Here is a 113984-nt window from a genome sequence, read left to right on the forward strand (position 1 = left end):
AGTTCAAACTCTGTATTCGTGCAACTTTAGAGGCCTATTCTACTCATTTATTTGATTACTTTTTGGAACATCATGATTTTCCCGCATTATGTTATATATATTATATTCAGTATATCAAAATATCTAAGTGTTTTAATCTGATTCTGATTCAGGTTTTTGGGACGATCTATGAAGAAAACCCAAGTCCCCTCTCGCGGGCAGCGTCCCATTTTTGGGACGAGATTATAAATTATTGAAGTTATCATATAAATCATAAACGAAAAAGAAGTGTTATTTCCTTGATTGTGGGCTGTGAGGAGACTTTTATCTCAATAAGGCAAAAAATTGCCACCCTGCCCATGAATGGGTTAACTTAAACGATTCCATTCAACCAGTAGCGACGTGCACGGCATTTTTGTGGGTCCGGGTTCCGATCGTTTTTATCAACGCCATCAAAAAGATAACCTTGAATATGTTCTCAGGCTTTCCCCGTTGGTTCAACAGCTCACATTACATCCGAGGAAAGTTAAACCCAAGATTTTGGTAGGTATCAATTTAGTGATCCCTCCCAGCCGGGATTCAAACCCGCGAGAAGATCGTCTTGACAAAGGTGTGCCGCCGCCGTTGTCCTGCGGTTTCCCCGCCAGAAACCGAGCCGGTTATGCAAGAACGAGATAACTGCTTTGAGTGCTTGTGAGGTCGACTCGCTTTCATGGCAGCGGTTACTTGCGGTCACAGGGATGAATTTTGGGTCAAATCTTCATGAAGTCAAAATAAAAAGTAAAAAAAAAAAAAAAAAAAAGCAGGGGTTTTTTTTTATTTTTATAAACTGTCTTTTTGATAGCGTGCGCTTGTGTGTGGGGTGGGTTGGGCGATACGAGACTGCAAGGACTTGTCTACGTCGGAGGAAGCCAAAATCTTAAAATGGAGAAAAAACAACAACAACAACAAAAGCGGTTTTACTGGGCCACACACGTCCGTGTGAAAGGACAACAAAGCGACGATTCAAAACCTGTCCGTCAAGTCCCGCTCAGCCAATCCGCCCACTTGCGAGGCTTCCGCGGATTAAAAACACAAATCACCTGCTGAACACGCCGCCTTCATTTAGAGAGGTTTGTTTTCTTGAACTGAGATGAAATTCAAAGAGAGTGCAAAAAAAAAAAAAAATCGACTTAAAACGGGGTATAAGAATTATTTTAAGAATGGGGGGGAAAAAGAAGAAGAAGAAGAAGCATTGTTGCGTGTCCTCCGTTGCCTCGCGCTGCGCGTTCTTGCCCGGGTGGCGACGCTTGAATGGGCGATGGGGAAACCGCATTAAAGCGACCCAACTGGTGTGCTCCGTCGTCACGCGGACGTTATGGCACAATCGCTCCCTGACTGAAGAAGGCGTCGTGCGAGAACGAATTTGATGAAATCATTGCATTTCGAAAGGCCTGTGAGATTTTAAACTTTTTTATATTCAAGTCAGATCAGAGCAGAATGTAAGGAAAATATATTCCGCAAAGACACTTTCACCTTTTCAACCCCGCCGGGGTCACAAGGGTATCCATCTATTCCCGACTCATCTTATCCACAATGGTGAAAAGGATGCGCGAGTCAAAGGCAGTTTGAAGTTAAAACATTTCGGCATGAATAGGACTCGAACTAACAAATGACACCTCGGCAAATTGGGGCACACTTAAACTCTTTTTGTTTCATTATCATCTCTACACTTGTGTGGTAATTATCACTCTTGTAACGTTACACAAAACGGTGCTTGTACAGTTAATACAGGTTTTATGTTGGCAAGGACTTCTTGGCCAGGAATTCATCAAGTCAGTTTTTCTGAGTTTGCCGGGGAAATTGGATAAAATTGTAAAACCTGAAAGTCAAACTGTGAAGGTTCCCCTTTTTAAAACAAATATGTCGAATAACACAAACAATCAATACTGTATACACTGAAAACAAACATTTGTGATTCACGGCTTCTTCCTTTTTGCTTGTTTAGATGGCCACACTGTTCTCGACCTTCTTTGGGTCGAGATACGTGTACGGGATTTCCAGACCTTGGTTTCTGTTGCCGATCGCGATCGATAACATGTCAAGCTCGGCTTTAAAATCCTTTTGCAATTGGCGGGGAGTCTCTTCAGTGTAATGGTCTTCCGGGTAGTGTCCGAGAGGGACCTGTTAACATAAAAAAATGTATCCGAGGTCTGATATCAACCAATTATCTTTCTATTGCACACATTGGACCAGATGACCAGAAAGATACTGAAGCATGCAGGACGTTTTCCCAACCAGTCCTCAAGTACTTTATAGGCTCGGAACAGACTGTGTCCCTTGCAGCATTCAGGGTGTTATCGAGGAATATGGAGCCTCCTATTGTAAGTCAGTGAGTGTTCATAGTTGGTTGTCTATTTGCGACCTGCGATTTCCTTGCGACCAGACTAGGATGTATCCCATGTCTCACCCAAAGTCAGTTAGGATAGCCTCCAGCTCACCAAAGTAAGGATAAGCGGGATGGAAAATAGATTGGATGAAATTTCTAGGAACAGCCAAGATATAGAGGGTATCCATTTTGTTGGTTTAAAGATCTCATCTCTGCTGTTTGTGGGTGATGTCGTTCTGACGGTTTCATCCAGCTGTGATCTTTAACATCTACTGATGGAGTTAGTAGGTATGCCTCACAATTGTGCAGTTTGGGGTTCAACCCTTGGCTGCTGAAGCTTCCTCCCAGATTCCAAGAATGTGCATGTTAGCCTTGAGATACTAAATTGTCAAAAACTGTAGAGTGTAAAAGGCTGTTTGTAAATAGCCCATCTTGTAATTGGCTGATGACCAGTTCAGGGTGTACCCTGTCTCTCCCCCAAAGTCAGCTGGTATAGGCTCCAAGCTCACCCGCAACCTAATGAGGGCTCGTGCTCTTGAAAAAGGATTTTCAGCTTCTCGGGTGAAATTTGCCACATCCAAAGTGGGAGGTCCTCTGTCAACAAAGGGTGGATTTGTACGAAGTAAATGGCAAAGTTCTGCCTCCGGTGGAGGAGTCTAAGTACAACTGAGTCATGTTCACATGTGAAAGAATGCTGGATGTGGCAAATTTCACAAGACAATCCCAAATAAAATACACTACAATGACTTTCCTTAATAGGGAGCCTGGACTCGCCCTTAGAACAGTTCAGTCAACCAGCAGGGTCTCTGATTCTTCACAACCAGAAACCACTTGAGGCGACTCGGGCATTTATCTCAGGTGGACCCTTAACACATATGTGGTGACACTTTGAGCAAGCTAGCTGGGAGCTACAGAAGGTGCCTTGAGAGAGGGGACTGAGCTTTGCTACCGTACTTGGACAGCTACCCAGTCTCGGATGATCATGAAGTGTCTTTTCCCCAGAAAATATTTTGCCAATTCAAGTTTGTTGTACTTACAAAGTCTGATGACTGCCTGCTGAGCAGCCAGACTGTGGCCATTCCTTGAACTGTGACATTGATCGGGGGCAAAGTCTCCAGCATTGTGGCCTTGCTGGTTGTCCCCTTTTCTGTTGGTGGAGGACGCTGCAGGGTTGCCGGGGTGTTGGGCATCCAGCCACCGTAGTCGTACTGCAATGAAGCCTTGCGGTGAGACCAGAAGTAAAGCAGTGAAACTCTGGTGTTAATCACAGGGGATTCACCTGTCCGCTGTTTACAGCTGCATGTTGGCATGAACTTGTAAACATCACCACGGTGGCAAATTTGACCAGCTCGGGTACAGTGGTGAAACTCTGAGGGATTCCTAGGAGGGGGGGGCAAAAACAAGGTATCAGTGACATGTTTGAGCGATGTGTGTCTGCTGTTGAGTAAAAAGTGCTGCATCATGTTCTGTAAGATCACCTGTTTGTGTCTGGGAAAGGAATCCGCGTTCAAAAATGTCCTTAATCCAAGTCTGCAGTTCTGAGTCTCGCTGGATCTCATCATCGCTCTTGTAGTAGTACTGTATTACTCCCTGCACATATCTTTTGAGAGACAACTTGCATCATTTCACAACCATGCAAAATACTTCCACTAATACTTAAAAATTCTATGATTTAGGGTAACTAGATTTATTGGATTAATTTTAGGATGATGCTTGTCAGAGTTGGGACTTTCTCACGCCAAAGTATTGGTCAAACAGCCTAGTGGGCGGGCCTTGTAAATATCTACTTATTAGCCATTGCGTAGTTCTATTTGACAATTCTAAATTTGGACTCGTTGCTATTATCCATGCAAACATTTGATATGATCAGGGAAACTAATCAGAAGAATTTTGAATATACACCGACGCAGGACAAACCAGTGGAAAACCTAAATGTGGAGAGTTTTATTTGAGTTGGGTTGTCCTTGACTCCTTGTATTTGATAGATTAATATGTGATTCCTGGAGGATAAGATACATGGGCAGTGCAATTATGATTTTGGGTTTGGACAGTCCTATTTGTGCCGTAGTGACTTACACAATGGAAAAAAAAAAGTCCCAACATCTGCACATTCATCCAGATCTTCAGAAAAAAATCTGATTTGGCCTATACGCTACACAAATACTTGTACGGATTTTTATTTTTTTCATGCAAAATGCCATACTTAGACATAATGTTCCAAAGTTGGAGTCCATCATCTCTGTAGTAGAAGTTGGGGACATCCTGCAAGTCGCGATCGACAATGTCATCAGCGATGCAAAGGGACCTGAAGGTGATTGAGGACAGCGATCTCGCCAAGATCTTCGTCAAAGCCTCTCCACCAGGAGCTGCAAACTGAGGAACAGTCCAATACATGATGTTAAACAAATAATTTGAAGCCTCACGACGAAAGTAAAGTAAAACTTTTACCAGGGTGAAGACTCCAGTTGGTCCTATTAACTGTGTCCGAGCTAATTCATTGATCTGCAGAGTGTAGCGAGTGTGGGGTATGAGGAGCTAAAGGGATCGAAGAGAGGCCCATGAAAGAAAATCTCAAGAAAATAGATATCTTGATGAATAAAAACACCTGGTTGAAAAACCGTGATGATTAAAAAAACCGCATTGGTAAAACTCCCGTTACCTTGTACAGGGGATGCACCATTGGCAGATTGCGCAGCAGTGACACCGCAAAAACCTCCGCCAGCAGGTGAGTGCGCAGTAAGTGCGCATTGATTTGGTGCTCTGCAAAATCGGCACTTCTGACAAAAATCTTAGCTGTCAGCCAGTCATATGGGGAGTCAGTTGGGAGGAAGATGGGGTTGTCCTCAGCCGGAGTCTGCTTCAGCTGTGAAAGCGTGAGGAGATTTCATCAAATTAAGGATGGACATTTGACTGATGTCTGATTCGTATCGCAGTTGTGAACCACGCACGCAGAAATCAAAAGTCAAGGTCGAGATTTTAATGTAATGATCAAAAATACACCATTTGCAAGAAGCACAGACAAGCTCTTTAGGCAACCAGACTAGAAACCCACCACACCTTTGGGACCACCACCTCAGCCTGCCAAACTAGAAGTCCTCTACCTGACCTCAATGCATTTTTGAAGCGTTGTACCACTCACAACAGCTACATTGGAGCCCTGTAAGCTAGCTATACTTAATAGGAACTCCTTCAGTATGATGCAAACCTTTACTTCTGGTGTACACCGTGGGGCTTGGGGATTGCGGCACCAACCAGCCAAGGTGATTGAAACAGAGAATGGGTGCAACCTATTCAGACTATATCCTGGACATTCCCCAGAATTTGCGGTTCTTCTAGATCTGTGATTTGAAGAAACAATGGTTGACAGACTCTGCCAAACACTCCGAACACACGGATAAGTTATGGGTGGGCCTGCCAGTTCTGTTCCAGGTCTGTTCAACAGGTGGTATACGACAGGTCAGTGGACATCTTAGCCCCTCTCTCCACGACTGTCCACGACATCCAGTCACAGATCTGTTGCTATAATGAGTTGATTATTGACCTATGACTGGGTGTCTGGTTCTGGGTGCATTTATAATCAAGCTTATGTTCAAAAATGTTAGTCGGTAGACAGGATGTCTACTCTTCTTCTTCTTTTTATTTCGGCTTGTCCTGTTAGGGGTCGCCACAGCGTGCCATCTTTTTCCATTTAAGCCTATCTCGTGCATCTTCCTCTCTAACAACCCCTGTCCTCACGTCCTAACTGACATCTATCAAGATTTTCTTTTGGTCTTCCTCTCGCTCTTTTGCCAGGGAGCTCCATCCTCAGTACCAACATACTCACCCTCTCACCTCTGGGCATGTCCAAACTATCCAAGTCTGCTCTCTCTAACCTTGTCTCCAAAACATCCAACTTTGCCCGTGCCTCTAATGAGCTCATTTTTAATCCTATCCAACCTGTTCACACCAAGCGAGAACCTCAGTATGTCGCGTAACGTAGCGATATTATCGGGTAATTTTCCATTTATTTTTCTCAAATAGGTACAATTTTTGGTCAAAACACTTCCTCAAGCAGAACACAGTATGTCACACTGGAGTTCAGGGATAATTCCTCCATGGAGCCAAACAATTTCCCACGGTTGCCAAAGGCAACTCCAAAACTAATGTCACCTGGATGGCAATCGGCATCAGCTTGTCGTCGGGTCTTTTATGAAGCAAGACAAGGGGCGCCGTCAAGTACTGCTGCATCCCTTGAATGGTGTTGGCCGGCATGCCGTCCAGGTTCTTGTAGTCACACAGGTATATGTTGCCTTCCTGTTTGAGGGCAATAATAATCATAAAAATAATACATATTGTGCCATACTGAGGTGCTGTGCTGTTGACAAAATTCTTCTTCGTGTTCTCTATGTTCAAATAGCCAATGCGTCGAATATATGAGGACGATATGAAACAAACCGTTACCGTCATCTCCTTCGACAAGCTTGATCCATCCGGCATGAAGACCATGTCATCCGTCACAGGGAAATTTTTCGGTAGAGTTTTGCAACGTCGAATCAAGGTGGGATTGACTCCATTTAGAAACTGGTATGCAAATAATCCATCTTCCGTCCAGTGCTCCTGGACATAATCTGACAGAAAAAATGTTCAAGGTACTGGTCAATAATAATAGTAGGCATAGTCATATTATTTAAAATACCACTGCTGGTGCTATGGTATTAGAGAATTACTTTGGATTAACTCCAAAATATACTTAACAAACAACACTTAAGCGCTCGATGAGGACTGAAAACCCGTTAGGCCTTTGCACCTGATAAGGGGGTATCTTTGTTCCGGAAAACGTCATTGATTTTGTCAAGATTTTCCCAGTTTTCCTGGTTGTCAACCAACCCTTTTAGCTGGAGCTCGGCCAACCTGGAAACCAAAACAACCATCTTATTCAGAAGAAATATCAGCAATGTGGAACTTCAAAAGGATCCAAACAGCCGCACTCACAGTCACACCTAGGGGCAATTTAGAGTGTCCAATTAATGTTGCTTTTGGGGATGTGGGAGGAAACCGGAGTGCCCGGAAGAAGACCCACGCAGGCATGGGGAATACATGCGAACTCCACACTGGCGGGTTCGAGATTGAACCCGGGACCTCAGAACTGTGAGGCCACCGCTTTCCAGCTCAGCCTCCGTAATTTGGGACTGTGTGTGTAGGATTACCCTGTAGCTGCTGTGAATGCAAACTCTGTAGTCTTGGTGAAGGAGAACTGGACCTCATCCGGCAAGCTAGAAGGACCATCTGACTTTATGGTGTAGGGCACACCTGGATGATACAATTCCCATCTTTTGGGAGGTTTAAACATTAACATTGGCTCATACAGAATGCTTCAAAAATATACATATTGGAGACAGTATGCACTGTCAAGTCTCACTCGTAGTCTATGCTTCGCTGGCTCAGCTCCTGCTCCCTCGCATACTGACCAAGTGAGTTGGTTTCATCAAAGGTCCTCAGAGCTTTCGGCGAAAGAACAGAAACATAATTCATGCGGAGTGTTTGTGACATCCCGTCAAGTACACAACGGCAGACAAAGTGCACAAATCAAGCTACCTTTGCCCTCTCTATAGCGGTGAGTCTCCCTGTCACTGATCCAGCAGTGGATGGGAAAGGTGTAGATGTCTTGCTCGGGTGATTTGATTTCCACCTTGTCAGGGAACCAAGCGTCGTCGGGCAAAAGGAAGAATTGCCGTTTGTCTAGTTCTATCAGAACCAACTCTCCAAGGGAGTTTGGGCAGGAAACCGTGTAAGTAGACACCTAGAGAAATGACGAGAAATTTAGTCTGTTGAAAGCTCATATTCATATTATGCTTCATTTTTCAGGACAGTGATGTTATTTTCTGGCAACTGTTGTTCTATTCAAGATGAGGTGAGCCAGAACTACAGTTGGTCTGTTGATTGCACAAGTCCACAAAAGTGCTAAATTGTGGAACTCATTGATGCGTCCGTGACAAATTAGCATTATGTTCTGTCCATTGAATCCAAAATCCGCTGGTTCTGGGTCCATTAAGGTTCCACTGTATATATGCTTTTTTCTTCTTCTTCTTCACATTGTAGGCCCTCATCTCAGATTTTACATTCAATCATTTCACTGAAATTGTCCTGAAGTTTGAAAATGCAGTTTGTTTGGCAGTTGAATTTAAATAAAACCTCATTTGAAAGGAATCAACCCTATACAGCACACTGTTAAAGTGCCACTGTCATCAAATGCATGATTTTAAGGATGTTATTAAAGAAAAAACGGCAGCCGACATGGACCCATGCGGTTTTTTTTTCACCACAAAACCTGATTTTTACATACAGCTTTGTAACCCCCGCCATGAAAATCCTCTCAAGAGGTTTGTTTTCGTGAAGAAGCAGGAAGTGACGTAGATGGCAGGACCCCCGCCCTCACGAGGACTCGTTTGTTTCTATTCGTTTTACCTCCGGGAAGGTAGCTCGCTGTTCCTTCGTGTTAGCCCAAATGGCGACTCGTTGCATTGCTGGACATTCTTTGGACACTCGGGAGGATGGATTTACGCTTCATAAGTTTGCAAGAGACCCGGTTCGTCGTGAAAAATGGATTGCACGGGTGCAAAGAACGAGAGCTTCGTGGGTTCCAAATGACAGGCAGGTGTGTATACAGCTACTAAAAAAATACAATAGTTGGGGGGGAGGGCGTAATCCATAAATCAGGGTTGCTAACTGTGTCAAGGTGCGGATCGGAAGGCTTCCGTACAACAGCCGCTGAAGGACGGCCTCCGCAGGCCTTGCGGATCGCTACTGGCCTTGTCGACAAGGCCGAGCCGACCGGCTCGGAACTTCCCGGCCGACGCCGGCCTTGGGGTGGCCGTGATCCGTATGTCATCTAATATGACTCGAAACAATAGGGTCATATTGCCCCGGACACTTCACTCGATTGACTTCGAAAAGAGCTTCCCCACAGCGTGTTTTCAACGGCAAATGTCCGGAGTGACGTCACGGACAGGGTCTTGTGTATTTTTCACTGGAATATCTATTTTAGAATGTTTATAGGGATGACGCTAGACCTTTAATGATTTATTACAATGATATTCTTACATTTTCAAACAAAAAAACTTGACAACATCCCCAGGAAATGGCAACCAATGGGCTACTCGTGGTCCTTTGGGGCTCCCCAGCATCCATTGACCTCATTGTTTAGAACCGCAACACACCAAGTCCAAGGTGACTTTCAAATAATTAGAGCGGCAGAATTATCTTCCAATTAAAATTGGCAATATGTCTGTTTTCAACTTCCACTGATGATTTCATGTCTGAAACTGCAGACTTTGCGAGAAACCCGACGATCAATCGGTCGTCGTCGTCGCTTGCGGGAGTGCCCTAAATTAAAAAAACAGAAATGTTTTCCACACTTACTGATCCTCTGAAGATGACCAAAGACCTCAGCCACGTGCGGTCACTCTCGCCATTTGTTCCCACCAGTTTTATGTGCACGCTGTTCAACGTGGTGGCGTTGACACGGTCACCGGTGTAGACGGTTACCTCGTAGTCCACCATTCTTATTCCGGGGTGATGACGAATACCAATCAGGGAAGCGCTGGTCTTCTTTCTACAAGAGACAACCGGTCCCAGGAGCTTTATATTTTCTGTCTATCGTGGTGGGAGGTCCCAGTGGCAGGTTTTTCGTCAGGCATGTTCAAGCAAGGATGGGTGCGAGGTTGCGACAGTCAATTTCTCAATTTAAGCATTTCCACATCCAAGTCTGCGTTAAATGCAAATATCGTACAGGAAGAAGTAGAAGAATGTGATCCATCCGGTGAGTCTGGTTAAAAAGGGTTTTTTGTTGTTGTGTAACTGAATGATTAAGTCAAATCAACGTTGGAGGGTGTAGTCTGGCTTTCACCTGCAGCTAACTGGGATCAGCTCCAACACTCCTACGGCCCCTTGAGGATAAGCGGCTTGGATAATCGAACCAGATGCTTCATCGTTCCGCCACATCTTAATATAATTTTAAACGTGTGTGTGCGTATGCGTGTGTGTGTGTGTGTGTGTGTATAAAAAACAAGATAAAATAAATAGAAATTAAATAATCTTTCTGGGATACACATCTGAGCAATACCCCCCCCCCCCAAAAAAAATGTGACCAAACTCTTTAATGTGCTAAATCCATTAGTTTGTTTAAATTGGAATAGATTACGACATGTCACTAATTCTTACAGGCTACTATAAATTTTACACAGCAAAAATGCAAAATCTTAACTGGTAAATTTATTTTTTCTGAAAAAAAAATTGTACTGAAATTAAAGAAATTTCTGACTTTTTTTTAAAATTATTTTTAATTCCCGAATAAATTTTACTAATCTTATCAAGTCAGTCCAGATTATATTAATTTTTTGGTAGATTTGTTCCCCGACTTATTTTAGGCACCAAAAGTCTTGTTTTTAGACAGTGCTGTGAAAAAGTATTTTACCCCCTCCTGATTTTTTTTTTTTTTTTGTGCACATCTTTCACACACAAAGGTTTCAAAACAACAAAGCAATTTTAATGCCACTCCGAGACATCTCAAGGAAATACAAAATCCAGTTTTCAAAGGACAGCTGAATTTATTCAAGCAGGACTCCTTGTCATGATTTCAAAACTGTGTGCCAGGTGTACACGTTTTCGTAGTACTGTGCTGTATTTTGTACTCGTTTTGAGAAGGTCGCTCCTTCCGGTGCAATGAGAAATTTGAAGTGCTGTTGCATCGTGTCTGCGTGTTCCTGGATGGCGACACTGAAGTGTGGATGATGGAGGAAACTGATGAAACCAACTCAACTGGAATGCTCCGTCGTTCATGCGCAGTCTCGTGCAAGAACTGATTTTGTGCACTCGACACGTTTCTGAATTTTTTGAGACATTCCAACTTCTATTTTCAAACCATAACCATGCATACATTGTTTAAAGGTCCCCTTACGTCTTTTCCTACCCTCACTAGTTGTTTTCCTGACTTAAGACTCCCCGCCTGTTTCACCGCGTATTCCGCGGTGGCGTACCTGTCAACTCGTACGGTTTAGCACGTAGTTCATACGGATTTTGTGGCGAATTTTACGTATACGGCCGTGTATCGCAAATCACACGGATTCGGAAAATTTCCGTTTGCTTTTGCGCAGAATGGCGCTAGTCTACTCTGTTGTGGGGAAAACCCAAAGCTGGCGAATTCCAAACGTAGCCTGCATCAAAGATTTTTGTCGCAGCAGGCATTTAGATTCGCAAAATACTTTCATTTCCGCTCAGTTTCCAGTAAATCCTCGGCCCGGATCGAGCACCGCCGAGGCGGACACTTCACCGCGTGAAACACGGAGGCCGCCGCCGAGGAGCTGCCGGCCGGCTCTCGGCTACCTGCCACAATCGATCAAATCGTTAACGATACGCTATTGGTGACGCTAACCTATCGAGATGGGAGCTACACGGGGATATTACATGACTGCAACAAAAAGTGAGTGTCATTTTTTTTTATCTCGACTTTGATCATTTGTGGCTCAAATTAATTTGACTTAGCTCGTAGCTAATGTAGCGTGCATGCTCGCTAGTTAGCCCCCTGGGCCTCATTACAACTACATGGGATTATTGTTGCTGACATTGTAGCTCTCTTGCTAGCATTCTAGCTCATGGTTGTGTTTTTATAATATAATAATATAATCCAATGCTGTGTTTTCCCCGCAAGCGTGTCATATCTATGTCAAGATAGACATTCCATTTACGAAGATTGAGAATGGCTTCATAGCAACGATACCTAATATCAGTGAGTTCATCTATAGCTTATTGTTAACCTCATCATACAGATCAGCTCCTTCCTTATTCACTAAAAATAAGGAATTGATCATCAGCATTCATTAGATATGTAATCTTTCAAAACATTTTTTTCTTTTCTGATTCTTTTTGGTGAATCTTGCTTACAAATATCTGAGGTATTTAGTATAAATTATGGAGATCTACAATAAAAATCATTGAAAAACGTTGTGTTTCTTCCACTCTGTTATTTTGACATATAATTTGCTTCGGAGGATTTTTGTGCTCTCTATAAGGATTTTTTTGGTCGTTTATGTTGACAGGTTTGCCATGACCACACCTGGATTGAAGCCCTCGACAATGTCAGTAAGTGAGAGCCTTCCTTCCTCATTCCACTTCTCTAGAAATCATCCTCGGGCTCGAACAGATTCTTTGGTTCTTTGTCCTCGTGCCAAACCAACATTTCTGCACCAAAGAATAATGATAAAAGTAATTCTTTGACTTAAATGTACATATACAGTTACTGCCATTCATCTGGGCTGTGTCAGAGGAAGCCAAAATCTTAAAATGGGGGGAAAAAGAAACAACAACAACAAAAGCGCTTTTACTGTCCGTGCGAAAGGGTTAACAAAGCAATGATGCAAAACCTTTCCGTCAAGTCCCACTCAGCCCATCCACCCCACTCGCAAGGCTTCCACGGGACAGAGAGACACAAATCGCCTACACCGCCTTCATTTAAAGACGTTTGTTTTGGGTTGAGATGAAATTCGAAGAAAGTGTAAAAGTTGACTTAAAAAAGGGTAGAAGAAGTATTTTAAGAATGAAAAGAAGAAGCATTGTTGCGTCCTCCGTTGCCTCACGCTGCGTCTTCTTTCCTGGATGGCGACACTGTGGACGTGGAAACCGCGTCAAAGTGGCCCCACTGTCATGGTCCATCGTCACACGGACGTTACGGCACAATTGTTCCTTGACTGAAGAAGGCGTCGTGCAATAACTGATTTGATGAAATTGTCACACTTCTAAAGGGCTTTTGAGATTTTAAACGTTTTATTTGCACATCATGCATACATCGTTTAAATTGCGCTTCGCACATTTCCATATTCAAGTCAGCGCAGTGCAGGATGGAAGTCAAAGATATTCCGCGAAGACACTTTCACCTTTTCAACCCCGCCGGGGTCACAAGGGTATCCATCTATTCCCGACTCATCTTATCCACAATGGTGAAAAGGCTGCGCGAGTCAAAGGCAGTTTGAAGTTAAAACATTTCGGCATGAATAGGCCTCGAACTAACAAATGTCACCTCAGTAAATCGGGGCACACTAAAACTCTTTTTGTTTTATTAATATCTCTCTACACTTGTGTGCGAATTACCACACTTGTAATGTTACGCAAAACGGTGCCTGTACAGTTAACGCAGGTTTGATGTTGGCATGGACTGCTTGGCCAGGAATTCATCAAGTCAGTTTTTCTTAGTTTGCCGGGGAAATTTGATAAAATTGTAAAACTTGAAAGTCAACCTTTGAACGTTCTAACTAACACACTAACCCTGTTCAAGAACACAATGAATTCATACTTGTATGCACTTAAAAACAAACATGGTATCTTCCATTTTGATTGTTTAGATGGCCACACTGTTCTCGACCTTCTTTGGATCAAGATAAGTGTACGGGATTTCCAGACCTTCGTTTCTGTTGTTAATCGCGTTCGATAACACGTCAAGCTTGGCTTGAAAGTCCCTTTGCAGTTGGCGGGGAGTCTCTTCAGTGTAATGGTCTTCTGGGTAGTGTCCGAGAGGGATCTGTGAACACAAAAAATGTAAACAAGTTCTGATGTAAACCAATAATTATGCGGTTTGGGGTGCAACCCTCAGCTGCTCGAGTTTTTCACTTTGTGATGACCCATCAGCTGGGGACAAAGAACTAAAACCCCGATGCGCTGTCACGTGTGCATGATGGGGAAAGAACAGAGTCCGACCCCACGCCTATCCTCCCTGAATCTTGTCTGGTCTCACTCTTCACCTGGGAAATTGAAACTCGGGTCAAAGAGGTGCGAAAGGACGCTCGTAGTCCTGAAGACTGCCCCGATGACAGGCTATGTGTCGTTCCCCCGCTAAGGGGAAGAGTAATTGACTGGGCCCACACCAATCGCACTGTGTGTCACCTGGGCATGTCTGTAATAGACCAAAGTTTCTGGTGGCCGAATATAAAAAAAAAAAAAAAAAAAAAAAAGCCGTCAGGGAGTATGTCAACCCACCCGGCAAAGCCCCTTCAGGGAGTTACGCCCTCTGCCCATTCCTCAACGACAGTGGTCGCCCATCTCTCTGGACTTCGTGATCAGTGTCCCGGCTTTGCAGGGTCACACCACTGTTCTCTCAGTGGTGGACCGCTTCTCAACAATGATTCATTTCATTCCGCGACCTAAAGTCCACCCCACAAAACAAACGGGCGAACTTATGATGAATAACATATACAGTTTGCACGGCCTTCCCACTGATCTGGTTTCTGACAGGGGGCCCCAGTTCATCTCCCGGTTCTGGAAAAAGTTTTGTTCTCTTATAGGGGCCACCGTTATTCTTTCCCCGGGCCATCACCCACAAACCAATGGCCAGACCGAGCGCGTAAATCAGGACTTGGAAGGGGGCCTCCGGTGTCTGGCCTCTCGTGAACCACACTCGTAGAGCCAACAGTTGATCTGGGTCGAATACGTGCATAACTCTCTTCCCTCAGCGTCCACTGGCATGTCCCTCCTTTCACATAGGTGCACGGTTATCCATGCTCTCTCTTCCCGTCTGTAGATTCTACAGATGGTGGTGAAACTCTGCAAACAAACCTGGGAGCAAGCCCGGAAGATTCTTCTGTCAAGGGACACTCCTATAAGGCTGCGGCCGACCGTAAGAGGGTGCTGGCACTGGTTTATATAGTGGGTCAGCGAGTCTGGCTGTCTGCTAAGGGTCTCCCACTCTGGGTGGAATTATGGAAGCTTGCTCCCAGGTTCGTCGGTCCGTTCCCGATTACCAAAGTGATCAACCCAGTTACCATGAAAGTGAAGCTCCCGAAGTCGATGCGCATCCATCCGGCATTTCATGTCAGCTTGCTCAATCCTGCTCGGGTGTCTCTGCTGGCCCCGCCTCCCAGGTCCCCCCCGTATCGTGAAAGGGGGTCTGGTCTACTCTGTGCGCCGCCTCCTGTTGTCACGCCGTCTGAGGAAAGGGGTGCAGTATCTTGTTGACTAGGAGGTATATGGTCCCGAGGAGCGGTCGTGGGTTCCGTCCCGGTTCATCGTTGACCCCTTGCTCATCAGTGACTTCCACGCCACACATCCTGAGGCCCTTGGGCCGTACGGGGACAGCAGTTGGGGTACTGTCGTGGGTATGTATGTCCTTGACCCGGCGTGCACCTGGTCCAATAATCAGATGCGCTCACCTGCGTCTCGTCCCGGTAATTACGTTCTCTAAATATTGCCACATGTGTGATCTGGTCCTTGCTTGATCGTTGTACTTCATATCATGTTCCTGGAATTCTATGTCCTTGCCTTTGATACTCTGTGTACCGAACCATGCCTTTCGGGTTCAGCCTCGTGTTCTGGTCATGACACCCTGGACACATTCATAGTGGCTTTGAGTGAGTTCACTTGGAACTACAGAAGTTGCCTCGAGAGAGCGGACTGAGATTTACTAGTGTACTTAGACTGCTACCCAGTCTCAATCATGATGATGTTGTCTTTTCCTCAGAAAATATTTTGTCAAGTCAAGTTTGATGTACTTACAAAGTCTGATGACTCCTTGCTGAGTAGCCAGACTGTGGCAATTCCCTGAACTGTCACATTGATAGGGGGCAGGGTCTCCAGCACTGTGGCCTCGCTTGTTGTCCCTTTTTCTGTTGGTGGACGACGCTGCAGGGTTGCCGGGGTGTTGGGCATCCAGCCACCGTAGTCGTACTGCAATGAAGCCTTGCGGTGAGACCAGAAGTAATCCAGTGAAACTCTCGTGTTAATCACAGGGATTCACCTGTCCGTTGTTTACAGCTGCATGTTGGCATGAACAAGTAAACATCACCATGGTGACAAACTTGACAAGCTCAGGCACAATGGTGAAACTCTGAGGGATTCCTAGGAAGGAAAAGAGGGGCGGGGGGGACAAAAACAAGATATCACTGTGACATGTTTGAGCAATGGATGGCTGCTGCTGGGTAAAACAAGTAGCATCATGTTCTGTAAGATCACCTGTTTGTGGCTGGGAAAGAAATCCATATTCCAAAATGTCCTTAATCCAAGTCTGCAGTTCTGAGTCTCGCTGGATCTCATCATCGCTCTTGTAGTAGTACCGTATTACTCCCTGCACAAATCTTTTGGGAGACGACTTGCATCATTTTGCATGCATGCCAAATACTTGCAATAATACATAAAGATTCTATGATTTAGGGTAACTAAATTTATTGGATTCATTTTAAGATGATGCTTGTCAGAGTTGGGACTTTCTCACGCCAAAGTATTGGTCAAACAGCCTAGTGGGCGGGCCTTGTAAATATCTACTTATTAGCCATTGCGTAGTTCTATTTGACAATTCTAAATTTGGACTCGTTGCTATTATCCATGCAAACATTTGATATGATCAGGGAAACTAATCAGAAGAATTTTGAATATACACCGACGTGGGACTTTCTCTCGGCCTCGTGGGCGGGCCTTGTAAATATCAATTCATTAGCCATTGGGAAGTTCTATTGGACAATTCCAAATTTGGACTCATTGCAAGGGTTAGGTTAGGGTTGTCTTTGACTTCTTGTGTTTAATAGATTATTTTTTGATACATGGAGGATAACATAAATGGGCAGTACAATTATGATTTTAGGTTTTGGACAGTACCATTTGTGCCATAGTGACTTACACAGCGAAAATAAATCCCAACATCTGTACATTCATCGAAATCTTCCAAAATATGCGATTTGGCCTAAAAACCACACAAATATTTGAAAGGATTAGTATTTTTAGTTTTTCATGCAAAATGCCATACTTAGACATAATGTTCCAAAGTTGGAGTCCATCATCTCTGTAGTAGAAGTTGGGGACATCCTGCAAGTCGCGATCGACAATGTCATCAGCGATGCAAAGGGACCTGAAGGTGATTGAGGACAGCGATCTCGCCAAGATCTTCGTCAAAGCCTCTCCACCAGAAGCTGCAAACTGAGGAACAGTCCAAGACATGATGTTAAACAAATAATTTTAAGCCTCACGACAAAAGTAAAGTAAAACTTTTACCAGGGTGAAGACTCCAGTTGGTCCTATTAACTGTGTCCGAGCTAATTCATTGATCTGCAGAGTGTAGCGAGTGTGGGGTATGAGGAGCTAAAGGGAACGAAGAGAGGCCCATGAAACAAAATCTCAAGAAAATAGATATCTTGATGAATAAAAACACTTGGTTGAAAAACCGCATTGGTAAAACTCCCGTTACCTTGTACAGGGGATGCACCATTGGCAGATTGCGCAGCAGTGACACCGCAAAAACCTCCGCCAGCAGGTGAGTGCGCAGTAAGTGCGCATTGATTTGGTGCTCTGCAAAATCGGCACTTCTCACAAAAATCTTAGCTGTCAGCCAGTCATGTGGGGAGTCAGATGGGAGGAAGATCGGGTTGTCCTCAGCCGGATTCTGCTTCAGCTGTGAGAGCATGAGATTTCATCAAATTAAGGATGGACATTTTACTGATGTCATGTTCTTATTTTATTGGAGACTCTAATACAAGATCAACAATGTAGGTCTCGTGTCGTCGTTTTATGAGATAGACTCTGAGATACTTCTCCACTTAGTCCCAGATGCTGAGGATTCTCAATTATTTCCGCTGAAAACCATGACCCCAGATTTAGGAGTGTTGATTCTTATCCCATTGTGAACCACGCTAGCAGAGATCGAAAGTCAAGGTCAAGATTTTGATGTAATCACCATAACTACACCATTTGCAAAAAGCACAGACAAGTTCTTCAGGCTACCAGACGAGAAACCCACCACACCTTTGGGACCACCACCTCGGTCTGCTAAACTAGAGGTCCTCTACCTGACCTCAATTCATTTTTGAAGACTTGTACCACTCATAAGAACTGCATTGGAGCCCTGCAGGCTAGCTACACTTAATAGGACTCCTTCAGCATGATGCAAACCTTCTGGTGTACACCTTAGGGATTGCGGCACCAACCAGCCTCGGTGATTGAGACAGAGAATGGATTGAACCTATACAGACTATATCCTGGACATTCCTCAGAATGCATTTGCGGTTCTACTGGACCTGTGATTTGAAGAAACAACGGTTGACAGACTCTGCCAAACACTCCGAGCACATGCACAAGTTATGGCTGGGCCTGCCAGTTCTGTTCCAGGTCTGTTCAACAGGTGGTATACGACAGGTCAGTGGACATCCTTGCCCTTCTCTTTAGACGAGGGTCCACGAGATCCAGTCACAGATCTGATGCTATAACAAGTTGATTATTGGCCTATGACTGGGTGTCTGGTTCTGTGTTCATTTATCATCAAGCTTATGTTCCAACATGTTATTCAGTAGATAGGAGGTCTCGTAACATAGCAATATTAATCTTCCCGTCAGGTCATTTTCCATTTATTTTTCTCACATAGGCACAATTTTCCGTCAAAACACTTCCTCAAGCAGAACACAGTATGTCACAACGGAGGTCAGGGATAATTCCTCCATGGAGCTCATGAGCCATAACAATTTCCCACCTTTGCCAAAGGCAACTCCGAAAGAAGAAAAGATTCACACCCTCTCAAGGGATGAAGAGATGAGCCACAATCTCTGTACCTCACCCATACATCTTACTGGACATGCAGCGCTAAAAAGATTTTCCTGTACATTGGATGAAACTAATGTCACCTGGATGGCGATCGGCATCAGCTTGTCGTCTGGTCTTTTATGAAGCAAGACAAGGGGCGCCGTCAAGAACTGCTGCATCCCTTCAATGGTATTGGCCGGCGTGCTGTCCAGGTTCTTGTAGTCGCACAGGTATATGTTGCCTTCCTGTTTGGGGGCAAACAAATTTGGTTGCGTGTATTGTAGATAATACATACCGAGCTGTTGTGCCGTTGACAGAATTCTTCTTCGTGTTCCATATGTTCAAATGTCCACTGCATCGAATATGAGGAAGTTCTGAATGAAACCGTTACCTTCAACTCCTTCGACAAGCTTGATCCATTCGGAATGGAGACCATTTCATAGGTCACAGGGAAATTTTCAGGTAGAGTTTTGCAACGTCGAATCAAGGTGGGATTGACTCCATTTAGAAACTGGTATGCAAAAAATCCATCTTCCGTCCAGTGCTCCTGGACATAATCTGACAAAAAAAAAAAAAAAAAAAAAAATTTCAAACTAAACACTCATTGGTCAATAATAGTAGAAATAATCACATTTTATATTATTGGGATTAAAGAATTTTTGGGGGGATTAACGCCAAAAATACTTAACACTTAAAGGTAAATCCCGGTGGTTTTTAATAAAAATGTATCCAATAGTTCATGCAATATGTACTGTATCTTGAAAATGTTAATCCTCTCTCATTTAACGGTGTTTTGGCAAGATTTTTATGGACAATTACGAATTTTCAGGGGCGTCGCCATTTTGGCAAGTCACATGACCTACGTGTGGAGATGTGAAACGTAATGTGTATTACGTGCCCCACCAAAGGGTCGATTACATGGGACACAATTATGGCCAGCTTTGATTTCTCAAATTTATCCTCATCTGATGAAGAAATAGCAGTATCAGTTGATCGGGAAGACGGAGGAATACTTCCATACAGATTTCAACCTGTGGCTGTAAATGTAGAATTTTCGGATGGTTCTTCAGACGGAAATGACGCGGAGTTCGCTCGCAGCCGATCACTAGCCGCCGGAGCTTGCTTGTGGCCGGTCACCCGCGGCGGTCCGCTGCCAGAGCTCGCGAACGGCCCGCCGCCGGAGCTTGTGAGCCACCCGTCACCAGAGCTTGTGAGCCACCCGCCGCCGGAGCGAGCCCCACTCCGCATCATTCCCGTCTGAAGAACCATCTGTTGATCGGGAAAACAGAGGAATACTTCCATACAGATTTCAACCTGCGGCTGTAAATAATGTCGAAGTATTCCGCCGTCTTCCCGATCAACCGATACCGCTATTTCTTCATCAGATGAGGGTAAATCCGAGAAATCAGCGCTGGCCATAATTGTGTACCATGTAATCGAGCCTTTGGTGCGGCAGGTAATACGTCACATCCGCGCACGTAGGTCATGTGACTCACTAAAATGGCAGCGCCCCTGAAAATTCGTAATTGTCGACCGTTAACACCGTTAAATGAGAGAGGATTAACATCACATTTTCAAGATACAGTACATGTTACATGACCTATTGGATACACAAACCACCGGAATTTCCCTTTAAACAAGCACTCGATGAGGACGGAAGACCCACGAGGCCTTTGCACCTGATAAGGGGGTGTCTTTGTTCTGGAGAACGTCATTGATTTTGTCAAGATTTTCCCAGTTTTCCTGGTTGTGAGCCAACCCTTTTAGCTTGAGCTTAGCCAAACTGGAAAACAATACAAAAATCATTTTCAGTCAGCAACGTGGAACCCCAAAAGTCAAATTACAATAAACTTGGTTACTTTTGTATTTAAAAATAAATACAACTTCGTTGGTATAAAACCTTCACTCTGCATTACGACACGTTTGAGCCTCAATTCACAAAAAGGATTAACTTTGACAACTGTTGCAACAAAGCAGTAGCATGAACTCTGAGCACATTTTTCCCGTCATACTGTAATTTGAGGAAGGGATTTTACCCGACAGCTGCTGTAAATGCAAACTGTGCAGCCTTGGTGAAGGAGAACTTGACCTCATCCGGCAAGCTCAAAGGACCATCTGACTTCATGGTGTAGGGCAAACCTGGATGATACAATTCCCATCTTTTGGGCAGTTTAAAGGTTAACATTGGGTCGTACAGAATCCTTCATATTAAAAATAAAAATGATATATGGTGGGGATACACTGTCAAGTCTCACTCGTAGTCTTTGCTTCGTTGACTCAGCTCCTGCTCCCTCGCATACTGACCAAGTGAGTTGGTTTCATCAAAGACCTCAGAGCTTTCAGTGAAAAAACACAAACATAATTCATGAGGAGTATTTGTGACATACGGTCAAGTACACAATGGCAGACAAAATGCACAAATCAAGCTACCTTTGCCCTCCATATAGCGGTGAGTCTTCCTTTCACTGATCCAGGAGTAGATGGGAAAGGTGTAAACGTCTCGCTCGGGGGATTTGACTTCCACCTTGTTAGGGAACCAATCGTCATCGGGCAAAGGCAAGACATCTTTTTTGTCTAGTTCTATCAGAACCAACTCCCCAAGAGAGTTTGGGCAGGAAACCGTCCAAGTAGACACCTACAAAAATGACGGGAAATTTGCTTTGTTGAAATTATTAGATTCATTTTATTTTTCGGACAATGGTGTCGTTTTGTGGTACGTGTAGTTCTCGTCAGCCAGCCAGAACTCCAGTTGGTCTGTTGATTGTGCAAGTACATAAAAGTGCCCAATTCTGGAACTAATGGAGTATGTACGTGGAAAAATTAGCATTATGTTCTGTCCGTTGAATTCAAAATCCGCTGGTTCCGGGTCCATTAAATCTCGGTTCCACTGTATAAATGCTTTTTTTTTTCCTTTTTAACTTTGTAAACCCTCATTTCAGATTTTACATTCAATAATTTCACTGAAATCATTACTGAAGTTTGAAATTGAAAGGAACAAAATTCTGCTTCTTTGGCAATTGAGTTTAAATGAATCGACCAAATACAGTACACTGTTAAAGATTTCTTACAATTATATTCTTCCATTTTCAATCATTTTTCAACATTCATCAATTTTCTACCGGTTCTCCAGGTCTGGTCGCGGGGGAAGTCGCTTCAGAGGGGACACCCAGACTTCCCTTTCCTGAGTCGTCCCCGGGGTCTCTAACAGTCAGGAACCGTCCCCCTACCTGAAGGCGGAGGGAGGCTACCCTCTCATCCACCGGGGTAAATCCCAACGTACAGGCCCTGAGCCGGGTGGGGCAGTGAGTATACCCACACCTGCTCGGCGTCTCTTATCGTGGGCAACTCCAGAGTGGAACAGAGTCCAATCCCTCTCAAAAGGAGTGGTACCAGAGCCCAAGCGGTGCGTAGAGGCGAGTCCGACTAAATCTCGTCGGAATTTCTCGACCGAATGCTCCAATTCATGGTCCTTCCCTGCCAAAGAGGTGACATTCCATGTCCCTAGAGATAGTTTCTGTAGCCGGGGATCGGATCGCCAAGGTCTTTGGCAACCACTCAGCTCACATCCCACTCGACCCCTGTGGGCCCTCTCATAGGTGGTGAGGCCATGGGAATGGGGACCCATGTTATCCTTTCAGGCTGGGCCATGGTTGCAGGCCCGAGCACCAGCCACTCTTCTTCGAGCTCCACTTCCAGGCCTGGCTCCAGAGGGGGGCCCCCGGTGACCCGCATCCGGGCAAAGGAAACGTAGATCCAATTTTTGTACTCATCATTGGATTTTGGAGTCGTACTTTGTCTGGTCACTCACCTATGACCTTTTTACCAGGGACATGAAGGCCCAGTCAACTTAGCTCCGAGGATCTTTGGGACACACAAACCCCTCCACCACGATAAGGTGGCGGGTCGAGGAGGGGCACTTTTCAACATTCCTAGGAAATGGCAATGTCTCATCCCTGGTGACTTGAAAATCAATCAGTTGTTGTCGCTTGCAGGAGCACCAAAAAATAAAAATAAATTCCACACTTACTGATCCTCTGAAGATGACGAAAGACCTCAGGCGCGTGCGGTCACTCTCGCCATCTGTTCCCACCAGCTTAATGTGCACGCTGTTCAACGTGGTGGCGTTGACACGGTCACCAGTGTAGACGGTTACCTCATATTTCACCATCGTTATTCCAGGATGATGAGGAATATTAATCAGGGAAGGACTGGTCTTCTTTCAACAAGAGAAAACCAGTCCCAGGAGCTTTATAAACTCTGTGTATAGTAGTGGGAGGTACCAGTGGCAGACTTTTCATCAGGCGTGTATAAGCAATGATGAGTGCAAGGTTGCGACAGGCAATTTCTCAGTTGAAGTATTTTCCAGATATAATACAGAAAGAAGTAGAAGTGAGTTTGGTTAAAAGGGGTTATTAATTTTTGCGTAGCTGAATGATTAAGTCGAATCAAAATACAAGGTGTAGTCTGGCTTTCGCCTGAAGCTACTTGAGATGAGCTCCAGCACTCCCACGGCCCTTGTGAGGATAAGCGGCTTGGAAAATGGGCATGGACAACGTCGAATGGATTAGTTTTTATCTGACAAATTAGAAAGCAAGTGATCTACAATAAGAAAAAAAATAATCATCATAGTAGGTCATTTCCATTCTTTTGTGGAGAAAAACGTACTGCGTTTTATTTGTGATGAAGTGAACTAAAAATAAAATCTGTTTAACAGTGATGAGTCTTGTGGCAACTGTCGAGACCTTCAAGTTCTTGGGAATTCCGGTCTCAAAGGACCTGAAGAGGCAGACGAACATCAACTCCATCCTCAAAAAAGTCAAGCAAAGGATGTACTTCTTGCGGCTTCAGAGGAAGCACGGTCTGTCACGAGAGCTGCTGAGTTCTATCATCCAATCAGTACTCGGTACCTCTCTCATAGTCTGGTTTGGGACCGCCACAAAAAAAGACAAACTCCGGCTGCAACAGGCAATCAAAATGGCTGAACGGATTATCGGCACCGCTCTACCCACTATTGAGGACTTACACGCAACGCGAACTAGTTTCAGAGCAGGCAGGATTCTTTTGGATCCTCCACATCCTGGCCACCAGCTCTTCCAGCTCATTCCGTCGGGAAAGCGCTTCAGATCAATGAAACTCAAATGTAGCAGGCATTCGAACAGTTTTTTTTTTCCCTCTGGCAATTAAATAATTGAATTCTCGATCAGGGAACCTATTGTTTTTCTGCCTTGTGCCATGTTAGGACACTCACGCACATCCCACTGGTCCAATTAGTATTAGTATTAGTATTAGTATTAGTATTACATTTTACATCTTCCATGTCTTATAAGGAATAGTCCCCATAAACAGAAATGTCTCTTGTTCTTTGTTCTTGTTGCTATCTTGTTCCTTGTTCTGAATGTCGTACCAGGGCGGCACCGACTGCCGGAGAAAAATTCCTTGCGTGTTTTTACACACTTGGCCATTAAAATGGATTCTGATTCTGAAATGGAGGAATGATTGGACATCATATATCCACCCATCCATTATCGGCCGCTTTTCCGGATCGGGTCGCGGGGGAAGTAACTTCAGCAGGGATACCCAGACTTCCCTTTCCCCAGCCACTTCTTTCAGCAATTCTGGAGGGATCGAGAGGTGTTCCCAAGCCAGCCGAGAGACGCAGTCTCTCCAGCGTGTTCCGGGTCCTCCTCGGGGTCTCTTTCCGGTGGGACGTGCCCGGAACACCTCACCAGGGAGGCGTCCGGGAAGCATCCGAATTAGATGCCCCAGCCACCTCATCTGGTTCCTCTCAATGCGGAGGAGTAGCCCTGTGGAGGAAACTCAGCTATCATATATTTCCTACTTATTAGTCACTTGCTCCTAAAAAAAAAAAAAAAAAAAAAAAGCATGCTTATGCTCACAACGAAGAGTCCCTTCTTCTTCCTCATTTCGTAACAGCTGTGTGACACCCACAGCTTGGAGAAGATGCTGCGGATCAGAGATAAATCGACAAGGCAGGTTGACAAGATGAAAAAGAAGCAAGGTGTGATGCAACAGACCCGTTGACAGCAGCTGCACCCAAAAGATAGCTTGCTTGATGTTCTCGTAATGATTGCACACATGTACTCAGTAATTTTTCATCCACACATACACAAACTTAGCCAAACAAGTTCAGTGGGGTTCCGGCTGCAGCTTAACCCCCATCCCTTAGGTTGGAAACACCCATGTGACAAGGACTCCAATGGCTCATAAAAAAAGAAGGTCCGGAGAGACTGAAATTGGATCTTTCCCTCCGCCCTCCTCGCGAGATGGTACCAGAATCGAGTGTCTTCTATCCTTGGTTTGTGCTGTATATAAATGTCAAATTGATGATTCTGACGCTCCTCTCTCGAATGCTCCGGTCACGTCTCTGGTCATTCACATTTCTAAATTCTCGAGATATTCCAACTTCTATTTTTACATCGTTCAAAGGTCCCCTTCCGTCTGATTAGCCCCCCCCCCCCCCCCCATCCTAATGTTTGAGGCGTAACATAGGTCAAAATGTGTCTGTGACTGAGCCGAGAGAGCACTCTGAGTGGCCGTGGCGACATCTCTCCCCCGCTTCTTCTCATGGCACTGTCCGCTAATGGCTCCCCTAGCCACCGACGGACCTCTGAAGATGACCAAGGTATTCCAGTTTTCCTTGTCGAACTTATTTTCCGGTCTCAACCCCTTCTGTTCCTGATTAATCTTTTTTTTTCTAGCCGTTTTCCTGACATAGGACTCCTCGCCCGATTCACCGCATATTCTGCCATAGTCACACCTGGATTGAAGCCCTTGAGAATCTCAGTAAGTGAGAAACCTTCCTTCCTCATCCCACTTCTCTCCACATCATCTTCAGGCTGCAACAGAACCAGAGTTTGATTCTTTGGCCTTGTGCCGAACCAATATTTCTGCTCCAAAGAATAATGATAAAAGTAATTCTTAACTTAAAAGTACCCGTAGGATACTGCCGTTCAACTGGGCATCAGGGAAAAATGACCAAAACACATCATTTATTGTCAACAACACTGCGACGACTTGTCTGTGTCGGAGGAAGGGAAAAATCTTAAAAGGAAAAAAACAACAATCAACAAAAAAAACAACATTTTTATTGGGCTACGTAAACGTTAGGTTTGAACCCAACCGCTGGATGAATTGCGCAAATGAAGGGACAAGAGAGGTCTTCAATTTGGCTCGAGAGGAGAAACGGGTTTGACTGACCAGCTGCGTTGCAAACACCCGTTCTGAGTCAGTCTTACCAGTGTCCCCCTTTTTATTAGTTTCTCAAAACAAAGGGTCACAAGATCAAAAAAACTAAACAAATGGAGGAACAGATGGCAATACCAACACAAAGACAAATACTAAGATAAACATTTATAACAATGATGTTTGAGGAGTATCTGCTTTGAAGTCAGCAAGGATGTTGCTGGGTCACACTTCAGGTCACACAGCCACTCGTAAAGAGAATGATTCGGGCAAGGATGATATAAAAAATGCATGATAAAATAATAAATCTAACAGTAAGTGTGTGTGTGTGTGTGTGCAATGATGAAAAATCTAGTCCCACTCAGCCAATCCGTCCACTTCATTGAGAGACGTTTGTTTTGTTGAGTTGCGATGAAATTCAAAGAAAGTGCAAAAAGTCGACTTAAAACATGATAAGAGAAGTATTTTAAGAATGAGCAGAAGAAGCGTTACTGTATCATCATCATTGTATCAAGGAGAGGAATGAAGATTAGCCAAAGTAAAACAGAATATATCTGCATGAATGAGAGGGGGCGGAAGAGGAAGAGTGAAGCTCCAGGGAGAAGAGATGGCGAGGGTGGATGACTTCAAATACTTGGGGTCAACAATACAGACCAATGAGTGTGGTAAGGAAGTGGAGAAACGGGTCCAAGCGGGGTGGAACACTTGGCGGAAGGTGTCTGGTGTTCTATGTGACAGAAGAGTCTCCGCTAGGATGAAAGGAAAAGTTTATAAAACATTGGTGAGGCCGGCCATGATCTACGGATTAGAGACGGTGGAACTGAAGAAACAACAGGAAGCAGAACTGGAGGTAGCAGAAATTAAGATGCTGAGGTTGTCACTTGGAGGGAAAAGGTTGGATAGAAATGAGCTCAGTGGAGGGACAGCCAAAGTTGGATGTTTTGGAGACAAGGTTCGAGAGAGAGCAGACTTCGATGCGTTGGACGTGTTAAGAGGCGATAGAGTGAGTGGTAAACAGAATATAAGTGCGTGAATGAGAGGGGCAGAGGAGGAAGAGCGAAGCTCCAGGGAGAAGAGATAGCGAGGGTGGACGACTTCAAATACTTGGGGTCATCAATCCAGACCAATGGAGAGTGTGGTCAGAAAGTGAAGAAATGGGTCCAGTCGGGGTGGAACAGTTGGCGGAAGGTGTCAGGTGTTCTATGCGACAGAAGAGTCGTTGGAAGGTGTCTGGTGTCCTATGTGACATAAGAGTCTCCACTAGGATGAAGGGCAAAGTTTATAAAACAGTGGTGATGTACAGATGAGAGACGGTGGCACTGAAGAAACAACAGGAAGCGGAACTGGAGGTGGCACAAAATAAAGATGTTGAGGTTCTCGCTCGGAGTGAGCAGGTTGGATAGGATTAGAAATGAGCTCATTAGAGGGGCACCCAAAGTTGGATGTTTTGGAGACAAGGTTCGAGAGTGTAGACTTCTATGGTTTGGACATGTCCAGAGGCGAGAGAGTGAGTAGTAAACAGAATATAAGTGCGTGAATGAGAGGGGCAGAGGAGGAAGAGTGAAGCTCCAGAGAGACGAGATGCCGAGGGTGGACGACTTCAAATACTTGGGGTCATCAATCTAGAGCAATGGTGAGGAAGTGAAGAAACGGGTCCAAGCAGGTTGCAATAGCTGGCGGAAGGTGTCTGGTGTGTTATGTGACAGAAGAATCTCTGCTAGGGTGAAGGGCAAACTTTATAAAACAGTGGTGAGGCCGGCCATGATGTACGGATTAGAGACAGTGGCACTGAAGAAACAAAACAGAAAGCGGAACTGGAGGTGGCAGAAATGAAGACGTCGAGGTTCTCGCTCTGAGTGAGCAGGTTGGATAGAAATGAGCTCAGTGGAGGGACAGCCGAAGTTGGATGTCTTGGAGACAAGGTTTGAGAGAGCAGTCTTCGATGGTTCGGACATGTCCAGAGGCGATAGAGTGAGTGGTAAACAGAATATAAGTGCGTGAATGAGAGGGGCAGAGGAGGAAGAGCGAAGCTCCAGGGAGAAGAGATGGCGAGGGTGGACGACTTCAAATACTTGGGGTCAAGAATACAGAGCAATGGAGAGTGTCGTAAGAAAGTGAAAAAATGGGTCCAAGCGACGTGGAACAGTTGGCGGAAGGTGTCTGGTGTCCTATGTGACAGAAGAGTCGGCGGAAGGTGTCTGGTGTCCTATGTGACATAAGAGTCTCCACTAGGATGAAGGGCAAAGTTTATAAAACAGTGGTGAGGGTGGGCCATGATGTACGGATTAGAGACGGTGGCACTGAAGAAACAACAGGAAGCAGAACTGGAGGTGGCAGAAATGAAGACGTCGAGGTTCTCGCTTGGTGTGAACAGGTTGGATTGGATTACAAACGACCTCATTAGAGGGACAGCCAAAGTTGGATGTTTTGGAGACAAGGTGAGAGAGAGCAGACTTCGATGGTTTGGACATATCCAGAGGCAAGAGAGAGAGTGAGTATATTGGTAGAAGGGTGGTGAGGATGGAGCTGCCAGGCAAAAGAGCGAGGGAGAGGAAGACCAAAGAAAAGGTTGATGGAGGACATGAAGACTAGAGGAAGATGCTCGAGATAGGCTTAGATGGAAAAAGATAACACGCTGTGGCGACCGCTTAACGGGACAAGCCGAAAGGGAAAGAAGAAGAAGAAACATTGTTGCGTCCTCTGTTGCCTCGCGCCGCGTGTTCTTGCCCGTGTGGCGTCACTTGAACGGATGACGGGGAAACCACATTAAAGCGACCCAACTGTCGTGCGCCATCGTCACACGGTTCGTTAAGGCGTTATCATATTTCTAAAGCGCTTGTGAGATTTTAAACTTTTTATTTGCACATCATGCATCCATAGAATGTATCCATAGAATTGAGTTTTGCGCACTTCCCACTCCCTAAGCCTGTTCCATATTCAAGTCAGCGCATAGCAGAATGTAAGTCGAATGTATTCCATCAAGACCCTTTCACCTTTTCAACCCCGCCGGTCACAATGGGTTTCCATCCATCCCTGACTCTTCCATTGAGCATCTTATCCACATTGGCAAAAAGGCTACGTGAGTCTAAAGCAGTTTGAAGTTAAAACATTTCTGCATGACGAGGGCTCTAACTAAAAAAACTAGAAATGACACCTCAGCAAATCGGGGCAGAGTTAAAGGAATACTCCGTTGAAACCTTGAAAAACCTTAATCCGACACGTGATGTCATATGTACTGTACCTTGAAAATTCGAGGTTAATCCGATATCATTTAATGGTGTTTTTATCGGCAAATCTGAGTTTTCATGGCCGCTGCCATTTTAGCGAGTCACATGACTTAAAAAAAAAAAACAGGAAGCGACGTCTCCCGTGCGCAAACCCAATCACGGACAACGGTGATTTCTCGGATTTATCCTCATGTGCTGAAGAAATAGCAGCATCGGTTGATCGGGAAGACGGAGGAATACGTGACTACAGATTTGAAACTGTGGCTGTAAATCTTCTTCTTCTTCTTTTCCTTTCGGCTTGTCCCATTAGGGGTCGCCACAGCGTGTCATCTTAGATGAACGCATATTTGTTTGGCACAGTTTTACGGATTCCCTTCCAAGACGTCCTGCATCTAGCCGGGAGAGAGAAGCTTACAGGACCTGGTATTCCCAGGCGGTCTACCATCCAAGTACTAACCAGGGCCAAACCCGCCTAGCTTCCGAGATCTGACGATATCGGGCGTTCTCAGGGTAGCGTGGCCGGAAGCTAAAACCTGTGGCTGTAAATACCGGTGAATATTTGGATGGATTTTTGGACAGGAACGACGCGGAGTTTGACTCGCTAACAACCACAGGCGCAGAAGGGTCGAACGCTGATTGTGTGGAACAATAATTGTGGAAATGTTTGACAAAGGTCGCTCAAAGGAAAAAAAATATGAGGAGTACTGAAGTTTTCAACGAGAATGGACAGCTTTTGCGGAGAGGGTTCACCGATGGGGAGTATGCCGAAGCATTTGTACTCGTACCCTAACATTGTGCCAAGTTCGCATAAAGACAAGATAATCAAACGGATAAAAGACACACCTTTGTCGGCAAGAACCGTTCACCGTCGTACCGTCAGGATGGCGGATCAAATTGAATTTATATTATGGTCACGACGAACGGATGGAAGTCTCAACGCCTGCGTGATGCTTAAGCTAACCACGGATGAAACAGGTGATCGAGCCATTAGCAAAACCAGGAAGCACCTGAAGTCGCATTAATGGTAACAAGTGTTTTTGTCATTATTTGTTCGCAACATCATAATGTTATTTAAAAGAATTCAGGGAGTTATTGTACTATGAAAGTGTTGGTCTTTAATAAATGCGCAAATACACTTGGAGAGATGTCGTACGGCTCAGGGCGACCACACTTCGCTAGCCACTGTGTCTTTAAATGTTTCTTGTTCTTCCTGGAAAGAATACGCCACCCAGCCTTCCTCGGATTATTTCTATCTGAATTATGGCAAAATTTCGCGATACAGTCGGCCATTTTCACGTGTCTCATGGTGGTGGTACTGCATGTGATTTACAAATCAGCCATGATTTCTTGGTGTACGCACAGAATACGTCAGATCCACGCAAGTAGGTCGTGTGGCTCGCCCAAATGGCGGCGCCCGTGAAAATTCGGAATTGCTGATAAAAACACCATTAAATGATATCGGATTAACCCCAAATTTTCAAGGTACAGTACATATGACATGACCTATCGGATTACGGTTTTTCATTGCTCAGCGGACTATTCCATCCTCCTTTTTGATTGTTTAGATGGCCACACTGTTCTCGACCTTCTTTGGGTCAAGATAAGTGTACGGGATTTCCAGACAGCGGTTTCTGTTGTTGATGGCGTTCGATAACATGTCAAGCTTGGCTTTAAAATCCCTTTGCAGTTGGCGGGGAGTCGCTTCAGTGAAATGGGCTTCTGGGTAGTGTCCGAGAGGGACCTGTGAACACAAAAAATGTAAACAAGTTCTGATATAAAACCAATAATTATGCGGTTTGGGGTTCGATCCTCAACTGCTCGAGTTTTTCACTTTGTGATAACCTATCAGCCGGGGACAAAGAACTGAAAACCCGGAAAAAAAAAATGGAAACAAGTTATGATATCAACCAATTACTTTTCTATTGCACATATTGGACCAAAGTGTCAGAAAGATACTGAAACATGCAGGAGGTTTTCCTGACCAGTCCTCAAGTGAATTATAGACTCTGAACAGATCTTTCCCTTGTGGCATTCTTAGGGGTGTTTTCTAGGAATATGAAGCCTTCTGTTACAAGTCTTTCAGTCCCTTTAAAACTGGAGTAAGAACTTTGTTTAAACTTGCACAAAACATGTTAGGTTCGTTGAAGATTAACTTTTCTTTCGGTGTCAATGTGAGTGATAATAGTTGGTTGTCTTTTTGTGACCTGAGATTTCCTTGCGACCAGACTGACATTTCTCACCCAAAGTCAGCTCGCAGGGCCTCCAGCTCACCCTAGTAAGGATAAGCGGAAAAGAAAATAGATTGATGGATGGAATTTCTTGGAACAGCCAAGATGTAGAGGGTATCCACTTTGTTGGGCTGAAGATCCCATCTCTGCTGTTTGTGGCTGATGTAGTTCTGATGGTTTCATCCAACTGTAATCTACTGACGGAGTTAGTAGGTCTGCCTCACAGTTATGTGGTGTGGGGTTCAATCCTCGGCTACTCAAGCTTTTCGCTTTGTGATGACCTATCGGGCGCAGACAAAGAACCGGAAACCTGATGCGCTCTCACGAGTCCGCGATGGGGAAGGAACCGAGTCCGACCCCGCGCTATACTCCCCGAAGCTTCTTTTGTCTCACCCTTCACCTGGGAAATTGAAGCTCAGGTCAAAGACGCGCTAAAGGACACACCCGGTCCTGAAGGCTGCCCTGATGACAGGTTATATGTCGTTCCCCCGCTAAGGAGAAGAGTAATTGGGCCCACACCAATCGCACTGTGACCTGGACATGGCCAAAACACAGTCTGTAAATGAGCAAAGTTTCTGCTGGCCGAATATCCTCCCGTCCCAGTTCATCGTTGACCCCTCGCTCATCAGTGACTTCCATGCCGCGCATCCTGAGGCACCTGGGCCGTTCGGGGCCAGCCATTGGGGGAGTGGGGGAGACTGTCATGGGTGTGTCCGTCTCTGATCCGGCATGCACCTGCTCCGATGAGCAGATGCGCTCACCTGTGTCACGTCCCTGTAAGTACGTTCCCTATACATTGCCACGAGGGCAGTATGGTCCTTGCCAGATCGTTGTACTTCATGTGACGTTCCCGGAATTCCATGTCCTTGTCTTTGATGCTCCATGTTCCGAACCCTGCCTCGTTAATGACCCTGGCTTCACGCCTGTTGAATCTGATACTGTTGGTTCTTTGGACTGCTTGCATGTGTTTCGACCTTGGACTGAATAAAGACGCTTCCCGAACTGTACCAGGGCTCGTGAGTTGTGCATTTTGGGTTCAGCCTCGTGTTCTGGTCATGGCACCCTTGACACATTCATAGTGGCTTTGAGTGAGCTCACTTGGAACTACAGAAGGTGCCTTGAGAGAGGACTGAGATTTAGATCTAGTTAGACTGCTACCCAGTCTCAATCATGATGCTGTGTCTTTTCCCCAGAAAATATTTCGTCATCTCAAGTTTGATGTACTTACAAAGTCTGATGACTCCTTGCTGAGCAGCCAGACTGTGACCATTCCCTGAACTGTCACATTGATAGGAGGCAGGGTCTCCAGCACTGTGGCCTCGCTTGTTGTCCCTTTTTCTGTTGGTGGAGGACCCTGTAGGGTTGCCGGGGTGTTGGGCATCCAACCACTATAGTCGTACTGCAATGAAGCTTCCAGTAAGACCAGAAGTAATGCAATGAAACTCTCGTGTTAATCACTGGGATTCACCTGTCCGTTGTTTACAGCTGCATGTTGGCATGAACAAGTAAACATCACCATAGTGACAAACTTCACCAGGTCAGGCACAGTGGTGAAACTCTGAGGGATTCCTGGGAAGGAAAAGGGGGTCGGGGAGAGACCAAAAACAATATATCACTGTGACATGTTTGAGCAATGGATGGCTGCTGCTGGGTAAATCGTGGAGCATCATATTCCGTAAGATCACCTGTTTGTGTCTGGGAAAGAAATCCATATTCAAAAATGTCCTTAATCCAAGTCTGCAGTTCTGAGTCTCGCTGGATCTCATCATCGCTCTTGTAGTAGTACTGTATTACTCCCTGCACAAATCTTTTGAGAGACGGCTTGCATCATTTTGCATGCATGCAAAATGCTTGGAATAATACTTAAAGATTCTCTGGTTTAAGGTAACTACATTTATTGCATTGTATTATTAATCCAACATCTGCACATTGATCCAGATCTTCAAAAACATGTGATTTGATCGATGCGTCACACAAATATTTGTCAGGATTAGTATTTTTAATTTTTCAATGAAAACACCATACTTGTACATAATGTTCCACAGTTGCAGTCCATCATCTCTGTAGTAGAAGTTGGGGACATCTTGCAAGTCGCGATCGACAATGTCATCAGGGATGCAAAGGGACCTGAAGGTGACTGAGGACAGCGATCTCGCCAAGATCTTCGTCAAAGCCTCTCTACCAGAAGCTGCAAACTGAGAAACAGTCCAATACATGAGGCAAACAGAGTGTTTTAAGCGTCATGATGAAAGTAAAGGCCGGCTTTTACCATGGTCAAGACTCCAGTTGGTCCGATCAACTGCGTCCGAGCCAATTCATTGATCTGCAGAGTGTATCGAGTGTGTGGTATGAGGAGCTAAAGGGATCGAAGAGAGGCCCATGAAACAAAATCTCAAGAAAATAGATATCTTGATGATTAAAAAAAACGCATTGGTAAAAGTCCCGTTACCTTGTACAGGGGATGCACCATGGGCAGGTTGCGCAGCAGTGACACCGCAAAAACCTCCGCCAGCAAGTGAGTGCGCAGTAAATGCGCATTGATTTGGTGCTCTGCAAAATCGGCACTTCTGACAAAAATCTTAGCTGTCAGCCAGTCATATGGAGAGTCAGTGGGGAGAAAGATGGGGTTGTCCTCAGCCGGAGTCTGCTTCAGCTGTGAGGGCAGGAGGAGATTGCATCAAATGAAGGATGGACATTTGAGTATTGTCATGTTCTTTTTTTTTAATTGGAGACTAATACAAGATCAACAATGTAAGTCTCGTGCATCATTCTTTCACGAGATAGACTTTAAGTATCTTCAGTCTCAATCATTTCCGAGGAAACCCTAAGCCCAGATTTAGCAGTGTTGATTCTTATCCCAGTTGTGAACCACGCCAGCAGAGATCAAAAGTCAAGGTCGAGATTTTGATGCAATGATCAAAACTACACCATTTGCAAAATGTGCAGGCAAGCTCTTCAGGCTACCAGACAAGAAATCCACCATACCCTTGGGACCACCACCTCAGTCTGCCAAACTAGAAGTCCTCTACCTGACCTCAATGCATTTTTGAAGACTTGTACCACTCATGACAGCTGCATTGGAACCTACAAAGCTCTTGTCCTTTGCACCTGTGCAATACATTTTTCATGACGAATCGGGTCTTTTGGAAAGGTGTGAAGAGTGAATCCATCCTCTCGAGTATACAAGCAAAATCCAGCAGCAGAAGGAGCCGGCATTTTTGCAAAATCGCAGGAAAAAAACAGATAATTTCTCACCTGTTCAAGAAGTAAATGCACTCGATTCTCGAGCTGAAATTGTCTGCCTAATATGTCACTTCCAGCTTCCCCCCCCCCACAGTCCAAAGAGTTTTCATGGCGCGAGATTAAAAAAAATTATATATGCCAACATTCTGATGTGCTGTGAATAAACGGATGATTCCATTACGGACAATTTTTTTGGCGCTAAGAAAACATACTAATTTTCATGGTTTTTGTGTCACGGGCACTTTGAGCTTCCTGTCAGAGAATCCCCAGACAGGTCATTTTTCATTTTTTTTTTCTCACATAGGCACAATTTGCAGTCTAAACGCTTCCTCAGAACACAGAGGCCCTACAGAATGTTACAATGGAGGTCAGGGATAATACCTTCATAGAGCAAATGAGCTCTTAACAAGTTCCCGCTTTTGCCAAAAGTCCAAAATAATAAATGATCCACACCCTCTCAAAGAATGATGAGATGAGCCACAATCTCGACCTCACCCATAGGATCAGGTTTATTGGACATTCATCACTAAAAATATTTTCCTGTGCATTGGATTAAACTCAACTAACGAGAATCAGCACCTCCAAATCCGAGACTATGGTCCTCAGTCCGGGTCGGGGATGAGATCCTTCCCCAAGTGGAGGAGTTCAAGTACCTTGGGGTCTTGTTCACAAGTGAGGGAAGAATGGAGTGGGAGATCGACAGACGGATTGGTGCAGCCTCTGCAGTGATGCGGACTTTGTATCGTTCCTACCCTAACCTATGGGCATGAGTTGTGGGTCGTGACCAAAAGAACAAGATCCCGGTTACAAGCGGCCGAAGTGAGTTTCCTCCGCAGGGTGTCCGGGCTCTCCCTTAGAGATAGGGTGAGAAACTCGGTCATCCGGGAGGGACTCGGTGTCGAGTCGCTACTCCTCCGCATTGAAAGGTTGCCAGATGAAGTGGCTGGGGCATCTGATTCGGATGCCTCCTGGAAGCCTCCCTGGTGAGGTGTTCCGGGTATGTCCCACCAGAAAGAGACCTCGAGGACGAACCAGGACATGCGAGAGACTATGTCTCTCGGCTGGCTTGGGAACGCCTCGGGATCCCTCCGGAAGAGCAGGAAGAAGTGGCTGGGGAAAGGGAAGTCTTGGTATCCCTGCTGAATCTACTTCCCCCGCGACCCGTCCCAGAAAAGCGGTAGATAATGGATGGATGGCTTAAACGAATGTCACCTGGATGGCAATCGGCATCAGGTTGTTGTCGGGTCTTTTATGAAGCAAGACAAGGGGCGCCATCATGTACTGCTTCGTCCCTTGTATGGTGTTGGCCGGCATGCCGTCCAGGTTCTTGTAGTCACACAGGTATATGTTGCCTTCCTGTTTGAGAGCAATAATAATCATAAAAATAATACATATTGTGCCATACTGAGGTGCTGTGCCGCTGACAAAATTCTTCTTCGCGTTCTATCTGTTCAAATGTCCACTGCATCGAATCTGAGGACGATATGAAACAAACCGTTACCTTCATCTCCTTCGACAAGCTTGATCCATCCGGCATGAAGACCATGTCATCCGTCACAGGGAAATTTTTCGGTAGAGTTTTGCAACGTCGAATCAAGGTGGGATTGACTCCATTTAGAAACTGGTATGCAAATAATCCATCTTCCGTCCAGTGCTCCTGGACGTAATCTGACCCAAAATGTTCAAGATAAACACTCTTTGGTCAATAACAGTAGAAATAATTAGTTATAGGTGGAATTATTTTGGATAAACGCCAAAAACTATTTGACAAACAACACTTAAACAAGCCCTTGATGCGGACGGAAGAACCATTCGGCCTTTGTACCTGACAAGCGGGTGTCTTTGTTGCAGAAAACGTAATTGATGTTGTCAAGATTTTCCCAGTTCCTCTGGTTGTAAACCAACCCTTTTACATTGAGCTCGGCCAACCTGGAAAACAAAACGAGCATCTTTTACACGAGAAATATCAGCAACGTGGAACCCCAAAAGTCAAATGGCCTCGGCTCACAAAAAGGATTAGTGTTGCAATGAATGAACTCTGAACATATTGGTCCCATCATATTGTAATTTTGGGAGGGATTTTACCCTGCAGCTGCTGTGAATGCAAAGTCTGCAGTCTTGGTGAAGGAGAACTGGACCTCATCCGGCAAGCTCAAAGGACCATCTGACTTTATGGTGTAGGGCACACCTGGATGATACAATTCCCAGCTTTTGGGAGGTTTAAATGTTAACATGGGCTCATACAGAATGACTTCATATTAAAAATAAAAATATGTATTGGAGATACAGTATACACTGAAGTCTCACTCGTAGTCTTTGCTTCGCTGGCACAGCTCCTGCTCTCTCGCATATTGACTAAGAGAGTTGGTTTCATCAAAGATCCTCAGAGCTTTCAGCGAAAAAACATAATTCATGAGGAGTATTTGTGACATACGGTCAAGTACACAACTGCAGACAAAATGCACAAATCGAGCTACCTTTGCCCTCTCTGTAGCGATGAACCTTCCGGTCACTAATCCAGGAGTAGATGGGAAAAGTGTAAACGTCTCGCTCGGGGGATTTGATTTCCACCTTGTCAGGGAACCAAGCGTCGTCGGGCAAAAGCAGGAAGTTGCGTTTGTCTAGTTCTATCAGAACCAACTCTCCGAGGGACTTTGGACACCAAACCGTGTAAGTCGACACCTAGAAAAATGACAAAAAATTTGGTTTGTTGAAATTTTATATTCACATTTTGCTTCATTTTTAGGACGATGGTGTTGTTTTCTGGCACATGTAGTTCTAGTCAGCCAGCCAGAACTACATTTGGTCTGTTGATTGCGCAAGTACATAAAAGTGCCCAGATCTGGAACTCAAGGAATATGTCCGTGACAAATTAGCATTATGTTCTGTCCGTTGAATTCAAAATCCGCTGGTTCCAGGTCCATTAAATCTAGGTTCCACTGTATATATGCTTTTTTTCCCCCCTTCTTAACTTTGTAAATCCTCATTTTTAGATTTTACATTCAATAATTTCACTGAAATCATGACTGAAGTTTGAAATTGAATGGAAAAAAAAAATGCTAATGCTAATTTTGAAATTAATTGACCAAATACAGTACAATGTTCATGATTTCTTACAATTATATTCTGACATCATTTTTCAACATTCATCCATTTTCTTCCGGTTCTCCAGGTCGGATCACGGGGGAAGTAGCTTCAGCCGGGATACCCCAGACTTCCCTTTCCCGAGTCGTCCCCGGGGTCTAAGGACTCCAAAAAGAAAAACCAAATGGGCTACTCATGGTCCTTTGGGGCTACCCGGCGCTCCTTGACCCCGCAACACACAAGTGCAAAGTGGCTTCCAAATAATTAGCGCGGAAGAAGTAACTTCCAATTAAAACTGACAATGTGTGCGGTGCCACCCACTGGAAAACAGCAGCTGGAAAGCGTTGGCCTCACAGTTCTGAGGACCCGGGTTCAATCCCAGTCGTCACTGTGTGTGAGTTTGCATGTTATCCCCATGCCTGTGTGGATTTGCTCCGGGTACTCCGGTTTCCTTCCAGATCCCAAAAACATGCAACATTAATCGGACACTCGAAATTGCCCCTAGGTGTGATTTTAGGTGCAACTGTTGTCTGTCTCTGCGCCCTGCGATTGGCTGGCAACCAGTTCAGGGTGTCCCCCAATGACACCTTGGATAGCCTACAGCGCTCCCCGTGACCCTCCTGAGGATAAGTGGCTAAGAAAATGGACGGATGGACTTTTTTCTAGTGGCACTGATGATTTAATGTTTGAAGCAACAGACTTTGTGAGAAATTTGAAAATCAATCAGTTGTTGATGCTTGCAGAAGCACCCCAAAAAATTTCAGCATCATTTTGTGTTTTCCACACTTACTAATCTTCTGCAGATGATCGGAGGCCTCAGCCACGTCCGCGGACTCTCGCCATTCGTTCCCACCAGCTTAACGTGCACGCAGTCCATGGATGCGGCGTTGACACGTCTGCCGGTGTGGACGGTTACCTCGTAGTACACCATCGTTATTCCGGGATGATGACGAATACTGATCAGGGGAGCGCCGGTCTTCCTTCAACAAGAGACAACCGGTCCCCAGGAGCTTTATCTAGTCTGTGTATAGTAGTGGGAGGTACCAGGGGCAGGTTTTCCGTCAGGCAAGTACCAGCAATGAATGGCGCGAGGTTGCGGGAGTCAATTTCTCAGTTGAAGTATTTTGCAGATATAGTACAGAAAGAAGTAGAAGTGAGTCTGGTTAAAAGGAGTTATTCGTTTTTGCGCAATTGGATGATTAAGCCGAATCCAACGCGCAGGATGTCGTCTGGCTTTTGCCTGAAGCTACCTGGGATGAGCGCCATCCCTCCCACGACCCCTTGTGAGGATAAGCGGCTTGGAAAATGGACACGGACAACGACAAGTAGATTTTTTTTTTTTTTTTTTGGGATTAGCTTTTATCTGACGAATTCGAAAGCAAGGGAACAACAACAAGAATAACAATAATACATAACAATAATAACAATAACAACAAAAAAATAACCATCATACGAGGTCATTTCCATTTTTTACTTGGGATGAAGTGAAGAAGGAAATAAAATTCCAATTTGTAAATATTGTTTGAAAAGTTTGATGTAAGTGTAAATAGAAGTTAAGTCTCTCTTTTTTTTTTCTTCTGCTCCATGCACACATATGGTTGCGTTTTTTTTTTTTTTTTTTAACATGTGTATTACGCAAGTGTTTGCCATCGTGTTATCACCATTGGTAATAACGTCGTAATTCTTGGTATTGCAATTATTGCAAGTTATCATTTTTTATTTAAGCCCCTATACTTCTGGGGCAGACCCCGAATCCACAATAAATCTGTTTCTTCTCGCCTGACTAAGTCTGTTGAAGCGGTGAATAAAAAAAACTCACGTAAAAGGCCCAAAAAAGCCCAATAATGTTATTGTTCAACTGAAAAAATAAAATAAATACAGATGACAAAATCCTAGCAATAACGGGCAAATTGGCAATAACTGGTTGTTATTGACGGAGCATGCTTCCACGATGGTTAATAATAGCTGCGTTACCTGTACGGGACCGAGGCAATTATTGCGAATAGTTTTGAGTTTACCTTGTGTCACGACCCATTGGAACGGAGGTAGGACCCAAATGCAGGAGTACACGGGAGACGCAGAGGTAATTTGGGAAAAACATTTATTGTTCCAAGGTCGGGGACCGGGCAGGCAGTCAGGTGCAGCAGCGGTCGTCACGGCGTCGGGTGTAGAGAACAGGTCAGCGGGCAGGCAGGACTCGGTACACGGGAGGTCAATCAAAGCAGGCAGGAGCATCAAAGGAGTCGGCTTATGGGGTTGGTCGGAGGACAGGCGGAGGTCGGTACACACGGGAATACGATCAGAGATACGGGAGTGCTGGAACGGGGCATGAACCGCAACAATCTGGCGCCGGACCAGTCGTCCCCATGGTCCTATATACACCGGGGCCAATCAGCCAGCATGAGACGCAGGCGTGTGCCTCCCAATCAGCGTGACTGCGCCGGCACCCGCGCAGCCAGGGCTGGACCGGCAGGATCGTGACACCTTGTTACCAGCAAATTGCGTCTTGGACGTAGTGACGAAAATACACTAAGGCCTTGCTTGCATCCAGTGGCACACCAAACCCTCAAACCGGTAAAGCGGTACCTGTAAAACCATTATTTTCCACAAACGTAGCGCATGCAAACTTTACTTGTGTCGAAGTAACTGGCGGTGGAAGACCAGTGGGATCTCTCAACTCTAACTGGTGCCCTGTTCCCAAAAGTATCTCAGCAACTGTGGTGTGGTAAAATTCAAGTTTTTGATACTCTGAAGAATTCTAGGGGTGTTTGCACATCGGTGTCACTGCTTTTCCCTGTTACTGTGCTTCCGTCTACAGGAAAGGATATACAAGAGGCGGCGCTGTCGTTGGTGACAGAAGAAAGTCTTCTCCAAAAACCGATGTTAGCGCGCCCTGGAAGGATAGAGAGACCCCACCTAAAATGGATGCAATTGGAGTTCCTCTTGGTGTACCATATGAGTATAAGTTAGTTAACCAAATAACTGCAGGGTGGGACTCCATATTCATATGGATTAATCCAAATAAAAATGTTGATAGGATTGACAACGACACGAAGCTTGGTAACTATACGGAAGAAGGCTTTTGGCCATTCCGGAGCAACTGGCAGCCACCTCTCTCATGGTGTTCCAGAACCGCATAGCGGTGGATATGCTCCTGGCTGAAAAGACTGGAGTATATGCGATGTTTGGTGACCAGTGTTGTACGTTCATCCCTCACAAGTAGGAAAATGGTAAATTTGCTGATCAAGAATTTAATGACCTCATTGCCACAGGCAGATAAAACTGTTCGAATGACAGCTAGTTTTAACTTGCATTGATCTGTAGCGCTTTCCGGACAGAAGGAGCTGGAAGAGCTGGTGGCCAGGATGTAGTTTGCGTTGCGTGTAAGTCCTCAATAGTGGGCAGAGTGGTGCCGATAATCCGTTCAGCTATTTCGATTTGTCCTTTTTTTGTGGCAGCCCAAAGCCAGACTGTGATGAAGGCACATAGTACTGATTGGATGGCCGCTCGTACTTCCTCAGAAGCTCCAAGAAGTACATCCTTTGCCGGGCTTTTTTGAGGATGGACTTGATGTTTGTCTCCCACTTCAGGTCCTTTGAGAATGTAATTTCCAAGAACTTGAAGGTCTTGACGGTGGACACGAGACAGTTGGACAGCGTCAGGGGCAGCTTTGGTGAAGGCTGCGTCCTGTGCCATTGTTGCGACACTCACTCACATCCTGCTGGTCCAATCAATATTAGTATTTGTAATATATTTTGTAGACTATCGCACGATTCATCACTTTGCCCTGCTGCCTTTGCACAACTGTCATTGCACTAGTCTATAACGGGAACCGCCAACAGGTAAAGGGACTCTGTACAAGCTTTACACAAAGTGGGACGTTGACACGTTAATCTCTTACCTGTACTGAATGAAGATTTTGCATCTTCCACGACTCAAACAGTTCCTATAAATGGAAAGGTCTCTTGTTCTTTGTTCTTGTTGCTTTGTTGTTCTGTATGTTGCACCACGGCAGCACCGACAGCCGGAGAAAAATTCCTTGTGAGTTTTTTACACACTTGGTCGATCAAGCTGATTTGGATCCTGATCCCTAAGAACACTGCGCCTGACAGCGCCCTCACCAGGGCCGTGACAGGCTTCCGCACCCTGAACCGGAAAAATGAAGGCTCATTCCGGAGTGGAGACGTCCACGTGGTCAGAGTGGCGGGATAAGACCTTTGCTAAGTATAAGAATCTGATGTTCTCAGTACTAATCGCTGTGTCAATTTTTTTTCAGCGGTCTTGATGTTGTGTGGATGCTGTTGTATTCCCTGCTTAACCGACTTATAACTAGAGGTATTGCACCTACGACCACTAGCCTGAACGAAATGTATCCTCTGCTGCAATTGGCGGATGACGGTAATGCTGGTGTAGAGAACATCACCATCATCTTATGTTGAGGCCATCACACCTCACTATCAGAACTCTTTTTCAGGTTCTTTTTCAGATTCATTTGGAGACAAACTCCCTTTGCCAGCCTCGGAGTGTCACCGTGTTTGCTTATAAATATGAATCCACTGAATAAAATCCAAAAGGAAGCTTCTGTGCGATGATGCGGGAGGGAAATGAAGGGATAATTGTACATTGGTTATCATATATGTCATACTAATTAGTCATTTGCAACTAAAAAAATATGCTTATGCTCACAACAAAGATTCTTCTTCCTTAATGCGTGATAGCTGTGTGACACTGTTTTATTGAAAGGATCAGTGCTGGTCGGCGCTCAGGAGACAAAGACGACACTCAACAAAAGACCAACGTTCCCAAATGCTATTTAGCCTCACTAACTGCCATATCTATTTCGACCAAATGCAAGTTCTCAAAACACAGTTGACATTGCGTGAAATCAATCATATGAGCCCCTTACCTATGCCGAGAAGGTGGAGAGCCGATCACCCAGGTAGAGGTCCGCTTGTCAACCAGCTGGGCGTCCGTACGAAACCCGCAGCAGACTCTACCTGTTTGTACTCTGCATCTCTCTATTATACTTTTCAGTTGCGTGCGAGAGAAAGGGCGGGCGGCCTACCCGTCCCACCTGGCGCCGCAACGATTGTTTCCTGGTTTACTATTGACACCTAAGTGTGTCCTTCAGGCTCTGAGAAACATCTTACGCAGCCATAACTGTCAAGACATCCCACAACAATGTTCGTCTTTGGTATGCATGCGAACACGATAGTGAAACGGTCCAGACGTCTTGACCAGAAAAACAAGTGAGTGAAAAACAGGTGAGTGAAAAACAACTTATATAACCATGGTTGCACAATACATTCGGGTATTCAACGGTTATGGGAAGCATCACTAATTAACACACCTTTCAGACACCCACGGATCAGAGATCAATCGACGGGACGGAAAAGAAGCAAGTTCTGACGCAATAGACCCATTGACACCAGCTGCACCCAAAAGATAGCTCGCTGATGGTTTTGTAATGATTGCACACACGTACTCGGTAACTTTTCATCCATATACACACAATAATTTCACCGTAATTTCCGTCTTAAAAGCCGCAATTTTTTTTTTCACGCACTTCCAACCCTGCAGAGTATGTGTTGTTGTGGCTAATTTGTGCATTTTTTTTTTTCTTAAGGCCGCAAGGGGGCACTCGAGTGGAAAAGTTAAGAGTGAGACCGGCGGAATAAATGTGCCGAGGAAGTGACTTTTACCGGCCCTGTTAGCGCTGTGTTACTGGCGTGTCTCAGTGATATTTACCGGTAATTTTTACTTGAACCGGGACTGTTAGCGTTAGCGCGGCGCTAGTATCAGCTTTAGCGCTAGCGTTAAACTCTTTTCGTGTACCATCTTTCTTTGTAAATATCTCGTGTTTCAAGGAAAGTTTTAATGTGGCCACTTGCAGGTTTTACACAGCAAATGGCCCCGTCACACCGTGACGTTCTGGTCAGCGTTTGAGGAAACGCTGGTAGTCGCCCAAGGTCGCCGGGATAGCGCCAGAAGAGCGTTGTTTGAACACTAGTGAACGTCAGTGATCGCTGGGAATCGGTGGAGAACGCCGGTCCAGAAAAAGTTTTGAACATGCACAAAAGTTCTCACCGAGACCAGCGTTCATCGTTTAATTTTAAACGCTGCAGAACGTTCGTGGAACGTTTTACTAACGTTCGCCAAGCGTTGCACGCGTTTGGCTATCGTTAGTCAGTCGTTACTGTAGCGTTACTTGGTTGTCACTCGTTTGCTTTGCACTCACTGGCGACCTGTCAACGACCACCGAACAATCCCGTAGCGCGCACAGCGTGTAACTAAAGTCAAACGAACGTCCTTTGGCGTCCATTGAGCGTCATTCGAACGTTTCCAATGCATATGGGTATATAAACCGATGCGTTGCATTCTTACTTGCAGCGGTAGTTGCTGAAGTCCGCACCCCCACCTTTTTTTCGTCATGGTGGCAGGATGCTGACTGTTCAAACTCACGAGAACAACTGAAGCGACGATGGAAATTTCCAACGTTTTCGTTTACCGTTCCACTGTAAAAATGACACGCCGGCAAAACGCTATTCTGTCGTTATTCACCCGTTTAGTCACACGCTCGACACGCTCGTCTAACGTTGACAAATGGCTCGTCGCGCGCCAGTGACACGTTAGCACACGCTAATGGTTTTTAGGGGTATCTTATTTGGTCGCTGTTACACGCTTCTCCTGCGTTAGACACACGTTAAGTCATGCGTTAGACGCACGTTAATCACACGCCAGATGTGTCATCCGCGTTTGAGAACGCTGAAAAATAGAACGATTGAAATGCTCAGAGATTGTTGACCAGAACGTCATGGTGTGACGGAGCCTTGAGGCGGATGTATGTACCAAATGGTATTTCCTTTACAAATGTACTCAGTGAGGCTTGTCATCAGGTGCGCTCTGTAGGCCGGTAATTACGGTACTCGGTGCTGGGGAGGATTAATAAATAGTACCATAATGTAGGATTTCTGCCTCGAAGCTCCACCGAGCCAAAAAAAGAAGAAAAAGAAAATAAGTTCTGGTCGGAACCAGTATTTGGACTGCCCCAAGCAATTTCTGGTCGTGGACTAACGAATAAATGATTTCACAATTGAAATCAATAATAAATTAAACAATTGATTCTACAAAAACAAACGGGAAAAAAAAATGCATTTACAAGCAGTCGCTGTAACGTCTTGTAATGCTCAGAGTGGGAAAGAGAATCACACAAAAAAAATGATAAAGCCAGAGACATGGAAAACCTTTTTTTTATTTGCTTTAATTGTTCAGAAACTCACTGAGTTGGGGTCTCAAAATGTCTTTGGGAGCAGTTCTAACTGTGTATTTGTGTCTATTCCCACCATTTGTTTTACTGTAGTCACTTAACATAAAAGGGTCGACTAAACCAGTAGCGACATGCACGGCATTTTTGTGGGTCCGGGTCCCGATCGTTTTTATCGACGCCGTCAAAAAGATAACCTTGAATATGTTCTCAGGCTTTCCCCGTTGGTTCAACAGCTCAGATTAGATCTGAGGAAAGTTAAACCCAAAATCTTGGTAGGTATCAATTTGGTGATCCCTTCCCAGCCAGGATTCAAACCCGCGGGAAGTTCACCTTGACAAGGTCTGCCGCCGCCATTGTCAAGCCAAAATCTGAAAATGGAAAAAAAAACAACAATAACAAACAACCATCAGCACTTTTATTGGGCTACGTAAGTCTGTGTGAAAGGGCAACAAAGCCATGATTTAAAACCAGTCCATCACAGTCCCACTCAGCCAATCCACCCGCTTCATTTAAGAGAGGTTTGTTTTGTTGAGTTGAGATGAAATTCGAAGAACGTGCAAAAAGTCGACTTAAAACGGGATATGCGAAGAATTTTAAGAATGAGAAGAAATATTGCCGCGTCCTCTGTTCTTGCCTGGGTGGCGTCAGTTGATTGGATGACGGGGAAACCGCATTAAAGGGACCCAACTGTTGTGCTCCGTCGTCACACGGACGTTATGGCAAAAATTGTGCTTTGACTTAAAGGCCCGCTGTCATGAAATGCATGATTTTTAGTATGTTATTAATGAAAATCCTCTCGAGGGATTTGTTTTCGAGAAGAAGCAGGAAGTGGCGTACGGGGCAGGAACGCCCTCAAGTGGACTCGTTTGTTTCGATTAGTTTGACCTCCGGGAAGGTAGCTCGTTGTTTCTTCGGGTTAGCCAAAATGCAGGCTTGCTGGACATTGCTTGAACACTCGGGAGGATGGATTTACCCTTCAAAAGTTTGCAAGAGACCTGGTTCGTTGTGAAAAATGGATTGCAAGGGTGCAAAGGGCGAGAGCTTTGTGGGTTCCAAATGACAGGTAGGTATCTGTACTGTATACTGTATAGGTGTGGATAGTCTGTTGTTAGTTAGAAGTGATCCACATATCATCTAAACATGGCTCGAAGCGATAGGGTAATATTGCCCCGGTCACTTCACTCGATTGTGAGATGTTCTCTTCTTCGAAAAGAGCTTCCGTGTCAGAAGGGGCGAGTCCCATAGTAGCGTGTTTTCAATGGCGAATGTCCGGGGTGAGGTCACGGGCAGGAGATGCAGCCAATACGCTGACCACTTGGATGTCAAATGACACTTCCGCAACTTTGCTCATATTTATTTTTTCATATAGACAGCGAAGTGAAAAATGTTATATGTATTTTTCATGGCAATATCTTATTTTAGAATTAGGATGACACTTGACCTTTAAGAATGAACTCACATTTCGAAAGGCTTGTAAGATTTTAAACTTTTATTTGCACATCATGCGTAAATAGTATAAGTGAGGTTTGCACACTTGGCTCTCCCTTAGCCTGTTCCATCGTCACGTTAGCGCAGAGCAGAATGTAAGTAAAATATATTTCATTAAGACACTTTCACCTTTTCCACCCCGCCGGTCACAATGGGTATCCGTCTATTCCTGACTCTCGTGTTGAGCATCTTATCCACATTGGCAAAAAGGCGACACGTGTCAAAGGCAGTTTGAAGTGAAAACATTTCTGCATGAATAGGCCTCGAACAAACTTTAAATGACGCCACAGCAAATCACTAAACACCAAACACGAAAATGCTTTCATTTTGTTTCATTATCATCTCTCTATACTTGTGTGCTCATTATCACTCTTGTAACGTTACACAAAACGGTGCCTGTACAGTTAATACAGGTTTTATGTTGGCAAGGACTTATGGCCAGGAATTCATCAAGTCAGTTTTTCTGAGTTTGCCGGGGAAATTGGATAAAATTGTAAAACTTGAAAGTCAAACTGTGAAGGTTCCCCTTTTTAAAACAAATATGTCTAATAACACAAACAATCAATACTGTATACACTGAAAACAAACATTTGTGATTCACGGCTTCTTCCTTTTTGATTGTTTAGATGGCCACACTGTTCTCGACCTTCTTTGGATCGAGATAAGTGTACGGGATTTCCAGACCTTGGTTTCTGTTGCCGATCGCGATCGATAACATGTCAACCTTGGCTTTAAAATCCTTTTGCAATTGGCGGGGAGTCTCTTCAGTGTAATGGTCTTCCGGGTAGTCTCCGAGAGGGACCTGTTAAGACAAAAAAATGTATCAAGGTCTGATATCAACCAATTCCCTTTCAGACATTGGAGCAGACGATCAGAAAGATATTGCGTTTCCCCAACCAGTCCTCAAGTACTTTATAGGCTCGGAACAGACCGTGTCCCTTGCGTTACCTAGGAATATGGAGCCAGCCATCACGAGTCATTCATTCCCTTTAAAAATGGAGTAAGAACTTTGTTTGCACTTGCATGAAACCTCCATGTTAGGTTCATTGAAGATGAACTTTTCTATAGGCGTGAATGTGAGTGTTCATAGTTGGTTGTCTATATGTGACCTGTGATTTCATTGCGACCAGCCTAGGATGTATCCCATGTCTCACCCAAAGTCAGTTAGCAGGGCCTCCAGCTCACCCTTGTAAGGATAAGCGGGATGGAAAATAGATTGATGGATGGAATGGATGTAGAGGGTATCCATTTTGTTGGTTTAAAGATCTCATCTCTGCTGTTTGTGGGTGATGTCGTTCTGACGGTTTCATCCAGCTGTGATCTTTAACATCTACTGATGGAGTTAGTAGGTATGCCTCACAATTGTGCAGTTTGGGGTTCAACCCTTGGCTGCTGAAGCTTCCTCCCAGATTCCAAGAATGTGCATGTTAGCCTTGAGATACTAAATTGTCAAAAACTGTAGAGTGTAAAAGGCTGTTTGTAAATAGCCCATTTTGGGATTGGCTCATGACCAGATTAGGGTGTACCCTGTCTTTCCCCCAAAGTCAGCTGGAAAAGAGTCCAACTTCACCCAACCAAATGAGGTCTCGTGCTCTTGAAAAAAGGATTTTCAGCTTCTAGGGTGAAATTTACCACATCCAAAGTGGGAGGTCCTCTGTCAACAAAGGGTGGATTTGTACGAAGTAAATGGCAAAGTTCTGCCTCCGGTGGAGGAGTCTAAGTACAAGTGAGTCATGTTCACATGTGAAAGAATGCTGGATGTGGCAAATTTCACAAGACAATCCCAAATAAAATACACTACAATGACTTTCCTTAATAGGGAGCCTGGACTCGCCCTTAGAAATGTTCAGTCAACCAGCAGGGTCTCTGATTCTTCACAACCAGAAACCACTTGAGGCGACTCGGGCATTTATCTCAGGTGGACCCTTAACACATATGTGGTGACTCTTTGAGCGAGCTAGCTGGGAGCTACAGAAGGTGCCTTGAGAGAGTGGACTGAGCTTTACTACCGTACTTGGACAGCTACCCAGTCTCAGATGATCATGACGTGTCTTTTCCCCAGGAAATATTTTGTCAAGTCAAGTTTGATGTACTTACAAAGTCTGATGACTCCTTGCTGAGCAGCCAGGTTGTGGCCATTCCCTGAGCTGTCACATTGATAGGGGGCAAAGTCTCCAGCATAGTGGCCTCGCTTGTTGTCCCCTTTTCTGTTGGCGGAGGACGCTGCAGGGTTGCCGGGGTGTTGGGCATCCAGCCACCGTAGTCGTACTGCAATGAAGCCTTGCGGTGAGACCAGAAGTAAAGCAATGAAACTCTCGTGTTAATCACAGGGGATTCACCTGTCCGTTGTTTACAGCTCCATGTTGGCATGAACAAGTAAACATCACCATGGTGACAAACTTGACCAGGTCAGGCACAGTGGTGAAACTCTGAGGGATTCCTAGGAGGGGGGGGCAAAAACAAGGTATCACTGACATGTTTGACCAATGTGTGGCTGCTGTTGATAAAAACTGTTGCATCATGTTCTGTAAGATCACCTGTTTGTGTCTGGGAAAGGAATCCGCGTTCAAAAATGTCCTTAATCCAAGTCTGCAGTTCTGAGTCTCGCTGGATCTCATCATCGCTCTTGTAGTAGTACTGTATTACTCCCTGCACATATCTTTTGAGAGACAACTTGCATCATTTCCCATGCATGCAAAATACTTCCACTAATACTGAAAGATTCCACGATTTGGGGTAATTAAATTTATTGATATTAATTTTAAGATGATGCTTCTCAGCGTTGGGACTTTCTCTGTCCTAGTTGTTGTTGAAACAGCCTAGTGGGCGGGCCTTGTAAATATCCGTTCATTAGCCATTGGGAAGTTCTATTGGACAATTCCAAATTTGGACTCATTGCAAGCGTTAGGTTAGGGTTGTCTTTGACTTCTTGTGTTTAATAGATTATTTTGTGATTCATGGAGGATAACATAAATGGGCAGTACAATTACGATTTTAGGTTTTGGACAGTACCATTTGTGCCATAGTGACTTACACAGTGAAAGTTAATCCCAACATCTGTACATTCATCTAAATCTTCCAAAATATGTGATTTGGCCTACGAGTCACAGAAATATTTGTAAAGATTGGTATTTTTAGTTTTTTTTTTCAATTTTTTTACGCAGCCCTATGGGGGCACAAGCCAGTGCAATCTGGAGGCCGGTCCCCAGCACGGATAAATGGAGAGGATTGCGTCAGACGGGGCATCCGGCAGAAAGGGTTGGCAAACAAATATGAGCGTTCATCTAAAGAATACTACACTGGATCGGTCGTGGACCGGGTTAACAACGCCCGGCACCGTTAACCTGCAGGGCATCGGTGGAAATTCAGCTACTGTGGGCCAAAGACAAACAAGAGGAGGAAAGCGGATTCGTCAGAAGAAGAAGAAGAAGAAGAATAGGTATGCACAGACCCGACCACTGAGTGTAGGGACCTTGAATGTTGAACTATGACTATAGTTAAAACTATGACTAACTATGACGTAAGGTTCGAGAGAGCAGACTTCGATGGTTTGGACATGTCCAGAGGTGAGAGGGTGAGTATGTTGGTAGAAGGGTGCTGAGGATGGAGCTGCCAGCCAAAAGAGTGAGAAAAAGACAAAAGAGAAGTTTGATGGATATTGTGAGGGAAGATGTGAGGGCGGAGGGTGTTCGAGAGGAAGATGCACCAGATAGGCTCAGATGGAAAAAAAATGACATGCTGTGGTGACCGCTAACGGGACAAGCCGAAAGGAAAGGAAGAAGAAAAAGGTATTTTTAGTTTTTCACACAAAACGCCATACTTAAACATAATGTTCCAAAGTTGGAGTCCATCATCTCTGTAGTAGAAGTTGGGGACATCCTGCAAGTCGCGATCGACAATGTCATCAGCGATGCAAAGGGACCTGAAGGTGATTGAGGACAGCGATCTCGCCAAGATCATCGTCAAAGCCTCTCCACCAGAAGCTGCAAACTGAGGAACAGTCCAAGACATGATGTTAAACAAATAATTTTAAGCCTCACGATGAAAGTAAAGGCTTGCTTTTACCTCGGTGAAGACTCCAGTTGGTCCTATCAAGTCTTTCCGAGCTAATTCATTGATCTGCAGAGTGTAGCGAGTGTGGGGTATGAGGAGCTAAAGGGATCGAAGAGAAGCCCATGAAACAAAATCTCAAGAATATAATATAGATATCTTGATGATTAAAAAAAACATTGGTTAAACTCCAGTTACCTTGTACAGGGGATGCACCATGGGCAGGTTGCGCAGCAGTGAGACGGCAAAAACCTCAGCCAGCAGGTGAGTGCGCAGTAAGTGCGCATTGAGCTGGTGCTCTGAAAAATCGGCACTTCTGACAAAAATCTTAGCTATCAGCCAGTCATATGCAGAGTCAGTTGGGAGAAAGATGGGGTTGTCGTCAGCCGGATTCTGCTTCAGCTGTGAGGGCAGGAGGAGATTTCATCAAATGAAAGATGGACATTTGACATTTTTTTGCCGACTCTAATTCAAGATCAACATTGTGAGTCTCATGCTTCATTCTTTCATGAGATCGACTCTGAGATGTCCCCACTTTGTCCCGGATACTGAGGATACTCGATCATTTCCGCTGAAAACCATGGCCTCAGATTTAGCAGTGTTGATTCTTATCCCAGTTGTGCACCACGCCAGCAGATTGAAAGTTAAGGTGAAGATTATGATTTAATGATCATAACCCCACTATTTGCAAAAAGCACAGACAAGCTCTTCAGGCTACCAGACGACAAATCCACCATACCCTTGGGACCACCACCTCCGTCTGCCAAACTAAAAGTCCTCTACCTGACCTCAATACATCTTTGAAGATTTTTGCCACTCATAACAGCGGCATTGGAGCCCTGTATGCTAGTTACAGTTGATAGGACTCCTTCAACATGATGCCACCGTTTACTTCTGGTGTACACCACGGGGTTCGGGGATTGCCGCACTGTCTGGTTAGACATTTATTAAACACGATACAAAAAGAAGTGAAAACGGTTCGAGAGGAGAGGAACTGACTCATACAATTCACTACTGCACTCTCCAATGATCCTCCGCTCAAGTTTGCAATCATTTCTTGACAGACAACAGGCGCTGACGGTAAGGCATTCTTGTTCTTATGTGTTATCTTCCGTTTGTTAAGGGGCTATCTGGAGCAGACCAAAGCATCCTTAATTGCAGCAAATGTACGATCGTCGTCTTTACAATTCCAGTTTTCCTACATTTTGCCGTTTTTTTTTTCTACATTTGCACAAATCCTAATCTAATAGATCATCCTTTTAGCTTGATTCTACAGAATCACACTTGTGAAAACAAACATAGTTACACTCTGAGGAAAATATAGCACTCATCTCTCGTAATCTGCTGGATCAGACAACAGCCCTGGAAGAGAAGTCATAACGTCAACATCATCGTGGTCGACAATATCACCGTCATTACCTTGCTGTGCCAATTGTGGATATTTTTCTGCCAATTTTGAATTTGTCAGGGCAATGGCAGTGCTTATAAGTTGGTTAAGTAATGTCCTTAAGCAGTGACTACAACAACATCCAGACAATGTAAGAACAGCTGCAAACACAGCTCTCGAAACCAGGACAGAGAACACCAAGTTTTTGAACGTACCAAATGTTTTCTTTTCTCACCACTCAGACCAGGCTGATGTGTTCACACCAAAGTCTCCTCCTTGTGGTTCAGGGTGCAGAGGCCTTCAATGGCCCTTGTGAGTGGCCCATCAGGTGCCGTGTTATTTGGAATAAATGTACAACACTGAACAGACGCCACCCTTGTTGGGCTGGAGCACGCCTTAAGTGAGGTTGCAGCACTTTAGAACACAGGGAATCCCCAGACTTTCTCACATAGGCACAATTTGCAGTAAAAACGCTTCCACAACCAGAACACAGAGGCCCGGCAGTATGTCACAACGGAGGTCAGGGATGAATCCTTCATAGAGCAAATGAGCTATTAACAAGTTCCCACTTTTGCCAAAGGCAGCTCTGAAATAATTTCTCAGAATTTCTCTACCTCTGCTTTAACATCAGGCTTATTGGACATTCACTACGAAAAAGATTTTCCTGTACATTGGATTAAACGAATGTCACCTGAATGGCAATCGGCATCAGCTTGTCGTCGGGTCTTTTATGAAGCAAGACAAGGGGCGCCATCAAGTACTGCTGTATCCCTTCAATGGTGTTGGCCGGCATGCCGTCCAGGTTCTTGTAGTCGCACAGGTATATGTTGCCTTTCTGTGTGAGGCCAAACAAATGTGGTTGCTAGCATTGTAAATAATACTGTACATACCAAGTTGCTGCGTCATTGACAAAATTCTTCTTTGTGTTCCATATATTCAAATGTCCACTGTGAGGAAGTTCTGAATGAAACCGTTACCTCCAACTCCTTCGACAAGCTTGATCCATTCGGAATGGAGACCATGTCATCAGTCACAGGGAAATTTTGGGGTAGAGTTTTGCAACGTCGAATCAAGGTGGGATTGACTCCATTTAGAAACTGGGACGCAAATAATCCATCTTCCGTCCAGTGCTCCTGGACGTAATCTGACCCAAAATGTTCAAGGTAAGCACTCATAGGTCAATAATAGTAGAAATAATTAGTTATAGGTGGAATTATTTTGGATAAACGCCCAAAAATATTTGACAAACAACACTTAAACAAGCCCTTTATGAGGACGGAGGAACCATAAGGCCTTTGTACCTGATAAGGGAGTATCTTTGTTAAGGAAAACACGATTGATGTCGTCAAGATTTTCCCAGTTTTCCTTGTTGTCAACCAACCCTTTTAGCTTGAGCTCAGCCAAACTGGAAAACAATACAAACACCTTTTTTTTTCCCACAAGAAATATTAGCAATGTGGAACCTCAAAAGTGAAAAACCTCCACGATGCATTACGTCACATGTGAGCCTCAGCTCACAAAAAGGATTAACTTTGACTACTGTTGCAACAAAGGAGTAGCATGAACTCTGAGCACATTTTTCCCGTCATACTGTAATTTGGTAGTGGTGGTGGGGGGGGGGGGTGCTTACCCTATAGCTCCTGTAAATATAAACTGTGCAGCCTTGGTGAAGGAGAACTTGACCTCATCCGGCAAGCTGAAAGGATCATCTGACTTTATGGTGTAGGGCAAACCTGGATGATAGAAATCCCATCTTTTGGGAAGTTTAAAGGTTAACATGGGCTCATACAGAATGGCTTCATATTAAAAATAAAAATGATATACAGTGGGGATAACGGTACACACTGTGAACTCACTCGTAGTCTTTGCTTCGCTGGATCAGCTCCTGCTCCCTCGCAGATTGACCAAGAGGGTTGGTGTCATCAAAGATCCTCAGAGCTTTCAGCGAAAAAACATAATTCATGAGGAGTATTTGTGACATACGGTCAAGTACACAACTGCAGACAAAATGCACAAATCGAGCTACCTTTGCCCTCTCTGTAGCGGTGAACCTTCCGGTCACTGATCCAGGAGTAGATGGGAAAGGTGTAAACGTCTCGCTCGGGGGATTTGATTTCCACCTTGTCAGGGAACCAAGCGTCGTCGGGCAAAGGCAAGACATGTTTTTTGTCTAGTTCTATCAGGACCAACTCCCCGAGAGATTTTGGACAGGATACCGTGTAATTACACACCTGCAAAAGTGACAGGAAATTTGGTTAGTTGAAATCTTATATTCACATTGTGCTTGGTTTTTAGGTCAGCGGTGTTATTTTCTCTGGTACCTGTAGTACAAGTACATAAAAGTGCCCAATTCCAGTCCGTGACATATCGGCATTCCGTTCTGTCCATTGACTTTAAAATCCGCTGGTTCCAGGTCCATTAAATCTCGGTTCCACTGTATATATGCTGCCCCCCTTCTTAACTTTGTAGACCCTCATTTCAGATTTTACATTCAATAATTTCACTGAAATCATGGCTGAAGTTTGAAATTGAATGAAAAAAAAAAAAAGCTGTTTATTTGGCGATTGAGTTTAAATAAAACCTAATTTTGAAATGAGTCGACCAAATACAGTACACTGTTAACGATTTCTTATAATTATTTTCTTACATTTTCAATCACTTTTGAACATTCCTAGGAAATGGTTATGTCTCATCCCTGGTGATGTTTTTTTTTTTTTTTTTTAAATTATTATTTTTTTAAATATTTTTTGAAAGAACCAATGGGCTACTCGTGTGATCCTTTGGGGCTACCCGCCGCCCCTTGACCTCGCTGTTTAAAACCACAACGCACAAAGTGCAAAGTGGCTTCCAAAAAATTCGAGCGGCAGAAGTGTCTCTCGATTAAAAGCTGGAAAGCTGGAAAAAGCACGACTTACTGATCCTCTTAAGATGACCAAAGACTTCAGCTCCGTGCGCTCACTCTCGCCATCCGTTCCCACCAGCTTAATGCGCACGTTGTTCAACGTGGCGGCCTTGAGACGCCTACCGGTGTGGACGGTTACCTTGTAGTCAACCATTCTTATTTCGGGATGATGACGAATACTAATCACTTGTCTTCTTCTTCTTCTTTCAACGAGAGAACAACCGGTCCCAGGAGCTTAATATTTTCTGTCGATAGGCGTGGGAAGGTACCATTGGCAGGTTTTTCATCAGACAGGCCTGGATAAGCAATAATGGGTGCAATGTTGCGACAGTCAATTTATCAGTTGAAGTATTTTCCAGATATAGTTGAAGTGAGTCTGGTTAAAAGGGATTAGTTTTTGCATAAATGAATGATTAAGTCGAATCAAAATACAAGGTGTAGTCTGGATTTCGCCTGAAGCTACATGGGATGAGCTCCAGCACTCCCACGGCCCTTGTGAGGATAAGAGGCTTGGAAAATGGACATGGACGACGTCAAATGCAATTTTATTTTTGGTTTAGATGAGTTTTTATTTGACAAATTAGAAAGCAAGTGATATATAACAAAAAGAATGACCCATCAATGTAGGTCATTTCCATTCTTGCGTGGAGAAAAATGTACTGCGTTTTATTTTGTGAAGTCAACAAAGAAATAAAATCGGTTTCATAGTGATGTCCAATTTGTAGATATTTTTTGAAAAGTTTTCCATCAGTGTAAATAGAAGCTAAGTCTCATTATTCTTCTCCACCCACATATCTAGTAACTGTTTTTTTTTTGTTTTTGTTTTCATATCTGTGTATGACACAAGTGTTCCATCGTGATATCACCATTGGTAATATTGTCGTTGTTGTTTGGTACTGTATTGCAGTTATTGCAAGTTGTCATCACCGGTCTGTCGCAGAGGTTTACGGAGGTTAAGTGTGGCCGCAATAGGTTTAACGCGTGGGATTTATTCCTGATTGAGAACAGATCCAGCAACTAAGTATTTGTATGCGTCCAGACTTTTATACACTTTCAAACTTTTCCGTGTAAATCTCGACGACTTAACTCACCATATCCGCGCGTAGATCCAGTTTCCAAGACAAGCAGAAGAGAATTAGCACTCCAATTTCTTATCGCCAAAAACATCGACTTTGGCATTAAATACGGGTCCTCTATGCTTTATTTAAATTTTCCACGTACCTTTGTTTATTTTTACCTTCTAAATGTCTAACGGTATCGGACAAGACTCTGGGCGTCGTATTTTCGTGTCCTCTCCAACCGACTTTGCATTTAAAAATGCTTTGCTAGACCGGCAATATGGCGACGTAAACAAAAGTCACGTGATTTTATGAAGTAGGCGCACGAGCTCTATACACCCCACTTGGCTGTTGTTGGGCTTTCCATGATGTGACGTGAGGCGCGAGCCACAAGCTAGTGAGCCAGCTATCAGGTATCGGGCCTGGGCCTTGTAATAATCGCTAAAAACTTATATAACTCAGTTGTCGCTAAAGGCTCCGTCACACCATGATGTTCTGGTCAATGTTCTCTGAACATTTCAATCGTTCTATTTTTCAGCGTTCTCAAATGAGGATGACACGTCTGGTGTGTGATTAACGTGCGTCTAACGCAGGAGAAGCGTGTAGCAGCGACCAAATAAGATACCCCTAAAAACCATTAGCGTGTGCTAACGTGTCACTGGCGCGCGACGAGCGATTTGTCAACGTTAGACGAGCGTGTCGAGCGTGTGACTAAACGGGTGAATAACGACAGAATAGCGTTTTGCTGGCGTGTCATTTTTACAGTGAAACGGGAACGAAAACCTTGAAAAGTTCATCGTCGCTTCAGTTGTTCTCGTGAGTTTGAACAGTCAGCATCATGCCGCCTAGACGAAAAAAAAGGTGGGGGTGCGGACTTCAGCAACTAGCGCTCGAATGACGCTCAATGGACGCCAAAGGACGTTCGTTTGACTTTAGTTACACGCTCAGTGCGCTACGGGATTGTTCGGTGGTCGTTGACAGGTCGCCAGTGAGACGTTCACTGCAAAGCAAACGATTATGTAAAAACCAAGTAACGCTACAGTAACGACTGACTAACGATAGCCAAACGCGTGCAACGCTCGGCGAACGTTAGTAAAACGTTCCACTAACGTTCCGCAGCGTTTAAAATTAAACGTTGATGAACGCTGTTCTCGGTGAGAACTTTTGTGCACGTTCAAAACTTTTTTTTCCCCCCCGGACCGGCGTTCTCCGCCGATTCCCAGCGATCATTGACCTTCGCTAGCGTTCAAACAACGCTCTTGTGGCGCTATCCCGGCGACCGTGGGCGACGTTTCCTCAAACGCTGACCAGAACGTCATGGTGTGACGGGGCCATAAGTAACTAGCAATTTTTTTTAGCGACGTCGCTCGATTCACATTTCTAAATTCTCGAGATATTCCAACTTCTATTTTCACACCATGCAAACATTGTTTAAAGGTCCCCTTCCATCTGAGAACCCCCCCCCTCCTACTGTTTGAGGTTTGCTGCTGAAGATGACCAAGGTTTTGCAACTTTCTTTCTCAAACTTATTTTCCTGTCTCAGCCCCTTTCTGTTCCCGATTAATCTTTTTTTTTTTTCTTTCCTACCCTCGCTAGTCGTTTTCCTGATTTTGGACTCCTCGTCGGTTTCACCACATATTCTGCCATCGCCTCACCTGGATCGAAGCCCTTGACAATCTCAGTAAGTGAGAGCCTTCCTTCCTCGTCCCACTTCGTTTGATATCATCCTCAGGCTCCAACAGAGCCAGAGTTTGATTCTTTGCCCTTGTGCCAAACAAATATTTCTGCTACCGATACGGTACTGCCATATATCGACTGGGCTGCTGGTGGTGTATCAAGGCAAAATGACTAAAACGCATTATTTATTGGCATGGTCCAAACACTTCTGGGCCTAACTGTGGAGGGGAGAAGCTTGTGGTCCCTTTAGTCAGAGGGTCCGAAGTTCCCTGCCGAGACAATTTCAGTGACTACTGCCAGGAGGTTAGAAGTTTAGCGAGATGGCTACAAAACTTAAATGAAATTGAGGTTTTTTTGTGTCATTGGTGCACCACGTGCACAAGGAAATGTTTCCACCGGAGTGTCGGTTAAAAAATAAAGGAATAAACAAATAGCCAGGCCTCAATCACCGAAGTGATTGAAGGTGGATGCAAAGAAAAGGACATCGAACATGATCAGGAACGTATAACAATAGCGATCCAGCTCAGTTCGACCACATCTGGTTTCGAACACGTGGTCCCGCCACCTCACCCATCGCGAGCCAAGTACGCCAACTGCCAAGCTAAAAGTCGGGGCGAGCAGTTTTCCCGGCAGGACCCTCTTTAAGGTTCTGAGGAGTGAGATTTGCGCAGTGTGAGCTGGCATCCATTAGACAGCGTGGCCACCTCAGGATGAGTGACAAGCTGTTGTAATTACACATGCATTACAAGTGCTATAGAAATAGCATTTTGATCGATTAATAAAAAAATATTTTAACGCAAGGCATTTTTCTGAATTCTTACGAGGAGAACATTTTTTTGTTCTGTGGTCATAAATTTCCTCCAACACTACAGCCAGATGTTAAAAACTGTTGGGAGTACATTTTTACTGGGCTCAAGTTTCTCGATGTGCATTCGTGATACATAATGGTATAAACTCTGGGGTTTTTGTTACTTCAAAGGTGTATTTTCCCCAAAATACCCAAAACACGAGGAAAGAATGACCTCGAAGCAAATATTTCACCCTTGAACTTTGCCTCGCACCTTTCGTCACCACTTTATTGGGACATTTACAATTTAGTTTTTTGAAATTTGCAGACCTCAATTGCCGTGTTAGAATTATTAAGATATAATGAAATCTTTTGCCACTACAAGATACAAAATATGCAGAATTTTACTGTTTGTGAATAGAAAATTCAGTTCATCATGACTTCATGTCATGATCACAATTTGGTTTCCGTTAGTAAGCAAATAGGCGGCGCGGTGGATCAGCTGGTAAAGCATTGGCCTCACACTTCTGAGGACCTGGGTTCAATCCCAGCCCTCCCTGTGTGGAGCTTGCATGTTCTCCCCCATGCCTGCGTGGGTTTTCTCCAGGCACTCCGGTTTCCTCCCAGATCCCAAAAACACGCATGATTCATTGGACTCTCTAAATTGCGGCGGCACGGTGGACCCGCTGGTGAAGCGTTGGCCTCACCGTTCTGAGGTCCCGGGGTTCAATCCCAGCCCTCCTGTGTGGAGCTTGCATGTTCTCCCCCATGCCTGCATGGGTTTTCTCCAGGCACTCCGGTTTCCTCCCAGATCCCAAAAACACGCATGATTCATTGGACTCTCTAAATTGCGGCGGCACGGTGGACCCGCTGGTGAAGCGTTGGCCTCACCGTTCTGAGGTCCCGGGGTTCAATCCCAGACCCACCTGTGTGGAGTTTTCTCCGGGCACTCCGGTTTCCTCCCACATCCCAAAAACATGCAACAATAATTGGACACTCTAAATTGCCTGTAAGTGCGATTGTGACTGCGGCTGTTGTTCTCGATGTGCCCAGCGATTGGCTGGCAACCAGCTCAGGGTGTACCCCGCCTCCTGCCTGTTGACAGCTGGGATAGGCTCCAGCGTTCCCCGTGACCCTTGTGAGGATAAGCAGCTAAGAAAATGGACGGATGGATACTTTGCAAATCCACTACTACCGTATCTCATTTGACAGGAGTTCCACTGAATCTTCGTTTCATTTTCACTGCCGAGCTACGTACGTAACTACGTTATCAGGGTGGATCCGGATTTTATTCGCGTCGCTATCAAAACAAACAACTTCAAATATGTACACCGTCCCTCCCAAACGGCTCGCGGCTCAGATCTGAGGGGAAGGGACCGTCAGGAGTCCCGTGGGCTTCAGCTTATTGATCCCTCCGTCCAGGATGCAAACCCATGGGAAGTTGACCTTGACAAGGTGTGCAGCGAACTAGAAGGAAACAGAAAGATGGAAGGTTTGAAAAACGATACACATTTGCATTATGCGCGGTCGCAACAAATGAAGGGGAAAAAAAAAGGTCTTGGTACATGAAATGTCACAGAAATGCTGATGATTTCAAAACTACATCAAATTTATTGACACTGTTCACATAACGCTCAATTGATTTAACGTCTTATGGACTAACATTGTTTTTGGAACCCTTCACGTTTTTTTGCGTATGGTCTGAGCCAAACTCACATGCACTTAAAGGGATTCTACCCAAGAACTTAGAAGAGAGCGCAACGTCTACAACTTGGTGATATTTAGAGCTCCACTGTCATGAAATACATGATTTTTAGTACGTTATTAATGGGGAAAAAAAAAGCAGCCGGCATGGACCCATCTGTTTTTTCATCACACAACATGATTTTGACGTATATGGCTTTTTGTCACTCCCGCCATGAAATTCCTCTCGAGGGATTTCGAGAAGAAGCAGGAAGTGATGTAAATGGCAGGACCACCCTCAAGTGGACTCGTTTGTTTCGATTAGTTTTACCTCCGGGAAGGTAGCTCTTTGTTCCTTCGTGTTTGCCAAAATGCCGGCTCGTTGTATTGCTAGATATTGTTCGAACACTCGGACACTTGAACACTCTTGATAATTTTCAAAAAGACCTGGTTCGTCGTGAAAAATGGATTGCACGGGTGCAAAGGACGAGAGCTTTGTGGGTTCCAAATGACAGGTAGGGTGCGTATACAGCTACTAAAAAATAAAAAACAATAGTTGATGGGGGGGTTGGGTGTAATTCTTTCAGAATGTAGCAAAAGATCCACATACCTAAGTCGGGGGTGCTAAATCTGTCGATATACCAGTCGACGCCGCAGAGGGCTTCGACCACGGTGGTTTATACATGGTGTCCGGGAGTCTGTTATTAGTTAGAAGTGATCCGCATATCATCTAAATATGGCTCAAAATGAAACGATAGGATAATATTCCCCCGGTCACTTCACTCGATTGTGTCTCCTTATCACCCTTCTCCAGGTTTTGTGGTATTGGCTAATTTTTTCGTTATCTTGCAACATGAGTGAACACGTTATCTGCCAGTGTCAGAATTAAACACTAGGTTGCATCAGAGTGTGTCTAACTACTTAAGACACACTACAGGAGTAGATAAATTGTGGCATTTTTAAATATGTATTTAAAAATATTATGAAAACTTGTGAATTAGAAGCTTTAAAAGCTTTAAAATTTGTGGCTGTTTTAAAACATACTTTACTTCCACATATGCCTTCTTTTTTTTTTTTTTTTTTGAAGGTTAGCGTCTGTATAATATGCCGTATTGACTTATTAATTTTTTTGACGGGGGGGAAATATGGTTGTGAATGCACCTCAAACAACGTTTTCATTACCACAGAAGCGCTTTTCACGACGTGGCCGACGACGACGACGACGACCCGTCCTCGGTAGCTGTGCAGGCTTCCCGCCGCCGGGCACTGCAGCACCTCGTCGTCGGCGCCGAACGCCGTGCCCAAGGGAACGTTGACGCTGCCTGACATGTGGCCTCTGTTGAAGCTGATGGCTGTGAGGTTAAAGAGCGCAGGTACCGTTGCTGGACTTCATCCGTCATACAAATTCAATTCCTTGAAGTGAAATCCATCCCATTGTTTCATGGTCTGGAACAGAAAGTTCTAGTGCGTTATAATTCCGTTTCCAAAACGGTAGAACTATCATCAGAACAGTAATTCGAGTTTTCTGTGAGAGTAACAATGAGAAGAAGAAAAACCACGTGAATCTCCTAACGCTTGCGTCCTGTGGGGGAGGGGGAAAAAGAGAAACGTTTGAAATATGACTAACTATATTTTTCAATGTCTCTCAGGAATGGGGACATATTAATAGTTCAAACTATTTTTTCCAAAACTGATAAGATAGATAAAGGGGAAAAAACTGATAGCTGAGGTAAGAGGAAATAAAAATGGATCCTCCAGTTCAGCTTGCGCACACCATTTCCTGATGATGACATTTTATGAGGAAACCGATCAAGGGTGTATTTCACAAACGCCCTTGTGAGGATACTCCTCTGCGCTGCGAATGTCGACGGCAATAATTCGCGGCCTGCTGGCTTTGGTCCGGTTGTTCGCGACGTACGACATCTCGCACAGGTCGATGAAGTCCTCTGCCGAGATGCGGGGGGACACTTCAGCTTTCAGCTCCGACAGTGCGAGGGGCTCCCGTGCCTGCAAGAGAAATCGGTGATATGTTCTCCCCGTGCCTGGGTGGGTTTTCTCCGGGAACTCCGGTTTCCTCCCACATTCCCCAAAAATATGCAACATTAATTAGACAATCTAAATTGTCTCTATGTGCCCTGCGATAGGCTGGCAACCAGTTCAGGGTGTACCCCGCCTCCTGCCCGTTGACAGCTGGGATAGGCTCCAGCACTCCCGCGACCCTTGTGGGGATAACCGGCTAAGAAAATAGATGGATGGATGACCTTAGAAGATTAAAAAAAAAACTCCTCCTTCAGTTCAATTGCTTTTATGCACTGTAATTGACTTTCCAAATGCATTTATAAAAACAATTTATTATTACCCCACTGTGAAAAAAAAGTATTCACCCCCTTCTCTAATTTTTATATTTTTGCTGAAGTCAAGCAAAATGCATTTTCTATCATGATTTTTACTTAAGGGGGAAAAAACTATTCAAAGCTAGCTTTCCATGTATGAAAATATGTTCTTGTTTTAACAAATCACCTGTTGGTGGGGGGGTTAACTGCGGGTAGTTACATTTTTGGTTTTATTTTTACTGACCACACCCTGGCTTGATTAGTTCTGGACCTGTTCAATGATTTTAACAGAACTTGTTTGGCAAAAACATGGGTCAAAAGATCTTAAAAAGCAGCAACAAAAAGGGACAAGCCAAAGAAATTTAACTTAGAACACTGAAATTCAATTAAACAAATTTGACATCTATCAGTCTAGAAAGAACTACAGAGTCATTTCTAAAGCTTTAGGATTCCAGCAAAGCACGGGGGGAGCCGTGACCCTCAAATGGAGAAAACGTAGAGAAGTGGTGAACCTTATAAATGCAAGGACAAAATCCATGCCTCAATAAAGATCCGTGTTAATAACTCAACGACGAGGAAGATAATTGCATCCGTGGCGAAGTTTCTTGACAAAAAAAAAAAATCCATCACACTTTTGCGAATAATTAAAAAGAAAAACATCCACATGATTCCCAAGTTGCGGGAAAACATTCTGTGGACAGACAAGACGGAAGTTGAACTTTTTGAAAAGTGTGTCTCATTACATCTTACATAGCTGGAACACAGCATTTCAGAAAAAACAGAATTCCAACAGTCAAAAATGGTGGTGGTAGTGTGATGTTCTGGGGCTGCTTGTCTCCATCTGGACCTGGACAGCTTGCTGTGATTGGAACCATTAATTATGCTCCCCCCCCCCCAAAAAAAATCATGTTCAGTCATCGGTTTGTGACCTCTGAGGTTTCCTTGGGTTCTGCATTAGGACGATTCGCTGAAAAACACCAGCAAGTCCATTTTTTAATGGCTAAACAAAAAAACTAAATGAAGGTTTTGGAGTGGCCTAGTCAAAGTTTGGATGTGGATCTGATTGAAATGCTTTGGCATGACCTTGAAAAGTCTGTTCGGACTCAAAAACCCAGCAGTGCTTAAAGCAATTCTGCATTGTTAGGGGTAAAAATAAGGCAAGGTTTCAGTTATTCCAGCTGAAGGTGGTCCTACAAGTTATTAGGTTTAGGGGAGTCATGACTTATCCACACAAGGCCAGGTAGCTTTGACTGGGTATTTTTAACAAAGTGGAGAAACAGCAAAAAAAAAAAAAAAGAGAAGACAGAAGACCTCAGTGTATGTGAGGTCATAATTTCTGCATTATAAATTGCAATACCGGTATGCGTTATTACACTCACTAGGTCCGACTTGGGGAAATCCTGGTCGTCGGACGTGTAGTACGTTGCGTTTTTTTCAAAGCCGTTGTCACCGGAGACTTTCGGTGGCTGCGCGTGTTGTCTGTATGTGGCACTTTTTGGTGTCCAGAAAAACAGGTTGATGGATTCACGGACACAGCGTTCAATGTCAATTTCTAGAGGGGGAGACAACAACAACAACAACAAATAAACCAACAAGTCATTGAGCTGTGATGACAAGGTCGCAAAACCTCAAAACGTCTCTGGTACTTTCCTAACAACCATAAAAAAGCTCCTCCTTGGTAGAAGTAATATAGTCACAAATCAAATGAGAGAACCTAACTCCAGGAGTCAGTCCCCCAAATACGTTGCACACCAGAACTTTATATTTAAGATGTAATACCATGCCTCAGCGACTTCATCAATGCCCAACACCATTTTGACCTTGATTTTTGAATTCGGGCAAAAAGTCATAAATACTGTAGGGATTTGCGAGTTTGGACCCTGCGCGTGTTCACAAATCGAGAAAGATATGACCAATGATGAGAAAAAGTTAACAGCAAATGGATTTATTACAAAGGAATGTGGAGTACAGACGTCCGGGTCTTATCTAGGGATCTGCCGCACACGAGACAAAAGCTGCCCAGTAACACAAGGTTTTTATATGTATGGGTCCATGGTAGAAGTGGCTGCCCCCCCCCCCCCCCCCCCACACACACACACACACACATACATACAGTACATACAGTTCCTCGTTCTTTGTTCTGAATGTCATACCAGGGCAGCACTGACAGCCGGAGAAAAATTCCTCGTGTGTTCTGATTCTGAAAAATAGGATATCTGTGGGATATATTTGGATTGTCTATGACAGTACATACATTCAGCACAGATGGAGTCGTGCACTGGAAAGGAGAGGAATAAAGATTAGCCGAAGTAAAACAGAATATATGTGTGTGAATGAAAAAGGTGGAGGGGGAAGAGTGAGGCTACAGGGAGAAAAGATAGCGAGGGTGGACGACTTCAAATACTTGGGGTCAGCAATCCAGAGCAACGGTGAGTGTGGTAAGGAAGTGAAAAAACGGGTTCAAGTGGGGTGGAACAGATGGCGGAAGGTGTCCGGTGTGTTTTGTGACAGAAGAGTCTCCGCTAGGATGAAGGGCAAAGTCTATAAAACAGTGGTGAGGCCGGCCATGATGTACGGATTACAGACGGTGGCACTGAAGAAACAACAGGAAGCGGAACTGGAGGTAGCAGAAAGGAAGATGTTGAGGTTCTCGCTCGGAGTGAACAGGTTGGATAGGGTTAGAAATGAGCTGATTAGAGGGACAGCCAAAGTTGGATGTTTTGGAGACAAGGTCTGAGAGAGCAGACTCCGATGGTTTGGACATGTTCAGAGGCGAGAGAGTCTGAGGATGGAGCTGCCAGGCAAAAGAGCGAGAGGAAGACCAAAGAAAAGGGTGAGTGTGGTAAGGAAGTGAAGAAACGGGTCCAAGTGGGGTGGAACAGATGGCGGAAGGTGTCTGGTGTTCTATGTGACAGAAGAGTCTAGAGCAATGTTTATAAAACAGTGGTGAGGCTGGCTACGATGTACGGATTAGAGACGGTGGCAATGAAGAGACGACAGGAAGCAGAACTGACCAACACGAAGACAAATACTAAGATAATCATTTATAACAATGGTTTTTGAGGAGTATCTGCTTTGAAGTCAGCAAGGGGGTGCATCATCCCCCCACCCAGATGTGGCTGGGTCACACTTCGGGTCACACTCAGGTCACACACCCACTCGCAAAGAGAATGATTCGGCCAAGGATGATATCAACAAATGATAAAATAATAAATCTAACACTCAGGTTCTCGCTTTGAGTGAACAAGTTGGATAGGATTAGAAACGAGCTCATTAGAGGGACAGCCAAAGTTGGGCGTTTTGGAGACGAGGTGAGAGAGAGCAGACTTGGATGGTTTGGACATGTCCAGGGATTAGAGAGTGAGTATATTGGTAGAAGGGTCCTGAGGATGGAGCTGCCAGGCAAACGAGGGAGAGGAAGACCAAAGAAAAAGTTGATGTATGTTGTCAGGGAAGACATGACATGACAAGACTGTTGGTGTTAGAGATGAAGATGCACGAGATAGGCTGGCTGCTCCATGCCGTCAGATGATCTCTCAGACGTGGTGAGGCTATTCTTGCCTCATTATCAAGTTATTTTTGCATGGCCCATTTCAAAGAACTGTTATCAGTTTTTCTCCCTCTCAGGTAATTGGAAAGCAGCAATAACGAGGATGGCCGTTACGGAGATAAAAAAACTTGGCCGGGCCCACCGCTCTTAGCTCGGGAAAGAAGCCGAGTGCATCTTTCGCACGACATATTTTACCTTTATAAGGAGAACGGCCTCTGCCTTGCCCTCCTCCCTCAGTCACGTGCACGTCAGTCCGTAAAAAAAAAAACAGGTTTCGCGTCGGCAGCTGGGAGGGCGGGAGGTTGCCGGCTGTGGTTTTATTGATGTTTTGTTTTCAGAAAGGCCCGAGAGCAAGGCCAAATAGCATTTGGCAAAGCAAGAGGGAAGTTGTCTTCCGCGCATGTCGTACAATTATGAAGTTCATTATGAATACCACGCGCTAAAAGGAAGACGTGCCCCGAGCATTTTGTACATTCTGAAGTTGCGCAAGTGACACAGAGAGAGCTTACAACAACATCCAAAAGCAACACCTTTGTATGCTGTCTGCATATTACAGCTGAAAATCTCGCTCCACTGAACGTATCGGTCTGAATAAGACATACAAAGAAACAACAATGCGTGCAAAGGAGGGTCTCCTGTATTTATTCCACGCCCTTATTCATTGCTGCAGTACTATTTTTAGTAGCAGGTTTAGGTACTAACTGGAGGAAAGGAGCTACTTTGTGTCTCAGCAAATGGAAATGACCTACGGGGTCCCTCAAGGGTCAGTTCTCGGACCTCTCCTGTTCTTCACCAAATAACTGGATGAGCCAAAATTTTCTTCAACTAGATCGCAACAAAATGGAGACAATTGTGTTTGGCGATAAAGAAAAGAGAATTGCCGTTAGCAAACACCTGGACTCTCTATCTTTAAAATAAACAAAGACCAAGTCCGAAACCGTGGTGTTCTGATTGATTCCGACCTGACGTTCAACAATCAGATCAAATCAATCACAAAAACTGCTTTCTACCGTCTGAAAAACATATCTAGAGTCAAGTCTTGTATGTGTCAAGCAGACCAGGAAAAGCTCATCCATGCTTTTATCTCAAGTAGACTTGACTACTTTAATGGTCTTCTGATTGGACTCCCAAAAAAAGAGTATTAAACAGCTGCAGCTCATTCAGAATGCAGCAACTCGCGTTCTGACCAAAACAAAGCGGTCAGAGCATAGAACTCCAATCCTAAAGTCCTTGCACTGGCTTCCAGTCAGCCTCAGAATAGATTTTAAAGTTCTGCTACTGGTCTATAAATCACTAAATGATTCAGGTCCTGAATACATGAAAGAAATGCTTCCGCAATACAAACCCAGTAGAGCTCTGAGATCGACCGACTCGGGTCAAAAGGTGGAGCGTAAGGGTCCAAAGCAAACATGGCGAAGCAGCATTTAGCTATTACGCTGCACACAAATGGAATACGTTCCAGACAGAGGTGAGGTCAGCCCCAAGTGGGAATGTTTTTAAATCCAGGTCTTTTTTTGCTCATACTTTTTTAGAATATATAAATTTTTTGATCATATTACTTGCACTGTACGGGTTTTTTTTTAACATTTTGTCATGTTTATCCCATTTTAAATGTTTTATCTCTTTGTTTTCAAATGCCTTTAATCGTGTAAAGCACATTGAGTTACCTTGTGTACGAAATGCGCTATACAAATACATTTGCTTTGCTTTATTTCAAAGCAAAAAACCTACCATCAGAAACTGATCCAAAACAGGAGTGTTCAGAGTCTAAAAACTTATGCCCATACGGCGTCACTGCAACTGGAGCGTTTCGTTGCTTGAGGCAGCCCGCGAGCATCTCATTTCCATACAGACGCGCACTGAAAGTGAAGCGGCAGATAAGGCGGAGGATTTCACGGGGGCAGGATTCCACTTCTTGCTGTGGTTTTATGAACGTTTAAGTGTGAGGTTTGAGGGCGGTTTGACAAAAATTGATGATGAAAATAAGTCAATAAATAAAAAGCAGTCCAAAACCGGTCTTGTTTCTGATGAACACAAACAGTTGGCCTACAACGCGACGGTAGCATATTGTTGGTGGTGGTGGTACTTGGAGAGCTAAGTGTTTTTCAGGTGGTACATGGCGTAACAGTTTCGGGAAGCGGTTTCATGGTCACCTGGCAGGTCCGAGAACAGCAGGATGCACTCGTTGAAGCCATTGGCAAGAAGGCGGTCCCTGAGCTGCTGCAAAATGGCGATGCCAATGCAGAAAGGGAACGACGAGTCGCCCAACAGCAGCGTGTCCCACAGGTGGAATATCTTGTGGAGCGGGAACACATCTGGAAAAAAGGAGGGGTGCAGACATGGGCGAGGGGAAAAAAAAAAAATTCTTCAAAGAGACGTCGCTGCATTGCAGACAACGGCGCCGGGACGCCATGGAAACACTTTGTACATAAAAAGGCACAATTTGCATATGTGAATTATACATTGGCTAAAGCTTGGTTGTCAAAAAAATAAATACAAATACATAAAACACAGACCTGTACAGAGAAAAGTTTGCCCCTGGGGAGTTTTCATGTGCCGGTGGACCATTCCATTTTTTTATTTTTTTTTTTTAACATTTGAGGCGATCCTTCCCCCGTTTGGATCCTCGGCGGGTGCAGTCAGGCGCCGGGGGAGGGGGTCATATTTATGTATGTGACGTGATGATGACCCTGAAGAACTAACTGATGCTCAGGAGGTGGACGTTAGCATTCCGATCAGGACGCCCTGAAGCAGGACTTTGCCTCAGGGGTGTGAGAAAGGAGGTAAGAAGGTCAATGCCTTCACACTTCTTTTCCACCACAGCGGCGCTCTCGATCTCCGGGCTTCTCACGCTGGGCTACATTGTGGAGACTAACCCGGAAAGACCCACTTTGGATAATGACAGCGTTATCATCTTTTGCCTTTATAAACCACCAAAGTGGACTTGAAATAAAACCATCAAGATGTGCTGATAAGTACATATCTGGCTTGAATTGAAGGAGCTTTTTTTTTTTTTTTTTTTAAATGGCATTTACTGTTCAGGAAGTACCGCCTTTAAAAAAATGTTTTTAAATTTAACTCAGCTACTTTATTGGCATGTGTCATCAAAAAGATTTTTTTTTTTTTTTTTTTACAAATTAATCAGTAGACTGAATAAAGGTCACCAAAATGTGAAAAATAACGTTTCCCCGGTGGAGCCTGTGACCTTTTCTGTCTTATTCAGTCTTGGAAACAGACACCTGGTGCCTACTGATGCTAATGGACTCTGTTCTCTTGCTACCACCTTTCACATGGCCCATAAAAATGGAATGTTTATTTTTTTTTATGTCGCTGTTCTGTAGAAACGGCACAACATGGAATAGTGGCACGCGAATAGTTAAACGTGTTCATTATTTACAATTTATAATCCTCACGTTTGTGGTAATCATCGAGATCTGCCGAGCCACAGGCAAAATAACGATAGCCCCGCCAGAAAGTTGGCTGAAGCTTGCACCGTTCCTGGACACAAATCCAGTCGCAACTGGTTTTGTTGCGTGTTTTTGGTAAGGTGTCTCACGATTCATGCATCAAAATAGAAATTAATACAGAGATGTGATTAATGGAAAAATGGAAGAAAAAAAACCTGAAAAATAGCCGGGGGGTCTGAGGGCTGCAAGCATGATTTAAGGATGACCACCAATTTCAACGTGCAACTTCTATAAATTGTATTATGAATGAAATATATTGAATAAGTCTATAAATAAATGCTATTCTGTTTTCAAAATGTACACAATATGATCGTTGGTTATTTAGGTGGATCCCTTTACCCGCCAAAAATTTCAAATACATATTCAACCGCGTAAACTACTAAATTGAATTCAGATTTGCATCACGGCATGCAAGCGTGCTTTCATAGCGTGTATGTCGTATCCATTCAAAAACGTTTTCATGTCTTGTTTTTGTAAACGATTGAAACGCATGAATTTGACAATTATTAATGTGTCATTATCAGTAAATAATGGACATTTTGACAAGTAATTGCTTCTGAACGCTCAGCGTCTGCAACTGGCGTTGGTTCTCGTTTTCCTCGCTTCCAGTTGTTTGACGTGTTTTTGTCGTTTCGCGTGAACTTCGATTACCTTTTGATCCATACTTCCTTGTTTCCAACTGTATCGACAATTTCTTGTTCCGTCGGAACTTATTTTTGACGCATCTTATCAATTTCTTTCACTCGAGAGGCGTTTTTCCTCTTGAGCGCCGCCATCGTGTTGACTTGAAAATGGCCCCATGGACCGCCTCGGATACAACAAGCGTTTTCATTGGTCAGGAGGAACACATTCGACCAATCAACTGACGCGTACCTAATCTTCCACCTCGCTTCCAAAAATCGGACCGGAAAATGAATGAGTGTGGATTCTGACACGGGAGGATTATTTTTATTATTTTTTTTAAATCAATGCAATTTAAAAAGACGGCATTCCGCCTATAAACGGGAAAATCACGTCTGCTCATAGTTAAACGATTACCCAAGCTTTTCTTCTTTGTTCTCCTTTTCTTTGCATTTGCCTCTCACAGGCTCCTCATGGTCTGGCGCCATCATGTGTGGTGTGCCGTGTTGCTCATCGCAAGTACACCGCACACGATAAGAGTTTTGATTTGAAAATCTGAATCAGTGTGTGTACTGAACTATTGAAATCAAACCGATTCCCAGTTCACTATTCACAAATTCACTTATTCTTCCTGGAATGTCCCGAGCTGCCGCAGAATGGCGCCATAGCTAACTGGAAAAATATTACCGTAATTCCCGGCCGACAGAGCGCACCTGGTTATTAGCCTCACCGAGTACATTTGTAAAGGAAATACCATTTGGTGCATACATACGCCGCAGCCGTGTAAAAGCCCAAAGTGCCCACATTGAAACACGAGATATTTACAAAGAAAGTCGGTACACAGAGAGTTTAACGCTAACGCTAGCAGTCCCGCGCTAACCGGTCCGATTAAAAAAAAAAAATGGTAAAAATCACCGAGTCACAAGTACCCACATTGAAACTCACATTGAAACATGAGATATTTAAAAAGAAAGACTGTACACAGAGACTTCAACGCTAGCCCCGCCGTGCTAACGCTAACACTAATGCCCGTGCCGCGCTAATGCTAACGCTAACGCCGTGCTCACAGGGTCGGTTAAAAAAAACATACCGGTAAAAATCACTGAGACACGGCAGTAACACGCTGGCGCAACTCTAACAGGGCCAGACCGGTAAAAGTCACTTCCTTGGCACATATATCCCACTGGTCTCTCTTACCTTTTCCGCTCGAGTGCCCCCCTGCGGCCATTAGAAAAAAATGCACAAATTAGCCGCATCCATCACCGCATAATCTGCAAGGTTGAAAGCGTGTGAAAAAAGTCGGGGCCCATAGGCCGGAAATTATGGTAATTGGTGTCACAGAAGTCATCACATCTTCACTGAGAGACTCGCATCTATTTCAACTTATAGCGTTGGGGTTTATCTCACTTAAGGTGACGTTAACACTCAAAGAGCGAGTATTTTAAACATCATACCAGATGCTAACATCGCCCAGCATCTAATTTTCGACTACGGGATTGGTGAAAGTTTTGTGGCAAGAGTTTGCCATGCTAGCTTCCATGTAAAAGGCAAAGACATAAATTCCAGCTCTACCGTGATGGCTCTGATGCCCCAATTTATCCTACTCAATATATTCCGTCAAGGGGGAAATTCAAGTCTTACTCGAGTCATAATTTGCAAGATCTTTGTGTAAAAGATGCTCATGAGAAATGGTTCGCTACTCACGTGTGAACATTGTCAGGAACCAAGGAATGGCATAAAGCTGTTGGAGACAACGGGGAAAACATTAGCGAAATAAGGCAACTTTTGTTCGAGAACGAGAACAATGAAATGGGCTTCAGTCGGTGATTTAAAACTCCGCAAGGCCCGAAGGAACAGACAGCAAAGGAGGAAAAAACTGCTGACTTTGATTATGAGTCACAATTAATCTCATTATACCAATTTGTAATCTCTCAATTCCACCCCCGAGGACGCCTATAAATGCTAAATTAGAGAACACGAATACATTGCGAGGCACAGTCAGCCGTTAATGAAGCGTCTGCATATGGTACACCTGCCGGGTTTACCGCGGGGGGCTCGGGGGTGGGGGTGGATCACTGGGCGTGGACAAACCGGCGCTTATCTCGCCGACTCAGTTGACAGCTAATTGAGGAGGGGAGCCGAGGACCGTGCCGCCGTCTCACTCCGTGCGCACAAACGATAAGCGGCGCCGACGGCCGCAACCGCACTTTCAACCGGCAGGCTGGCGAGTCGGGCCAGATTGGATTAGCGGCAGCGTAAATGGCACACCCGGGAGGGGGCGATGTGGCCAAATGGAAAACGACCTGAATTAAACCTCTGGAGACGGAGTGTGTGAGGTCTGCTTTTGGCCTCGGGCTTTATTGGAGAGGACACCTCAACTGGTACACCACAGATGCAAAAAAATATATAAAAAAAAATTTGCGTAAAAGGTGCCTTTTCTCTGATGTACAGTACCTATTTATGGTTCTCTATTTGCAAATTCACTTTTTTTTTTGTGGAACCGATCCTCAGCTACTAGAGTTTTACCATTGTAGTTATAACTTTGTTTTGATTTTTATTTCAAATTCAATTTTCTTCCCGTGCTGCTAAATTCTGGACTTTCAAATTTGTGGCTGTGACAGACAGACAGACAGACAGATAGATAGATAGATAGATAGATAGATAGATGTGGTATTGCGCATTGTTTTGTGCATTGTGTTGTGTACTGGTTCAGAGAGGAAATTCTGATTCACGGTCTTTCCGGTCTAATGACTTGGACTGATATCAAACATTTCAACAGGATCCCGCTCGGCCAATATTCAGAAAGGGAATGCAGCTGCGTTAAAACTAATTTCCATTCCTTCCTGACGATTTATTATGTCACATTCCAGTTTGTGGAGTTGGTGAGTTTGGGGTTTTTGTGTGCTGTACGCTATAATCGTCAATATTCCTATTTTTAAAAACTCACGGTATATTTCTCTCTTGAATGTGTGTAAGTACATCGCTATAAATTTCCCTGTTTTGAATTGAACTACCTAAATGAAGCTTTAAACAGTTGTAATTTCCTGAACTGTACCTGTTTATACTACTACGACCACTAAATAAATAGGATTAAATAAACTCCAAAGTATTTAAAAAAAAAAAAAAAAAAAAAGCACAGTCATACTCTTTTAGTACAAAACGCTTAAAGACTTTAAAGTGCAGATTTTCTTTGCAAACTGATCACGAATGACGTCCCGCTGTGTGTATTCTTACGTCAGGGATGAAGCCGATTTCGTTCAAGTGGTTGCTGAGCTCGGGGTCGTGGAAGGCGATCATTTGCGAGAAGACGGTCAGGTACTCTGAAACAAATGCCACAACGGGAGCGTGACCTAATGTTTGTACTGCCAAGAGTTGTGCAGTATTTTACAGCACATTTTAAATTGTCCTACTAACGTCTGTAAAAAGCATTCGTCAAAATACCTCAAGGATCCATAATGATAATACATTTTGAAGCTGCACCATAGCTGTAAAATATAGAATGGCTCATTTACAGATGAATTTTCAGAAATAGGCAAAACTCCATGGACCAAAAGAAAAGACAACATACGGAGAAGAAAAGAAGTATTTGAACACCCTGCTATATTGCAAGTTCTCCCACTTAGAAATCATGGAGGGGTCTGAAATTTTCAACATTTCAAAAGTGAGAGAGATAACCTGAAAAGAAAAATCCAGAAATCACAATGTATTATTTTGTAACGATTTATTTTTGTGATACAGCTGCAAATAAGTATTTGAACACCTGTCTTATCAGCTAGAATTCTGACCATCAAAGACTTGTTAGTCCGCCTTTAACAGTCCATCTTCACTCCGTGTATAATCCTGAATCGGATGCACTTATGTGAGGTCGTTAGCTGCATAAAGACACCTGTCCACCCTATACAATCAGTAAGACTCAAACTTGTAACATGGCCGAGACCGAAGAGCTGTCCAAAGACATCAGAGACAAAATTGTACAATATAGAGCTAATAAAGGGCGACGGAGAAATTGCCATGCAGCTTGGTGAAAAAAGGTCCACTGTTGGAGCAATCGTTAGAAAATGGAAGAAGCTAAACACGGGAGTCAATCTCAATCGGAGTGGAGCCCCATGCAAGATATCACCTTTGTGGGGTCTCAATGGTCCTCAGAAAGGTCGAGGAATCAGTCCAGGACTACACGACAGGACTTGGTCAATGACCTGAAAAGAGCTGGGACCACCGTTTCCAAGGTGACTGTTGGTAATACACAAAAACGTCTTGGTTTGAAATCACGCATGGCAGGGAAGGTTACCCTGCTTAAACCAGCACATGTCAAGGCCCGTCTTCAGTTTGCCAATGACCATTTGGATGATGCAGAGGAGTCATGGGAGAAGGTTTTGTGCTCAGATGAGACCCAAATTGAACTTTTTGGTCATATTTTGTAGGAAGACAAATGATGAGTTCCATCCCAAGAACACCATCCCTACTGTGAAGCATGTGGGTGGTAGGATCATGCTTTGGGTGTGTTTTTCTGCACATGGGACAGGACGACTACACTGACCCCGGCCATGTATTGTGAGGATTTTGGGGAACAACCTCTTTCCCTCAGTAAGACCATTCAAGATGGATCATGGCTGGGTCTTTCAACATGACAATGACCCGAAGCACACAGCCAGGAAAACCAAGGAGTGGGTCTGTGAGAAGCATATCAAGGTTCTGGCGTGGCGTAGCCAGTCTCCAGACCTAAACCCAATAGAAAATCTTTGGAGGGAGCAGAAACTCTTGTGTGTCTCAGCAACACCCTAGAAACCTTTCTAATCTAGAGAAGATCTATGTGGAGGAGTTGGCCAAAATCCCTCCTGCAGTGTGTGCAAACCTGGTGAACAACTACAGGAAACGTTTGACCTCTGTAATTCCAAACAAAGGCCACTGTACCAAATATTAAGATTGGTTTTCTCAGGTGTTCAAATACTTATTTGGAGCTGTACCAGTGGACATGCACCTAAGATGAAAATGTCAGACCCCTCCATGATTTCTAAGAGGGAGAACTTGCAATGTAGCAGGGTGTTCAAATACTTATTTTCTTCACTGTAAATAATTTCAAATTAGGTTTCCTTTAATTCCTCATCCCATCCTATCCCAGTCCAGAAGCGCTTTACAAAAATTCCCTCATTCACACAAACATTCATACACCAAGGGTAGCTCCTTCCATTCAAGGTTCATTGTCTTGCCCAAAGGCACTTTGTCATGTGGGAAACCTCGAGCAGGGATTTGAACAGCTTGCACATTTCGATGCTTCGTTCGTCAAGAATACAAAATTTTGATTCACACACATATCAAAAATCTAAATCAAATCTCAACGTCGTAATTCAGATGAAGATGGAAATAACCAATATGAATGAAAGGTATTGTCCAAGCTTTTGGAAAGAATATTTGTGTTCTACTTCATCCCAAAGGCGCTGAATTAATTCCAGGCCAAATTCAAAGCACACCTTTTAAGGATTTTGCTTTGTGTGCATGGGAACAGAAAAGAGCCTTCCCTGAACTGTTCCCACGCAGCTGGAATCATTCAATTGTGCAAAACGTCTCTGTAAAATGAAGTCGTCAAACTTAGGCAGAAATAAAGGCCCAATTTCTGGAAGATAATGCAGTCAATGTGATTTGACGGGGGGGGCGCCATCGTGCTCGCAAATCGGCACAGACGAGCACAAAAAATCACGCGCGTAAAATTTGTTACGAGTAGAAACACATAGACATTGAAAGACGTCGCTTATTTTTTTGTCGTCTTGACCAATGTTCCCTCTGAGCTGCGCCACTGCGCAAATGCGCACTTGTCGTACACTCTCAGCGCGCATGAAAACCGATCCAGTGCGGTGAACCACAGCCTGATGTCTTTTTTTTCTCGCTAACTACGAGCTGCTGATCAGCCTGCTCCTACTTCCTAGTTTACCTGACACCGCCCCCCTCCGCTCTTAAAGGGGTACACTCATAACTACAAACAGAACACACATCTGCAACTTTATATCTGCGGGCATGACTGGTGGACCACACCTGTAAGAAACTTGGTGTCTGTCTGTGTCATGCGCATATATCTGTGGGCATGACTGACCACACCCGTATATTTTTCAAATGTGAGTGACTGATAATGGGCATTTTTTTCTTAACTGATTATCACACTTGTATCCCCAGTACACCGTTAAATATTACAACCCTCTGACCCCAAAAAATAATCAAATGTATAGTTAAGAATGTTATGAATTAGACCTGAAACAAATGAATTCACTTGTTATGGAAAATCCTCTGCTCTAAAAGGGGTACAATCATAATTACAAACAGAACACACACCCGCAACTTTATATCTGCGGGCATGACTGGTGAATTTGATTAGCATCCTGCGATTGGCTGGGAACCAGTTCAAGGTGTGCCCCGGCCTCCTGCCTGAAAATAGGCGGGATAGGCTCCGGCACTCCCGCCATCTCTGCGAGGATAAGCGGCTTGGAAAATGGATGGATGGATGGATGGGTAATGGCGCAGAGAGTTAAACAGGAAGACTTGTTTTTTTTTATTCCTTAACCTTGGATTTGTCATTTGTCTATTTTGGCAGGAAAGCCTTGCAATTTTCTATTATCAACAAAAGCGCTCTGACCAGAAAGATAAACAGAAAGCTGACCGCCCGACTATTTGGACCATCTAAAAGGTGGAGCAAGATAATAATAACCCAGTTTGTAGCTGTTTTTCAATCTTTTTCATTTATTCCCCTATTGCCACACGAAGCGGCTTTGCCGGGAGAATCCATTAAGAGAGATTAAATTTCCTTTTCACGGCTTCGAAATATCGCGGGGACAAAAACTAAACACATAAATAAATGCAATCAACACCGAGCAGCTGGCCGCTGACCACGATAATTTGCTTTTGAACGCTGCTGCGACCGCGTCGAGAGCGTTTGCATCTTCTGCTTTCCGCGGCGCCCCCCCCCCCCAAAAAAAAAAAACAGCGTCACAGAGGCTAAACATGGGCAGCAATCGCGCAGCACTGGCGCCATCACAACGACAAGTAATCGTTTTCCCTCCGTCTCACCTTGGATGACGTGCGAGTTGTCCTTCAGGAAAAAGTTGTAGAGGTATTTTGGGATGAAGGCGGACATGCAAGCGTACGCCAATGCTGTGAAAGAGCAGACGGATTTCAAACAACACGAACGAATTGTAAGAATTTGCAGTTTCTTACCCTCATTGTTGAAATTCAAGTAAAGAAATGGGGCGCAAAGCGAATCCAGACCTAAAAGACAACAACCATTTGTCACTTCTTCAGCTGTATCGGAAAAAAAAAATTCATACCTAAAATGATTTTATCCAGAATCGGAATGTACGAAAAATAAGATACAATCTGGATCAGATCTTGACTAATTGTAGTTTGGTTCAATCCATTTTGGTTTCAAATGAACCAGATTTGCTGCCTTTCATTGCGCCTAAATGAAGAAATTCATGAGCTACGCAAAGCAAAATTAAGAAAAAGAAGTTTAAAACAGAAAAAAAACAACACCATATTGTATTTATCCACCCATCCAATTTCTTAACCGCTTATCCTCACAAGGGTTGTGGAAGCGCTGGAGCTCATCCCATTCTATTACCAAAAAACTAATTTCTTTGCAGGATCCCCAAAAGTCATCGACGCACTCCATCCATCCATTTTCTTTGCCTCTTATCCTCACAAGGGTCGCGGGGAGTGCTGGAGCCTATCCCAGCTGTCAAGGGGCAGGAGGCGGGGCACACCCTGAACTGGTTGCCAGCCAATTGCAGGGCACAGGGACACAAACAGTCACACTCACAATCACACCTCTGGGCAATTTAGAGTATCCAATTAACGTTGCATATTTTTGGGATGTGGGAGGAAAGCGGAGTGCCCGGAGAAAACCAACGCAGGCACGGGGAGGACATGCAAACTCCACACAGGCGGGGGCGGGACTGAAGCCGGGTCCTGAGAACTGTGAGGCCAACGCTTTTACTCGGTGAGCCACCGTGCCGCCGCCAGACGCGCTCAATCCTAAATTGTTCAATTAATATTGGAACTTTACTGATGCTAATTAACAAAAACACTGTCACATTCAGACGTACTTAACTTTTAAAGTATTTCTTTATTAAATAGATATTTCTTGAATAAATCTACTTTGATTTCATTTCAGTTAATGGAATAATTTCATAATTTTTATAGTGCTACTAAAAAGATTAGTTTTTTTCAAAAAAATAATTTTTTTTCCTTCGTAAGACACCAAGTGGTTGACTCATCAAAATGAAATCCATCCGTCATCTTAGCCGCTTATCCTCACACGGGTTGTGGATCAAAATTAAATGGAAATAGATTATGTGGGGAAAAAAATAAAATTGTGTTAATGCACTGCAAACTACAGCCCGGCAATCTTACACCAATTAAAGAACCTGTCCAAATTTAAATGACAACATCATAGTTACCGATACCGTATTAAGGATAAGCAGTAGAGAAAAGATGATTGTGGTTTTCAGTCATTTTACCGCTGACTAAGGGAGACATGGGGGAGGACTTCCCCCTTGTGGTCCAATCGCGTACTACACAAAAAGGAATTAAGGAGTTCCAAAGAGTGCGGCGGTGCGAAAACTTCAGTTCTGGATCATTGTATAAGTTGGTGAAGGGAAGGACTTGGACTGACCCTGCCAGTAGACCAGGTCGGGATGGGAGACCACCCAGGCCTTCAGGACACGCCTGAACTTGACGTGACCCTGCGGGGAGGACAGCAGCTCGTCGTACTGGTGGCAGCGTGGGATGTCCACTTCGATCTGTGACCGGAAACATGCTTGCGTTCAAACACCGCAACCCGATCATTTTAGCGTTCAAATAGCCGTTGTGGCAAGTCACAAAATGTACTGCAAAAATAATAAGAATAATCTACATTTTTCAGGTATGTATGTGTCCTTTACTGGATTTGTTTTTCTGACGTTAAAATATAGGCTAGTAGTTTTTTTTTCAACCTATGGCAGCCGGACAAAAAAAAAAAAACAATCGAGAGAGTTAAAGTTAATCGAGGTTGTGATCTAAATTGATAATTAATAATTTCTTACATGGGTGGTGGTGGGGGAGGGGGGTGGGGGGCAGCTGTTTATAATATGGAGGACCATTATCAAACAAGCAATCATCCATCCATTTTCAAGCGAGTTTCATACAAAAAGCAACTCGATTAGATTAATTAAAAATCCATCCATCCATTTTCTTAACCGCTTATCCTCACGAGGGTCGCGGGGAGTGCTGGAGCCTATCCCAGCTGTCAACGGGCAGGAGGCGGAGTACACCCTGAACTGTTTGCCACCCAATCGCAGGGCACATCGAGACTAACAGCCGCACTCACAATCACACCTACGGGCAATTTAGAGTTCATCCATCCATCCATTTTCTTAACCGCTTATCCTCACAAGGGTCGCAGGGAGTCCTGGAGCCTATCCCAGCTGCCAACAGGCAGGAGGCGGAGTACACCCTGAGCTGTTTGCCACCCAATCGCAGGGCACATCGAGACTAACAGCCGCACTCACAATCACACCTACGGGCAATTTAGTGTCCAAATAATGTTGCATGTTTTTGGAATGTGCCCGGAGAAAACCCAGGCAGGCACGGGGAGAACGTGCAAACTCCGCACAGGCGGGGCCGGGATTGAATCCGTGATTTCAGAACTGTGAGGCCAACGCTTTCCAGCTGCTCCACCGTGCCACTTTATTAAAAATATAAAAATGAATAAATCCCGCCTGCCGCTTGTCCACACGGACAAGGACATGCAGTATTAGCTCACGTTAGCAAAAACAAAATAAAATAAGCACTAAGGACAAAATAAGCACCATGCATGTTAAAAAAAGAGGGAAATTTCACATTCTGTACATTTTTCCTTTTTTTCTGAAGTCGAATCAGTACGTCTTCAAACCCACGTTTATTTACAACTTCACTTCTTACCGCCCCACGCTATGCCGTTACCTGTCTGTCAGTTGGAATGGGCGTGTCCTTGTCGATGCTTGCGTATTTGGCCTGAATGTCGCCCTGCGCAAAAGAAGGGGGGCCATTTAGGGGGCGGCATTGAACTTGCCCGTCGTGTTTCGTACCTCGATGCCCAGCAGTGCCGCCCAGGCGAGTCCACGCACAAGCGGGGGGATGTCCACCCTGGCCTCTTTGTATATGAGGTTTTTCTTGTAAGGATAAGCCTAAGGACATTTGAATGTTGCCATAAAACTACTTGGAAACGGTTTCTTTGCCTCAAAGTGTGCAGGGACGGAATACCTTGAGCAGCCTGTCAAAGAGGACGACGCGAATGAGCTGGTACTCGGTGTCTCTCTCGCGGATGATGAGCGGAAGCGTGACGGCGGCGGACAGCTCATTGGTGCTGGTGGAGGGCGTCAGACTTGAACGTCTAGGGCGAGCGGATGAAGAAGGTACAGTGTGTTGCGTCATTACTCCGATAAAATCTACAGTTGGGTAAATCAACACCCCCCGCTCGTAGCAATGGCGAGGTCGACTTACTCGTCCTCCAGCAGAGGGAAAAAAGCTTCCCCTGCGACGTCCTTCAGTCTCTAAATAAGGAACAAAAGACCATCATTAAAAGAAACATCAATTCATTGCTTGTTTTGACCCGTTAGTCTTCAACACTGGACCCCCTTGACGCAATTTTTGTTTCCCGATTTCAAGTTAAAACATGCTTTGAAAGTCACACGTCGATTCAGAATCCAAAAAAAACCCGGTCAACCAATCAACAAGCCGCTTGCTCGGATCCTGAAATTGTACTCTCGCGAGGAACGGCCTTACTCGTGTTAAGGCGCCGTCACACCACGACCTTCTAGTCAGCGTTCTATAGCGTTTGAGGAAACGTTGGTAGTCGCCCACGGTCGCCGGGATAGCGCCACAAGAGCGTTGTTTGAACGCTAGCGAACGTCAATGATCGCTGGGAATCGGCGGAGAACGCCGGTCCAGAAAAAAAGTTTTGAACGTGCGCAAAAGTTCTCACCGAGACCAGTCTTCATCAACGTTTAATTTTAAACGCTGCAGAACGTTCAAGAACGTCCGTGGAACGTTTTACTCACGTTCGCCGAGCGTTGTGCGCGTTTGGCTACCATTAGTCACTCGTTACTGTAGCGTTACTTGGTTGTTACATAATCGTTTACTTTGCAGTGAACGTCTCACTGGCGACCTGTCAACGACCACCGAACAATCCCCTCGCGCACACAGCGTGTAACTAAAGTCAAACGAACGTTATTTGGCGTCCATTGAGCGTCATTCGAGCGTTTCCCGAACGTCCATGCATATGGGTATATAAACCGATGCTTTGCATTCTTACTTGCAGCGCTAGTTGCTGAAGTCCGCACCCCCACCTTTTTTTCGTCTAGGCGGCATGATGCTGACTGTTCAAACTCACGAGAACAACTGAAGTGAGTATGAAATTTCCAAGGTTTTCGTTCCCGTTCCACTGTAAAAATGACACGCCGGCAAATGCTATTCTGTCGTTATTCACCCGTTTAGTCACACGCTCGACACGCTCGTCTAACGTTGACAAATGGCTCTTCGCGCGCCGGTGACACATTAGCACACGCTAATGATTTTTAGGGTTATCGTATTTGGTCCCCGTTACACGCTTCTCGTGCGTTAGACGCGTTTAATCACACGCCAGATGTGACATCCTGGTTTGAGAACGCTGAAAAATAGAACGATTGAAATGTTCAGAGAACGTCGACCAGAACGTCATGGTGTGACGGAGCCTTTAGCGACAACTGAGTTATAGAAACAAACAGCTGCAGTTGGCGAGTAGCCGACGTGCGTCCTCTCTCTCCCTCACGCATTATATCCTTCAGTACATCAAAATATTGAAGTGTTTTAATCTGAAGCCATAATTTGGTTATCAGGAGAGCATAGCTCATCGGTCAGATTTAGCACGGAGTTATTTCCCTTTCCTTCCTGAGCCAACATGGCTGCCTCGAGTACACGTGGAGCGTTTTCCGAGAGAAGAAAGGGAGAAAGGGCAGTTATGCAACCAAGTTTGTCTTCAAAATGCTAATCCATCGGGATTATCATTGCGTAAGTGTCGTTCGAGAATAAGAATTAATTGATAAACATATCTCTAGTATGTACCACTTCACAGAACCGACAACATACCGTGTATTAATGCGCATATATTTTGTAAACTTCCGGCCAGTCTGAAACATGCCCATCCGTGCTTCAACATGTGCCGTTCGACAACTTGTCGCCGAGTGCTCGCGTTCGTCATGGACGTCTCAGAAAGACGAATACAGCGAACGTACATACATATGTTTTTTTTATCAACTTTTGTTTGAAGGGTTAGGTTATAACGTATGTTAGCTCCCTCTGTGTAGAAGAAGGGGAACTATGAGACCGGGGAATTTCACACTAAGCGTCTGCTACGTACCCAGAGTTCCCCCGTTAGTAACGCACGCGCATTGATCACAAGGAGACTTTCCAGCACGGGGGAGCGCTCAGACCGTCACACCGGATGGACACCAGTCGGCTCCATGATAGGGCGAAACTCCTCACAAAAAAAAAGTCCAGTAGTACCGACATTTTCCATATATTGTTCTGATTCGAGCCTGGACTTACAAAGACTCAAATGTTCATGGATGACGCTTCATCAACTCTAACCACGTCATTGGTTTTTTTTCTACCAGCAGTCACGGTTGACTTTAGTTCACATCGTTTTCAGTATTGTTCTTCAGTATTGTTCTACCATTAGGACCAATCTAATTATCCAACCATATAATGAGAGCGGTATCACCCAGAATTGTAGCTGAAATGAACAATTATTTGGATTTCGGACACGGAAGCTTGTGCAAGTCTACGTAATATTGTGTATTTCTGTTCTTACATTCCTGAGCTGGCACAGAGATAGCGTCACCGTGGTGTCGTCGAGCAAGAAACTGCGATCCCTGCCCTGACCGAACGACTCGCCGTCCTCCAGGACGAAACTACATCGGAACGAGAAACCGTGAGATTTAAGAAGATTATTCGGTCTTGGTCCAACAAACAGACACGTGTGCGGGATGTCCTGTACTTGGGAAGTGTGCAGATGGAAGGTTTGGACTGGATGATCTCCTTGTTGGTCAGCTCCTTCTCGAGGTCACCCCCTGCGAGGCACCACAGGTGGTACACCTCATTGATGGCCCGCTCTGAGAGGTAGTCGTCGTCGTCCTCTAAAAGCCGCAAAGGCAAAACAACTAGTATCACTTTCTCTTGATACCATATTACCATAATTCCCGGCCTACACAGCACACCTGGTTATAAGCCTCGGTCCACTGAAAGAGTTTAACGTTAGCTGGCCGCTTATAACCAGGTGCGCTAATGCTAGCGCCGCACTAATGTTAGCGCCGCGCTAACGCTAGCGCCGCATCACTGCAGGGTTGAAAACGTGTGGAAAAAAAGTTGCGCCTTGTAGGCTGGAAATTTCATTACTACACAAAAGGTCATTGATTGATTCTGTGGGTAATCTACGCACACTTTATGGCAATATTGTGAAGAATTATGATGAGAATCTCATTATTCTATTTTCTCCATTAACAGTTATACAACATATGTGGGAGTGAAGTATAACGCTACTTTTCTTTAAGAGCTCCCGCTATAAATAAATATTAAACAATAACTTAATGCATTAACAATTACTCTGGAAGAGTGACTTAAAATAGGCACAGGAAATTTTTGCTTTTCATTTTGTCAAATTAATTATTTATGTTTTGGTACTCGTTTATAGTAGATATCCATGAGGGTGTGTTCTAATAATTTCCCAGAGATATTTCCACAATGCAGTGGTGCCTTGGTTCTCGAACACAATCCGTTCCAGAAGGCTGGTTGAAAACCAAAACGTTCGAAAACCAAAGCACGTTTTCCCGTTACAGTGAATGGAAAATGAAATAATGCGTTCCAAGCCTAAAAAAAGTTTTTTAAGCGATTTTTTTTTTTTTTTTAGCTTTTCCTGATAATAAACTGCATAGTAGAGATACATGTATAGTTTAAATATAATTATATAAATTAATGAAATCATTTAAGAAATATATTTATTTTTTGTTTAAAATGTATGCTTAAGCCTAGTAGAATATGCTAGGCTGGGAGTGCATTGCCGTATCTGTAGCGACTCTGCCTCAACCTTTTTTTTATTAACAAAAGTGAAGAATAACTTTAAACAAGCAATAATGGGGGGGGGGTGTTTTTTATTTGCACAAAAAGCCAGCGAGCAGAGGAGTGTGCGGGTCAACTGGTTGCGCCGCGCGCGTTACGTCCTTTCCGTTTTTGTCTGGGGTGCGTTCGAAAGCACAACAACAAATCGTCGTGGGTCCGCTGGTCGGGGTGCAAAAAAAAATCTCAAAATTTTCGTTCGAAAACCGAGGTACCACTGTATGAGACAATTCTCAGATGTCGTGATAACATTTCTGACATGCCTCCCCACCCCCAAAAAATGTAAAGACAATATTATTATCCAAAAAAATGTAACATTTTCAAGAATTATAACTGAATTATTTACATTTTTGCCGAAGAGAGATGTTTGGATGGCGTTGTGGACTAGCGTGCAGGTGAAATGTCAGCATGTACAAGTGTGCACGCGAGGCCAACCTTTGCAAAAGTCACCGATGTCCTCGGGGAGCTCCAGATGTGCGCAGCGTAGCGAGGACGAGAACAGGCTCACGGGCTTCCGGAAGGGCACGTAGCGGCACGACACGCCATCGAACACGGCGTCCCCCAGCAGCTCGGCCGGACTCGGTCTGGAGGTCGCACACACGGCATCTGTCTGGTAGTGTCATTTTTCGCTTTCCTGTTATCAGGAATTTTGGGGGACCTATTTGCAAAAGTTTCCCTGAAGTTTTTAGAAATGGAGCAGCAAGGGTGTCCAAATGTTTCAAACAGGGTCCGCGTACAAAAAAATTGAAGGTTGCAAAACCCACCGTCACGTCCGTTTGTTTGATTCATTAAATATGCTTTACGACCAATCCTCCGAGCAATTATAGATTGTGTAGTCGTTTTGAAAACCTGCTACGATGAATCCAAAAAGTGGAAACGAGGCTCCATTCTCATCGCAGCCATGTTGTTTGTCTGAGTGTTCAAAATGCATCTTGGGAAAACGGGAAATGACGTACCGACTGGAAGGAAGGAAGGTCAAGCATTTCCGCAGCAAGTCGAGAACCTTCTCGGGGAGCTCCTATCGAAAGGATTTTTATCAGTCAATTTCGTGCATTTTCATTGTCAGAAGTAATATTCGTAAATTAACTTGAGGGGGTTATCAAATTAAAATTGAAACGTGTAAAAATTATAGAATTTGAGCAAGCAGTTGTACCATTGGACCTAAGTTAAAGTGGCAAATGTGAATCCAAAAAATGTCTTTTTTTTTTTTTTTGCTGCAGGCGGCACGGTGGATCAGCTGGAAAGCGTTGGCCTCACAGTTCTGAGGTCCCGGGTTCGATCCCGGACCCGCCTCTTTGGAGTTTGCATGTCCTCCCCGTGCCTGTGTGGGTTTTTTTCCGGGTGGGCACTCCGGTTTCCTCCCGCATCCCAGAAACATGCAACATTAATTGGACACTCTAAATTGCCCGTAGGTGAGGTTGTGAGTGCGGCTGTAACGTTAATTGGAGCCTCTAAATTGCCCCTAGGTGTGGTTGTGAGCGCGGCCGTTTGTCTCTATGTGCCCTGCGATTTGCTGGCAACCAGTTCAGGGCGTACCCCGCCTCCTGCCCGTCGACAGCTGGGATACGCCCCAGGACTCCCCACGACTCACTCTCTCTAAATTAGTAACAAGGAAAATAGTAATATATATATATATATATAAAATATTAAAAAAAAAATGCATGAGGTGACCTCTGTCTCTCTAGCGACATTTTCAGTCAGTAGTGTGAACTGGTTCTCAGCCAATCGCACATAGAGACAGACAACAGTCACAATCACAATCACACCTACGCGCAATTTAGAGTCTCAAATGAATGCATGTTTTTGCCATGTGGGAGGAAACCGGAGTGCCCGGGGAAAAACCTACGCAGGCACGGGGAGAACATGCAAACTCCACACATGCGGGGCCGGGATTTGAACCCAGGACCTCAGAACTGTGAGGCTAAAGCTCTAACCCGTTCATGCAACGAAATGGAAAAGTATTACTTTTTCCTGGTGTGTGTTGCGGTAATATAGAAAATAGCCACAAACACGTTTCACAAAACATTTTCCCATTTGTTCCCCGACTCTCGTTGTGCGATAATGTAAAAAAAAAAAAAAAGTCACAATTGATTTGATCCATATCGAAATGACAATTAATGAAAACAATTATTCATTGATTTTGAAACTTGGTATTATTTTTAAATACCAAAGCTAAACTTCAAGTATAACTTAAAGAACCAGAAAATAAATTGGTAACTAGTAAAATAGTAATATATATGTATAAAATATAAATAAAAATAAAATTCAGCCATGGCAAAAAAACAATTGCATGGGGTGATATTTACACACATAATGACACGTTAATTGGAAACTCTAAATTGCCCCTAGGTGTGATTGTGAATGCAGATTCTCTCTCTCTCTCTCTCTCTCTCTCTCTCTCTCTCTCTTCTCTCTCTCTCTCTCTCTCTCTCTCTCTATCTCTCTCTCTCTATCTCTCTCTCTCTCTCTCTCTATCTCTCTCTCTCTCTCTCTCTCTCTATCTCTCTCTAGATCTCTCTCTCTCTCTCTCTCTCTCTCTTCTCTCTCTCTCTCTCTCTCTCTCTTCTCTCTCTCTCTCTCTATATATATATATATATATGGGAAGCTTTTGGTTGCCTGGTACAATATGAGCAACACAATTATATACGGATTACTTACATAAAATTGATTATTTTACCACCACAGAGCTGGAAAGAAAATTATTGTAACATGAAAAAAAGCAATACACCTGTCTCTCTGCTCAGTAAAACACGGCTAAGTTAACAATTTAAAAAAAATCTATGGCAAAAAAAAAAAGTAAGCTTTGGTTCGTCTCAAGCGCATGCAGAAATCTCCCTCTTCATGTTGTTTATCAAAGCAAAGTTAAGCATGCAAAATACATTTTTTAATTTTGAACACCTGTATGACAGTTAACCAATGGCACTGATTATTATTATTATCTCAAATGGCAAAAAAAATAAATTGTTTTGAATATATATTGACTATCTAATAATACGAAATAGACGGAATACAACATGTCAATAACAACATGTTCCGGGCTGAACTATTTGAAGACTACCTTGATGTTCTCCACACAGCCGTGCTCTTCGGCGAGGACTGTGACAATGTCATCCATGCAGCCTAGAAAAAAAAAAAAACATACAGCATAATTGACATCTGGGAAAACTCAAATTAATCTTTAGTTAAAAAAAAAAAAAATGGCTCACCCAGAGTTAGAATGAACTTCAGCCTCTCACTTATGTCGATGTTGTGCAGCAGCCGTCGACCCTGATCCACCCAAAAAAAATACGAGCGGTGTTAAAGCGGTGAGACTTGCTTGAATGTCATCTTGTGTAAAAGATTCTTACAGCGCACAGTTCGAACAGCAGAACGCCAAGCGACCACACGTCGGTTTTGGGTCCCGAGGGCAGCGGGGCATCGTCGTGGGAAGGGTCACTGGGGTGAAAGCAGCCCTGCGCAATCACCTCTGGAGCAAGGTATGACGGGTACCTGTGAGGACCCAATGTTTGAATATTTGTCAACGTATTAAGTGTTACGTTACTGACTGAGTTATGTTCCTCCTGTCACGATGGAACCGGAATTTCTTTTATAGGACAGTGTATTATTGATATTTCTATGTAAACCACTTCCAAGCCATAAAAATAAAACAAGTCAAAGAAAAACGGCGAGTATGGCGGACACTTTGTCAAAAGAGCAGGGATTCAAATCAACAACCCTTTAAAGGGAACGGAAGGAGCGCAATTTTTTTTGCTAATATTATACAGTTTTTATGCTGAATACGAATCTTAAATCCGTTATGAAGGAAACATTTTTATTTTTGGAATATTTGCGACAAATGATTGCACATTGCCGGATTCGCCGTTAAAAGACTGAAACGAAGCGGAAACAGCCGATCAGGGGCGTGACGTAGAACGTAGGAATACGCCGTAAGAACGCTGGTGAATTTTCCGATAATTAATTATAATAATACGACCTTGATGAAGGCGTTAAAGGTCATCAATTTGAGGCAGTTAGACGGCGCACACGTTCGAATTCAGACGAAGAAGCCGACACAGCAGTCAGACCCGTCGTGGAGGATATGCCTCGTGTTGGAAATATCGACTGGTAAGTGTTTATGAAGTTCTTGTTTGGTTTAGTCAGTCATAAAATGATAAATAGTAATCGATATCCTTAATGTATATACGAAGTTTTCGGTCTTGCCGTGTATTTAGTGATTTGGTACGCGACAACCGCGGCAAATGCTTTGCGTGTAAAATGCTTATTATTGTACCAAAACGCACAGAAACCGATAACACAGTCCAAGTTGGCATAATTTCACAAAAAAGGAATAATATCATAATATAATGCTGCTTTCTTTCGGCTTGTCCGTTAGGGGTCGCCACAGCGTGTCATCTCAAATGAACGCTCATATTTGTTTGGCACCGTTTTAATAATAATAATAAAAATAAAAATAATAAATAATGTTTACAGAGGGCGGCATGGTGGATCAGCTGGTAAAGCGTTGGCCTCACAGTTCTGAGGACCTGGGTTCGATCCCGGCCCGCGCCTGTGTGGAGTTTGCATGTTCTCTCCGTGGGTTTTCCCCCGGGCACGCCGGTTTCCTCCCACATCCCAAAAACCTGCAACATTAATCGGACCCTCTAAATTGCCTCAAGGTGTGATTGTGAGTGCGACTGTGCACACTATGTGCCCTGCGATAGGTTGGCGACCAGTTCGGGGTGTACCCCCGCCCCCTCCTCCTCGTTGGCAGCTGGCATAGGCTCCAGCAATCCCTGCGACCCTCGTGAGGATAAGCGGCAAAGAAAATGGATGGATGGATAATTTTTACAGATTGGTTTTAGCTTACTGAGGAATTATCGAAACGAATGGGTTTTTCTTCGGCGTGTATACAAAAGACTCCCAGTTTATCGTCGTTCCAAAACAGCCCATCGCAGATTTTGTGACATCAGAGGTCCGCCCACAAAATGAGATGTTCGCGATCTTTATGTCATAAACACTTATATTTTTATGTATATTATGCATTTTATGGAACACTTGAACATATATATTTTTTGTCTAGATAAGATAATTCGCGTTAGAAATTACACATTCCATACACTTTAAATCAGTGGACGACCCGCTCGAACAACCGAGTGACGCGCCGTTCACTTTATTCCAACAATGTAGCTTCTGTTCCTGCTCTGATGCGGGACCTCTATCAGAAAAAAGATTCCGGAAGACTAGAAAAAAAGTTCCATACCCAATCGGAAAGTCGACGTCGGCGCCGTGATTGGTCATGTGATAGAGGCCGAACTTTGCCAGCTTGACGTTGCCCTAACGAAGAAACACGTCAGCTCGCAACGTCGCCATATGATATTTGAATTGAGGATAATATGTTACCTTGCAATCCAGGAGCACGTTGTGCATATTGAGGGCCCTGTGCACCATGCCATGTTTGTTCATGAAGGCCAGGCCTTCCAGGACCTCGTAGGCAATCTGTAGAACCCTTTCTGGGCTAAACAAACAAACAAACAAACAAATATTCGTGCCACACACACACACGACGTCATCACTTCCACTGGAACGACCACCAAATGTCATCACACTGCATTTCCTCAAAGAAATACTTAGCCCCGATTACAGTAATAGCCCTAATGAATTGTCCACTTAAATATACGTCTTACGTGCCTTCCTTTGCATCCCTTCGATAAAAAAAACACTTTATTATGCCATCATGGCATATTAATATAGCATATTACACTGTAATAGATGTAACTTTTAACGATATACAGTATGAAATGACTGCCAAATTATTTTGGGGCGGGTTTTTTCGACAGACATCATCCTTGAGTCCAGAATTATGGAATGAGTGCAGGAATATTTGCAGTATTATAAATGTCCTCTATGTGATGTTGTGAAGGGACCATTAAGGTGGTGTCATGAGCACGGCTTGGCCACCGCCAAGAGTGGCGTGGCCAGGCCACTGCTCTGCTCACCGGCTCCAGCTGTTTGGCATTCGGCACTCGAACCGACCATGTATTTAAGTTTGGAGTTTTGTCACCGGCGTTGCCAGTTCGTTGCCTTGTGTCAGTGTGTTGCGTTCACCGCCAGTTGGATTCTCCACCACTGAGATTAAGTGCGGTGTTGAGCTATCCTCGTCACAGCGATTCTGTGCCCTTTTGTCAATCCCGTCACTTATGCTCATTAGTTTGCCCCATAGTCATCGGACCTTGCTTTACGTCTTTTAGATCCTTCCTAGCCTAGCGTAGCTGTACCTCTGCCTTGTTTTGGACTGCTTTTTGGCATCGACCTGTTTCCAAAATAAAACCTCGCCTAACATCATGCCCTCGTCTTGGATTCCTGCATTTGGGTCCCCGCTCACCCTAACCTACATGTGGATTTTGGACAAACAAGAACAGTCCAATAGCCTTAATTCAACCTTTGCAGATCACCATAACCTGGATGACAGAGAATTTACGCAGACATTTGTAAAAAAAAAAATCCCACCTGACTTTGTAACCCTGTTTTTGGAAATCACTCAAGCTACTCTCGTAGTGTTCGGCGACAACGATGAGACGTTCTGCGTGAAGAAAGGCAGAAGAAGGTGAAGAAACTGTAGCCACGTGTTTAGTTATGCTGCGGGATAATCAGTCACGAAAATTCCACGGGTTGCATCCCACAACCCATACCATGCTTTCCTCTGGAGATGTCCACATACTGGCAGAGTCTGGGATGGGTGACGGTCTTCAGGATCTGGAAGCGTCCCAGGATTTTGATAGAGTTGGGGGTCAGCGGGAGGCCGTTGCTGCCGCACACGTCATGAGGGAGTGCCGAGGCGAAGAAGGTAAAAGCCCCCAACTGGGCATCCTTGAGGGGCTGCATCCTGCATTGACATCAAAATTCATGTAAATTATGACATTTATGTCAGATTCACTGATACATGGTCATACTTGGCATTGCAGGAAATTAACACTGCCGTTCTAATCATCAGTTGTAATTAAGAAATACTGCCATGACACACACACACCCACGTATAGATACAGTTTAAACCAAAAGTTTACATACACAGCAAAAATGCATGTTTTGATTTTTGTTTCAATGTCTGAAGTCAAATCAGACCAAACCCCTCCGGTTTCAGGTCAGTCATGGTCACCAAAATTATTTAATTTCATTAAATGCCACGATAATAAGAGGGAGAATTTCTTAGAGAATTATATATTCTCATCCATGAGGTTATAAATGTACATACACAAAAAGGACTGTGTCTTTAAAAAGTATGGAGGAGCCCAGATGATGAGGTCATGGCTTTGGAAGCTCCAGATAGGTTAAATGACAACTTGTGAGTTAATTGACGGCACACTTGGGGATGTACTTAAGGCCGCACATCAAACACTCTGCTTCCTTTTCTTGAAATCATGGGAAAATCAGAAGGAACTCGGCCAGGATATCAGCGAGAGAATCGTAGAGCGCCGCAAGTTTGGCTCGTCCTTGCGTGCAATTTCTACATTTATACAGAAGTATAACCATCGTGGAAATGTCCAGCCATCACGCCGCTCAGGAAGGAGACGGGTATGGAAGTAGATTAGCGTCACCAGGATTTGAATTTGAAATGTAAAGTGATCACAGTTTCAATAGTTGCTACAATTCTTCTTCTTTTCCTTTCGGCTTGTCCCGTTCGGGGTCGCCACAGCGTGTCATCTTAGATGAACGCGTGTTTGCTTGGCGCAGTTTTTACGCCGGATCCCTCTGGATTTAGCTAGGGAGAGAAGCTTACAGCACCTGGTATTCCCAGGTGGTCTCCCATCCAAGTACTGACCAGGACCAAACGCGTTTAGCTTCCGAGATCTGACGAGATCGGGCGTTCTCGGGGTAGCGTGGCCGTAAGCTAACCAGCTACAATTCGCTGTCTGAAATTCACCGTCTGTGCCACCAGGCAGGGTTACTTCAGGTCAGAACCGAACACCCAGGCAATCGCAGTTACGCTTTTTTAGTATGTGACGTCAGGTGACTAAGAAAGCGGAACTGCGATTGGCCGGGTGTTCTGCCTGGTGGCACAGACGGTGAATTTTACACAGCAAATTGGAGCCAGTTGAATTTCAACAGCGAATTGTTAGCAACTATTGTAAATGTGATCACTTTACATTTTCAAATTCAAATCCTGTTTTCTGCGGCATGTCAAATTCAAATCCTGGTGGAACTAATCTACTTCCATAGGCGAACGTGTTTTTGTTCTGAAATGTCCGAATCAACCCCCAGGACAGAAGTTAAAGACCTTGTGAAGATGCTGGTAAGATCGTGTCATTATCCACGGTGAAACGGGTACTGCACCGACATGGGGCGAAAGCCCACTTGCCAAGAATGAAGCAATGAAACTTAAAAAAAAAAAAAAAAAACAGATTACAGTTTGCAAAAAGATCCTAACTTCTGGAGACATGTCCTGCGGCCTGTTGAAACTAAAGTGGAGCTGTTTGACTATAATGACAGATGTTACATCTGGAGGAAAAAGGGGGAAGCTTGTAGACCCGAGAACACCAACCCAACTATGAATCATGGAGGTGCCAGCATCATGTCGTGGGGCTCTTTTGCTGCAGCGAGAACAGGAACTCTTCATAAAATAAACTGCATCATGAGGAAAGAATATTACATGGCGATATTAAGGCAACATCTCAAGACCAGATCAGATCAGCTCGGAAGCTAAAACTTGGGCGCAAATGGGTCTTCCAAATGGACCCTACGCCATACTGCAAAAATGGTTAAAAGCGGCTGGAGGATAAAGTTAACATCTTGGAGCGGCGATCGCAAAGCCGTGATCTGAATCTCACCGAAAATTTGCGTTCCGATCAGAAAAGGCGTGTGCGAGCGAGCCGACCGACAAACCTGACTTGAGTGACACCACTTCTGGATTCTAGCAAAGTACTGTCAGAAGCTTGTGGAAAGTTATTCAAAATTTTATGAGCCCACTTATCCTCACAAGGTAAGTGCTGGAGCCTATCCCAGCTGTTATCGGGCCGGAGGCGGAGTACACCCTGGAGTGGTTGCCAGCCAATTGCAGGCCACACGAAGACAAACAGTCGCACCCACAATCACACCAAGAGGCAATTTAAGAGTCGCCAATGAATGCACGTTTTTGTGATTTAGGAGGAAACCGGAGGGCCCGGGAAAACCCGCACGGGGAGAACATGCAAACTCCACACAGGGCGAAGCCGGGATTTGAACCCTGGTCCTCGGAACTGTGAAGCCAACGCTCTACAGCTCTTCCGCCGTGCCGCCCCGGTTATCCAAAAAAAAAAGCTTGACCCGAATCATGGAGTTCATAGGAAATGCCAATGCATGTAAACTTTTGACCTCGAAGAAAACAAACATTAAATTATTTCAGAAATGATATCATTAATGGGGTATTTAACAAAATGTGATCCTGACTGACCTGAAACAGGAGATTTTATACAAAACGTTGAATTTACGATTTATAGAGACTACATTTTTTAGGTTTAAACTAAAAACTATTCCATCAGCACAGTGCACAATCTGCAGATTGACGCCGGACTCAACATAACATATACCCGCTGAACACATTATTAAAAATAATATTCAGGCAGGAAGACAAGGAATACCATATGTACAAATTACCTGCTAATGGCGTCTCTGTTTCCTCTTTATGGTAAAGGGAAGAAGCATGAACAACTCGCTATTATAAACAATATTTTCATTTAGAAAGCCGAGCGTTACGGCCAACTCTGACAGGGCACGTGATCTGTGACGTCACAATTGTGGGACAAATACGAGGTAATGGTTTACACGAGTTTACAACTCAGGTGCGGGTATGTTGTAGAAATAAAGAGCTTTCGAAGTATGTATTTGTAAAATTTTTATTTTTTTTAGGCACCCGTCAAAATGTCGTTCGGAACTGATTATTAACAGGCGATAGCTTTCAATTCCATGAAAACGACCGGTTGTAACGATCCATATAGCAAAATAGCGCGGCACGCGGCTTATTCAATGTAGGATCCACATGCAATGCAGATCTACAAACGTTGGGCCTAATTTCGTACCCTTGCGCCCGCCTGTACGAAATTGGTGCTATCTTAGCTAGTAAGCGAGTGTCAAGCCCTCGTCGCCCCCTCAAGGAAACGTGTTGCGGTGACTGGAGGAAATTAATGTAAGTTTTATATATGTTTATGTTTGCGTTACTTATTTTGCTCACACAGTCCTACTTGCAACGCCAGCTACGAGTAAAGATTTTGATCGCCACGTCTGTGGAGCAATTCTGCAGCTAATTAGTGACAGCTAACTTATTTTATTGTCCGCTTTTCTATAGTAATTTTTTTTTTTTTTGGTATCAATTCCCTGGTCTGCCGATTAAAAGTGCAAATTTTACCTTGCATCGCAAAGTCCACTTTGAGGTCTTGCATGATTTCATGTTGACAACACTCTCAATATTGTTCCTATATATACTGTCATAAACACAGAACCCCCCCCCCAAAAAAAAAAAATCAAAGCTTTGAATAATTTGAAGAATATGCCTAATATGGTCAAGCCTGTCTAAACTTTAAACCATTCAAAGAGGTTGTATGGATATTTTTAGGATGTAGTTACCCTTAAAGACTTAAGGTGGTGCCATAACGTTTTCGTCATAATAGTGCACAAGATGCAAACATTCCCCTCTTTTGATTATCAATTTAAAATAATAATAATAAAAAAAACCTTTTAGGTTTGTATTTAGAGATGGAATGATTCGAGTAACAAAAGTATAATTGATCCATATGCGTTTCGATGGCGGTTGTTTACCATGACTTTGTTTCAATGCTTATCCAAATGAGTTCAACTTTAAATGTGGTGAACCCCGCCGGGCTTGTTTAAATTAAATCAAGAAAAACAACTCTTTGATCCCTATTTAGTTGTCCCCCCCCCCTCAATCAATTCCAGCGTTTAAATGTTTCTAATTTTCCTCACCATTCAACATTTTGTTTTTTTTGTTTTTTTTTTTTTTTTTTGCATCTTGAGCCAGCTCTAAACTTTGTATTCATTTATTTATCCTTTATCGAAGTTCGTCGTCATAAAGAACTGCTTTTTTTTTTTTTGTCATGCCAGTAAATTACTTCAGGGCGATAAAAATGAAAGTTTGCTGCCGTCCCTTTGTTGAGTCATTTGAGATTGGCTGGTTAATTGTTTATCTTTTGCCGGGCCTTCTGGACAGCGGTCACCTTTTTCCTCTCTCCAGGCATCTAGCCAATAGCCAAGGGCAAGGTCATCATGATATACTGTTGCTATTCACACGCGCAATAGAAATTATGCATAAAGATATGAATCATAGTGTTGCATGGAAGTAATGAAACCCGACCAGTCGACAGTCTGCAGTGAGTCGGAGACCTGGCTTGAGGGTGCCGTGTCGCTTTTTGGCACTGCATGGTTGGTTTAAAGTACTAAAGCGCGCTAAAACCAAAGCCGAGGGGCCAGATCCAGCCTAGCGCGTCATTGTGTAACCCAGTAAAACCAATGATGTGTGTCCTTAATTCCTTGCTTATTGTATTTCTTTTCATTTGGGTGGAAAACCTTGACCAAAATTGCAACTGTTTTTCCACGTTAACTGGTTGGTTGATATTATTTTCACCGAATCCCAAATTGGACAACGACAACACGTCTGATTTCAAATGTAATTTTTTTTTTTTGGTTTTATTTTTCCCCTAAAATATGATAAGACTCAAGCAGGTGTAGTTGTGTCCATAAAAATGCTGTAATGAGGTCTCTATACGCTTATATGCCGCCCCTGGAAAATTCTGCCCCACTACAAAAATGAGTTTGAGACCCCCTGGTCCAAAGTGGTGGGCCGGACTCACTGCGGTCTTTTTTGATTTGTTGACAGGGACGCGCTATTTTTGGAAAGTGTTCTTACCATGTCCTACAACTGCAACATAAGAGTCTTAACAAAAAGATTTAGCTAAATGCCAAAAACCTGTTCCAGGTTTGTAGAAATAATGCTGTTCTCATCACTTTTATTCACAGTACCCCAATGCTGTCAGGCCAATGTGAGCCCCCGTTTCAATTGCTTAAAGTTAGCTGGGACGAACTCCAGGTCGGCCACGACCGTAATGAATACTTTAGTTATACAAAATGGATGCTCTTAAAAGATTCTGTTTGTGGGTGGTAGCGCCTTAGCCCTGCGGTGATGAGAGAAAAATATGCAAATGATTTTTATGCACACTCGCACTAGGGGATTTGTAATCGCATATACAGTATCTGCCTCAAGATGGCAGCTCAGCACTCGAAATGGAAAGGATCATAAAGCATCAACATCACGCATCAGGCATGTTAACCCATGTTATATAAACAAATATATTCTGAAAAAATGTTTTGTAGTAACCTGAGCCCCAAGTGGAGGACTTTGAGTATCTTGGGTTCTTGTTCACGAGTGAGGGAAGACTGATCAGTGCAGCGTCTGCAGTGATGCGGACTTTGTATCGGTCCGTTGTGGTAAAGCTCAGTCGAAAAGCGAAGCTCTCAATTGACTAGTCGATCTACGTTCCTACCCTCACCTATGGGCATGAGGTGTGGGTCGCGAACGAAAGAACAAGATCTAGGGATACAAGCGGCGGAAATGAGCTTCCTCTGCAGAGTGTCCAGGTTCTCCCTTAGAGAGAGGGTGAGAACCTCTGTCATCCGGGAGGGACTCTGTGTCGAGCCGCTGCTCCTCCGCATTGAGAGGAGCCAGATGAGGTGGCTGGGGCATCTGATTTGGACGCCTCCTTGGTGAGGTGTCCCGGGCCTGTCCCGCCGGAAAGAGACCCCGGGACGACCCAGAAAACGCTGGAGAGACCATGTCTCTCGGCTGGCTTGGGAATGCCTCGGGATCCCTCCGGAAGAACTGGAAGAAGTGGCTGTGGAAAGGGAAGTCTGGGTTATCCCTGCTGATGCTCCTTCCCCGCGACCCGATCCGGAAAAGCGGTAGAAAATGGATGGATGGATTAACCTGAGCACAAAAACTGAATAGATGAGGTTTTCCGCTCAGACCGGAGGATCGGTCCCAAAAACAAATTTGTAAATATCCAAATCCTTTTTTATCTTTCAGGTTTTTAGCTCGCTCCCTGTTCAAAATGTCAAGTTCCAACCCCTTGGCGAGACTGGAGCAGCGAGCCGCGGAGGCTGACCAGATCATTGAGTACCTCAAACAGCAAGTCCAGCTGCTTAAAGAGAAAGCCAGTAAATACTTTTAAATAGCCCTTGCTTTATTTCATGCTAGTACTTTTAGTGGAGGAGCACTTCGGACTTTTTGTGCCATTGTAGGAGATTTTATAATAAAAGTTGACCTCTTCGTAGGCGTCCAGGCCAGTGTTAGAGAGGAGAAGAAACTTCTGGTGGAAAACGCCAAGCTGAAGCAGGACATAGAGGACCTGAAAAAACAGCTGCTGGACAAAGAGAAGAAGAGGGGAGGTAAAGCTACCCTTGGCCGTACTCTTTATTTTGTGTAGAATGAAGGACATATAAGGCATTTTTTGTTTTGTTTAGCAGTCTCAACATTTGCTTCTCCAGCACAATGTAACTGCATCCAATTGTGAGGATAAGCGGCTAAGAAATGGATGGAGGTGGAACAATGAATCCATTTAATTGATGAAATCAATCAATTTTGATAATCAGTCGTTTAGAGTTGTCCGTACACTCATTTTCCGAACCACTTATCCTCAACTCGGGTCGCGGGCTTGCGGAGCCTATCCCAGCTTTCTTTGCGTGTACACCCTGAACTGGTCACCAGCCAGTTGCAAGGCCAGTTAAGCAATTTAGTCTTACGTTAACTTACCAGGGATGTTTTTGGAATGTGGGAGGAAACGCGAGGACCCGAGGGGTGAAGACCACGGAAGGCACGGGGAGAACAGGCAACCTCCACTTTGGTGAGGCTGGATTTTTATGTCACATTTTGGAATGTCACTGCAATTTCACAGAGATGATATTGAGATAGATTTTGAGAGGAAGGAGAGTTTATGGTGCAGGGTTTTGTAGCTGATCGCTTGGTAACGTCTCGTGATTGGTGGGGGATTAGATTTAGGGTAGAGATCACGAGAAGGATCCTGTGATATTGTTTGAGCCAAATTAACGGCAATTTATTATTATTTTTTTTTTTTCAACATAATGCCACAGGTCTAAAATCTCTATTCTTGCTGGAGTGTGACACTTTTTGGAACCGGAATCACAGTAGAACTTTTCCACAGGATAGGAGCAGTGCAACCAAGCATCAAGACAGTTTGGAGAACGAGTGATTCATTGAAGAATTTGCTCCCATTGACCTACCAAAACCTAAAAACTGTATGGATACAATTTCCACATTGTCTGAATGTTCATCAAAGAGAAAATTTGTGACCCGCTCAGATGTAGGAAAGGAAAAGATGTAAGAGTCAAATCTTTAAAAAAAAAAAAAAAAAGGAAATCATTCTGGTCATTGGCTGTGTCAAAATCATTTATGGTGACGGGTTTCCCCCCTCCCCCCCAGGGGTTCACATTGTTTTTTTCCCCCCTTTTTTGTCCCCTTCAAATGTTTTCTGACTGCGACAGCTTGACCCTGGAAAGAATTATTTCTCGGAATGTTCAATACTACTTCTTTTCAGACTGATAGCAGAACGAGTACCACTGATACCGATACATTCAGAGACCAATATCAATTACCACTTGTACTTTAGATACATAAAATTTCATTGAACACAATGACATTTTTTTTTAGGGGTCGCCACAGCGTGTTATCTTAGATGAACGCACATTTGTTTGGCACAGTTTTTACGCCGGATGCCCTTCCTGACGCAACTTCTCTGCATTTTAGTCGGGGAGAGAAGCTTACAGCACCTGATATTCCCAGGCGGCCTCACATCCAAGTACGACAGACTCCTACAAAGTAGTCAGCTGTAAAGAATTGCATCCATCTTACAAATTCGCCCTGGGTCATCAAACATATGAGCACAACTGTGTTTTCTCATTTACTAAACAAAGGAAGGACTTGAAATTTCAAAATAAGAGCAAGTAAATTGGAAAAAAAAGTATTACCAGTAGTTATCTTTAAAATAATTCTTTGTAAAAACTAACAATACAGTTAATACTTCGTTTTATATGGGTAGAAAAAAAATCACGCATTGTAAAAATGCATTATACATGGGTAGAAGCATCAACTTTAGGGATGCGTATTATACAAGAGTGCACATTATTCACAGGGAGTTGGGGTAATCCGTCGAACTCACCTGTTGGGTCAGCTCTTCATCAAACAGTCCCCAAAGCTCCCGAAGCAGTTGTGTTAAAATACGGCAGTGTCGTGCCACCTACGATCAAGGAGGAATAACTCGATTGACCCCGCTAAACTGTTAGTATCGGTAACTGGGATTGTTGGCCTTCATGAATACCTGATACATTGAACAAAGGCCTGTATCGCCCCAATAACGATACTTGGTAATGGCACTTACCCATCCCAAATTATTTTACTGGTAAATGGTCTTGAGGGTAAAACTGCACTGCAAAGTCTTGATTGACACTTGGTAAGTTTTGTCTTGGAATCTATGGAAATGTACTTCTTTCCTTTCCCCCGCAGTGCGAGATGTCGCCGTTCCGTCAGTGGAAGTCTCTGCGAAGTCCAATGCCACCCCGCCGCAACCCGGCGGTCCCGCACCCTCTGTCACACATGCGGCAACCACTGTCAAGAGCCCCCCCCTCAAAGACGACAGCAAGAATAAAAAGAACCCCGAGAAAAAAGGTGACATCAACATTCCTGGCGTTATTAATCTGTTAGAAGTTGACAAGAACATTGAGTGGTGTGTCCATCCGTCACATCGCACCTCTCCAGATGCGGATTCCATTGGAGTTTGTTTGTGTCCTCGCTGAATAGAACACATTAAAAATGACCTTTTAACTCTTTTAAAGGCGGTCGGTCAGATTAAAAACACGCATTTTATCTCGAGATGTTCACATTTCTCATATCAAGTGCTGATGGGTTTGTCTTTTGTGCAGTGCCGCGCCCCCATCATTATCGTAAAACCCGTGGTGAATTTATTGTATTTGCGGGCTTTTCAATACATTTGTTACCAAATAGCGGCAGATGGGTTTCATTAATCTGCAGAGGGCCTCGGCATCAGCTGGTAGCATGTGAAATGCAAGGCACACCCTCGCGGCAGTCATCAGTGGCATTCTAACTGGAAGAGTTGAGATCTTATTCCGGACAGATGCCTCCTTTTTTTTTTTTTTTTTTTAAATTAAATAAGAGGTTCGCTTCTTCGGTAAACCTCTTCAAATGGTTTCAAACAAACGGTTCCTAGAAACCCGTGTTGCGCATACTCTGTTAAACTAGCATGAAAGCATTCACAGATGCTTCTGTCTCAAACATGTGAATACAGTTGTCGCTTCAAAGTAGAATACAATGGGTTCCGTGATGCTCACGGACTTCCAAGTTGTTCTAAAGATAGAATTTTCCATAACAAGTGAATTCATTTGTTTCAGGTCTAACTCACAACATTCTTAACTATACAGTTGATTATTTTTTGGGATGAGGGGGTTGTAATATTTAACGCTGTACTGGGGATACAAGTGTGATAATCAGCAAAAAAAATTCCCATTATCAGTCACTCACATTTGGAAAAATATACAGGTGTGGTCAGTCATGCCCGCAGATATGTGCTCGTGACACAGATACCAAGTTTCTTACGAGTGTGGTCCACCAGTCATGCCCGCAGATATAAAGTTGCGGATGTGTGTCCTGTTTGTAATTGAGTGTACCCCTTTAAGAGCGGAATGGGGCGGTGTCAGGTAAACTAGGAAGTCGTTGTAGGCTTAGCAGCAGCTCGTTGTTCGCGACCGTTTGTTTCCATGTTGAAAAAAAAAAAGAGACATCGGGCTGTGGTTCACTGCGCTTGATCGGTTTTCATATGCGCTGAGTGTGTGCGATAAGTGTGCAATTGGGCAGTGCCGCAGGTTAGAGGGAACATCGGTGAAGACCACACAAAATAAGCGATGTCTTTCAATATCTTTGTAGTTCTACTCCTAACAAATTTTACGCGCCTGTTTATTCGTAAATACGAACAAATATTAAAGATGAATTGCAAATGTGTTCAATGCGAAAATGAATTGATAACTGAAATGTACATGGACCAGACTTGATGAATAACTACTATGGTCTCACATGAAATGCCATGTATTGTTCTATGTTATCAGTACACTTTCCTCTTTGCCATTCCGAAGTGACGTTAAAAAAAAGCAATACAGGTTTTAATCCTTTGATGCTAACAGATCTGAAATCTTTAGCAACACATTTTACTTCCTATTCTATGGTTATGGTACTGGTACCCTTCTGTGGTGGTGATGCAATTAAAGAAAAAGCAGAAGACACTTATAGAGTTAATCCAAATACTGAAAGACTTAGTGATTAACCTCATCTGTCAGCCTATGCATAACTACCGCAAACAGGAAGGGGCTCAGTGCGGATCCCTGATGCAGTCCCACCTCCACCTTAAATTCTTCTGACACACCAACAGCACACCTCACCGCTGTTCTGCTGCCCTCATACATGTCCTGTACTATTCTAACGTATTTCTCCGCCACATCAAACTTGCACATGCAGTACCACAGTTCCTCTCTTGGTACTCTATCATAGGCTTTCTCTAGGTCTACAAAGACACAATGTAGCTCCTTCTGACCTTCTTTACTTTAAGTCTGAATTTAGGTGGGATAAAACCATGCTAACTGTTGTTGTCTATAAAATGCGTAGAGAAAAAGCCACAGCAGGCGGCAACAGCTGGTCAGGCCGACGCCAAGGTGGATGTGTCTCGGCTGGACCTGCGCGTCGGACGCATCGTCACGGCTGAGAAGCACCCGGATGCGGATAGTCTCTACGTGGAGCAGGTGGACATTGGGGAGTCTTCGCCCAGAACGGTGGTCAGCGGTCTCGTCAAGCACGTGTCTCTGGACCAGGTACGCGCTCACTTTGAACTGAACTGCTGGAAAAGATGCTCAAGTTTCTTACATAATGTGATATTCCACTTTATGAAAATGTCATGAGGGCTTTAACTTATTTTTTCCCCTTTTCCTGTCTCGGAATAAATTGACCATAACAATGTATTTAACTCTCTGGTGCAGATGCAGAACCGCATGGCAGTTCTGCTTTGTAACCTGAAGCCAGCCAAGATGAGAGGGGTGACGTCCCAGGCCATGGTCATGTGCGCCAGCTCGCCCGACATGGTGGAAATCCTCGATCCTCCGAGCGGCGCCACGCCAGGGGACAGAGTCACTTTCCAGGGCTTCCCAGGTTTTTTCTTTTCCCCCTTTTAGTTAGCAAAACTTGCATTTTCCACCTGTGAGGTTTCGGTGCTGCTCTGGCTGCCAGAAACAACACGGCAAGTTAGTCGTTCACATCATCTGACAATGATAATGAGAGGGAAAAGCTTGCATTCTTTGTGCTGTTTGCAGCAAAATGACCTGTGACCAGCTTATCAATGATGCTGCCAGGAAACAAACTTTCTTGCCTGTTGCTGACATCCAAGTCTCTTGCATCATAATCGAATTCTAAAATGCAAGAGACTGCACACGTGATGAGGAAAAAAATATGCAAATTCCTGCTGCGGTCCTTAACGTATGCCGCATACTCGATGGGGTTTGGTGTCACTATTTGTTTTACCAAGAATTCTTACCACGATTCATAGTTGCCAATCCGATTCAAGGATGATATTGGCTTACTTACAGTGATAGGATCTGAAAAGATTCAATGTCTTGGCAATAGCACAATGGTCAGTCTTTTTCTCGTTTTACGTTACGTCTTAATCACGGAGTCTGCGGCTCACCTGAAATACGTGAGGTCCACACAGGTCAGGATTTGCGATCATAAATATAAAAGTTTTAACACGATCGTGAACCCGTGCAGATAGAGATGGGAAAAAAATCCCTTCACACACACCCCACACCGCGGGAAAATCATCCAGGATAATCTTTCAGAGACATCCGACATTCCTCAGGAACAACAACAAACTGTGATCTTTAGACAAAAAAAAACAAAGTGGGAGTTTGGATTTAAGGTGGAGCCACAGCTGCATCCATCATGTTTTTTATTTTTTTATTAGTGGTCCCAAAATCGTTTGTGACCAATCGAAGGACGAAAGAGAAGACGGCCTTCCCGGTGGTCTGTTTTTGCGTTTGGGACTGTTTTGTATTAGGTACAAAGTCCCTTTTTTTAATTTTTGTTTTCCATCAATCAAATCCTTGTGTTTCCAATCGCTCAGCCAAGTGTTAAGAATGGTAAAATGTCCGTCATCGGAAATGTGACGGTTGCTACTGCAGTCTAAAGCTCTTAAACACTTGCAGGCGAGCCCGACAAAGAGCTCAACCCCAAGAAGAAAGTGTGGGAGCAGATTCAGCCGGACCTGCGCACAGATGGCGACTGCGTGGCGACCTACAAAGGGGCGCCATTCGAAGTGGTCGGCAAGGGAGTGTGCCGGGCGCAGACCATGACCAACAGCGGCATCAAATAAAAGATGAGTTGTTCCCCTGGTGCCAAATGGAAGTCAATAAGCGTTTGAAGGGCTTCAATAAAATTTTCATCTTCCTCCTAGTGAGTTATTTTCTTCGCTTTCTGAAGAAAAGCCTGCTTTAGGGGGTATGGTCCTCCTACGGTGACGTTAAGTGTTGTTTTTAAACATCCATCCAGTTTTTGAAATACCTGACCTCGTTGGGATCACGGGTGAGTTGGAGCCAATCCCATCTGACATTGGGTGGGACACCCTTTGGATGATGGACAGCCAATTGCAGGGCCACTTATTGTCAAGCCACGATTCAGACTCACACCCATGGTCCATTTAGTCTTCAGCGAGCCAAACAAACATGATTGTGGAATGGCAAAACCCCACACAGGATGAGATTTGAGGAGGCAGTTTGACACCAGAACCTGCAAACTGTCAGGTAGACCTCTTTTAAACATCATTGGCAGTTGTGCTAGTTTCTGTAGCCGGGGATCGGATCGCCAAGGTCCCGCTGTGGCCCCTCTCACAAGTGGTGAGCCCATGAAGTTGCCAAACCTTAAAGGTCCAGTGACTCCTTAGAGAGGACAGGTTCTGTTTTGCAGTCCACTAATTTTGGGTTAGTGAAATCCCCGAGGGGTATGAGCCTCCCGATTTCAGAACCAGTCGTGGAAAACACCCCAGTATGTCAGGATGGGCATTGAAAACAATATGGAGAGCAGTCGGAAAAACCAGACCCATCATCATAAGCTTGACTGTATGAAGCCTTCAAAATGATCACTAGAACCTGGTCCTCAACGTCTCCATAGGACTCCTATGTGATGCGTAATTTAGTTCCTGTGCCGTCAGACACTGGTTAACAACGTCTATAACTTGACAAAGTAAACAGATCTTTGATTTTTTTTTTTTTTTTTTTGCACACAGACCCCCACTAAGAGTCCCATTAGCATAAACAACATAGTTCCGAAATCCAGATCCGAAAGCCTCGCTCAAGGGCACCTCAACCTGTTCCGATTGCTAGATTTTGCAATAAACCTTCAAAGCTCCTGGTCCCCAAATTTTTCGAACTGAGCTGTTGTCACACCGCAAAAATATTATCAACAATCGATAAATCCCACCAAAATAAAACACAAGCAATAAATTTACATCAACAGGATGAAACGGGACCCTTCGTCCATGATCATCCTCTTTCTGTTGGAGCTGAGTGACTGTTGATCATGATCCATATCTAGACTTTTAGTACTAATCTGAATTGGCATTGTAAAATTCATTGTATTATACTGTACCACCCCTAAAAAAGACACTGCTGAAACAGTCAACTTGTGCCACCAGGGGGCAGAAGTGAGTCTTCAAAGTAAAGGCTTTGTCATCTCCTTTCACAACTACTTCTTCTTTTCCTTTCGGCTTGTCCCATTAGGTGTCGCCACAGCATGTCATCTTTTTCCATCTCGTGCATCTTCCTCACTAACACCCACAGTCTTCATGTCCTCCCTCACCACATCCATCAACCTTTTCTTTGGTCTTCCTCTCTCTTGCTCTTTTGCCCGCCTGCTCCATCCTCAGACTCTCTCGCCTCTGGACATGTCCAAACCATCGAAGTCTGCTCTCTCGAACCTTGTCTCTAAAACATCCAACTTTGGCTGTCCCTCGAATGAGCTCATTTCTAATCCTATCCAACCTGTTCACACCAAGCGAGAACCTCAACATCTTCATTTCTGCCACCTCCAGTTCCACTTCCTGTCGTTTCTTGAGTGCCACCTAATCCGTACAACATCATGCCCGACCTCGCCACTGTTTTATGAACTTTGCCCTTCATCCGAGCAGAGACTCTTCTGTCACATAACACACCAGACACCACGGTCCAAGGGGATTTCAGTCTAACCTCGTCTGTCAGCCTATCCATTACCACAGCCAACAGGAAGGGGCACAGAGCTGATCCCTGATGCAGTCCCACTTCCACCTTAAATTCTTCTGCCACACCAAAGGCACACCTCACCATTGTTCTGCTGCCCTCATACATGTCCTGTACCTATTCTAACATTTCTCTGCCACACCAGACTCATCTCCTTTCATAACTAAACGTTTTAAATTGTGCTGACCTTTAAGTGTGCCCCCCTCCCCCTCCCTTAAATTGTTATTGGAGCTGATCCGAAGCAGCTCATGTGGAATCATTCACCGCAGCAGCCATGTGTAAGAGGATGCCGGCAAGAGGGAAGTATTATATGTCTTTATAATTACCAAAATGCTTTCTTTGGGCTTATCTGGTCCATTCATTAAACAAACTACTTCTTATCTATGTGATGAAGGTTGTACTGGAAACAGAAATTGAAGTCTTAAAAAAATATGACTCCCAGAACTTAACTGGGTGGGTTTAGACTTCAACTTTTTGAGCAGTAATGGAGTCCTTTTGCTTGGCTTCTCTTTGGTGAGCGTGTCTGGTGTCCTTGAAAAGAAAGTTCGTTGCTAGCTGTGGATTATCATTGGAATCCAATTATCTGTGTGTGTGATATATGAAATTAATGTCTTCTAGTGCACTTGGTTCTCTTAGACATCAATTGGGAATTTCACAGCGACACAACAGGACAACGTGGGGACTTTTGGATGCTAAAAGGAATTCAAACCAGCTCAAATAATCGGCTTAAAGATTGGTGGCATCAATCAGGCACAGTCATCACTGAACAGTTTTCCACACTCTGGGCCCACCGAGCCGCTCTCTGCGTCTGGACTTTGTTAACGCACAAACACATCGTGGGGGTGAGTCACTGGCTTGTTTCAGGTGTCTTTTTGTTTGTGAATTTCAGAAAATAGCCCAAACACTCAGGATTTCCATTGTCTTGGCTCCATGAAACTTCAAACAAATACTTTCGTGTTGCCTTGTGTTGGTATCACTTAGTCATAGCTGCAGATCTTCTACAAGGTAAAAAAAATCACAGAAAAATGTATTTCTGTTTGTTTATCTAACCACTTTGTGCCTGACAGCGGTTTCTACAATCAGTCTCGTACATTCTGACAAGGATGAGGCAGTAGATATCAATAAATTGCTGGACACAAAGACAAAAAAACGGAACAACCAGATTGTGACTCGAGCGTAGAAAAAGACACGCAACATTTTTGTTAAAGGTCAAGTGTCACCCCTTTAAACATTCTAAAATAGATATTGTAATGAAAAATACATTTAACATTATTCACTTCAATGTCCATATGAAAAAATAAATGTAAGCGGAGAGCGCGTCATCCATGCGCAAAGTTGCAGAAGTGTCATTCTATGACGTCCAAGTGGTCGCCATATTGGCTGCATCCTCTGTCCGTGACGTCACCCGGACATTCGCCAATGAAAACACGCGGTGTACCCTAACTATGGGAGACGAACGCGCCCCTTCCAACACGGAAGCTCTTTTCGAAAAGCAGAACACCACAGAACCGAGTGAAGTTACCGGGGCAATATTACACTATTGTTTCGAGCCATATTCAGATGATATGCGATCGCGGCCAAACCGGCTCCCCGTCCGATCCACTTCCGCGGCGGCTCATCGCAGCCGGCCAGTCTGGCTCATTTTCGACGCCGTGGTGGCTTATCATGGAGCCGAGCCGTGCTCCTTAAGGGGGTTGTTCGTTGCCGCTGCAGTACGCGATGAACCACACCGTCGAGCCGGGGCGCTTTACTGCGTTGTCATCGCACGCGGCTGAGTGAGGTATTGTCGGCTGCGTTCTTCAGAGCCGCCACCGTCCGCAAGCCCGAAGCACAGCCTTCGCTGGTGAAGCGACGCGACAACCCGACGCCGTCCGACGCGCACGTCGACACATTTCGTACACGGATCTTTTGTTACGTTATGAGAGACCAATTACGTGGTCCGCCCCGAACTATTTTTTTTTTTTTTTTTTAGTAGCTGTCTAGACACCTACCTGTCATTTGGAACCCACAAAGCTCTCGTCCTCTGCACCCGTGCAATCCATTTTTCACGACGAACCGGGTCTCTTGGAAATGAAGGGTATGAAGGGTAAATCCATCCTCCCGAGTGCTCAAGCAATGCAGTGAGCCGGCGTTTTGGCTAACACGAAGGAACAACGAGCTGCCTTCCCGGAGGTAAAACTAATGGAAACAAATGAGTTCACTTGGGGGTGCTTCTGTCCTTTACGTCACTTCCTGCTTCTTCTCAAAAACAAATCCCTCAAGAGGATTTTCGTGGCGGGTGTTACAAAAAGCTGTATACATCAAAATCATATTTTGTGATGGAAAAAACGCCGTTTTTTCATCAATAACATACCAAAAATCATCCATTTCATGACAGTGGCCCTTTAATAATCTCGAACAATGTCAACCGTGACTGCACAAATAAGGTACAATTGGCCCGACAAAAACGTGACGACAATCTCACAAAGAAATTGGCAGCGTGTTAACATGAAATTGTAGGTTAACTGATTAAAAAGTTAATGGCGAGAAGGAAGAAGCTGGATAACGGGTTCCAATCCCGTCCACTCCTGCTGACTTTTGGTGTCCTCGTTCTGCTCAGTCCCGTGATTAATAATTCAATTCACTCTCGTTCTGCGGAACCCGCAGGACTCGGGAGAATCTTGAAAAATGTAACCTTTAATCCGAGCCATACCGCTACACTTCACACTTTGGCATTTAATCACATTAATAATTCGATTATCTTAAATGTCGATTGCGACGCCAGGAAACCGAATTACGTATCAGGACTTTTTAAATGTTAAGTCTGTGGTGGAATTGTGGTGATAGAAGAGTCACTCATCATTTCTTGGCTTCCATTTCGGGATTTTCACATTTTTGTAGCAACGGCAATCCTGATGCGAAACTTTTTACAACCAAAACCCCAAATGGCAGCTAAAAATAGCGTGAAATTTTAGCATCCCGCGAGCAACGCCGAATGTAAACGTTGGGTCCAGTTCTCACGATTTCCAGCTGCAAAACATGTAGCGAATATTCCGCCTCTCGTTGAGGCATCGGTGTGTTTGATTCGATTTGTTTAAACGGGGTTGGATTTATTGTGTGATCGTGTGCATATGCGATTAATTTAATGAATCAGCAGGAAGAATCATCACCTTTAATTACAACTTCTTACTCTTCTGTCCGCAAAGGGAATCTCCCCTGAACTCCTCACGAAATCCACAATATAATAAATTCAATTCAAACACATTAAAAAAAAGGACCTTATATCTTATAACATGGTGGCAACGGTATGGAATATGAACATGGTTGTGTTTATTTGCACAAAAAACAGCTACAGTTTTTCATCCCCAAAATTTCCTCCTAGGAAAAATATTAATGGCAATAGATGTCGCATAAATCAAAGTACCTACTAGACACTTCCTGGTTAGTTATGTGATTCAACAGTCAGTCGGTGGAAGACCTGACATAATAGAGCTGATGAGAGTTCTTCTCTTTTTAATCTTTCGACCCTTTTGACTAGAGGCAAAAAAAAAAACCCCAAACAAACCACTAGTCACAGCTGTCTCCTTAGGCCACGACTGACTCCCCGGGACAAAACCCGCACTCCAGTTATTAGATCAGGTCTCCCGGCTTTCCTTTTGGCGCTTTGAAGGATGTTGTTTTGTGTTTGTTTGAGAAATTGCTGGACCGGTGTCCGGTCTGCAAAGAAAAAAAAAAAAAATAAAGCGGGATTAGAAAATGGACCGATCACAAAGCGATGACAATGCCTTTTTGCCAATCTTTTACCGTTGGGCTGCAACATGACCCCCCCACCCCCGTCTATTGGAGCGCTGTGTTTGCCGAAGGGTCGCCATGGGACACGCCGGTCCGCATCCTTTTAGTGGTGCGCTATTCCCATGCATTCTACTCTTCTCCCAACAGGGCGTGGACATTTGTTAAACATCCCATCATAGCATAAAGGCTTTTGAATATACATGTCATGATGAGAAATAACCTCTGGGCGAGAAATCGGGGACAACTTTGGGGGCTCGTATGGGGTCAAAAGTGTGAAATGTTTTCATGCAGATTCGTTCCATTTTTTTTTTTTTAACAGAATGAATGAGAAATCAGCTGGTGAATAACTTTTTATGGATAGGCTCCAGCACAGCCGAGACCAGAGTGAAGATAAGCGGTCCGGAAAATGGATGGATAACTTTTTATGGGCTGATTTGAGGCGGGACCAAAGGCGACCGCGAACAGAGAAAACCTGTGAGGAGTTCATGTATCCCCCAAAGAAAGGTTTATTGCCCATACTAAGCGTTGAAACTGTAAAAATACCGCAAAATATGATCTCACAACACTTTAATGTCATTTCTAACTCACGTCTCCTTTGAAATAAATGCCTTACAGATGATTTGCTCTAAAGAAGCAAGTAAAAAATGTAGCGGAAATGTTCGTATGTATGCACGTGAGCTGGACTCTCTGTATCTTCCATCAATAAACCTGTGTGATCTTTGCTCATCCCCATCATACAAAGATTATGCTAGTCTCTCGGTCCAGGTCTATTTATAAAGATAAATTTACCAGTCACTCACATTTGACGAGCGTGACCGCGCTCACAAATCTGCAAAGTCGAGCACGAAAAATCACGCGCGTGAAATTTCTTACGAGTAGAAAAAGTAGATATTGAAAGACGTTGCTTATTTTGTGTAGTCTTGACGTCAATTTACGTGTTTATTCCATAAACGCTGTTAACAAAACAATGCTGCTCCTAAACAATCAGTATTCACCCGGAAACAGGAAATACAAGTTAACGTACTCCCAACAATACATCATGATTGCCGACAAGAATGTTTGTTACAACGTATCGCTAGCTTGTCGCCGCTAACGCCGATTATGTTGAACTAACATAAACTTTCAGTATTTTCAAAACATTGCGGGTATAGACCGTTCGTGTTCAAACCTTGACCGGCCAGTGCATTTAACTTTTCTTCAGATCGAGAATTTTTATTGATGAAACATTTTAAATACCGTTTTATATCATGTTCTACTAATATCAGTTGAAATTGGAACTTATCATTTCTGAGTTTGAAATTTTTGTTTTCTATTTTAGTGATGTATTTATTTTATTTTTGATTTACAAATATGTTTTATTAATGCAGTAAGTTATTTTAAGGTCTTGAGATTCCTTCCCTAATCACGCCCGCGACTTTATCTGCGAGCATGACTGACCGCACCGGTACATTTTTCACATGTGACTGCAACACTGACAATCACTTTCAGTCCTTTAGTGCCACCTTATGGAATCTTGGATGATTTCTAAACAGAGAACGTGTCGATATATCGGTTTTTCAGCAAATGAAGTAGCTAAGCACGGAATCCGCCATCCCACAAATAGCTATGTGCAAATAGGCAGCGTAATTCAACAAAAAATGTCATCAGAATCTTTGACAATAATTCAAACTAAGCACCAGTGAAAGACCCTGGGGCAAATTCTCAAAATAACAGATGTTAGATACCATCCTCCTCACATAATAGATGACGTAGGCAATAAATCTCTCCTGTTTTGCATCGCCCAACTGTCTAGGTCAGGGATGCTCAATGTGTCGATCTCGGAGGCAGTTTTGGTCGATCACGAGACGGCGTACCCCACCCCCAATAAAAGACGTCAGCCTATCATCCATCTCATCGCTGGATTCAGGTGTGGCAGGTACGTCGATCGCACGCACATAAAGTCGCGTTCTAGCAAGCTGGCCTCCTATTTTCCGTCTCTCTTTTGCTTTCTCCGTGGCAGTCGTTGGATTCTAGTGGAAGAAAATTTTTGTCTATCATAAGTCACTGCCATACACACACAGATCATCAAGTACCGCCGTTTATGCGGTGATGCGGTTAATTTGTGCATTTTTTTTCTAACGGCCGGACTCGAGCGGAAAAGGTAAGAGTGAGACTGGTGGAATGTATGTGCCGAGGAAGTGACTTTTACTCGTCCGGCCCTGTTATCGCGCTGCGCTAGCGTGTTACTGACATGTCTCAGTTATTTTTACCGGTATGTTTTTTTTTTTTTTAACCGGCCCAGTTAGCACGGCGCTAGCGTTAGCATTAGCGCGGGGCTAGCGTGAAACTCTGTGTACAGTCTTTCTTTTTAAATATCTCATGTTTCAATGTGAGTTTCAATGTGGGTACTTTTGACTCAGCAGCTATGTAAACAATGGTATTTCCTTTACAAATGTACTAGGTGAGGCTTATAACCAGGTGCGCTCTGTACGCCGGGAATTACGGTATACATTTATTATCAGTCATTTTTGTGTACATAAATGGGGAGAAGGAGTGAATTTGGACAGTTTCTCTAGATGCAGTATTTAGATGGTGCATATGAAGACATAATCTCATATAAAGTACATGGTTCAAATTTGATTGGAGTCAGAAAATCTCGAGGTTTGTCTCAATCTCTGGGAAGACTGAAATGACGCTAAAATGGCTGCTTTGGACCACAATGAAAAACAGAAAAATTCCTCTTTTCGGGCATACAATAGCTTTGTGGAAGTTTTAGGTGGGTCTCCTTACAATTCACACGCATAACAAATTTCATTTTGCTCAATAATACAGACATTAGGGGCAGATTTCAAAACAAAACCAATGAACGTTATGAATGGTTCCATCACAGAATCTTGAAGCGGATACGTAGCTTTAAAGGTTTGGGGAAGTTTTCTTGCATCAGGTCTTTACATAATACATTTGATGAAAGAATCCCATTATAGTTTGTTTGGGAAGGCATTTTGTTTACTCTGGTAACATAATCCGAGGCCTTGGCAGAGATAGCATCAGTGCAAGGGACAGGTTCATTGAGACTATCTTCCCAATCGACGGTGAGGCAAGACATCCGTGTCGGTCTCTAAAACCCGAGTTCAGTAAAAGTGCAAGCGGATATTTATCATCGTCAGTCATCGTGAGATAAAAGGAAAAATATCAGGAGATGATGCGACACCGCTCTAACATCTGAAATTTTAACCGCTATAGATAAGAGAACAGTTTTCAGGGACTTTCCAGGCAAGTACCAAATATTAGCAAGGATTTACCAGGCAAATAGCTCGCCTTCACAGTGAAATAGTTACGATAAGAATATTACAATTGCTAATAAAGAGAATTATCAGACAATCTATCTTCGTGCGACTGACTACCTTGGTAAATCCCTCTGTTAGCCAGCTAAATTCCACAAGGCAGACTTTAAATACCCTTAATCGAAGGCCACATATGATTTATTCTTGAAATATGAGTCAGCCTATCAATATTGTCGCTCTGAAGACAAGTAACCGCACTGCATGGTTTCTGAGTTTATCTTTTCCAACAAAAATATCGTTCATGGGAATCTGGTCCTGTCGCCTGAAATGTTACGTTGCGATTCAACCGAGGATCACGTATCGGCCCATCAACGATGTAATGTAGGACGCCTGATGCCGCAGATATTTAACGATTACGTTTTCTATATAGCTCATCTTTTTCGAAGAACCATACCCTGCACTATTTCTCGTGGGGAAGAAGGACTTCAAATTAGTTTTGACAGGTTCGGATACAGTTTCTGATAAAGTATTATTAGTCAAATTATTCAATTAACCTGTGCGTCATTTTGTAAACATCAAGGACAAATCGGCCTTCAATGAACCCATCCATCCATCTATTATCTACCGCTTTTCCGGGTCAGGTCTCGGGGAAAGTAGCTTTAGCAGGGATACCCAGACTTCCCTTTCCCCAGCCACTTCTCTTCCGGAGGGATCCCGAGGCGTTCCCCAAGCCAGCCGAGAGGCATAGTCTCTCCAGCGTGTCCTGGGTCGTCCTCGGGGATCCCAGAACACCTCACCAGAGAAGCGTCCAGGAAGCACCCAAATCAGATGCCCCAGCCATCTCATCCGGCTCATGTCAATCCGAAGGAGTAGTGGCTCGACACCGAGCCCCTCCCGGATGACCGAGCTCCTCACCCCATCTCTAAGGGAGAGCCCGGACACCTTACGGAGGAAACTCATTCCGGCCGCTTGTATCCGGGATCTTGTTCTTTCGGTCACGACCAACAGCTCATGCCCATATGTGAGGGTAGGAACGTAGATCGACTGGTAAAGAATGAGACCGGTGGAATATATGTGCCGTGGAAATGACTTTTACCGGACCTGTTAGCGCTAGTGTGTTGCTGCTGTGTTACTGACGTGTCTCAGTGATATTTACCGATAAGATTTATTTTAAACGGCCCTGTTCGCATTAGTGCTAGCGTGGCATTAGCACTAGTGTTAGCGCCGCGCTAGCTTCAAACTCTTTCTTTGTAAATATCTCGTGTTTGAATGTGGGTTACTTACGGCTTTTGCACAGCTGCGGCGTATGTATGTAACAAATAGTA

The 113984-nt window shown here is 44.1% G+C and overlaps 6 protein-coding genes and 2 pseudogenes across 9 annotated transcripts; 1 reads left to right on the top strand and 7 right to left on the bottom strand.

Annotated features, from left to right (window-relative positions):
- Nucleotides 1–1163: 1163 nt before the first annotated feature.
- Nucleotides 1164–9922, bottom strand: LOC133505976 (arachidonate 12-lipoxygenase, 12R-type-like). Its single transcript, XM_061829590.1, has 14 exons — nucleotides 9746–9922; nucleotides 7922–8126; nucleotides 7746–7827; nucleotides 7534–7656; nucleotides 7134–7237; nucleotides 6788–6954; nucleotides 6497–6640; nucleotides 5007–5210; nucleotides 4796–4882; nucleotides 4551–4720; nucleotides 3826–3947; nucleotides 3627–3727; nucleotides 3385–3555; nucleotides 1164–2142 (listed from the first exon to the last, which is right to left on the bottom strand). The coding sequence occupies exons 1-14, from the start codon at nucleotides 9884–9886 to the stop codon at nucleotides 1963–1965; spliced, it is 2001 nt and encodes a 666-aa protein (XP_061685574.1). The 5' UTR covers nucleotides 9887–9922; the 3' UTR covers nucleotides 1164–1962.
- Nucleotides 9923–13155: 3233 nt separating this feature from the next.
- LOC133505978 (arachidonate 12-lipoxygenase, 12R-type-like) lies at nucleotides 13156–23728 on the bottom strand. The gene is made up of 14 exons (XM_061829593.1): nucleotides 22896–23728; nucleotides 21285–21503; nucleotides 21124–21197; nucleotides 20905–21027; nucleotides 20548–20651; nucleotides 19260–19426; nucleotides 18970–19113; nucleotides 17544–17747; nucleotides 17351–17437; nucleotides 17106–17275; nucleotides 16319–16440; nucleotides 16104–16204; nucleotides 15863–16033; nucleotides 13156–13895 (listed from the first exon to the last, which is right to left on the bottom strand). Exons 1-14 carry the CDS (start codon nucleotides 23034–23036, stop codon nucleotides 13716–13718), a joined length of 2007 nt encoding a protein of 668 aa, XP_061685577.1. The 5' UTR covers nucleotides 23037–23728; the 3' UTR covers nucleotides 13156–13715.
- Nucleotides 23729–29706: 5978 nt separating this feature from the next.
- Nucleotides 29707–29825, bottom strand: LOC133506840 (5S ribosomal RNA; annotated as a pseudogene).
- A 981-nt stretch (nucleotides 29826–30806) lies between these two features.
- On the bottom strand, nucleotides 30807–39158 carry LOC133505977 (arachidonate 12-lipoxygenase, 12R-type-like). The gene is made up of 14 exons (XM_061829591.1): nucleotides 38644–39158; nucleotides 37247–37451; nucleotides 37077–37158; nucleotides 36855–36977; nucleotides 36595–36698; nucleotides 36271–36437; nucleotides 35982–36125; nucleotides 33976–34179; nucleotides 33796–33882; nucleotides 33552–33721; nucleotides 33212–33333; nucleotides 32995–33095; nucleotides 32755–32925; nucleotides 30807–31039 (listed from the first exon to the last, which is right to left on the bottom strand). The coding sequence occupies exons 1-14, from the start codon at nucleotides 38782–38784 to the stop codon at nucleotides 30860–30862; spliced, it is 2001 nt and encodes a 666-aa protein (XP_061685575.1). The 5' UTR covers nucleotides 38785–39158; the 3' UTR covers nucleotides 30807–30859.
- Nucleotides 39159–46604: 7446 nt separating this feature from the next.
- Nucleotides 46605–57400, bottom strand: LOC133505751 (polyunsaturated fatty acid lipoxygenase ALOX15B-like). Of its 2 annotated transcripts, none has more exons than XM_061829181.1 (15): nucleotides 56169–57400; nucleotides 54961–55192; nucleotides 54072–54276; nucleotides 53902–53983; nucleotides 53676–53798; nucleotides 53347–53450; nucleotides 53023–53189; nucleotides 52737–52880; nucleotides 50857–51060; nucleotides 50674–50760; nucleotides 50429–50598; nucleotides 49146–49267; nucleotides 48948–49048; nucleotides 48706–48876; nucleotides 46605–47410 (listed from the first exon to the last, which is right to left on the bottom strand). In XM_061829181.1, exons 2-15 carry the CDS (start codon nucleotides 55099–55101, stop codon nucleotides 47231–47233), a joined length of 2001 nt encoding a protein of 666 aa, XP_061685165.1. In that variant the 5' UTR covers nucleotides 55102–55192; nucleotides 56169–57400; the 3' UTR covers nucleotides 46605–47230. The 2 variants fall into 2 exon arrangements, with proteins under 2 accessions (XP_061685165.1, XP_061685164.1); XM_061829180.1 differs by having other exon boundaries at nucleotides 54961–55243; nucleotides 56039–57400.
- A 135-nt stretch (nucleotides 57401–57535) lies between these two features.
- tbck (TBC1 domain containing kinase) lies at nucleotides 57536–94015 on the bottom strand. Its single transcript, XM_061829179.1, has 26 exons — nucleotides 93881–94015; nucleotides 90943–91136; nucleotides 90761–90833; nucleotides 89654–89768; nucleotides 89514–89587; nucleotides 87622–87763; nucleotides 87481–87541; nucleotides 87333–87394; nucleotides 85231–85292; nucleotides 84710–84858; nucleotides 83160–83298; nucleotides 82974–83073; nucleotides 80627–80676; nucleotides 80387–80516; nucleotides 80212–80310; nucleotides 80087–80149; nucleotides 78780–78906; nucleotides 77324–77374; nucleotides 77177–77260; nucleotides 73358–73443; nucleotides 71828–71864; nucleotides 68189–68350; nucleotides 63865–64037; nucleotides 61999–62159; nucleotides 61335–61497; nucleotides 57536–59936 (listed from the first exon to the last, which is right to left on the bottom strand). Exons 2-26 carry the CDS (start codon nucleotides 91133–91135, stop codon nucleotides 59826–59828), a joined length of 2667 nt encoding a protein of 888 aa, XP_061685163.1. The 5' UTR covers nucleotide 91136; nucleotides 93881–94015; the 3' UTR covers nucleotides 57536–59825.
- LOC133505754 (aminoacyl tRNA synthase complex-interacting multifunctional protein 1-like) lies at nucleotides 91680–103808 on the top strand. 3 transcript variants are annotated; one of them, XM_061829186.1, is made up of 7 exons: nucleotides 91680–91822; nucleotides 97317–97447; nucleotides 97565–97678; nucleotides 99810–99971; nucleotides 101976–102178; nucleotides 102344–102512; nucleotides 103562–103808. In XM_061829186.1, exons 1-7 carry the CDS (start codon nucleotides 91788–91790, stop codon nucleotides 103726–103728), a joined length of 981 nt encoding a protein of 326 aa, XP_061685170.1. In that variant the 5' UTR covers nucleotides 91680–91787; the 3' UTR covers nucleotides 103729–103808. The 3 variants fall into 3 exon arrangements, with proteins under 3 accessions (XP_061685170.1, XP_061685173.1, XP_061685172.1); XM_061829189.1 differs by lacking the exon at nucleotides 91680–91822 and adding an exon at nucleotides 93919–94036; XM_061829188.1 differs by lacking the exon at nucleotides 91680–91822 and adding an exon at nucleotides 94043–94409.
- On the bottom strand, nucleotides 92021–92139 carry LOC133506781 (5S ribosomal RNA; annotated as a pseudogene).
- Nucleotides 103809–113984: the final 10176 nt, after the last annotated feature.

This window comes from Syngnathoides biaculeatus, chromosome 9 (assembly GCF_019802595.1).
Source record: "Syngnathoides biaculeatus isolate LvHL_M chromosome 9, ASM1980259v1, whole genome shotgun sequence".
Lineage (NCBI taxonomy): Eukaryota > Metazoa > Chordata > Actinopteri > Syngnathiformes > Syngnathidae > Syngnathoides > Syngnathoides biaculeatus.

Excerpts from the sequence above, each read along its gene's own strand:
- LOC133505754 (XM_061829186.1), top strand. The coding sequence starts at position 91,788 with ATGTCCAGCCATCACGCCGCTCAGGAAGGAGACGG. Across the intron at positions 97,448-97,564 it reads GCTGCTTAAAGAGAAAGCCA|GCGTCCAGGCCAGTGTTAGA; the intron begins GTAAATACTTTT and ends ACCTCTTCGTAG. Across the intron at positions 102,513-103,561 it reads CACTTTCCAGGGCTTCCCAG|GCGAGCCCGACAAAGAGCTC; the intron begins GTTTTTTCTTTT and ends AAACACTTGCAG.
- tbck (XM_061829179.1), bottom strand. The coding sequence starts at position 91,135 with ATGCAGCCCCTCAAGGATGCCCAGTTGGGGGCTTTTACCTTCTTCGCC. Across the intron at positions 87,395-87,480 it reads GAAGTTCATTCTAACTCTGG|GCTGCATGGATGACATTGTC; the intron begins GTGAGCCATTTT and ends TTTTTTTTCTAG. Across the intron at positions 80,677-82,973 it reads CTCTGTGCCAGCTCAGGAAT|AGACTGAAGGACGTCGCAGG; the intron begins GTAAGAACAGAA and ends TTCCTTATTTAG.
- LOC133505751 (XM_061829181.1), bottom strand. The coding sequence starts at position 55,101 with ATGGTTGACTACAAGGTAACCGTCCACACCGGTAGGCGTCTCAAGGCC. Across the intron at positions 51,061-52,736 it reads TGATGCCGATTGCCATTCAG|CTGAAGCAGAATCCGGCTGA; the intron begins GTGACATTCGTT and ends CTGCCCTCACAG. Across the intron at positions 50,599-50,673 it reads CAACTGGAGTCTTCACCGAG|TTTGCAGCTTCTGGTGGAGA; the intron begins GTAAAAGCAAGC and ends ACTGTTCCTCAG.
- LOC133505978 (XM_061829593.1), bottom strand. The coding sequence starts at position 23,036 with ATGGTGAAATATGAGGTAACCGTCTACACTGGTGACCGTGTCAACGCC. Across the intron at positions 21,028-21,123 it reads CAACGAAGCAAAGACTACGA|ATGGGAATTGTATCATCCAG; the intron begins GTGAGACTTGAC and ends ACTGCCCAAAAG. Across the intron at positions 20,652-20,904 it reads GCATTTACAGCAGCTGTCGG|TTTGGCTAAGCTCAAGCTAA; the intron begins GTAAAATCCCTT and ends ATTGTTTTCCAG.
- LOC133505977 (XM_061829591.1), bottom strand. The coding sequence starts at position 38,784 with ATGGTGTACTACGAGGTAACCGTCCACACCGGCAGACGTGTCAACGCC. Across the intron at positions 34,180-35,981 it reads TGATGCCGATTGCCATCCAG|CTGAAGCAGACTCCGGCTGA; the intron begins GTGACATTCGTT and ends CTGCCCTCACAG. Across the intron at positions 33,096-33,211 it reads TCTTTCCCAGACACAAACAG|GAATCCCTCAGAGTTTCACC; the intron begins GTGATCTTACGG and ends TTTCCTTCCCAG.
- LOC133505976 (XM_061829590.1), bottom strand. The coding sequence starts at position 9,886 with ATGGTGGACTACGAGGTAACCGTCTACACCGGTGACCGTGTCAACGCC. Across the intron at positions 7,828-7,921 it reads CCGCTATAGAGAGGGCAAAG|CTCTGAGGACCTTTGATGAA; the intron begins GTAGCTTGATTT and ends TTTCGCCGAAAG. Across the intron at positions 4,721-4,795 it reads CAACTGGAGTCTTCACCCTG|TTTGCAGCTCCTGGTGGAGA; the intron begins GTAAAAGTTTTA and ends ACTGTTCCTCAG.